The following is a 144,179-nucleotide window of genomic DNA, read 5'->3' on the forward strand; positions in this document are numbered from 1 at the left end:
AAGAGTAGCTCATCGAGTCGCTGTTGGACGACGTGTTCGATTATCTCGAGTAACCCATCATTATTTCGTAGGCTGCCTTTTGTACTCTCTCCAAGTACTTTGTAAAAAATTTGCTAAGTGTGAAAGAATGATTGCCCGTTCAGCGTTCCCCCCTTTTGTTATATTTTGCAAGTGTTGCTCCACGCATCATCGTTCGGCTCAGTCGGCTGTCTAGCATCTTCACCGCCTTCTAGCGTTTAGTGAAAATTCTCTAAGTATGCATTCTTGTGCCTTAGTTCGTCAGTATAACTACTTGACGAGCCATCCGACCGTCCTTTCAGTGCATGCTGAATAGTATATCTCCCCTTTTATGAGCGAGGACTTCGCTAGGCAATCGATGTTTATAGTCGTCACATAATTTACCATTGATTTTAATCTCGGGTTTATGTCGCTGGTCGACTGTTGTTGTAGACTCGAATGTTTACAGTCACCACTTGACTGTTGAAGGCGTAGACATGGGTTTATAGTCGTCGCTTGACTGTTGAAGGTGTAGACAGGGGTTTATCGTTGTCGCTCGACTGTTGAAGGTGTAGACAGGGGTTTATAGTCGCCGCTCGACTGTTGATGTAGACTAGGGTTTATAGTCGTCGCTCGACTGTTGAAGGTGTAGACAGGGGTTTATAGTCGTCGCTCGACTATTGATGGTGTAGACAGAGGTTTATAGTCGCTGCTCGACTGTTGATGTAGACTAAGGTTTATAGTCGTCACTCGACTATTGACGTAGACTAGGGTTTATAGTCGTCACTCGACTGTTGAAGGTGTAGACAAGGTTTATAGTCGCCGCTCATCTGTTAATGTCATAGACAAGGTTTAAAGTCACCGCTCGACTGTAGACGTAAACAAGGGTTTATAGTCGTCGCTCTACTGTTGACGTAGACTAAGGTTTATAGTCGTTGCTTGACTTTTAACTTGACCAATCGGCGCAAGAGTCTGGGACACTTGTGATTTTTATTTATCGTTCCCCTGTAATTACAAGACATATGCTTATACAATGTTATCCGAATTTAACTATGCACCTCTCACTCAACCCTATAGGGCTGGAGATAGTTTGTACTCCAAGGCCACCCTAACCTTCTCCCATCTTCATCTTGCAGATAGTAGACTCCTGAGCAGAGCTTCTGAATGGCTCCGTAGGATCCTCCCCACAGGGCTTCTAGTTTAGTGACGTTGCCGACCGACTTCATTCTTTTCTATACCAAGTCACCGACCTGGAATGACCTTGGGATTACCCTATAGTTGTAGCTCTACTTCATGCGCTACCTGTACACCATGAGCCGGACGACAGTCTTATCCAGTGCTGGGATGGATCTAAACCTCCTCCTTTTTTTCATAGACCAGGGCGGGAGGTTCTTCTATGATGGTGTTCACTTCCAAGCGCGGGATCTTTCGCGCGACCCTCGCTTCGAATTTGACCATCTTGACGTAACACCGCCGAGCGGTCAACTGGTCACCTGTAACTTCGCCCATCTTGTTGTCCACCGGAAACTTGATTTTTTTAGCAGAAGGTGGACACCACCACTCGGAACTCATTCAGGGCTGGTCGGCCCAATATGATATTGTAGGCAGACGTCGCATTCACCACAATGAAATTTGTAGTCCCGGTCCTCTTGAGAGGTTCCTCTTCAAGCGATATGGTCAGCCGAGCTTGGCCGATCAGCAATATATACTTCATTGTTTGTGAACCCATAAAGCAACATCATCACGAGTTGCAGTTCACTCTGGTCGATTTACAGCTGATCGAACGTCTTCTTAAATATTATATTCACCGAGCTATCTATATCAACAAAAGTTTGGTGAATAGTATAGTTAACAATTACCTCCCGGATGATCAAGGCGTTATCGTGAAGGATCTCCACTCCCTCTAAGTCTCGGGGGCCAAAGCTGATCTCGGGTCCCTCGGCATTCTCCTTGCTGCATCCAACAGCATGTATCTCTAGTCGTCGAGCGTGCAACTTTCTCATTCGGTTGGAATCATTGTCGGTCGACCCACCGGAGATCATCCCAATTTCACCCTGAGCGGCATTGCTCCGGTTTTCCTCCTCTCCAGCTAAGGGTCTATTGTTGGTGCAATCGACCTAGGTTTTGATGTGTGTGTCAAAGAGTTTAAGTTAGACTTTCATATGTATTTGATATGTGGTTGAGTCTTGTAGGACTTGGTGAAACACATGAGAACTTGGTGCGACCAAGTGTGGGAAAGCTCATCCAAGGACTCAGATCCTTGAGTCGGTGAAGCATGGTGTGGAAGACATCTGAGGGACCGCCGGACGAGAAGCAATGGAGTGGAGCCGAAGGAAGTGGACTTCAAGGCAGCGTGAAGGATGGCACGGAGAGGAGCCGCGGGCTCGGGTGCATCTGAGGGATGAAGGCCGAGGAAGAGGACTTCGAAGGCGACTCCGAGGATGAGTGTGTGAGAATGTACTGGGACCAGTCGACTGGTCATTGGACCAGTCGACTGATCCTATTTCACAGAATGTACAGAATGATTCTGTGCTTGTCGACATGGGACCAGTCAACTGGTACATAGCCGTTGGCAGAAAATGGGCTCTGCAGAGAGCCGTTGGCTGTGTCTAACGGCTACATCAGTCGACTGGTGCATGGACCAATCGACTGGTGTCAGGGTTTGAATTGATTAGTGATCAACTCTCTCCTCTTATTTAAGGGGAGCTTTGGGGCATGAAGAAGGTTACTCATGCACATTGAATAACTTCTAGTCTCTGCCCAAAGCTTCCAAAGTTCACTCTCTTCCTCCTAAACCTAAGTTTCATCTTGTAAAGAGGAAGAGACCTTTGAGAGAGGTTTGCTCCACCGAGAAGGAGAAGCTCTAGTCGGAGATTGCCGGGGACTGATCCACCGAAGGATCAAGGGCTCGTCCACCTCAAGGACACGTCGTGGAGTAGGAGCAAGCAATCTCCGAACCACGTTACATCGAGCTTGTTAGCGTTTGTATTTTTCCTTGATGCTTTCATTGTTTTGTTTAGTGTATTTCACTGCGTACTAACCTTCTTGTAGAGAAGAAATCGATTTGGGGGTGGCCTAGCTATCCAACCCCCCTTCAAGCCGGCCACTGATCCTCCAACATCTATTTCGTTCAGCAAAAGCTTGGATTGGACTTATGTTATTTTTTATTTAAGGCCGATGATGGCGTTGTTCGTCCGCCAGTGTGTCTTCATCCCATCGCCTGGTTGATCGGTGTCAATGATGTCGATCGAGAGATGGTGACCGATGGTGGTATCCTCGTGGAGTTAGTCTACTTGAAATTGGTGTCAGGTAGTAGCTGTCGCGCATGTTATGCATCGTCGAGTGATGGAAGGAGTAAAATAATGACGTCCATGACTTGCCTTTTGCAGTTTTCGGGCGACCTGCTGCTACATGCTACACAGCATGTGTCTTGGACTCCTGATGTGGTTGTGCCGCTCCTGATCAGGGGCCCTTCTATGGTCGAGGGTTTATGGTCGGTTGCCGTTTCGCGGGAGCAATATGCTCGGTAGGTGCTTCCTTCCTTGGTGCCGCCTATGCTTCCTCTACATTTATGTATTCGGTGGCTCTCCGGAGTAGGTAGTCGAAGTTTTTTGGCGGCCTCTGGATGAGGGAGCAGAAGAATTCCCTTCGGTAAGCCCCTGGGCGAAGGCATTTACCAATATCTTTGAGGAGACCAATGGAATGTCCATGACCATCTAGTTGAACCACTTAGTATAGGCCCTTAGTGCCTCCTTGGGCCCTTACTTCAACGCGAATAGATAAATGCTTGTCTTATGATAATGACAACTACTGGTGAAGTGGTGCAGAATGTCGATCGAAAATCTTTGAAACTGTGAATTGATCCGATCGACAATCATCTGAACCAGCGTTACGCCAATCCAGAAATGATGGTGAGGAAAACCTGACATTTCACTCCGTCGATGTACTGATGGAGTGTGGCTGCGTTATCGAACTTGACCAGGTGGTCGTCCGGATCGATCATCCTATTGTATTCCCTGATCGTCAGCGGGGTGTAATGTCGGGGTAGGGGGTCGTCCAAGATCCTAAGAGAGAACTGTTGGTTAATCCGCTCGGGCGAATCATCATCCCATGGTGCTTTCCCTTTCCATACATCCCGCACCAGTGCGTCATCCGATGAGGATCCTGGTTCCCTGTCCGCTCGACACTACTCCTCTAATGGAGTATGGAACAGTGCCCGATGGAAGGGGATCAACGCATTAGGCGCGTCCTCGTATGTGCCAGTTGACTTCTTATTTTGTCCCCAAACGGATATATGCTCCGCTCGGCCCCTATGTCCAGTCTGATGGCCCGCTGCTGATGACACGGGCTCATGTACCTAGCGCTTGGATATCGCTTGCTGCTATTGTTGCTCCACCATTTTTGCTGCTCGGGCTTGTATCAGCATATCCAGCTCCTCCTTTGTTAAAGTCACCGTGGTGAGTATAGTTTGCAAAATCGCGATCCAGATCGTAGGATCATACGATCCTATGATCCCGAAGCCCAAAATCAATCCAGGATCGCGCAGAATCACTTTTTACAGTATGATCGCAGCAGAATCGGTAAGATCGGAACAGAATCGGTAGGATCGGAATAGGATCAGAACAGGATCGGTGAAACTTTGAGAGGTCAGAACTTTTGACTCGGATTGAATCACGGGACCTATAATATATCAAATCAAAGCTCGTTCATAGATCTTTAATAAATTTCAAAGTTTATCCTTAACCACCCTATTTCAAACACAAAAAATATCATTTAAATCCTTTTCGGATGTCTAAAAGATTTTATCTTTTTTTTCATATTATTATGGTTTTAAATTATTTAAACATATGTTTAATTATTTTTGAGTTAGTTTTTTATCAATAATATTATGTCATTTCTTTTCCCCAAAATAATGAGTTTTTGGATGTTTATTATCTAGTATTGTGTGGCATCAACTAGCATTTAGAAGATTATTTCCGTCGTTCATATTTGAATCAAAGGATTCAATAACTTCTGTTATATACGTTAGGTACTTTGTTGACCTTTAAATTGAATTATCTTATAAATTAAGAAAATATTTTTGATATTGAATATGTTGTTATTATTGTGTTAATAGAAATTTTATATTCTTTCATTTTATGATATAAAAATATAAATATTATTACTATATGAGAATGATAGTTGAATTACAAGTTAATTTAAATTTGTATATGTAGTAATGTAATTTGAGGTGTTGAGTGTAGATGGTTACATATATATATATATATAATTTTGTTATCCTGCGCGACGCACAGTGCGCGACTGTGCGCGCCGCGCAGGATAACAACTGTTTTTTTTTAATTTTTTTTTAATTTATGAATTAAAAAATAATTTAAAAAAATTTAAAAATAAAATATTTTTTTAAGAGTTTATTTATAGGGTTCAGGCTTTGGTTATAGTGTTAAAGCTATTTTTTTTTTAGATTTTACCTCTAGGGTTTAGGCTTCCTAATTAGGTTATAGTGTTTGGTTTTAAAAAAAAATAAAATAAAATTAATTTAAGCATTTATTGAGTATTGTAATATGTTGAGGGGATATATTAAGGCATTAAAAATTTATATAAGGAAATGTTAAATTTTTTAATTGATTTTTTAAATTTAAAATATTAAAAAATCAAAAAAAAAAAAAACCGAGCGATCTCCTGCGCGCGCGCACAGTCGCGCACTGTGCAAGCGCGCAGGAGATTACTCCTATATATATATATATATATACAAAATTAGTTATTTATTTATATGTAAATAAGTTTTTTTAGGTATTTTTTTTCTAATTATTAATCATGTATGATAAGATTTTAAGAGTTTTTGGTAAGATCGTACGATTCTACGATGCGATCCTGACCCTAAATCTATTCTGTGTAGGATCACGATTCTATAAACTATGGTGGTGAGTCGTCCAACGTCCTCTATCTTTACGTATTGGATGCATGTTACATTCCCACAGATGACGCTAATATGATCTTGTCCAAAAATTGTGGAGATGGCTAGCTGGGGATGTAGCTTTTGGGTTGACCGCGTGTAGAAATTCGCTCCATTTGCAACACAAGAAACGTCAATGCCGAGCCAGGGAAGGGGTCCCGACGTTGACCCTCCGACACTCAAGTCAATCACCGGAAAGACGAAAGAAAATAGAGCAATGGCAAGCACAAGCTTGAATAGTGAATAGCATATACCTTCGTCGATGCATGAACCCTCTTTATATAGTGCCTTGGTGGGGAATGCACACGCTCTCCAAGGTGTGGGCAAGCTTTTCCAACCATCCCATGAAAGGACATGTCAGAAATGTATCCATAACACCATACCAATTAACAGGGCATGCAAATCCCTAATGAGACTACAGTAGAAATTTTCGTCGTACGATCCGCCTGTTGACTATGCCTTGTGTCGGCGGTACTATCTCCCAGAAGCTCAATGAGAGGGATAGCCGCTCGGCTGGGACGTCTCCACTTGGTCGGCTTCGGCTACTCTTTCCTGCGATAACTAGGTCTAGTAGACTGTCTTCACTCGACCGGACAAACACTCCGGTCTCGTTCTTCGATCTGTACTAAGCGCCTGACGATCTGACCATAGTGTTCTGCTCGGAGAAGTCATATGCCAATCAGATATTACCTACCCTGATCAACAATTATAGTCAACCTCCGCTCGGCCACTATAAGTGAGAATGTTGACTCACTGACGACGTTAACCACGATAACTTTAACTTCTGCATTAACATCTAACTCCATTTCTAATATGAATTGGACGGACCCATTACCACCGTATCAGTTGTGATTATGTTTATTGCTAATTAAATCTTGCTATATTTACATTGATTTTACCAACTATATTTAATTCAACGCTTAGATATCTTTTTCGAACTGTGTTCATTGATTAAAGGTGATGCGTATAACTTTTTAGAACTATGTCCTTTCACTTTTTAATATTTTAGAACTTTCCCGACTCAACATCCGGTCGGTTTCAACGAATGTTCATGCAAGAAATGGAAATAAAGTTTTTTTTTTTTTATGATTGAGGTAAAATTACGATTATGATTAAAGATTTTTCTCATTATCCTCTGTTTTCCATTTTTTTTTCTCTCTCTTATACAGCTTTATAATTCCTTTTGCTTCCCATGTTTAGGTTTCATGCAGGCTCCTATTTCCACCCCGAGATTTTCTCCTCCGAACATGGAAATGGATTTGACGCCAACCATGGTCAACGCCGGCGGCTTCCTGCTCCGCGTCCAAGCTCGCATGATGATCCATCATAGGCCGACGACGGCTCCTCCTCAGCTGACGGCGCGCTTCCGGCGTCGGACCACCTCGCACCAAGACGCCTCCGCCGGGGGATTCACCGTCTCTTTGCCCATCTCCCTCGTGGATCACCGGCGAACTCTGGAGCGCGAAGCGCAGGCGATGTTCACGCGGCTCCTCGGTGATGACGTCGGCGTCGGCGTTGGCCGGCCAGAGCTCCGAATCATGGTGGTTTCCTTCTGCGCGTACACCGTCATGGCCAGCTCCATACTCCGCGTCGGTGGCGCCATGCGGATATCCTCCGAGGTCGTGATCGCGGACGCTCCTCTGGCGGTGCTGGCCGATCTACCCGAGATTAGTGGCGGCCTCGCACGGCCGGAGGCCTCCTGGGCCGTTGAGGCGCTGGAGATGGTCTTGGCGGAGCAGGCGGCGGGTCCGTGCGCCATATGCCTCGAGGACTTTGAGGTGGCGGCGCGACTTCTGGTGATGCCTTGCCGTCGGCATCGATTCCATGAGGCTTGTCTCAGGGAATGGCTACACCGGAGTCATTGCTGTCCTCTCTGCAGGTTCTCCTTATAATCAATGTTTATTTTTCAATTTTTTAAAAAAAAACTCTATTCAGTTAATTAAGTCTGATATTGCCATTTTTTTTTTTAAAAAAAATCTTGTTTCTAAATACTTGCTAAGAAATTTTTCAGTCACTATTTGATATGTATATTTCAAGCCAAACAAATATATGATTATTGTTGGCAATATTTTTACATGAACCAACTGTCCAGTAAAGAGTAAGTTTGATCTTACTTGTACAGGTATATCTGAACTCAAATAGAGTCATTAAATACCCAATTATATAATTTTTTTTAAAAAAATGAGAATTTGGTATATATATGGCTATATCTTAGTGAGTTTAGATAGTATTGGTAGGATCGAACTTACTTAGCAAGAGTAGAAATCATTTATGGGAGTATAAAAAAAGTTCTAATTTATTTTATTTTGGATATTATTAAGATTTACTAAGAATAGGCCATCATACTAAATGTGGTTTTTTTTAGTAAAATAACATTTATATGTATAAGTTAAAATAATAATTACAGTTATACTCATAGATGCGATAGATTGATATCGTATTAAAGAAATAATTAAGATAACTAAAGTTTAAATCTCCAATGAATATCTTAAAAGTTGAAATCCGTCAAAATTATACTTCGAATTTATTTGAATTAAGAAGAAAACCATCTATCTATTATCAAAAATATAAAATAATAATTATAAATTAAAATATTTTAAAATTGTATTAAAGTTAATTGTAATAATTCTTTTCGACAAAATTCTATTTAAATTATATATATATATATATATAAGGGCCCAAATGAAATTATGGAGAAGAGGGAGGATATTTAAATCTTTTCACATTTTGAGTATTTTTGGGTATTAAGTGGGTACTGTTCATAGAAGAAAGGGGAGTTTTTTCTTCGTGTCTTCTGCGCCGCCGCCATGAAAAGGGAGGAGAGACCTTCTTCGTCTCTCACCGCCACTAGCGAGTGACGATTGCCGGCGGCGATCGTCTCCGAGCCGCCTCCTTCCTTCCCCACTCTCGAGATATCGAATTAGCGCTGACACTGCCTCGCACGACCGCCCCCTTCCTTCTTCGAGCCGAAGCCATAGCCTTCCTCACCCATGACGTCGTCCTTGCCGCCTCCTACTGCTTCTCTCTCTCGTGGGCGCATGCCACTATCTCACGAGATCTCCGTCACCACCACCGCGAGGAGGAGTCCTCACAGCCGCCACCCTAGCATCGAGGCCTCCTTTTACCCTGTTGTCCGCTGGTGTCGTTACAGTCTCGGCTGGCAACCCCTTCGTTGCCAAGCCTCTGTGAACAACTTCGAGCTGTCGGACTTGCACTATAACTCCTTCCCCTGACTGCTACCTCTCTATCCGCCGCCTCTAACGTAGCCCTCAGCTGTAGCTCTTTGGTACACCACCTCCAGCGCCCCTCGCCCTTTTGGGTGTCACTTCTAGTGACTGTCGCCCTTCTCCAACGGTACACTGAGCCTCATTCATCGCATCTAACCCCGTAGCAAGTCGTTACTATGTTCGGTCTTTCGAGCCAATATGGTGTTATGACTTTTGCATCGGGGCTATGTTCCGGTCTTTACGTCGTCCGACCTGTGTGTTAGATTCTGGGTTGTATGTCATATCACGGCCTGTGTGCCGATATCATGTTCCGACCTTCGTATTGATGCTGTATTCTGGCCTGTGTGCCGATGTCTTATCCCGGCCTACGTGCCGATGTTATATCCCGGCCTGCGTGCCGAGGTTGCATCCGGTTTCGTGCCACCGCGTCCAACTCCGCGTCGTCAGATCCATCTCTTCAGCTTGTTCAAAGTCATCTACCCTTCCAGGTCAGGGAAACACGAGTAGCATCCCGACCAGTTCACCGATCCACCAGAGGATGCCCCCCTGGGTTAATAGTTACTCGAGTTGTAGCCTAGGAGCCCAACGGCGGTAAGAAGGAAAAAAGCTTGAATTTATTGTGGGGAATGGAAAAAAAAAGTGAGAAATAGTGGAAGGTAGCTTGAGGTGTCGGAGTCGGCATTGGCACTTATAGCCCATAGGCAGGGTAGATCATCCAGTCTGGCATTGGCACTTATAGCCCATAGGCAGGGTAGATCATCCAATCTGGCTCTGCTATTAGTCTTCTTAGCAACCTCGACTCCTTAGTGATAGGACCGTTGGCTAGCTAGAAGGGGGGGGGGGTTGAATAACCCTGCACAAAATCAAAACAAACAAATCCTTCTCGGACTTATAACTTAATTAAACACTTGCATAAACATAGAACGAATAATGAATTAAAAAGAAAGAGGCTCCGGAATTTACTTGGTTACAACCGAGGAGGTTGTTAATCCAAGGAAGTTAAATGTACTAAATTCTTCTTCAGGCGGAGAAACCTCTTTACAGCAATTTACGCACAGAAAGATGAAGCTAAACTAGAACGGAAAGCACACAAGTGTTGTTTCAATAATTGCTTGTTCTATTTTAGCTTCTGGATCAAGACTGTATTTATAACTTTGGTCGCGACGCTTGGAAGCGTTCCAGGCACCTGGAGTGGGATAGAATTCTATCCCTGACACAACGGTCAACATCCACGTCAAAGTGGATAAAAAGAGGTTCTAAGTGCCCGGACCCTAAAAGTCAACAAGGTTGACTTTTTCGATCCGGGCCCTCTACTCCGGAGCTGCTTGCCTCGGCCCGGGTCTTCCGCTCTAGCTCCGCTCGCTTGGGTGATTTCGGCCATCCGGAATAGGGCTCATCCGAACCCAACTTCTGACCTTCTCGAGCAACCTTCCGCTTCGGCTTCTCGTACCTCAGAATCGTCACATGCTTCTTTCTCGTCCGTCAGCGTACTCGCCCGTCGGCTCTTTCTCGTGCCGACCTTCTCGCTAGCTGCGTCTTTTGCTCCCCAAGCAATCTTCCGCTCCAGCTTCTCGTCCCTTGGAAACATCGTACATTCCCTTCTCATCCGCCGGTGTACTCTTCTGCAACACCTCGTGTTGGTTGGTCCTAGGAAGATCGTACTGGTTCCACTGTACAAAAATTTTGTACAAGTGTCGAACCTTTCCTAACAACCTATTGTGTTCTTTAGAAATTAAATTCGGAATCGCAAACTGAACTTAACATTATTGATTCCAAATTTAACTTATCTGTTCTTAGTGGTTTAGACTCGGATCGCAAACGATACTTAACATTATAGATCCAAATCCACTTAGGTTACAAATTTAATTAAATATTTATTTCTGAAATCGGCTCCCAGGTCAAACATGACGAGACACTTGGCCTTCTTGAGTATGAGAGCATCCACCACTGCCTCGACAAAGCCTCTTAACGAAATTCAATATTTAATTTCCTTATATAATCTTAGGTTTAACCAAAAAGAACAATCGAATCACAAGATCGACAAATAAAACAAAGAAATACAACTTCGAATTACAAATCCGAAAATCTAGAATCTCTAGTCTCTTGTGTTTAGAATTCATACAAAGAAAAACTAGTATGATGCGGAAAAATAATTACTAGTTATACCTTTCTTTGTAAGCAATAACCTCTTGATCTTCTACCGTATTCATCTTTTTATCTCGGACGTTGTGTGGGCAATGATCTACCGAGATGAGAACCACCAACACCTTCCTTCTTGCAAGATTCGGCCACCAACCTTCAAGCTCCAAGGGATGCAAGAGCAAAGCCTCCTTTCTCTCATTCTTCTCCTAGCTAGAACCGGCCGCCAAAGACTCCTCTAGTGTTGATGCCGCCGACCACCAAGGAGAAAGAGAAAAGGAGAAGAGCAAGGAACTAGGGCCGGCCACCATCAAGGAAGAGAGGAGAGGAAAATAGAATAGAGTTATATCTCATGAAGGCACCCCCTCCCTCTCTTTTATAATCCTTGGTCTTGGCAAATAAGGAAAGTTTTAATAAAAACTTTCTTATTTCCTTTGCCATGGAAAGGAAAATTTAATTGATTAAAAATAATTTTCTTTTCTTAAATTAAAGTGGTCGGCCACCTCATAGCTCCAAGGAAGGAAAGCTTTAATAACACAAGAATTAAAACTTCCTAATTTGCTTCCGAAAATTTTAATAAAAATTTCTCTATTAAAATTTCCTTCATGGTTGGTTATAAAAGCAAACTTTTATAAATTAAAATCTCTCTATTAAAACATGTGGATGATTTACAAAAAGGAAAGTTTTATCTAAAATTAAAATCTCCTTTCAATCTACAGATAAGGAAAGATATCAAATCATTTCTTAATCTTTTATAAAACTATAAAAGGAAAATTTTAATTTTAAAACTCTCTTTTAAAATCATGAGGATGGTTTCATAAAAGGAAAGTTTTATGAAAAATTAAAATCTTCCTTTTTAACTACAAATAAGGAAAGATATCAAACCTTTCACTTAATCTTTTGTAGAAAGATATAAAAGAAAAGATTTAAATTTTAAACTCTATTAATACTCTATTAATAAGAGGCTACGATAGGAACCGAGAGGAGGAATTGGTTTTGGTCTCCCGATGGAATTAAGCTTCCTGTTTTCGCCCCGAACACCCAACTTAATTTCATCAATAATAATTCATTCCACTAAATAATTATAATTGAACTACCGAACCAATCCCAAATTATATTTTGGGCTCCTTCTTATCATGAGTGTGTTAATCTCCCTGTGTTTAGATGTCGGATGTCCACTAATTAATTGAGTTACTGACAACTCACTTTAATTAATATCTTAGTCCAAGAGTAGTACCACTCAACCTTATTGTCGTGTCGGACTAAGTCCACCTGTAAGGTTTAACATGACAATCCTTATGAACTCCTCTTGGGGACATTATCAACTTAGATTTCTAGGACACAGTTTCCTTCTATAATCAATAACACACACTATAAGTAATATCATTTCTCAACTTATCGGGCCTATTGATTTATCGAGCTAAATCTCACCCTTTGATAAGTCAAAGAAATAAATACTAAATATATGTGCTTGTTATTATATTAGGATTAAGAGCATACACTTCCATAATAACTAAGGTCTTGTTCTTTTATTAAGTCAGTATAAAAAAAATTTATCTTAAATGGTCATGCTCAATACACTCATAGTGTACTAGTGTAATTTTATAGTTAAGATAAACTAATACCAAATTACACTACGACTATTCCAATGATTTGTTCCTATCATCTTAGTCATGAGCTACTGTTTATAATTTATAAAGAACCGATAATATAATCTTCTGTGTGTGACACCACACACTATGTTATCTACAATATAAATTAATTGAACAACTATACTTATCATATAAATGTAGACATTTTTTACCAATGTGATTCTTATTTATAAGTAAATGTTTATACAAAAAGCTAGGCTTTTAGTATACATTCCAACACCTCGTTCTTCAGACGCATCGAGCCCGTCGACTCTTTTTCGTGTCGTCCTTCTCGGTAGTTGCATCTTTTGCTCGACTTCCTGTGCTCTTAAGTTCCTGCACACTTAGACACAGAGTTAAACACAACAGGACCTAACCTAACTTAGTTGATCATATCAAAACCATCTAGGGGTTCCAACAATCTCTCCCTTTTTGATGTGAGCAACCTAAGTTAAGCTAGGGTAAACAACTATAAAGTTAAAATAATAAATTTTGCAATAAAGTACAAAAAGTAACAAAAATCTACCTCCCCTAGACTTAATTCTCTTTCTTTTCCCCCTTGGATCACATAAAAAATGGGGTACCAAAAAAATCTAAAGGTGACTCTGATTTTCAAATAATTTTGAAAAAAAAAACTTATCAAAAAGTTTTGAAAATTATTTTGATATAAAAAAAAATTGCAATAATTTTAGAATAAGTGTTGCAAAAATTTCTAAGTATGAAAATTTCAAGCAGAAAAAATTTCTAAAAAAAAATTTATGCAACATATAAAATAAATTTTGGTAAAGCAAAGTTTATAAACTAACTTAAAAACTTTAAGATAAACATATTAACAAAAATGAGACATTTTTCTAAGTTAAACAAATTTGCTGAGAAAAATTTATGAATTTTCCAAGTAAAATTTTTTTTGAGTAACTATTCAAAGCATTATCTAATTTCAATTTTAATGCTCTATTAGTTAGTTAATTAAATATTTTATTTCAATATTTGGCTTCTAGGCTGTGGCGAGGCACTAGGCCTTCTTGGTTATTAGAGCAACAATCACTTTCTAGACAAAGTCTCATAAGGAAATTAAATGTCTAATGTATTCTTTGAAAGCCCTAATTCCAATTAAACTTTTAATTAAGACAAAACTTTGGAACCCAGTAAAGGTTTCTTCCAACTGGGTTAATTAGGAATTTCTTAAGGACATATTTCTTTGAAATGTTTCTAATTTATCTTTTATGATATTTAAATTTCCAATGTAGTTCTCTATAATTTCTAAAATTCGAAGCAGAGAATTTTGAACATGCATGATTTTTCAAATTTTCTACTTCTATTTTTAATTGATCATTTTTCAATTTCAATTTGTCATTTTCTATCTTGATTTTATCAAAATCTTCCAATTGAGAGGCTGTTGTTATAGTACCTTTTAAATCCTTATTTTTTTAAGAATATTTTATTCTCTATTTCTAATTTGCAAGACTCTTTTGACAATATTTTTTTATAAATTTAAACAATTGGTCAGGAGGTAGAGACTGTACCTGACTTACCTTGTCGATTTTTGATACTCCCCTTGAAGAGTTGCTTTCTTCCGAAGATTCTCCCCCTTCATCGATGTCCATCTAGGATGAGCTTTCTGTGTCCCCAGGAAGAAATTCAGCTATAAGGGTTGTCCCTGCAATTTCCTCATATTCAACTTCTAATGATGACTCGATGTTCATCGAGGAGTTGGATTCGGCTTCAATTGATTCTTCGTAGAGCTTCAAGAACTTTTCCTAAAGTTCTTTTGCACTTTGGTAGTTACGTTGCTGATTCTGTCGAGATCCTCCACCGGTAGTACGCTTATTAGATGATATTCAGCCTTACCGTTTGACATAAAATCGTCGCACTGCTTTTTGGTCCAGAGGTGTTTTTCAATTTCCTCTCCATTTGTGTCTTTTGATGCTTCATAACCATATTTCATTATTAATAAAATATTAAAATCTGTTTTAAGAAATACCTCCATTTGTCGCTTCCAAAACGCGACCCCCCCTCGAACGTTGGTGGATAGATGTTAACTCCTGTCATCTCGTTGCTTCAGTCGGCGATTAGTCCTTCTGAGGTGTTCTGGCTCTGATACAACTTGATAAGACCATTGGTCGGCTAGAAGGGGGAGTTGAATAGCCCTGCACAAAATCAAAACAAACAAACCCTTCTCAGACTTATAACTTAATTAAACACTTGCATAAACATAGAACAAATAATGAACTAAAAAGAAAGAGGCTCCGGAATTTACTTGATTATAATCGGGGAGGTTGTTAATCCAAAAAAGTGAAACACACTAAATTCTCCTTCAGGCGGAGAAGCCTCTTTACAACAATTTACGCACAGAAAGATGAAGCTAAACTAGAAAGGAAAGCACACAAGTGTTGTTTCAGTAATTGCTTGTTCTATTTTAGCTTCTGGACTAAGACTGTGTTTATAGCCTTGGTCGGAGCGCCTGGAAGCGTTCTAGGCGCCTGGAGTGGGATAGAATTCTATCCCTGATGCAACGGTTAACATCCATGTCGAAGTGGATAAAAACAGGTTCTGGGCGCTCGGAATGGGTCCAAGCCCTCTGCTCTGGTGCTACTCGCCTCGGTCCGGGTCTTACGCTCCGGCTCCACTCGCTTAGGTGATTTTGGCCATCCGGAATAGAGCTACACGAACCCAACTTCCGACCTTCTCAAGCAACCTTCTACTCTGGCTTCTCATACCTGGGAATCATTGCATGCTTCTTTCTCGTCTGCCAGCGTACTCTTCCGCAGCTTTGTCCCTCGAACGCACTGAGTCCGTCGGCTTTCTCCCATGCCGACCTTCTCGCTAGCTGCATCTTTTGCTCCCCGAGTAATGTTCCGCTCCAACTTCTTGTCCCTAGGAAACATTGCACGTTCCCTTCTCGTCCGCTGGTGTACTCTTCCGCAACACCTCGCCCCTCAGACTCACCGAGCCCGTCGGCTCTCTCCCGTGTCGTCCTTCTCGCTAGTTGCGTCTTTTGCTCGACTTCCTATGCTCCTAAGTTCTTACACACTTAGACACAAGGTTAAAAATAACAAAACCTAACATAACTTAGTTGATCACATCAAAACCACCTTGGGGTTCCAACACTTAGTACCACCGACTCTTTAGTGCCCTGACTCCTTAGCGGTTCAAGTCAAGGGAAAACCGAGTCAGCCTTGTCTTCCTGGCAACCTTAACTCCTTGGCACCCAGACTTTTTAGCACCCCCGACTCCTTGGCACCCCGACTTCTTGGCGTCTCGATTCCTTGGTGGTTTGAATTTGTGACACTCCATCTCGTTGGGGGCTCCTCTTCTTAATACATCAATTTAGACTCTCAGAGTATTTAAGAAAAAAAATAACAATCGTACAAATCTTCGATTATTTCAAAAAACAATAATAATCGCACAAAACTTGGATTATTTCAGGAAAAAGATAACAACGTGAATCTCTAGACACAGAAAAAACGTCAACCATCATCCTATAAAAGGTGATCCGCCCCTACGGACAAAGGTATGCTTACACATGTATCTGAAACCCTAAACACCTTTTCGTTCTGCTTCTTTTTCCTCCGTTGAAAACATACTTGAGTGTCATAGTGGCTACATCGGGGAACCCTTGACCATCATTCTAACCATCTTTCTTTCATTTTCTTTTATCCAGGCTCCAGCAAATCTATCCAGCAATCCTCGATGTTGCTAGGCGATTGTTGACCAAGTTAGGATCCCCGCCAACTCACCAGTAGTTCATTTGTTGACATTTTCAGATAGGATATATATATATATATATATATCCAAGCACATGCATTCATTAAGGGGAGAACATCATGTCTTTAGATACAGCTTGACACAACCAACTAGATAAGAACCTTCCGACCATTCGAATGATGAGGAAGAAAGGAAAACTTTCCGGGATAATAAGTGAGCAACATTATTAGCTCATCTTCTCATATGAGCAAGTGAGATAAAATCCAGAGTAGTAAGTACAGATTTAATTTTCATAGCTAGTGCACCATTGAGACCTAGATCCCGTATAGATTGTGTTATTGCTTGAACAACCTATAGGGAGTCTGAACATATACAAACATTTTAAATACTCAAGTGAACACATAAGTCCATTCCATAGATCTTGGGTCTCGAATAGCTTCTGCCTTAGCACCCAAAATTTGTCTATATGAATTTTAAACAATTGCTCCAACACTAAAATGTTCCTGACCTCTTCATAGCCCACATCCACATCTTGCCAAACTTGGTAAGGATCCAGAGGTTGTGAGGAACTAGGGCGCTAAACAAGTAAAAGCGCAGCGGAAAACATCTAGTTCCTCTTCAGAAGATCCATGCGAAGAAAATTACATATACTAAGTTTCTACATAAAGTAGGGAGTTATACCTTTATTGCCTGCACACGATCTCCCGACTACTAGAATCTCAACACGATCACGCGCTCGTGCCTCTAACGGTATCCACACGAACAAGCTTCTCATCCGTCTCACGAACTCAAGGATTGGAGAAGAAAACCACCTAAGGTTGTGCTAGCAACCTTGAAAGGAGGTTTTGACCAAGAGAATGAAGAAGGAAGAAGAAGACTAAAAGTTTTTTCATCTCATGAAAATTTTATCCATAAATCATATTTATATCCATCTCATGAATACCAAAGGTTTTTCCCTTTGGTCTTCCAATACAATGATTCAAAATTGACCATTCAATCTAATGGTTCAAAATTGATCATTCATCTTCCTGGTTGTGTTAAGTTCCGCAGGAGATCCAAGTCAAAACCTAAAAGAACAAATAGATTAAGTTTTGGATCAAACGTGTTAAGTTCCGCAGGAGATCCAAAATTTAATTTAAAAGAACACATGGTAGCTAGGAAAAGGTTCAGATCTTTGTACAAAATTTTTGTACAGTGGAACCTATAGGCTTTCCAAGTAGCAACCAACAATTGGTATTAGAGCTAGGGTTTTGCCTCTGTGTATTTGGTATTTAGTTTAATTATGCACATGTCATACATAATTTAGGCAGGTTAATAGTAGGATGTGCTAACTCTATGGATGCAGGATCCAACTATTATGGCTTTTAGTTAATTATGTGTGTGATTGGACCCTTGGACATGTCAAGGGCAATTTATATGTGTGTGCATGATTGTATTAAAATACAGCAGGAGCTGTATTTAGTTTTATTAGGATTTTATTTTTGATCTAGATACATGTACATTCCTTTTATGGAATATAGGATCAAAATGTAAAATTCTATTTATGTCGCGGATCGAATCTTGCAAAGCGTGGAACCTTCTAAGGACCAGAGGCGCAGCGGAACTCGGAGCAAGATGGATGCGACAGTTAGACCCGGTGGCGGTGGCCAAATATGGCAGCAGCTTCGGATGACAACACATGGAGGACAATTAAAGATAAAAGCCATAATAGTTGAAAATTAGATTTTCTATTTATTGCTTTTATATTGTGTGTGCATGTTAGTTTACAAGTTTAGTAGGCTAGCATAGTTAAAATTCCTCATTTATAAATAACTAAGTGGGAGAGGGATTTTAAGTAAATCCCATGGTCTCCATTACTGGTTTGTAAGTGATGCAAACAAGCTTGCGCGTTGGCTCTGAGTGCCTTCCTCCATAACGGATGAGCTTGTTTGCGGATCACTAGAACAGACTTCCATTTTTGGATGACTATAGGAAGTTAATTAAGAGCGTGTGATCTTCCCCAACGGAAAGGGCATAATCTTATTAATGGACTTAGTGTCAAGTAATGGTGTACACTTAGACACATCTAATAGTATCCTCCCTAGCGGAGTCACTGCTATTATTTGTGTGACCAAATAATACCAACTATTAATTTTATTTGTCAAAAGTTAGGTTGACAAGATAATAAAATTAATGGGTTAAAACCCTCCTTTACAAATGTTGAATTTGTATCGTCCACACTAACGTGGCATACAAAATTCACGGTGTTTTAAGGTGTTGGTTAATTTAAAATAGTATTGTTTGAGGAATCAATATTATTCTAAATTTAGAGTTCGACCAAAAGTTATTTGTGATTCTTAGGATGACTTTCAACCCATCGTCCATCATACTTCAACAAAATAGACTTCTGGACCAAATTACATAGATTGGAAAAGAAACCGGATATTGTTCTTCTTCTGAAAGCTATAAATTTATCTTGACTAAGCATTGCCTCGATGCACCCTTGGTGAATCTACCCAAGAGGAGATTGAATATCATAGGAAATGGGTAAAAGCGGATGAGATGGCGCGGTGTTACATTTTGGCTTCAATGTCAAATGTATTGCAACATCAACATAAAGATTTACCAACGACTTATGATATTATGAACAATCTCAAGGAACTCTTTGGTCATCGGGATAGGGCTTCTAGACAAGAAGCTATGAGAAAGATAATGACACCACCATGCAAGAGGGTACTCCTGAGGGATCATATCCTAAACATGATGGCTTATCCGAACGAAATTGGATCCTTGGAGGAGAAATTGATGGGAAACCCAGATCGATATGATCCTCCAAACCCTACCTAGAAGTTTTGAGCAGCCTCCCGAACTATAATATGAATAAAAGGATTTATTCATTAGGGAAACTACAGAACTTCAAGCAGAAGGGTTATTTCGTCACAATGCTCAAATTCACTATCGAAAATGGTTCTACTTCTAAACCGAAAGGTAAGAAGAAGAAGAAACAAACTGGTTCAAGAAAGAAAGTGAATAAATCTCGGAGTAAGGGATTTAAAGCTGGAATGAAGAAGCCAAGGGCAAGTGCTTCATCTGCAAGCGAAGAAACAAGGCGGATTGTCCTCGTAAGAACCAAAACAAAGGTATATCTCATACTCTAGTTGTTGAAACATGTTTAGCGGTGTTATCTACCAGAACCTGGTGTGTAGATACGGGAGCCACTGATCATGTCTACAATTCCTTGCAGGGGTTCCAGGAAGACGACTATCTGAAGGAGAGATTACCGTCTACATGGGCAATGCTACTAAGGTGGCAGCTGTTGCGATGGGAGACGTCTACTTATCTTTTAGTAGAAATAGAAATTTGGTTTTAAGAAATTGTCTTTATGTACCCAGCTTTAGAAAGAATTTAATTTCGGTTTCTAAACTGTTTTTAGATGGATATTCGGTTTCTTTCAGAATGATGTAGTTATTAAAAGAAATAAAGTGATTATCTGTTCTGGTGCATTAGTTGGCAATTTGTATATTTTAAATCCAAATTCTTCCACAAAGCAAAACATAGAAATTTATAATTCATCTTCTAATTCTAATAAGAGAAAAGAACCTTGAAATGAACCAAGCATATCTTTGGCATCTAAGGCTTGGTCATATTAACTTAAGTAGGATTCGAAGGCTTATAGCCGATGGACTTTTAAGTTCATTAGAGTTGGAAAATTTTCCAACTTGTGAATCTTGCTTAGAAGGTAAAATGACCAAGAGGCCGTTCAAGGCCAAGGGTATAGAGCCAAAGAAGTGTTAGAGTTGGTTCACTCGATTTGTGTGGTCCTATGTCCGTCCGTGCAAGAGGAGGTTTTGAATATTTTGTCTCTTTCATGACGATTATTCAAGATATGGATACATTTACCTAATGTGCCGAAGTCCGAGTGCTTTGATAAGTTCAAAGAATACAAGGTGATGTAGAGAAACGACTAGGTAAAAGTATCAAGACACTACTACGATCGTGGTGGCGAATACCTCTTAGGAGAGTTTAGGAATTACTTATCGAGGGATTCAATCCCAATTATGCGCACCTGGAACACCCCAGAATGGTGTGGCGAGCGAAGGAATAGGACTCTTATGGAGATGGTTAGATCAATGATGAGTTATTCAGATTACCAAATTCGTTTTGGGGATATGCTCTGGAAACAAGTATCGTTCCGAACTTAGTACCTTCTAAATCGTTTCTTCTACTCCCATAGAATTGTGGAATGGCGAAAACCAGCCTAAGACATATTCGGATATGGGGTAGTCCAAGACATGTGCTGAAAACGAGATCTTGATAAGTTAGAATCTCGTACTGAAGTTCGCGTGTTTGTAGGATATCCCAAAGGAACGAAAGGTGGTTTATTTTATAGTCCTAAGACGGAAGGTCATTGTTAGCACCAATGCCCGTTTTAGAAGAAGACTATATAATGGATCACAAGCCCAAGAGTAAAGTTGTTTTAGAAGAACTTAGAGAGGACATGTCTACTTCAGTACCAGGACAAGATGAAGTACCACAAGAGCGCAACACGTGTCACACATGATACACAACCACGCATGCCTCGTCGTAGTGGGAGGGTTGTCTGACTGAAAGATTCATGTTTTGGGAGAGTCTTGGACTTGATCCGGGTAAACATGAACCTGATCCCTGATATATGAAGCACTCCAAGATATAGATGCAAGATCTTGGCAAAAGGCAATGAATTCGAAATAGAGTCCATGTACTCTAATAAGGTCAGGAGCTTGTAGAACCACCGATGGTGTAAAAGCCGTTGGATGCAAGTGGATCTACAAAGGAAAAGAGGGAGACGGGAAGGTAGAAACCTTCAAAGCTAGGCTTGTTGCGAAAGGGTACACTCAGAAAGAGGGAATCGATTATGATGAAACCTTTTCACCAGTAGCCATGCTTAAGTCTATCCGGATACTCTTATCCATTGCTGCTCATATGGATTATGAGATTTGGCAAATGGATGTCAAGACAGCTTTCCTTAATGGAAGTCTTGAAGAGAACATCCATATGAAGCAACCAGAAGGATTTATTGAAAAAGGCAAAGAGCATCTAGTATGCAAGCTCAATCGGTCCATTTATGGACTAAAGCAAGCTTCAAGGTCTTGGAACATCCGGTTTAATGAAGTAATCCAGTCATATGGATTTATTCAAAGTCCGGATGAGTCTTGTGTATATAAGAAGTGTAACGGAAACGTGGTGGTATTTCTTGTACTATACGTAGATGATATTTTGTTAATTGGCAACAATGTCAAGGTATTATCAGACGTAAGGGTATGGTTGTCCAAACAATTTGATATGAAGGACTTAGGAGAATGTGCACACATTCTTGGGATCAAAGTTATAAGGGATCGCAAGAAAAGAATGTTGTGTCTATCCCAAGCTTCATATATAGATACAATCCTTGCTCGTTTTAGCATGCAAGACTCCAAGAAAGGTTTCTTACCTTTTAGACATGGAGTAGCTCTATCTAAAGAGATGTCTCCAAAGACATCAAAAGAGATAGAGGACATGAAAGCAGTTCCTTATGCTTCGGCTGTAGGAAGCCTAATGTATGCAATGCTATGTACGAGACCTGATATCTGTTTTGCCGTAGGCATGGTCAGCAGATATCAGAGTAACCCTGGACAAGGACATTGGACTGCGGTAAAGCATATATTAAAGTACTTGAGAAGGACTAGAGATTATATGCTAGTTTACCAAGCAGATGATCTGCTCCCTGTGGGTTACACGGATTCAGATTTCCAATCAGATAGGGATAACAGTAAGTCTACATCAAGCTATGTGTTTACTTTAGGAGGTGGAGCCATTTCATGGAGGAGTGTTAAGCAGAAATGCGTTTCGGACTCAACCATGGAAGCTGAGTATGTAGCAGCCTCTGAGGCAGCTAAAGAAGCAGTATGGCTCAGGAACTTTCTAATGGACTTAGATGTGATTCTGGTTTGCCCAAAATCATCACAATTTATTGTGATAATAGCGATGCAATTGCAAACTCGAAGGAACCACGAGCCCATAAGGCAAGTAAACATATAGAGCGCAAGTACCACCTGATACGAGATATCGTGAAGCGAGGAGAAGTTGTCATCGCCAAGATTGCATCAGCGGATAACCTGGCAGATCCTTTCACTAAGGCCCTTCCGGCGAAAGCTTTCGATCGGCATGTGGAGGGAATGGGAATCAGATGTATGGTAGAAGATATGGCAGCTTAGTCATTAGTATAAGTGGGAGATTGTTGGAGTGTATACTGAAAGCCTAAGCTTTGTAAACATTCATTATGAATAAAGAATCACATTTGGTCTAATTATCTACATTTGTTTGTAGTTGTTCATTTAATTTATATTGTAGATAACATAGTATGTGGTGTCACATACAGAAGATGATGTTATCAGTACCTTATAAATTATAAACAGTAGCTCACGACCAGAATGGAAAGGAACAAACCATTAGAAAGTCGTAGTGTAATTAGATATTAGTTTATCTTGACTATATAATTACACTAGTACACTCAGAGTGTATTGAGTAGGACCATTTGAAGTCGTTCCTTTTATACTGACTTTATAAAGGAATAAAGACCTCAGTTATTATGGAAGTGTGTGCTCTTAATCCTAATATAATAACAAGCATATATGTTTGATATTTATTTCTTTAATTTATCAATGGGTGAGATTTAGTTCGATGAATCAATAAACCCGATAAATTGGGAAATGGTATCACTCATAGTGTGTGTTGTTGATTATAGAAGGAAACTGTGTCCTAGTGATACTAGGTTGATAATGTCCTCAAGAGGAGCTCATAAAGATTGTCATGTTAAACCCTCGGTGGACTTAGTCCGACATGATAATAAGGTTGAGTGGTACTACTCTTGGACTTAGATATTAATTAAATGAGTTGTCAGTAACTCACTTAATTAGTGGACATTCGATATCTTAAACACAGGGAGACTAACACACTCATAATAAGAAGGAGCCCAAAAATGTAATTTGGGATTGGTGCGGTAGTTCAATGATAGTTCTCTAGTGGAATGAATTATCATTGATAAAATTAAGTTGTGTGTTCGGGGTGAACATGGGATGCTTAATTTTATCAGGAGACCAAAACTAATTTCTCCTCTCGGTCCCTATCGTAGCCTCTTATTTATAGAGTACTATACCCACATATACCCACCTTTTATACCCACCTAAAGGGGGCCGGCCAAGCTAGCTTGGGAACCAAGCTAGGGCCAGCTTGGTTTTAAGGTGGCCGGCCCTAGCTTGAACCCAAGCTAGTAGGGCCGGCCATAATTAATTAAAAAGAAAATTTAATTTTAATGTTTATTATTATGTGGAAGATTTAATTTAAAAGAGAATTAAAATTAAAATATCTCTCTTGTAAAAATTTACAAAAGATTAAAGAAAGAGATTAGATCTCTTTCCTTATTTGTAGATTGGAGAGATGTTTTATTTTCTCTTTAAAATTATTCATATGTTAATAAAATTAAAATTATAGATATTTCCTTTTATTAACCATGAAGAGATTTTAAAGAGAAATTTTATTTTTTAAAATTTCCGGAAACAAATAAGGAAAGTTTTAATTGTTGATTGAAACTTGTCCAATTTGCTTCCTATTGTTTTGGCCGGCCATCATTGTTTAATTGGGGAAATATTATTTTATTTTTCTCAATTAAATCATGTCAAGGAAATTAAGGAAAATTTATTGTAATTAAATTTCCTAATTTACCTAGGCCAAGGAATATAAAAGAAGGGGTGAGGGTGCCTTCATGAGTGACAACATCTATTATTCCTCTCCCTCTTTTGTTTCTTGGTGTGGCCGGCCATCATCTCCTTCTCTTCCTCTTGTGGTGGCCGAACCTCTCCCTCTCCCTTGGAGTTCTTGTGGTGGCCGGATACTACTCGGAGAAGAAGAAGAAGGAGAGAAAGCTAGCATCTCTTGGAGCTTGGTTAGTATTTTGATTTTCTTCTTTGGTAAAGTTCTTCCTTTGTGGCCGAACCTTGCTTGGAGAAGAAGAAGGTGGTTGGTGGTTTCTCATCTTGGTAGATCGTTGCCCACACAACGTCCGAGGTTAGAAGAGGAATACGGTAGAAGATCAAGAGGTTTTTCTACAAGGTATAACTAGTAATTTCTATTTCCGCATCATGCTAGTTATTTATGGAAATAATACCAAATACAAGAGGCTTACGTTCTAGTATTTCGAATATATTTTTCAAGTTGTGTTCTTTTGTTTCTTTCTTTTCCTTGTGATTTGATTGTTCTCTTTGGTTAACCTAAAGTTATTTTAGGAAATTAAATATTAGCTTTCTATTAAAGGTTTTGTCTAGTCGGTGGTGGTTGCTCCCATATCCAAGAAGGCCATGTGCCTCGCCACGTCAGTACTGGGAACCTTTTATGGAAATTAATATTTAATGGAATTAATAACTTAAGGAGACTTGGGTCGAACGTGTTAAGTTCCGCAGGAGATCCAAGTCAAAACCTAAAAGAACAAATAGATTAAGTTTTGGATCAAACGTGTTAAGTTCCGCAGGAGATCCAAAATTTAATTTAAAAGAACACATGGTAGCTAGGAAAAGGTTCAGATCTTTGTACAAAATTTTTGTACAGTGGAACCTATAGGCTTTCCGAGTAGCAACCAACATCTAATTCATTGAACCATCACCCAATAAGTCTAACTCATTGAACCATATCAATCCAAATTGGCTCCATGAATAACAATCCAAATTGGATCTATGAATCTAATTCGAATTAGACTCAATCCAATAATTGGACCCAATTAAGTCTAACTCAATGAGTGTAATTCAGATTAGATTTAATCTAATGATCCATTATATGAACTCATCTCCAAATCAACTTATTCTTTGTGTGTGACCCAATAGGTTCTCATAACGTTGGTAATGTATCCAAATCAATATTTAGATACATAAGCAATGAATGACATTTAGCAAGGCATCATTGCTACCCAAGTGACGAGAATATCGAGATCCGACTTAACATTTCCGTGGCTATTATCGTGTATGACTTGATCCTTCTATCCTTGATATCTAGATTAATCAATAAGATATAGACTGTGTCATCCTCTTATCAATCTTTGTGTTTCTTGATCTCTAAGTAGACACACTAAAACAAATAAGCTCAATATCACATATTGACTCATTTGAGTATGAAATATGTATTCTTATGTCCTACTAATCAAAGGGCCCACGGATATCACTTTCGTCACATGGAAGGGATAGATTCCATCTACATCACTCACATCCTTCTGCATAAGTTATTGCATACCCAGTGATCGACTTTATAGTCCACCCTGTTACAAGTAACATTTGTCGATACCAAAGTATACAATGCTTTATGTAGGGAACCGTAGTGACTTCAGGTCTAAGGACTATTTATACCAATCATCACATGAGAATATTTATAACACTCATATGATGATTCATGAAACATTCTCATAGCGGGTCATTCAGTATATATTCTCTAATATATACTAATGTGTCAACCTGATATCTTATATCCATGACTTGTGAGATTAAGTCATTCATTGACCTATATGCTAGTCTCAATGCATTAATATTGTCCTTGCATATTAATGATTGACTAGGAATAGTTAAGAGTAGTATTCTATGTATATCTATAATATCTCACTATCAATTCAACCAATTGATATGTTGTAGATTAGAACTTCCTACTCTAGGACATTATTATACTTATTCATTCGGCACTGAATTGAAGTAAATATAATAACCAACTTTACCTTTATTAATAATGAAATATGATACAAAAGGAGCCCATTACAATCATCTCATAATTGGTACTAGGGCTAATACTAACAATTTCCCACTAGCACTAGTGTCAATCACTGAAATATCTAATACCCGGTGACCTAGTATGACCATCATGCTTCCTCTATCCCAAAGCCTTGGTCAAGGGATCCATAATGTTAGCATCGGTCGATACTCTGCATATCTTCACATCTCATCTATCGACGATCTCTCGAATGAGATGGAATCACTGTAGTATCTAATACCCAACACCACCATTTTAGTAAAATACATACCCTGACTGTGATCTGGAATCATCCTTATCAGTTTAGAAGCTAGTATGGTGTAACCCTTTACAACAAGCTCTTCATCACCTCCAATGATCAAGAAATCATCTTGAGTTCTTCTCAAGTGCTTAAGAATATTCTTGATAGCTATCCAGTGACCTTCACTTGGATCTGACTGATATTTGCTCGTCATGCTTAACACATAAAAGACATCTGGGTGACTACAAAACATGATGTACATGATAGACTCTATAACAGATACATAAGGAATCTGATCCATGCGGTCACTTTCTTCCTTAGAAGAGGGGTATTGAGACTCACACCATGTGATATTGGCAGAAATCCCTTTTTGGAATCCTGCATGGCAAAATGTTTAAGTGCCTTGCCAATATGTACTTTGACTTAGACCAAGCAATCGCTTAGATCTATCTCTATAGATCTGGATGCCTAAAATGTAGGCTGCGTCACCTAAGTCCTTCATTGAGAAATAATTCCCAAGCTAAGTCTTCACTGATCGAATAGTAGGGATATCATTTCCAATGAGAAGTATGTCATCTACATATAATATGAGAAAGATGACTGTGGTCCCACTAACCTTCTTGTAGACACAAGATTTATCTTTATTCTTGATGAAACCAAACGCTTTGATCGTATCATCGAATCGAAGATTCCAGCTTCTAGAAGCTTGCTTTAATCCATATACGGATCGTTGCAACTTACATACCTTTCCAGCATGCTCTGGATCTATAAACCCCTCAGGTTGTGTCATGTACACATTCTTTACAAGTAGTTACAAGTACAAAACTAAACAAGTATACCAACAATATAAGGATGAGTAAAAGAGTCGTCGATTGTCGGAGCAACAGTTGAATGTTGTTGAAGCGTTTCAGAGCAGCACACAGGAGCACAAGTAGTTTGATTTTCGATGTTCCTGAAGTGTTGGCCAAGACCCCTTTTTATAGTCTCTTCAAACCTGATCTAGATCCTCTGATCTCGGGATCAAGTTTTAACTCGACCCGGATCGACCGACTGATCCCCAGGTTCGGTCGACCGAACCTACTGAATCCACACGACCTTTCGTCCAGATGTAGCATCTCTGGATAGCGCATTCGTTCGATCAACCGATCCAGCCGTTCAATCGATCGATCAGCTAATGATCTTCACCTCATCCGATCCGATCAACCCGGCTCGACTGAGTTTCTGTCTATCCTCAGTTCGATTGACCGAACCTCTGGTCAACACTTCACTGAGAACTGGAATTATGATCCTTTTGTACTGAGGTTTGGTCGACCGATCTAGACGTTCAGTGACCGATCAAGGCTAAGTTCAACCCTGCAAAAATATTAATTTCCTACAAAATAGAGTTAGACAAAATAGTAAATAATATATAAATCAATAACTTGATAGCCTTCGGACTGTCTGGTTCTTACTTTGAATTTCCTCCAGAAACCCTAGGTCGAACCGACACCTATTGTTCCCTCACCGGGGAACGTATCCTCACCTACTCCTCTCAAGAGAAGTTACATGTTGTCAGATCAATCCTCCAGACCAACTGAACTTTTGCTTAGCGCTCGAGACTTCAGGTCTCATGCTAGACGTCCGCTCCACGTCCCGTCCAGACTTTCATCTGGTCCGCAACCACCAGGGTTTTCACCTAGAGTCCTTAACTCTAGGATTTTGCCCAAAGCGCTCAACCCACCAAGACTTTTCACCTAGGTTTACCATCCCCTACGATCTAGGGTTACCACTCTCTTAGATTTTCTACCTGCCTAACCGTAGCTAGGACTTTCCATCACCTAGGGTTACCGCCCCCTAGGACCTAGGATTGCCACCCCCTAGGGTTTTCCACTTGCTTAGAATCTACTAGGACTTTTGCCTAAAACAACCTAGGACTTTCCTGCAAGCTCAATCAACCTTGTTAGATCACAAGCAACTTAACTTTGGACCCTTTGACATAATCAAAAACCAGGTTTGATCGTCTGGTGCTTTCTTCACCAACAATCTCCCCCTTTTTTATTATGACAATCTGGTTCAAAGTTAAGTAAAACATAGCAATAATTTAAAGGATCTTTAGCATGAGCCTAAATACAATAATTTGGAGAAAAAAAACTCCCTTATGCTCCTTCTTTCGCGAAAACTATGTTTTACTCTTAACTTTGACTTTTCTCTCCTCCTTTGACATAAATAAAAAATAAAATAAGTAGAGAGAAGGTTGTTTAACATATAAATATAGTACAAAATAAATTTACTCTGTTAAGCTCCTCCTAAAGAGTAGCACTTAGGAAAAAAACTTGGCTAATTTTAAGTTTTGAAACTATCTTAGCTTTTTTTTTAAAAAAAAAAACTTAGCTAAATTTTAAAATTAAAAATAATTGTTTTGACAAGCACTTAGCTAAACTCTTTGAAAAAAAACTGTGTCAAGTACTTAGCTTTAAAAAGAAGTTGATAAAAACTTAGCTTTAAAAGACTTTGATAAAAACGTAGTTTTATAAAGGTTTTGGAAAAAGCTTAGTTAAAAGTACTCGGTTTAAAAAATATTTTGATAAAAGCTTAGTTTAAAAAATTTGATAAAAACTGAGTTAAGTACTTAGCTTTAAAAAGAAGTTGATAAAAACTTAGTTAAGTACTTAGCTTTCTGAAATTTTGATAAAAACTTGGCTTTAAAAAGACTTTGATAAAAGCTTAGCTTTAATACTTAGCTTTATAAAGGTTTTGAAAAAAACTTAGTTAAAAGTACTCAGTTTAAAAATTTTTTTGATAAAAACTTAGTTTAAAAAATTTAATAAAAATTGAGTTAAGTACTTAGCTTTAAAAAGAATTTTGATTAAAGCTTAGTTAAGTAATTAGCTTTAAAAAAAATTTGATAAAAGCTTAGCTTAAGTACTTAGCTTAAAAAATATTTTTTAAAAAATATCTAAACTTGCTTTTTCAAATAAAGCTTATTTTCAAAAATAGAAAAAATTGATCTTTTTAAACATTTACAAAATTAATTTTAAAATCTTGAAAACAATGCTTTAATTAAAAAAAATTAATGTCGTAAACTTCTTTGCACTCCCCCTTAATTAATGCCAAAAATGTTTGAGAGTCCTAGAGTTGAAGCATGTAAATCAAAAATATAAAAGTTATTATTTATTTTCCTGATTTTCCAACTCACATATTCTAGATTATCAAACATGTCAAACTTATAAGTTTGTGTGAGATGAAGTTAAGTTAATCTTGAAGTTGATTTTATCTATGATGATATTAAAGAATATTTCAAAAAACATAATTTAAGTTAAATTTGGATTTCAAAAATATTAAATTTTGAATTTTAAAATATAAGTTTAGATTTAAACATTTGACAACATTAAAATTTTGAAGATTAATTATAATTTAAAAATTAATTAAAATTAACATATTGAAAATTAATTAAGTTTGAAATTTAGAATTTGAAATTAATCAATTAATTAAAATTAATTATATTTTAAAAAAAAATGATCATGAGTTAAAAATTAATTATGATTTGAAAATTAATTATCATTTAAAAATAATTAAGATTTTAAAAATTAATTAAAATTTTATAATTAATTAGATTTTAAAATTAATTAAGATTTTTTAATTAATTAGATTTTAATATTAATTAAACTTTTATAATTAATTAGATTTTAAATGAGTTAGCTTTAATTTAATTAATTTAGGTTTGGTTAACTACTTTAAACTTAAGTCCATTTCACTCTTTTCTAGATTTTCAATCAGAGAACCTTAATAGTTTTGTGAGATGATTAATTTAATCTTCAATTTAAATTCTAATCTAAGGATTGATCAACATTTGAGTTAAACTAAGCTTTAACAATTAGTCAATTAAATATTTATTTCAATAATTGGCTTCCAGGCTGTGGCGAGACACTAAGTCTTCTTGGATATTGGATTATCAACCACTTCTAAACAAAGCCTTTTAAAGAAATTGAATATTTAATTTCCTTTCTGAAAATCCTAGGTCTAACTAGTCAAGTGTGAATCAAGCCTAAGTCTTTATCTATCCTAATCTAAGCATGTATAATGAAAAAAATAATAAAATAGGCATCAACCAAATTTATTTAATAACTATGGTTTTTCTATTGGCTACCCCTGGATCATAGTCTCGATAGGATGTATCAAGATAATGAATTTGATCCTTGGAGATCCAATATTGACCAAGTCCAACTTGATTAATCAAGTTAGATTTAGGGACCCATGCTTGGACTATTCTTCTATTTGTTCTGTTGACAAGAGATAAGTATGATTTGAATTTGTATTTAGTCTTGTATCCAAGTCCAGATCGATTGTATATGACCCTTTATTTTCCAAGAATCAGATCAAGATTCTTGGAACCCAAGGTGAACCGTTCCAATATTCCCTTTAGTTCTTTGACTTAATCTTTCAGACTGGAATTTTCTTTCTCAAGTTGTTGAACTTGAGTTTAAGTTCTAGTTTGAATAGGTTTGGTCAAAGAGCTTGGGCTAGTCACTTCCTTAAAGGTTGTAACCTCCTTTTGGAGTGACTTGACTTGGATATCTGACTTGGCCAATTTACGTATTAAGTAATTAATTAAATTGTATAATTTATCTACTTGAGAAGATCTTACAACGTTGTTTGGCCCTTCGAAAACGGATATGGATCCGTGGCTTCTCTTGAACTCAGCTTCGGATTCGCTTTCAGTTTTAGACTCATCAAGTTGTTCTCAGGCCAGAAGTGTGAGAGAACTTGTTTGCTTGAGGTCCTCGTTGGAGTCTTCTGATGAGGATTCACCCCACGTTGCTTGAAGTGCCTTTTTCTCCCATTGCTTTTTCGTTTCTTTCTGGTTTGGACAGTTTGGTTTGATGTGTCCCTTCTTATTGCAGCCATAGCAGGTTACTTCTGACTTGATTTTAGGACTTGGTTGCGTTATTTTTTATAATTGGATCATCTTTTTGATCTCCTTTTTGGTGAATCCTTTCTTCTTCTTGTATAGTCTCCAGACTAGGTTTATGAGTTCGGTAGCAATCTCATCGTCGTCTTCTGAGTCCAATTAATCTTCGGACTCGGGTTCAGTATGGCGCTTGAGCTTTGGTTCCCATGTTCTGCTTGCACCTGCAATCAAAGTAATACCTTTCTCACTTGGCAATGCATTAGTCTGTTCATGAAGTTCAAATTTTGAAAAGAGTTCATCTAGTCTAATTGACGAAAGATCCTTGGATACTTTGTAGGCGTCTACCATTGATGCCTACAATGTATTCCTTGGAAAAGCGTTGAGTGTGTACCTTATTACGTTGCGATTCTCCACGTTCTATCCGATCACGTGGAGTTCATTCAGAAGATCTTGTATGGGAGCATGAAGCTGGTTTGCTGACTCACCTTCCTGTAATTTTATATTATATAATTTATTTAATATTAAGTCTCGTTTGCTTACCTTCATGCCGGAAGTGCCCTTGTGTATCTCGATCAATTTTTCCCACAACTCCTTTGCACTATTGAAGGGACCAACCCGGTTCAGCTCTTCTTTGGTTAGGCCGCATTGAAGAGTTTGTGTTGCTTTTGCATCAGCTTCAATCTTCTTGTGGGTTGGTGGGTCCCATTTGTCGCAAGGGATAAGGACACCATCTTTGATGGGAAATGTGAATCCTGTCTGGATTATTATCCACATTTCTACTTGTGTCTTGAGGTAGTACTCCATTCAGCCCTTCCAGTAGCCGAAATCTTCACCAGAGAAAAGAGGCGGACGAGCTGTGTTGTAACCTTCTTGGTGGGCCATTAAAAAAGAATCTCACATAAAAAAATAATAACAAATGTTCCAAGACTTGGTCTTGTATTAGTAGTATGAGAGAAAAATAAAATAGCAATTCATTAATTTTGAGAAAAAATAATAAAATATTATTACAAATTTTGATAACTGCGATATTTTGCTAATACTAACTAATGATGAAAAGATGAAAAATAATTTTTCAAAAATAATTTAGAGGGAAAAAATGAAAGACGTGCTAGAGGGGGGTGACTAGCACTCGTGGCTAATTCGTTCATTTTAGAAAACTTAGAGTAAGAACACAGCGGAATAAAGAAAAGAAACAAACACAATCGCTAATAGGTTTCTTTTACTTGGTTCGGAGCCTGTGACGATTCCTACTCCAAGGCCTGCGATCATTAATTGCTTACGTTGGACAATCACTGATAGCTTGGAAATTCTTTACGAGTAAGTAATTACAAGTACAAAACTAAACAAGTATACTGACAATATAAGGATGAGTAAAAGAGTCATCGATTGTCGGAGCAGCAGTTGAACATTGTTGAAGCATTTCAAAGCAGCATACAGGAGCGCAAGTAGTATGATTTTCCGTGTTTCTGAAGTGCTAGCTGAGACCCTTTTTTATAGCCTCTTCAAACCTGATCTAGACCCTCTGATTTCGGGATCAAGTTTTGACTCGACCCGGATCGGTTGACCGATCCCCAAGTTCGATCAACCAAACCTGTTGAATCCTCCCGGCCTTCTGTCCAGATGCAGCCTCTCCGAATAGCACCTTCGTTCGGTCGATCGAATATCCCGTTGTTCGGTCGACCGATTAGCTGATGATCTTCGCCTCATCTGATTCGATCAACTTGGCTCGACTGAGTCTCTATCTATCCTCAGTTCGGTCGATTGATCCCGAGGTTCGGTCGACCAATCCCGAGGTTCGGTCGACCGATCCCGAGGTTTGGTCGATCGAACCTCTGGTCAACACTTCACCGAGAGCTAAAATTCTGATCCTTTTGTATTGAGGTTCGGTCGACCAATCCAGACGTTCAGTCAATCGATCAAGGTTAAGTCTAACCCTACAAAACTGTTAGTTCCCTACAAAATAGAGTTAGACAAAATAGCAAATAATATATAAATCAATAACTTGACAGTCCGGTTCTGACTTCGAATTTCCTCCGGAAACCCTAGGTCAAACCAACGCCTACTGTTCCCTCATCGGAGAACACGTCCTCACTTACTCCTCTCAAGAGAAGTTACTGTTGGTCCCTTAGTGGCCGACAAGAGGGGAGGGGTGAATTTCCCTGTAAAAACAAGCTCAACCCTTTCTCAACTTATAGCTTAATTAAGAAAACTTATAATAAAAAAATTAGAGACTAATTGCAGACACAGAAACACAAGGAGACTTACTTGGTTTGCAATCAGAAGATTGCTAATCCAAGGAAAATGAAGCACACTTTTATGACGATATCCTTGGGCGAAGTAACCTCTTACAACGTTAACAGCTCATAAATGAAAGTAGAACAGAAAGAAATGAATTACAAGTTATTATCTGAACTACTAAAAATAGAGTTATATTTATAGCACTGTTCCGGGCGCTTGGAAGGGTTCCGGGAGCCTGGAGTGGGATAGAATTCTATCTCCGACACGACGGTCAACCGACACGTTAAATCTGATAAGAGTTGCATTTCGAGTGCCCGGACTCCGGGCGCCCGGACCTATAAAAGTCAACATGGTTGACTTTTTTGATCCGGACCCTCTGCTCTAGTTCTGCTCGTCTCGGTCCGGATCTTCCACTCAAGTTCCGCTCACTTGGGTGATCTCGGCCATCCAGAATAGGGCTCACCCGAACCCAATTTTCGGCCTTCTCCTCGAGCAGCCTTCCTCCCCAGCTTCTCATCACTCGAACGTCGCGTACGTTCTTCTCGTCAACCGATGTACTCTTCCGCGACATCTCATCCCTCGGACGCATCGAGCCCATCGGCTCTCTCCCGTGTCATCCTTCTCGTTAGTCGCGTCTTCCGCTCGACTTCCTGTGCTCCTAAGCTCCTGCACACTTAGACACAGGGGCTAAACCAAACAGGACCTAACTTAACTTGTTTGATCACATCAAAGCAACCTTGGGGTTCAAACAGTTACCTATTTTTAGATCGGTCTTCTAGACCGATTGGACTTTTGCTCAGCACCCGAGACTTTAGTTCTTCATGTTGGACGTCCGCTCCACGACCCGTCTAGACTTTCACCTGGTCCGTGACCACCAGGGTTTTCATGTAGAGTCCTCGACTTTAGGGTTTTTTACCCAATGCGCTCGACCCGCCAAGACTTTCCGCCTAGGGTTACCACCCCTAGGATTTTTCACCTGCCTAACCGCAGCTAGGACTTTCCATCACCTAGGGTTACTGCCCTCTAGGACCTAGGGTTACCACCCCCTAGGGTTTTTCACCTGCCTAGAATCCACTAGGACTTTTGCCTAAGACAACTTAAGACTTTCCTGTAAGCTTAATCAAACTTGTTAGATCACAAGACAACTTAGCTTTGAACCCTTTGACATAATCAAAACCCAAGCTTGATCGTTTGGTGCTTCCTGCACTAACATCTAACTCATTGAACCATATCAATCAAATTGACTCCATGAATAACAATCCAAATTGGATATATGAATCTAATTAAAATTAGACTCAATCCAATAATTGGATCTAATTAAATCTAACTGAATGAGTATAATTCGGATTAGATTTAATCCAATGATCCATCATATGAACCCATATCCAAATTAACTTATTTTTTGTGTGTAACCCAATAGGTTCTCGTAACGTTGGCAATGTATCCAAATCAATATTTAGATACATAAGCAATGAGTGACATCTAACAAGACATCATTGCTACCCAAGTGATGAGAATGTCGAGATCCGACTTAATATTTCCGTGGCTATTATCGTGTATGACTTGATCCTTCTATCCTTGATATCTAGATTAATCAATGAGATATAGACTGTGTCATCCTCTTATCAATCTTTGTGTTTCTTGATCGCTAAGTAGACACACTAAAACAAATAAGCTCAATATCACATATTGACTAATTTGAGTATGAAATATGTATTCTTATGTCCTACTAATCAAAGGGCCCACGGATATCACTTTCATCACATGGAAGGGATAGATTCCATCTACATCACTCACATCCTTCTGCATAAGTTATTGCATACCCAGTGATCGACTTTATAGTCCACCCTGTTACAAGTAACATTTGTCGATACCAAAGTATACAATGCTTTATGTAGGGAACCGTAGTGACTTCAGGTCTAAGGACTATTTATACCAATCATCACATGAGAATATTTATAACACTCATATGATGATTCATGAAACATTCTCATAGCGGGTCATTCAGTATATATTCTCTAATATATACTAATGTGTCAACCTGATATCTCATATCCATGACTTGTGAGATTAAGTCATCTGTTGATCTACATGCTAGTCTCAACGCATTAATATTGTCCTTGCATATTAATACTTGACTAGGAATAGTTAAGAGTACTCCTCCCCGATCTATGCACACACGGTTCCACCGCGAAAATGACTGTACCACCCTTTGTGCTCCCGATCGTGGGTGTCGTATCCCTCTCCTCCCTCGACGTCGATCGACGACCTTTTTCTGCCCTGCGAGTGGCATGCCGCCGCCTACCTCTTGTTCCCTCGGCTGAGAAGATGTCGCTACGTCGTCCTCATCCGTGAGTCCCTCACCTCATCGTCGTGCTGCCAGAGAAGAAGAAGAGGGGTACGACGAATGTCGCCTGTCCACACAACTGTCGTTGTTGCCACCTGGCTGTTGGGAGCTACCACTGGAGAGGACGCTATGAGCCAATGGTAGGTGAATTTAGGGTAATAATTAATTAAATTATATTATATTTTGATTAACATAGGCCTATTTGATGCTTTTGGATTAATTAAGGTTAGGTTAAGTTGATTGGGGTTAACTTAACTAATCAATAAATTGATTAATAATCTGATTACATATTTAGTAAATCTAATTAAGTAGTGTTAATTAATTTATAGTTTAATTAAGAAGTGATTAATTAAGTAAATGCTTATGAGTTTGGATTTATTAATTGACTTATCTATAAGTACATATTTATTAATGATTTAATTAAGTTTATTAACATATGAAATTGATGTAATTAAGTTAATGAATTGATTTGATTAGAGATGAATTAATTGAATTAATTCATCAGGATATTATATGGTAATTAATTCATTAATAGGTTCAATGATTGGATTAAATCATTAATGAGTTAATTGATAGATTAATTAATATGTTAACCATTTGACTAATTAATTGATTAAATTAATTTAAGTAGATTGATTAAAGTATAGATGAATTAATTGATAGGTAGATTAATTAATTCATGAGTTGATTAACAAAAAGAGAGAATAAATATTGTATACACTTTATGGTTACTAGGACTTATCCTATACGTGTAGAATTTGAGATAGATGCAAATCTCTCTGACTTGAAGATAGTTATAATGACTCTATAGTTGAGGTGGGTAGTTCCTACTTTGACCTATGTAGTTCTCTTGATCTTAGTGTATGATTCCGTTATCTATATTTCATACGTAATAGTTACTTAAGTTATCTTTACTCCACTCTATATATTCCTTAAGTTGACTTTTATTGTTTGCACTTGTTTTAGTCTATTTTGATGTTCATATAGTTTCGTTGTTATCCATACTATTTATGGTCATTTATGCTTGTACTTTTATGCTAGTAAAATTATGCCATAACATAATTATTGAATATTGAACAAGGTTACCAGCTTGATATTTATCCATGCTTATATATTAGTGCTAACATACCATATGATAGAATATCGAGTATCCTACTAGACCTTGATTTGTTATTTAGGCTCATGCCTATATGCTAGATAGGTCAAACCAAGATGTAGCTATAGACCATTATATTGGATGTGATTATTTATTTTCTGCTTATCATTATGTGGTTATATCCTAACAACCAATGTTTCTTATTTGTAGTTGAGAGAGTCATTAGTGACTATTGGTATATCTTGTCGACCATTGTCTCCCATTTATGATTGAGAAAGTCGTCAACGATCATGATACATACGACTGTCCACAGGACCATCAGTGGTAGTGTGTTGTCGCCCACAGTTCATAACTAGATAGCTACACGTCCTATCTGCCCACTAGACCAGATAGTGGTAGCGTGAGTTTGCCCGCAGATAGTGACATTTATACGCTCTATTTTGCCCACTTTGCCCACTAGACTAGATAGTGGTAGTGTAATTCTACCCGTAATTAGTAGCTAGGGAGTTTGATAGCTACCTCATTCTGTCTGTCCACTAGACCAAATAGTGATAGCATGAGTTTGCCCATAGACAGTGACCCTAACTGCCTACTAAACTAGATAGTGGTAGCATGAGTTTACGCGCAGTTAGAACTTGATATATGTTTGTTATACACTTGTTATATGGTTGTTTTATGTAGGTGGTTTTTGGATGTATTGTATATACTTCCGATTTAATAGCTATATGATAAAATACCAAAACTCCTCTCAACACTAAGGTGACATTTGGTTTAGAGGTTTGGGAATGAGAGAATGGATTCATTGCCAAACCTTGTGTTTGGTTGATGGGAATGGAATCAAGATTTTGGAATGAAACCCAAAAATTTGAGTATAGATGAAACCCACCCCCCCTTGGGTTTTGATGGAATGATAATAAATTGGACGAAAATATCCTTAGTATATTTGTTCAATTTTTCTTCCATTTCACTCTCTCTCCTTGTTCTCTCTCATCATACTTTCTCTCTCCTCATTCTATCATCACATTTTCTCTCTCAATATAATTCTCTCTCCTTATTCTTTCTCTTTCCTTATTCTCTCTCATCACACATTCTCTACCATTTTCTCTCTGTATTATCTCTCATCACACACACTCTCTCATTATTTTCTCTCTCTTCATTTTTTCATCATTCTTTCTCTATCTTCAATCTCTCTTACCATACTCCCTCTCCATATTTTATCGCATCACACTTTCTCTATCTTCATTCTCTTCCATCATACTCTCTCTCTCCTCATTCTCACTCATCACACATTCTCTACCATTTTCTCTCTGTATTCTCTCTCATCACATACTCTCTCTCATTATTTTCTCTCCCTTCATTCTCATCATATTTTCTCTCTCATCATACTTTCTCTCTCCTCAACCTCTCTTGCCATAATACTCTCTCTCTATATTTTCTCTCATCACACTTTCTCTCTCTTCATTCTCTTCCATCATACTCTCTCTCCTCATTTTCTCTCATCACACTTTCCCTCTCTTCATTTTTTCCATCACACTTTCTCTCTCATCACATGTTCTCATCATACTTTCTCTTCTTAATCTCTCATTTTCTCTCATCACACTTTCTCTCTCTTCATTTTTTTCCCATCACTCTTTCTCTCTCATCATACTTTTTCTCTTCTCAATCTCTCCTATCATGCTCTCTCTCCTTATTTTCTCTCATCACACTTTCCCTCTCTTCATTTTTTACCATCACACTTTCTCTCTCATCGTATGTTTCTCTCACATTCAACTTTATCTTCCATCTAATTTTTTCTCTTATTTTCCTCTAAGGATAAAAAAGGAAATTTAAGTTCATTCCGATTGAAAATATTCAACAAACCAAATATTATTTTTAGGAATGATACCCAAGCTCATACCCATTCCCATTCCACAATACTATGATACCCATTTTCATTCTGATTCCTAAGAGAGAACCAAATGTCACCTAATATAGCATAGGAATGACCCGGATCGTCTCTCACAAGGAATGTAGACAATGAATTCTAATCTTAGGATTGAATTGTTATTAGGTTTGAGTTCTAGGTTTTAAGATGTAATGCTAAAGGTGAGTAATGAAAGACAACCTAATCTAATCTAACATATGATTGCAATGGATTAAGAACACAAGGAATTTTAATGAACTTAATCTAATCTAACCTATTGATCTAATAGACAATAACAGAAACTAACTATGAAAATAATTCAACTCATGAAATTTAGAAGAAACAAGTAATTAACCTAATATGATCTAATGGATAGAATGAAACAAGAAATACAGTAGCATCAAGGGCGAACTTAGATGTAAATCAATAAACATGGAGCAAGCAAATTCAAATCAAATGTGTTTTAGAATTTAAAACAGAGCATCCATCACATTGATCACACTAATGGAAACTCCAACAAAAAATAAATGAATCTAAGGATCTCAAGGTGCTTACAACCCAGCTAGGGCATCCCAAGCGCAGATTGGATCGGACTCGGAAAGAGGCAGAACAGATGGCGATGCAAATCATAAATAGCGTCGACTGGAATGGAGATGTGGAGGTTGAAGATCAAGATCAAATCTGCAAGAAGTGTAGGGTAACTCCCCTGTGCTTCTGCATCTCTGGCGAGGTCGAAACGGTGGTCGGAGGCAATGGAAATAGAGGAGATAAAATGGCAAATCGGCGGTCAAATATGGATTGAGGTGGCTTGAAATTTGAATCTGGAGAAGGAGGGAAGTCCCTTTCCTCTCTGATGATCAAATTTCGATGGTCAGGATGAAGCTCTGACAAGGTGATGGAGATCTAGTGACTTTCTCCTCTTTGCGTGCGTCCTCTATTCCTTGTTAGTGCAATATATCCTGGGTCAAAGTTGATCAGTTTGACTGAGCTTCAGTTGGCTCAAGTTTATGTCTTGATGTTTGACAATATATGAAGATTACTGGTGCAATTGTCCATATGGAGATTGATAATCAAAGTCTGACCATAAGTCAAGTAGGTTAAGATTAACCGGATACTTGACTAGAAAGTCCTAACTAGAGGTTAGGCAAGGGCAATCCCAACTGGAAGGTTGGTAGAAAATGAAACAGTGTTGACCAGACACTTAGTGTGGAAGTCTTGGTGAGTGAAGTCAGGCAACTAGAAAGTTTTAGTGAGTGAAGCTAGGCAAATGAAAGTCCTGGTAAAAACAGTTTGGAAATCCTAGTGAGTGAAGCCAGGTAGTATGAAAGTCCTAGTGAGTGAAGCTAGGCAGTTGAAAATCCTGGTGAGTGAAGCCAGGTAGTCTGGAAGTCCTGGTGAGTGAAACCTGATAGTATGAAAGTCCTAGTGGGTGAAGCTAGGCAGATAAAAGTCTTGGTGAGTGAAGCCAGACAGTTTATAAATCCTTGTGAATGAAACTAGGTGAAAATCCCTAGTGAGTGAAGTTAGGTAGAAGGAAAACTCTGATGAGTGAAGCCATACATGTGAAAATCCAGGTTAATTAAGGTTGATCTAACACCTGGTGTTTGGAAGTCCAAGTAGGTCATGGAGGACTGGACACTTGGCATGGGGAGAAAAGTCCAAGTGGGTCAAAGGTTGACCGAACACTTGGCACGAGGAGAAAAGTCCAAATGAGTCAAAGGTTTGATCAGACACTTGATGATGAGCTCCCAGCAGGTTAAGATTGACCGGATGCTAGGTATAGAGAAGTCCCAATAGGTTACGATTTACCAAATATTGAGTAAAGGAATCCTAGACTTGAATGGAGCAAGTTAGGGTTGCTCAATCGATCAGGTGATCAATTGAGCTAGAGTACAATCAATCAGTGGATCAATCAAACAATGCTTTTTGACACAGGGAACTCAATCAATCAAACGATCGATTGAGAGTAAGTCACGTGTGCACAGAAGGCTTCCAAATCGATCATCTGATCGATTGAGATACTCTAATCAATTAGGCAATCGATTGGGACTTTATTTCTCATAGTAATGCGAGGAAAGCCAGAATCGATTGGTCAATCAATTCCGAGGACTTTTGTGACAGCACAGAAGGATTCTAGATCAATCAGTCGATCGATCCAACTGCTCCCAATCAATCATCCAATCAATTGGGAGATGACCATTGCATAAGTTGGGAGGTTTGGACGGCTAGGATCGCGCAGATTTGAGGTGACAATCGATTGAGAGCGGGCTCAATCGATTGGGAACCCTAAGAGCTCAGATATAAATGTAACAACGAGGTTCAAACGCAACAACGCTTACACATCTCTTCACTCCATCTTCTTCGCCAGTTCTTGGAAGCTTAGGGCTGAGGTGTTGCTATACTTCCAAGCTTGCAAGAGGAATTCACAAGCAACAAGAGATCAAGCAAGAAGGTTTTTCATTTATATTTGTGTATTACTTTTTATTTTGAGTTGTATTGCTTGTGTGAGTTGTAAGAAGTTTCTCCACCTCCGGATTATTTTTGAGAATGAGTGTTTTTGATAGTGGAGAGTGTGCTTGGTATGGATCCTTGGATTAGTCACCTCTTCTTGAAGTGGATACTAAGTAAATCCTAGTATTAGCATTGGGAAGTTTGTCGCTTCGAGTTTATCTGCTACAACATCTACGAAGCGAGCAAGACAAGCTATTCACCCCCCCCCCCCTCTAAATTCGGAGTGACCCAACATTCCTCTCCCCAAAATCATGATCCTGAGTATTGTAGCTTCCCTCCCATTCATTTTGAAATCGATCCATATCTGAATCAATAGCCAGAATTACTCTGGATCTGGATTAATGGCTGGAACCAATTCAAATATATATCCAAGGCTTCATATCTTGATTGATGGTGGTGATCTACTCTATTGACTTGGATGGGCCATATCTTGATAGATGACTCAGATCTCCTCATATCTTGGATGGACGATCCAAATTTCTCCAGAGCTTGTTCTCCTCATTTAACCCAGATTTAAACTCAATTTGATCCGATTTGACTTGGGTCCATGATCCTTTGATGTGTACAAAGAATGCATTTGAATATTAGCATCAAATATCACAAATATAAGATAACTCAAAATTAAGTCCAAAAATATATGCAACTTATGAAATATGATATAAAAATGAAATTAACATATGAGAGGATCAAAAAGTATACCTATATGAATCAAAATATCATGATAAAATGATGGTTATCACTAAACCTGGTGGAGCAGGTCAGTGAAGGATTATGTTAGTTATTATTTATTTAGTAGATGATTTTATGTTAGTATTCTTACTTTTGTAATAAGTATTATTATCTAAAATTGTATTCTTTGATCTCCTTATATTATATTGTTCATGCACTATCTTCTTATACTCGTTGAGTTGTTGTAGTCACTATCCCTTGCTTTTCCTTTAACTTTCAAGTTAGTAGATTGAGGATGTGTTGTGTCGTTCAGAAGTCCTGGTTGTTGGTCCCACTCGTTTGTATTTTCTTTTTGAGTTGCTTGGTTTATTTTCTACTACTTGTGTTTGCAGTTTCTGTGTGTATCGATTTTGAATTTTGTTAGAATAGTATGACTTTTACCTTCTTCAGTTGAGTATATTCACATTTACATGTATATATACATGTATTAACATTTGTAACTTATTGATTTTTATTTTGCATCGATGTTATTTTGCTTGATCTGAGTTCAATTCGATATCATATTTCTAATATTGCCACTAGGGTACTGTCCGATTTAGCGGGCAAGTATACCCTTGGGGCGTGACAATATTTCTCCCCATACTACCCAACACATCATTGCAAATAGTTCGAACTCATCCTTTGAAACCATTATAGATAGGTAAATGTCACGACGCATGATAGAAGTCATATTGACCATGCTAAGATAACTCCAGAATTAGGTGTGTTTTCATATACTTCGGACCACTTGAAAAAATAAAATACAATGACTAATGGATTCATCGTGGGACTTATATAACGAATAAAAACCCTCAATCGAAACATGCATTGCTTTAAGATTTATTGTTTTAGGACTAATATCTTTGGATGTCCATCACAAATATATCTGAACCTTAGGGGAAATTTAAAGTTGTTAAATAAATTTTCACTATGATTGATTGGCATGAGAAGATTGAAAAGGAAAGAGATATTTAAAGTGGTTAAATAAATTTCCACTATGATTGATTGGCATGAGAAGCTTGAAAAGGAAAGAGATTTGAGATGTTCACCTCAGATTTAACTGTATATAGATTATTAAAACTTCCCTACTAAAATTGAATATTTTCAGTTCCTTGCAATTCAACGGTATATTTCAATTTTAGTATGATAAAATTTATACGCACCATTTAGTCATCCTACATGCTACATCCCGTCTGTGATAATAGTAAACTTAAATTAGATTAAACAAGTAAATGCATGGGGAAAAGCCTTTAACGATTAAATTTTTTAAGAAAAGTATTATGAAGAGGCATTTACATTTTTTTTAAATATAATTTAAGTATTCAAAATTCCAGTGGTAGATGATCTACCTTTTAATTCATTTATTGGATAAATTTCAAGCACATATTTAGAAGCCATCACATTTACAATTCGAACCTTATTATTTCTCTTATGGCTTTATCGTTGAGAGAAGGCATTTTTAAAGATTATATATATTAGTAATAATTGATTATATGGGCAACTTTGGGTAATTATCATATGTGAGGGGTTCATATGATAAAATGTCTTCCGGACGATTCCAAATTTTCTACAGAGTTCACGTGGCTCTTCTCCTACTCGTACCTAACTCACGGATGGCTGCATGCTCGTGGACCAACGACGATGCCTCCAATCAAATCGCTACTCTAATCGTTCGTTATGACGGTGTTGTCAGGATGAGGCGGAAGTACAAACAGCGAAGAGGCGTCGGACACTTTCCCGTTTAAACTTCTCGACACCGAAGGCCGGTGACGATGGAGACGGAGTTGGAGATAGAGCGGCTTCCGGTGGACTTACTCGCCCACATCTTCTCCTTCATCCTTTCCTTCAAGGATTTGGCACAGTAAGCACTCCTGGAGCCCTAGTTACGTGATGTTGGTTTGACTTGATGGGTTTGATTTGGGATTTGGAAGGGCGAGCGGGGTGTGCTGGAAGTGGCGGCGAGGGGTGAAGGAGTCTCTTTCGAGGAAGGAGCGTCTCAGCTTTGCCGGATGGAAGGTGGACGACGAGTCGGCCGCCAGGGTGGTGCGGGCCGCCTACAATATCAAGGAGCTGGATATGTATCTACTTCTCTTCTCTTTTTTTCCCCTTCTTGTTCCCTTTTCTTGATTTGTTTCAATTGTTTTCTCCACTTTTTTGTGATGCTCTTTTACTCACGAGGCTAAAGCATTGCCTTTTGTAGTCTCGTATGAGATTCTTGTGCTTGAAAATGCTGATTTTTTTGTTCTCAAATTGATCAGTAACGTGGATGAAGGGATCAAGTTTGGTCTTATTCAAAAACGTCTACATATCAAGGAGCTGGATATGCATCTACTTTTCTAGTTTCTATCGTATTTTCCCTCTTCTATATCTGGTGCTGTTTATGCATGAGCTCAAACTAATGACTTCTCTAGTTTCGTAATCGATGCTTGTGTTGAATAAAAATGATGATTTTGGTCTCAAATTGATCAGTAACGCAGGTTGAAGAGAAGTAGTTATTTGGATGTCAGTTTTAAAACGCCTACAATTCGAAGGGGCTGAAAATGTATCCTATTCTCCTTCTTTAACCACCCACCCATGACCCACCCCCTCCGTTTTTCTTGCTTTGCTTCGATTTTTTTTCTCACTGTCATGGTGCTGTTTACATACAAGGTCAAAATATGCCTTTGTCTAGTTGATGCATTCTTATACATAAAATTGCTGATTTAGATCTCAAATTGATCAATAACGAGGTTGAAGAGATCAGGTAGTTATTTTGATCTCATTTCAAAATGCCTACAATATCAAGGAGCTGGATTTGTATCTTGTTCTCTCTTTCTTCCCCATTTATTGCCTTGTTTCACTGGTTTTCCCTCTGTTATTGTGTTGTTTATGCGAAGGTCAAGGTACTTCTTTTTGTAGTTTCTTAATTCAGTTTTGTGCTTAAAAGTTACTGATTTTGGTCTCAAATTGACTAGTGACGAGGTTGAAGAGATCAAATAGTCATTTTGATCTCATTTAACTAATTTGTTTTTCATGTAGGTATTTGACAGTCTTCTATCTTTTTTTCACCTTTTGATTTGATCAAAGCTGTAATTCCTTTGGTGTAGATCAAGGAGCTGTTGGGGTTGCCAAATAACTGATGAAGGGTTATACAAGATTTCGCTGACAAAATGCGTCGGTAATCTATTATCGATATCAATGTGGGGCATGGCTGGAATTACTGACAGAGGAGTAATTCAACTGGTAGTACTATATTATGCTTACTGTAATATGGCATTGGCTATGAGTATCAACTTTTCAAAGTTCAAACTTACCTTAAACCATCTGTCTTGTGATATTTGGCATAGTTGTATGCTTAATGAGTTGGTTGAGAAGGCTATAAAAACCTGTACTATTTACTTCGTTCGGAGAGTTAGGTTGATAGAATAACCTAGTGCATATATGGAATCCTTTTAGGATCAAAATATTTATGTAATTGAACCATATACTCTCGTTGGGGAAGAGTAGCACTGGAAGAACTGAGTCAATTTTGAATGGTTCTTATAATCTATGGTTCTTTATTTTCCTGTCATCCCATTTTTAGTTAAATTTTCTTTGCTCCTCATGTTTCTTCTCTACATCATGATAAGTTAAATCTCTTATTGAAATCTTCTATTGTGCTCTCTCAGAATGAGAAGACGTCTAGAAAATTTTGACAAATTTTTTATAATCAAACTAATGAGAATCAGCCTTAGTATCAAACACTAAGGGATCCTTCTTTTCATAAATTGTTCTACTATGATAAAAGAAACTGATCAGAGTCAAATCAGCACTAGCAAGTAGCTTTATTTAATAAAGAAAACAAATGCATGTGCCACTTAAGTTGGAGTTAACAACTAATTATTGTGCTCCCTAGTTCTGATACATGAGTTATCTCAGGAAGCTATACTTTACATCCTTGTCTATCTGAGTATATTTATGCTGCATCCAATTTTTGAGTCTGTATTCTTTAAAATTACATGCTATGAACTTGTAGTACCTTGCAAATAGTATATATTGTGATTTTTTTTCCCTCTATATTTGTACTTTCATTATACTACTATTCACTTTGTTCAGGTGACTCAAGCTAATTCCTTACAGCACCTGAATGTTGGGGGTACATTTATTACAGATGAATCCTTGTATGCAATCGCAAATAGTTGCCCCCAAATCAAGGTACTTTGACAAGTTCTCAATGTGTAATTTTTTAAAGTCCTTTCTTCTATTCCCTCACAAGAGTCTACTTATTTGGATGAAAGACATAAGCGATAGAGCTCAGGCGTTTGGTTCTTTCTTAGGAATAGAAATTGGAATGAAAATCCTAGTATTATGGAATGTAAATGAATATGAGAACATGGAGAAAAAAAGTACAGCCCGGTGCACGAAGCTCCCGCTATGCGGGGTCCTGGGGAATTATCCATTGTATGCAGCCTTACCTGCTTTTTGCAAGAAGTTGTTTCCAGGATTCAAACTCGTGACTTTTTGGTCACATGGCAATAATTTAACCGTTGCGCCAAGGCTCTCCTTCAATATGAGCATGGATATCACTATTAAAAGTAATGTTTGGTTAGTTGAATATTTTCTATCGAAATAAATCAAAATTTCCTTTTTTACCCTTAAAGGAAAATAAGAGAAAAAATTAGATATGAGAGAAAAATATGATGAGAGAGAATAATGAGAGAGAAAGTGTGATGAGAGAGAAAGTGTGATGGGAAAGAATGAAGAGAGGGGAAGTGTGATGAGAGAATGAGGAAAAAAAGTGTAATGGGAGAGAGCATGATGATAGAAGATGAGAGAGAAAATATGATGAGAAAAAGTATGATAGGAGAAGATGAAGAGAGAGAAAGTGTAATGAGAAAAAATAAGGAGAGAGTCTGATGGGAAAGATTGAGGAGAGAGAAAGTATGATGAAAGAGAAAACGTGATGAGAGAAAAAGTGTGATGAGAAAAAAAAAAAAGAGAATTCGAGATTGATGAGAGAGAAAGTGTGTTAAGAAAAAAGGGAGAGAGTGTGATAGGAGAGATTGAGGAGAGAGAAAGTGTGATGAGAAAAAAAAAGTGTGATGAGAGAGATTGAGATGAGAGAAAGTGTGATGGAAAAGATTAAGGAGAGAGAAAGTGTGTGATAAAATAAGGAGAGAGAATAAGGAGAGAGAAAGTGATATGAAATAAAAATTAAATAAATATATTTTGATATTTGATATTAAGGGGGGAATTTTAATTTTAGGTCAAGGGTATTTTTGGAATAAGAAAATATTTTGATTGTTGAAAATAGAGTAATGACTCATTAAAGGGGGACATGGGAATGAGTCATTACCCAATTATAAGGATTCATTCCCTTATTTGTATTTTCATTCATATAATCCAAACATTAACAATGGCAATCAATGATTGCTATTCCTATTCCCCACTTTTATTCACCTAAATCAAACGCACCCTCAATGTGTAAGAGCATCTCCAATGCAAGCTTTGTCAATGGTTTGTAAAATTTAAAAACCTCATTAAAAAAGCTTTTATGATTGTGTAGGTGAGGTTTGAGATTTTTAATTCAAGAGCAAATTTGAGTTTTCAAACCTGCTTTTTCTTTTGAAGGTGGAGCCAATAATTAATGTACATGATTGACCCTTTTTAAATAATTTAAAAATAAATTATTTGATGAGCTAATTATAATGTTTCAGTTTATAAATAATTAGTAATAATTAAAATTATATTTTTTTTTCTTTTAAAAATAAATATATTTAAGATAAGTTAAAAAAATATATAAATGACTATAATTAAATTGAATTTATAAAATAATTAAATATTAAATAAAATGATAAATTCTATTAAATTATAAATTTATTAATTGTTAATTATAAATAAATTAAATTAAAGATTATAATTAATTAAAATGTCAAATGAAAATTATATAAAGATATTAAATGAAAAAAATTGTATGTAGATTTTTTTTTTTAATTGTGGAGAGAATAGTAAATTTGTATTTAAATTGATGTAATATGCATAGAGCCATGCATGTGGAGAGAATTAAAAAAAAAACTCACTCAACCCCATATAACTAGGTGAGTTTCATTTCCATTTCCATTTCCATTCTACCTTCCTATCAAACTTATATCCATAGTTATTCCCATCATTTAACCAAACGTCATCTTAATGATTGAGAATGTTTCAATAAGTTTTTATAATGTTGATGTCGCATGTTAAAATTTTAAAAAAAAAACTTATTCAAAATTTTAACGATTGGAGATGCCCTAAAACTCTTTCGCTCTTTTCCTTCCTATCTTCCACACTAGTAATCGGACCCTATATTTCGCTGGGTAACTTGTAGCTTAAGTTTTTTCTCTTAGCGTTCAACCCTAATGTGATTATGCTATAATCTAATTCTTGTTCATCCTATTCCATCTATTACTTGTATACAACAACATATAAATTAGGTGATTTACTGCAAGCTAATCTTTGGCCCTACAATTGCAGACTATCATTCTATGGAGCTGCCGCCATGTCACAGAGAATGGCCTCAAGAAGCTCGTCGATAAGTGTTGTAAACTCAAATCGATCAATGTTTGGGACATGAAGGTTCCTGTGGATTGTTTTTTGAGATTGCTTGCCATCAACCCTACTTTGGAGTTAAAACCTCTCACTCAGCATCTGGGTGTTGGAAGGATTTGGCCAGCATCATAAACAAGATTGATTGGTTGCTCTATTTAAGCAAGTGTGTGTACAAACTTTTATATTAAAATTCATACAGTTGACGGTATGCAAATGAAATAATAATTAAGGGTGTAAATTGACTCTCCATTTTATGTTGTTTATACATGTAAGGAGTTAATTCTTCAAGTGCATTAATCTTATAGTGCAACTAGAAAGTTTAAAAGTTTCTAGTTTAAAAGTATCTCTTAGAAAAAGCAATGTGAAACCCTAATTATTTATCAAAATGTACCATCAAAGGATTTATTCTTTGTAAAATAACAAGGGAAAACCACAAGGAATATTGCAAGAATATGACAGGAAGTCTCTGCTAAGTATTTAACTGTGAGCATGATATTTTACAATAAATTAACATAGTTTACACTAATACTTTGAAACTCGAAACCCTAAACCTTAATCAATTGGCCAAATTGATTATAAAAATAAACACCACATCTCATTCTTCCATGACCTTCATTGGGGATGCAATTAATTTCTAGGAGAGGAGCTATTAATTTCTTTGGAAGCAATCTTGCACTTCACCCAATATATACACTTAATGCATCTCTGGGTAAGACTGTTTCAACAAATTCAGAATCAAATTGTTCCTACCGGTATCGCAAGCTGTAGGGAAGGAACTTAACAGAACTTACTGGCCAAAAATATAAACAAAATTCATACGAAGCTGATTTCATCCTATATAAAGCAATTGTATCAGAAAGCTAAATGATGAATTCCCAATCAAAATAACATTGAGTTTCAGTTCAGCTGTCATTTCTTGAACAAACTAAGATCACTAGAATTCAATTTTCTAAACCATAATTTCTTCCAGCTGCTCCTGCATAGGAAAGGATGCAATCCAAGTATATGCTCGGGCATGAAATCGTGCCTCGTTAATATGCCAACTACAGGTGCCCTCTGCATAGTTCAGAAAAACAATGTCATGAAGCCATACAATTAACTGAAAGGATTTGCTTATTTTAAAAGATAACTGAGTTAAAAGAGAAAAAGAAAAAGAAAAAAAGTTGTAGAGTAAGTAGATTTGACTTATATACAGAAACATCATGCAGCTGAAGTTTCATACCGAAGAGGACTTGGGGATAACCAAGAGATGTCTCAGACCAACTTCTCGAAAAAGAATCAGAGCTTTCGCCAAAGACATCGTCTCAACAACAGTGTAAGGCGAAGTGTTTGTGAATGGGTGTAAATCAACATACATATTCATCTCTTCAGCAGTCAACTCAATGCCTTCAATAAATTCATGCTTGCCAGATCCACGTTTGGCAAAATCATCAGCTGAGAGTTGTATTGAAGCTTCGGAACCTGCAACTCTGCGGGTACAAACAAATTGTTTCTTCTTCAACAGAACAAGTAGATGCGAACGAAGAATCAGACCGAAAAGAACAGGTGTATCAGACAGAGGAGGCTCGTCTATCACAGGGAAGCCATGATGTCCAGTGCTCTTCAGCACATGGAATATGTTGCTAACCTTTTCAATCCCATTGAATATCTGCAAAGGACCACTAACCACATCACCAACTGTAAGATGTCTCATGTAAGGCTCGGCATGAGATTCAAGATAAGGGAGCCCCTTCAATTTCACAATCAAATCATAGACATCAGAATTAAAAGCATCAGCTACAGTCTTGGATATAAGCAAAACCAGCATGACCAGGGGAAGAAGTAGAAGGTTGTTGGTTAATTCTAGCATAATTACACAGACTGAAACAGTCATTCTCATTGAACCAGCTAGAAGGGAAGCAGAACCGAGGACAGCAAAGAGACCATGGTTAAGAGTCGAATGGGAACCCATAAGCATACCTACAAGGCGTCCAAAAGTTGCACCGCATAAAATAACTGGCACAAAAAGACCAGAAGGAACTGCCAGACCATAACTGATAATTCCAAGAAAATAGGAGGTGACAAAGAACAATAATACTGAAGATTTCTGGAAAACATTGTCTGTGCCAGCACTGTAGAGGTTTCTGATTGTATCGTCATTGGTGTTGAAAAATAAACTAGCCAAATCATTATAGTGGTCAGGCGCACACTGAAACTTCTTGAAATTACCAGATCTTCCTATTGATGGACAAGCTTCGGATAACCCAGCCGGGCAAGGTTTACAAGACGCAAGCCAAGGTAATCCAAATAGGCAACAGGAGGTGAATATGGAAACTGAAGCAGCAAGAAAAAATTTGTATCCATGGCCTTTCCTGAAAATGAAAGTTTGAATATGCTCTTAAAAAATCGTTGTAGGAAATCTTTGCGACACAAGTAGAGTTACACGTTCAAATCTAAGAAGCGAGAATACATACTTGTGAATAAAATTGTAGACTTTAAGAACCTTATCCAGCACAAAATTGTAGAAGCTTCCCAACATTCCACCTATTACTCCTAAAACAATGACTGGAGGTAGATCAACAAGGTGATAAGACACATCAGCAGAAGTGACATCGAACATGATAAGTCCGCCCTTCCCAAATAAGCCACATTTACCACTTCTACAAATATCAATCAATGCCCTGAGCACAACCGCGACCACTGCTGTAGTGAAGAATGCTCTCCATAGCAATGCACTTCGCCACCTTCAAAGGCAAGTAAATTCATATCAAGAGATATTATTTGAGATTAAATGACTTCAGAATAATAAGTAAAAGGCATATGGTGGAGCTATATCACTCTCCAGTATAGAGCACTTTTTACCATGACTAATGTGCCCAAACTTTTCAACATAAACTCCAGTATGCTCTCAAAGACTCAAACTCAGATTTAATATTCTTCCCATAACTATGCCATTCGACAAAATGAAATATCAATCCGCAATAGTCAGTTTGCAGAGACCATATGATACAATTACAATCATCATACACAAACCTCAACTTATTTGTACCAAGTTCTCACCTGATGTCAAAGTAATCTTACAGTATCCATTGACTACAATACCATTGAGAGAGAAAAAAAAAAACAACTTTGCAGCTTCCTAGTGGGAAACTATGAATGCAATCTTTATTTTATAGAATACACAGAGAAAAATAATGGTTGCATCAGGAAGATATCAAGAAGTATGATACCATGAGGAGACACATTCCAATGCAAAAAGAACACCACCAACTGGTGCACGAAAAGCAGCAGCAATTCCAGCACCAGCTCCGCAGGTTACTAAATCCCGCCGATCTCTGTCATTCTTGAAGTACCTCAACCATCTCCAGGTTAGGTTGTACTTCCGAGATCCTCCTTGCCCGAGTATGGATGCAATGCAGGAACTTGTATGAACTAACGGACCAGCCTTGCCCACATGAAGAGATGAGGACACCGCAGCAATGGAACCTACCACCTGTTGATTCATTAAAGTCAGATCATCATCTTCAAGACACTATACGGGCAATGGTTTTTCTTTTTTCTGTATAATTCGAACGATTGGAAAATGCTTTTGCATAGACATACAAAAAATGAGCCAATCAGATTAAGACATTAAGTACTTGTTGAGTGTTCTTATTTTGTACAAAAGAAGAAGAAGAAGAAAACTCGTTGTTCAATCTGTCCTGCCGATCAGATATGCTCCACAGATGAGTGGAGTAAAAGCAGTTTAGCATTTAGAAAAAAGAAAGAAGCCAAGTTCATTTACTTCACCCCCATTATAGACTGGACAGTGAATAGAATAATAGGAAACTTTTTTCAATGCAGAAGAAGTCCAAAAACCTCACCTTCACACACAACGTCTTCAATGAGAAAATTTGAGGAGCATCGACACCGTTCAGGTATGCCTTCACTTCAGGAATTCCAGATCCAGCTGCCGCTGGCGAGATGAAGATGGTGATGGCCGAAGCAAACATGAGGAGCACAAAATTTGACCCCGCGAACACCGCAAATGCCCATCCATACCTGCTCCAGCCAATTGAAACATCAACCAACAAAATAAGCAAGAAACAAGAGAAGTGTCTGTTCTATTTGCCAGAACACGACCGTACTTGCTGGCAAGCATCATATTGGAGGTAATCACGAACTTGACACCAGCGATGTTCTCGACGGCAAGGTTGTTGAAAAATCCAACAGCGCCGGACAGGGCGCCGACGAGGAAGCACAGAGTCCACTTGAGGATGACGTATTGCACGATGTGCACCGGCTCCCGGCTACGCCAATCCTGCTTGAGGAAGTCATTCTCGATCAACCTGCAACTTCTCCTCTTTCAGATCTCCGATTCCGTGTTGCCACAACCCAAATTTCACAAAAGAAAAAAAAAAAAGTTCGTATTTTGCTCAGGCAACAATCTTAAACTGGGGCTCGGAGAAAGATAAAATTCGATATTTCAATTCTGCTGTCAAAGTCAAAGATGGAGAAAGAAATGAAAACATCCATGCTTTTTCACCCTAAAATTCTCAGACACACACACACACACAAAAACCGTGCTTTAATCATCCTACAATTTCAAAGCCGTGAAAAGATGGGGGAAAACATCCATTAATCTTCCTACAATTTTAGATACATTAATAAGCAGCAGGAGAAGCAGGCGACAAAATTCCAAACTTTTCATTCCGTACTTGCACAGAAGGGGGGATCCGGCCTTTAATCATTCCGAAACCCCAAATCGAACAAACGAGATGGAAACAAATCAGCCTTCCACAATCTCAAGGAGAAATAGAGTGAGAGAGTACTCGTAGTCGAGGCTTTCTATGGGGCAGAGTTTGGAGCCGATGATCGCGAGCTGAGAGGTGGTGTTGGAGGCCATGCGGCGAATGCGGGAGGCGCGATGCTCATCGAGTTGCGAGTCGCCGGAGAGGAGGGACGACTCCAGATCGCCGCCGCCGCCGCCGCCGCCGCCGTCGTACTCGGCTTCCATCGGCAAACGCTACCTTCCACTGGCCGTCGCAGTCGACCAAGTAAATGGGGAAGTTGTTTGATGTTTGTGCATTCCCTTTGCTTTATTAATAGAGAAGGAGAAGATCCAGACAGATGGATTCGATTGACTCCTTGACCGAAATAATTACTAGCGACGAGATGGAACGAACACGCAGGAACAGAATGCCTTAAAAAAAAACCAAAAAAAAAATTGATAATTAAACGATTTTTTTTTTTTTGCAGGGAAACCTAATTTTCTGTATTATAAATTAGCACTGATGATGTGAAACGTAATAGAGACGTGCAAGATATGGACACGATCACACGACCTGACCAATCGTGCTGGCCTAGTGGCTAGTGCAGTTCTAATATTACACATCATTTATCGACACATTTATTTGTTTTTCTCAACAATTTCACTCATTCAAGTCCTCTGAAATAATCAAAATAATATATTTTATAATTGATCTCATCTATCTTTCTGCTAAATGATAACAATATATAAAATATAGACTGCAGATTAAATTGTATATTGATCCAGTGGAGCAGGAAAAGCGCGATAAAAATTTTTATCGCATACCCATTTCGTTCAGCATAATTAAATTATCGATATTGGAGCGAAACTAGATGACATTGATTGGGATGGGGCAGGCGACCTCACTCGCAGAGGGGTCAGCGGGTCTTGTTCTGGGACATATGCTCATTAGGGGATAGATCATTTATATTTATATTTATATTTATAATTAAATTATGATCTTAGTTGAACTATAATTAATTATGATCGCTTTATAATTCATTATCTCTTAATTTTAAATTATAATTTGGATTGGGACGGATGACCAAAGACCGTTCAAAAATCGTCAACGATGAACAAATGGTCAGGTAGTCTGGCGTCGAGTGAGGGATGACCTCCGAGTGACCTCCTGTCACAATTTAATCGTAATTATAAATGATTCATTTCCTGATATACTCATTACACATGGTGCGAAGGTTGCATGTGGTGCTGTATAGAGATATAAATAATGATACCTCATGAAACTTATAATTCCAAGTTAATCCTTTGGATTTCGCCCTACTCTTTAATACATTGGTTAATAAAGATCTTAAGCTGTTGATTATGGATCGCTAAGATCTAATGATAATGCCAGCCGTCTGAATTAATATCACGTGCATTGTCTATAGACAGTTCGTCTTTGCTAATACTTTTCTAGAACGCATGTGGGCCGTGAAATATTAGTTTACATGATAGAGAAATTCATTTTAACCATTGATATTTATCTCTTTTTTCAAAATAGCTTTTTAGATTTTAAAATCATCAAAATATGCATGAGTTTTTTTTTTTGAGTAGTTACTTTTAATTATTTTAATTATTATTGTTATTAAATTTTATCTGTTGGATTAGGTCACAAACAACTCAATAAAGTTTTTAATTTGGAAGTATTTAAAAAGTTAATGGTGAATTAGGGAATGTGACATTAAATGACTTTAAAATTTGAGAGGATTTTGAAAATAGATAAATATATGGAGCATAGTGAAAATTTTCCTGTATTAAACAACTGTGAGGAGAGTTGGGAAGCTAGAGGAAACATTAATTTTTGATGTGGCATGCTACAATTATTTTATTCATTTGAAATAATTTAAAATTAGTGTGATTTTTAAATAAATTTAAATATCAATGGACCACGGCAGTTTGAATCCGTAGCATTTAAATTACTAAAAATATATTAGCCTGATTTAGATATCATTTATTTTTTTTATGAAATTTAGTAATAGAGATAAAAAAAAAAGGAAAATAAGAGGGGATTAAGCTTTGGAAAATTGTTTTAAAAATATTTTTAATGTTTTATGTAACCAAAAATTATAGCCAATATATATTTTTTAATTAATATAAAATTTTCTGTAATAATAAAAAATTAAAAAAATCTTAGAAAAAACCACAAGTTCTTCATTTTATTAATAAATTATTATTTATCTTTTAAATTTTTTTCTCTTGTTTATATATATTAATCCATTTAGGAAGATAAAAGAATTATTTTAGGAAAGATAAAAAAATAATTTACTATTTTTCCATAAAAAATTCTTCTAATAATCCTGAACTTAATTTTTATAAAAAATTACGTGTTGAACTTTTATATTTACAGGCCAAAGTTTTGGTACATGAAAATCAAAATATATATATTTTATTCGATACAAAAAAATCCACCGTGATAGTGAGATAAATTGAAAAAGGTTATTCATGGTGCATTTGCTTTTGTATTTTTAATAAATTTCTCTGTTTTGTTACTGGAAAAATCTATAACATAACTTATGTATAGAGGACAATTTTTTTTCCTCCACATAAGATACATATTCTATTAACACAGGATGCCATTAAAATTTTTTTATTATTATATGTATATTTTGATTTATAACATTAATGATAATATTTGAAACAATAAGCGTTCAAAATCAAATCAAACCAAACTAATCAAAACTCATCAATTGAGCTTTTTTAACAAACTAACTAAACTTTTCAATAAAAATCAAATAAATCGAATAAAAAAATTGAAATAACCGATATTTTCAGCCATGATGATATTGTGGGAGATTTATATATTAGTTACAAATTTATAGGTTCACTTACTTAGAAATTTATCTATTAATTTTTTTATTTTGGTTTGTTTGATTTATTTAGTTTAATCGAATAAGGGATTTTAAAATCGAAACCTAGAAAGGAAAATTAAAATTTTAAAATAACTAAATCAAGTTTTTAAATTCAATCGATTTGTTCAGTTTAATCGAACTTTTATTTATCTCTACTACTTCATGTCCTCTTCTTCATCAATGTCCCAGGAGTATGAATTGAGTTTAGATGTTTAATAGGGATATCATCTTTTAAGTGAGAGAGATTTGATACAATAGTTGTCTATCTTATTCTGTTTCACCAAATACTTATTTGAACTCTTTTACTTGATTCAACTATCTTTGATACACCGAACTAATGAATTCTTATAAAGTTTGTTTGGATGAAATAATAGAACTCCAACATAGGATATTAGAATTGAATAGGCGTCGAAACAATTGGGCTTTGTTTGGGCCTCACACACTTACCAATTTGGGGTGATTCTAACTATGAGTTGAACATGGATTTTTAATGTGGATATCATCCTTCAAGTGAGGGAGATTTGACACTCTAGTTTTATCCATCAATCTATCTCACGGGTACTTATTCGAAAATTATATTTGTAAGTTAAAGAAAGAGGTAAGAATGGGTTGCCCATATCAAATATATACAAGGAAATTCCTACTTAAGGGGAAAAAAGAAACTTGCTTTGTTATCAGTTATTTCAAGTGAGAATGAAGATCTTTCAAAGAGATCATTAAAGAATGGAAAAAATATTTTACAAGAAGAGAAAGGCAGTAAATGTTACTAGCATAATTGACGAAACAAGTGTTTTAAATTGCAATGGTACTCAATGAAAATGAACATGCGAATTAAATGCATGGAGCCATAGGAATATTCAACAGGGTCAATAGCAAAGAATGTTTCATTATAATTTGGTTTCCTACATGGTGGGTTAATAAAAAGAGTTTATAAGCTTAGATAAGTGTTGTTATTGACTTGTGCTTATGCATTTTAGGTTAATAGTGGAGAGCCATTTAGTTCTCTCATACACGTAGGCTATGACAATTGATATTAGAGTATATTTAATCCCAGATTTGGTAAGATGTTGGAAAGGATAACAAAACCACCATTGGACCCCACGTACATACCAATTTGGGATGATTCTAGCTGTGAGTTGAACTTAGATCCTTAACAGGGATATCACCCTTTGAGGGAGATTTGACACATTAGTTTTGTCCATCTTTCTCTATCTCACCAGATACTTATTCGAACTTTTTTACTAGATTAACTATCTCTGCTATACTGAACTAACGAATTCTTATATTGTTTGCTTGGACGAGGTAATAGGACTCTAAAATAGGATATTAGAATTGAATAGGCGTTGGGAACTATTAGAAATGGTGGATAAAAACATAGCCGGCGGAAATCAAACTAATGCCCACATGTCCAAGGGAAACCGTGGCGGTGGAGGACTGATTGCATACCCACAAGATTCTTGCAAGACGCGGCTATGCACTTTGTATGAAAGGAATGGACAATGCCGATTTAGAAGTGACTGTCATTTTACTCATGGCGCCGTTGAAGCTGTCTCACCTTGCGTTACCAGACCAAATGATATTGATGGTACCAAGCTATCCATATAGAGACAGGTGCAATTTAATCCACTAATATTATAACTCCTTGCCCTATTGAGAATATCTTATATTTATCATAATTATTTTATACGAATAGCTGAGGTGGTAAATAGATAGAGATTTACTATTTAAAATTAAGAGGTCCGTCGGGATCATATTCGCCATCGTCCAGTAGCTCCGGTCTCCCAGGTCAAGCTCACCCCCGATCAAGAACCGAGGAACGACGGGGTCTCCGAGGACTTCATCATGGAAAGGAACAACGATCGCAACGTCGTTGCGAAATGCAAAGCGATCCAGAGCGCCATATCCGAAGGTAAAAAGTTTCAATTTTTTTTTTCCCGTTTGGTTTTAGTTTGATGTGGCATTACCAGCCCTGTTTTTTCCTACTGCATTCGCTTTAGGTAAAGATAGAGTTTCTTTTTGCCCCTTTTTTTGCTCTCCATAATTCTTTGTTTTTTTTTTTCAAAAAGTCTTTTGCTGCTTTCTTGTGCAAATTCCTCTTTCTGTTTCTTCTCTTTCAATGAAAGACTTGCGAAATTTCGTGAGAAAAAACTTTTTCCTTTACCTTCCTTTGGGAATACTGCGGAAAACTTCATGATTGTTCATGGATCCGCCTGGTTACTTGCAAAAAGTGATTATGCTGCCTACGTTTTAAGATTTGCTCGCTTCAGGGATGTGTTGTTCATTGAATTAAGACAGACATGTCCCTTACGTTTGAGTATTTGCAGTTCTTTATCCGCTGAACTTCTTTCTTCTTTTTGAATTTGATGAAAGCTTTACTTGATCTTCTTGTTGATGATTCTAACTGGGCATCGTTTAAAAGGCATATCAAATGAGGTAAAAATTATGGGAAGTAGAAGATTAATTATGGCAAAAATTATGATCAGTCAGAAGATTAATTAATTTGATGGTTTTAATGGCCTAACTTGCAACGATCAAAATTTTGAGTTCAACTTTGTGAGTGGTTTTTGTTTTTTGAAACTTGCAATGGCCTAAAAAATATTCATGTCATTTTTTGCTATAATATTTTTAAAATTAGTGTAAATTATTTATTTTATTAACTTTAGATAATTATTTTTCATTATATGCTATTAGATATCCTATTTTTTTTTATTTTTTTTTTATTTTTCTCTCAAAATATTTACTTTTCATTAATAAATTAAATGACATTTTTCATATTTAGAGAATGTATTTTATTTTTAAAATTTAGATAAATATTATTTTTTAAAAAAAATTAGATAATGAGTAAGATAGTTGATATAATTTTCTTAAAGTAAATTATAAAATTTATAATAAATCCCGTGTTAAAAAAAATTGATATGGATAATCTAACGGAGCAAATCGAATATTGCCCCCAAATCGGCTCAATGCAGTCGACCGGATCACAATTAGTCGATTTAATCCGCTACTGGGCCGGATATTCTAATCTTCAACCGTGCGATGCTGATGCAACGGTAGTAGATATCAACCCAGTAGCGTGTTAATCTCGCTGAGGCTGACGGGAAGGTGCAGATCACAGAGGGAATTCGTGCAAAAACGAAGCCGGACTGCTAATTACTGCAGCCGACATGGCGTTGGTTCCTCGTCTCCTTTCTCGATCCCGACAGGTGCACCATTTTATCCTTTCTTTCGTTCTCGTTAACCATCACGATCGGGATTCCTCCGTCTCAAAAACCCTAATATGCATTCTTCGATATGGCCTCCAGATCCGTTGGAGAGGGCAGATATCGTCCGATCTGGTGATAGTCGCTGTCTCCGATGTTTTCTCAGAGTTATTTTTTATTTTTAAAATCATTTATGTGGCTATGGTTTTTGGGCTTTGATCGTTCGACATCTCGAAACGCCAGTTACAAGCTATCTGCGAGCACCTCTATACTATTTCTGACTAGTCCTTGATTTCGACTTTTCTAAAGTGTAGGATTGGGGTGGAAACAATAGCGATTAGGTACTCATTTGGATGCGATATTGTTGCAGATTGTCTCAGGAAGATCAATTTACGTACTTGGAAATTTAGTTTGAGGTTCTAGAATTTGAGTCTATACAGATTGATGTTTTAGTAAAACGGAGGGTGACAAAACTTCCAAACCGTGGTGTGATGTGACATTATCATCATTTTCTCCCTACTATTTGGCTTGGCTGCCTCCGTTGAGTTTTATGAAAGAGTGATATTGACTAATGTGACAGTAAAGACAATATCAGGATCCTTGTGCTGTGAAAAATGGCCTCATGGATCATGGCTTGGTCACGCCAGCAAATTTGGCTGCATACTGACGCTTCTCTTACGTGCCAAATGCCTATGGCTTTTATTACTTATATCTCGGAAGCAGGACAACTATAAATTGCATGTTAGTTTGTCAAGTCAGTTACTCCAAATGCATATGTTTAGAGTTGGAGTTACCAGCTCCAATAGTCTGTGTCAATAATTTTTCCAGTTTGGTGCTGGCTGCTTAGCTATCATTCTATATCAAGATACAAATTGCACAAGTTTTTACAAATTTTATAATTTTTTATGATTGTAGACTTGTAGTTACTAATTTTATTTTGCAGTTATATGCTGGTCAGATAATTTTGCAGCATGATCATGTTATGGCAGTTCGATCCTTTGCAAAAGAAGCTTCACCTTCTAATCTTCCACCCCTGAAAGGAGATGGTGAGATCCTTAGGTTGGGTTTTGGCTGATAACTATAAGTTTATTGTTTAAATCCATCTCGTAGCTTATTATATCAATTTCTTGTGTTTGAAGAAATATTGAAGAACATCTTTTATGAGGTCAAAAACAAATATGAAACTGCATTCGGTGTCCTTCGTAAGGAAAAAATTACTATTGATCCTGATGATCTGGCCGCTGTTTCCCAATATGCAAAAGTCATAAAGACCATAAGGGAAAAGTAAGTTTCTTTTCCCTTTTGAAGTGCTATTGTGTATGTATTATATTTTTATCCTGCATCTATGCAAAGCCATGATATATTTTTTTCTCTTGATTTTTGTTGTGCTTTATTCTGTAATCTGATCAGAAATCTAGAAGTTTTTTTACGTGAGGCATTTCACAAGATTCTTAGATTTCAGATGCTTTTAAGGATTTTTTTATTAGCTAATTTAATAGTTTGGTTTCTAGAGTCTTCCTGGTCATTTCGTTTATGTGTTTCTTTCCGGTATACCAAGGAATCTTGTACATTTTATTGTAACTATTCTTATGCCAGTATCAATATTTTAGGATGCTGTGACTTGTGAACTCCTGCAGTGCAACCTCCAATATTCTAGCTATGCCAACAATCAGTACTAATTTGCAAGTACTGCAGGATGTGAGACTTGTGACAAATTTCTCTGTAGCTCACCTTGCTTCTTGGCTATGGTAACTGTCAGATATATGTCTCAATTAGGACAAATTTTCTATAAAAGCATGGCAGTGCTTTCTGTTGAATGGCAATTTGTTGCATCATTTCCTTCAACATGGAACCAACTAATTATACTTAAAAAACAACTTGAATGTTATAAATTGAAAGGTTTTAGTTAATTGCTCGGACTTTATAATATTTTTCCTGTATATCGAAAATGAGAATTAGGGATTCTATCTAAACTACCTTCAACACTTGGTTTTACATGTTCATTCTGTTGTAACCTATAAATCCATCTGAATTGAGTCCTTCACAATGTAATGTTGCTGCATAAGATTTCTTGTATTTTGTTATTCTTGTGTTCATGATTTATTTGTTACCATATGTTCTTGCGTAATAACTTGACAATTTGTAACTTGACAATTTGTTATCCTGCAGAGCTGATCTACTATCAGAATCTCAGAAAATTAAATACATAATCGATCAACAGACACAAGACATTCCCGATGCTAGAACATACCTGTTGACGTTACAGGAGATAAGGATCAAGTATATAGTAGTTTTGGACCTCTCTCTCTCCCTCTCTCTCATTGCTAATAATATGATATTTGAAGGGGTGCCTCTAAAGTTGTTGCCGTGTGACCTAGAGGTCACGGGTTCGAGTCTCAAAAATAGCCTCGTGTAAAGCAGGAAAACATTGTATACAATAGATCATTCTCTGGGACCTCACATTGGTGGGAGCTTTGTGCATCTAGCTGCCCTTTTAATAATATGATATTTATTTCATGTTTTAATCTTTATATATATGTTTGGTTCTCATAATCATATTGGTATTAATGTTTGTACTTCTTATGTGTAGCAATTAAATCTAGAAATGCTTTTTACATAGGGAAATGTTGAGAATTTTTTTGTGCTTTTTTATCTCACAGGTTCCTGAGAAATTAAGTTTAACTTCAAAAACTATTGTTTAATAAGATAAGTACTAACTAAATGAATTCAATATTGATGATGCATTAAGTACCATTTTAATCATTCAACTTTTATGCAAGATATATGTAGATTGCATTGCTTTAACAAACAATATATGGTGAGTGTTAAGTTTTACCCTGCAGTAGGTACTTGATATGATGAAATTGATACTGTGAGGGATAATTGCATAGCTAATTCTATTGATGGTTGCTGAAAATCTCTGTAATTAATAGTTCAAAAGGCATACTGACTGTTGCCTATATGCACTCTATTCTTTATACATCAAATTAATAGGAAATATATCCATTTTTATAGTCACCTATTCGGTATGGGAAAAACACCTCGAGCAACATTTATGTTTGCCAACAACAACTTCTATTTTCTTATTTTGAAATTATTTTTTTCATGCTTATATTAGCAAATGGAGCATTGCTTTTAGATGAAAGGTTGGGACCAAGTTGATAACAAGATCTTTCTTTTCATGCTATTTTTGAATTTTGAAAATACAGGAGCAAAATTTGTGGTTTTTAAAGATGATTATATATATATATATATATAAAGCTAAAAAATAAAGTATTAGATAACTTCATTACTAAGGGGGCGTTTGGTTTAGGGGAATAGGAGTGGAGAATGAGAATGAGAATCATTGATTGTCATTGTTAATGTTTGGATTATAGGAATAGGAATACAAATAAGGGAATGAATCCTTGAAATTGGGCAATGACTCATTCCCATGTACCTCCCCTTCAATGAGTCATTACCCTATTTTCATCAATCAAAATATTTCTTTATTCCAAAAATACCCTTGACTTAAAACTAAAATTTTCTCCCTTAATATCAAATATCAAAATATATTTATTTATTTTTTCTTTCATATCACTTCTCTCTCCTTGTTCCCTCTCATCATATTTTCTCTCTCATCATTTTATCACACACTTTCCCTCTCCTTAATCTCTCCTATTACACTCTCCTCCCTCTTTTTTTCTCATTACACTTTCTCTCTCATCATACTTTCTCTCTCCTCAATCTCTCCCATCACACTTTTTTTTTTCTTTTTTTCTCATCACACTTTTCTCTCCTCAATGTCTCTTGTCACACTCTCTCCTTTTTTTCCTCAACACACTTTCTCTTTCATCATATTTTCTCTCTCCTCAATCTCTCCCATCACACTCACTGTTCTTTTTTTTCTCATCACATTTTCTCTCTCATCATACTTTCTCTTTCACCATACTTTCTCTCTCCTCAATCTCTCTCATCACACACTCTCTCCTCTTTTTTCTCATTACATTTTCTCTCTCTTCATTCTCTCTCATCATACTTTCTCTCACATCGTATTTTCTCTCTCATCTTCTCTCATCATGCTCTCTCCTATCACACTCTCTTTTCTCATTTTCTCTCATCACACTTTCTCTCTCTTCATTCTCTCTCATCACACTTTCTCTCTCATCATACTTTCTCTCTCATCATTTTCTTTCATCATATTTTTCTCTCACATCTAATTTTTTCTCTTATTTTCCTTTAAGGGTAAAAAAGGAAATTTTGATTTATTCCGATAGAAAATATGCAACTAACCAAACATTGCTTTTAAGAGTGATATCCATGCTCATACTCATTCCCATTCCACAATACAATGATTCTCATTCCGATTTCTATTCCTAGGAAAGAACCAAACGTCCCCTAAGTAAACTTTTTTCCTTGTATGCTTCCATTCTGGATTGTATTGTAATCAAGATACAGAACCCAGGAGAGGTAGCAGGAGAGTTGCTGTATGGTTGTTCTGACTATGCAATAGTTTATTGGTTGCACTGCTTCATTTTTATACATGTAATTGTTTGTAGAATGAAATTCTACTTTTATTTCATGTCACATCACTTCATTCTTACTACTATGATACTACAATTTGCTTTCGCAGGAATGGCCTTACAGATGATCTTGGTGCCGAGGCTTTGATGATGAAAGCTTTGGAGAAGGTTGAGAAAGAGATTAAAAAGTCACTTCTCAGATCTGACAAGAAGAACATGGCCCTTCTTTTGGCTGAGTTTGACAACATCAACAAAAAGTTGGTGGATATCTCTACTATTTTGATAGTGGCTTTCGGTTTTTCTCGACAAATTTGTTTCTTGTTTCTGCATATCAACGATGTGCCTGTTTTTAATGGTTTCAAATTTGTTAATTTGACTTGCCCTTGCAGTAAAAAATATCTACTCATTACTACCGACAGTATAGTTTGATACTGTCAAATTCTATCCTATCAAAAGAAAACTGCAGCATAGAGTTGCAAGCTTCCTTTGGCATTTAACTTGTCTTCTTATCATCATTGTGACTTGTAACGCCAAAGTTACATTTCTAATCTACCCATTGATCTAACTTTCAGATTAAATCTATTTACAAGCCGAAGATTGATAGTTTTCTGCATACATTGATAGGCAAAAACCAGTGTATTAACAATCTTGATTTCTTAAACGTGAATTAGGCTAGGGATTAGGAAGGAAGACCTTCCCAAGTATGAAGAACAGTTGGAACTTAAAATCGCCAAAGAGGATTTGGAAGGTCTGAAGAAGGATGCTCTGGAAGCAATGGAAATCCAGCTTAAGAGGTCTACCTTCTCTCTCACTGTAACTTAAATAAGACGAGCAATTCTTCTTGTCATGTTAGTTAGTCTTTTGGAATATTTTTAGAAATAGTTTTGTGCTTACTTGTCAAGTACTACAAAGTGAGTGAGGTAGTTGAATTAGTTTTTAATATGCACTGATGATAACTCGAAACTCTTTCAGGGAGGAATTCAAGGACGAGGAGATGGTTGATGTCAAATCGCTAGATATTAGAAACTTCATATAAGATGGAGTTTCTAATATTATTTCCTAAATCCTGAAGTGGGCCTTCTTTTCTCTCTTAGTAATGTTTTAATCTGCTAGGGAACAATAATGTTCCGACATGCATTATTTGGACAATTCCTTATTTCATCCTAATAATACTAACCACATGAGTGAGCTTTGATTTCTTCGGTTGTTTCACAGTTCATATTGGTGAGAAAATAGGTTATCGAACTACCAGTTACCGGTCTTGGCACAATAAATCAGGCAACTATTTAGGAAAATTTATTGATTTATGAAATTGTGAGACTTTGCAGTATTAGAGTTAAAATTTGAGAAACAAGATTAATGACCATAAACTGTCCTTGTGGGAGACCAAGAGGTTTGTTTACAAGGGAATTTTACTTGTTATAGGAAATAGTTTTTATTAATCAATCACTGCTGCTGTAATCAGGGACGATCTACTCACCCATTTAACTATGCACACACGAGGATCGAAGGCAGTGTAGTGTCTACGGAGCAGAAGAGCTGAAAATCATAGTTCAACATATATAATTCTCACAGATTATTGGAATATTGCTTTTCTTATGAATGGATAGTGCCTCTGAATCTTGCTCTCAAGCAAAGTACTTGCATGTAAAAAAAAAATCACAGTATTGAAACTCCTTTACTGAAGACTAAATTTTGACTCAAAGATTGATGAAGCAATTGCATAAACGTGAGATAATTATTTTGTATAAATTGTTTGAACCCATTCAAATAAGGGTAAAATGAAGCAATGAACGTTGATGGCCATTTATAATACACTTACAATAGTAATACTTAACCAAGTATATATCAATAATATAACTACTATTCTATTAGTATTTTAAGTTTGCATATAATTTCTTAAATTCTCTTTATTTCAAATTTATTTGTGTCCATTAAACCAATATAACATAAATAAATATTTTTTTTTTGAAAAAAATAAAAGATTGAGGTAAGCTTTGGAACGAAGAGTCTTGAGAGTTTGCTGGGCCATTCTTCCCGCGTGTCGCCTTCATCCCCATCCCAAAGAATACTTCGCGACGAAGTTTATCACCTATGTTCTCATCACAACCGCGCGAACATTCGTGCCGGACGATATCTTCCGTTCATCTACGTTTCCTCGTGCCACATCTGACGGTCTTGATGAATCCAACCCCGAAAGGGGCGATAAATATCACCGCCCGCGATCGGAAAACCGCAATTGAACTGCCCCCTCTCCTTTTCTGTTCCTTGTAAGCAGGTAGGGTTCGATCTCCGGAGGGCGGTGGCAGTCATTGGATCTGGTCTAAAGGTGCTGTTTCTGAGGAACACCGAATCGCCATGTCGATGCTTGACGCTTTCTTCAACAAGGGTTCCAGAGCGGCGAAATGGTAAGAAACTCATCATACATCAACTTCCCGATTGGCTCTCGGTTTCTTGTTTCTTGTTTCTTGATTTGTATGATACCCCCCTCTTGATTCTTTGCGAGCGCTGAGAAATTTTGTCGCAGAGGATTTCTATATTCTCCATTTTCTTAGTGGTTGCATCTGGGTGGTATAATCTTGTTTTTCTAGGAAAACTCGTTCTTTTTCGTGTGCTTTTATTTGTAAGATTATGAAAATGAAACTGGATCTCGTGGATATGATTATAGAGAAACTAGAATCGAGCGTTTTGAGAACAGAATGTGCTGGAAGGTCTTTTTGATCGAAGCTAATTCATGACTGTGATTATTATCCGTTTTATGACTCAGTAAAACTCTGTTGAAATTGACGATTCCAAGAATAAAGTTGCTGCGGAATCGAAGAGAGATTCAACTGAAGCAGATGAGGAAGGATATTGCCAAGCTTCTTGAGAATGGTCAAGAAGCCACTGCTCGGATTCGGGTATGATTTGGAAAAAAAAAATCTTCTTAGGTCTAAGAGACTGATAGCACTTGTCCAATGTTTGTTCGAGGTTCCATAGACTGAAAAACAAGTAAATCTTTTCTTGAAAGGTAGAGCACATAATCCGTGAGGAGAACATCATGGCGGCGCAGGAGATCCTTGAGCTGTTCTGCGAGCTAATCACTGTCCGGCTTCCAATAATAGAAACACAGAGGTACATTTTAGCGGTAATCACACTCTTGTGTGTACTATGATTCCATACATATGCATGATATTTGGTATTGAACATTTTCCTTCCAACGTCAAATCTCACTGTCACACTCTAGTGTATGCCATGATTATATTCCTATTCTTGACATTTTGTTATTGAACATTTGCCTTCCATCAGCATGTCTTACAAGGGATTTTTGTTTGACATGTGTTTGAATTCCATAATCTGAAAGATTTTGTTCCTATTTTAGCGAACACTTATCCTCGTATGTTCCACATGATGATATTCAGCTAGCTCTAAGAAACATGTGCCCTTATTTTTGCCACACATTAAAGTTTACCTCCTTTTTCAAAATATCTTTTAAGAGTTTTAAAATTGTGGAAATACTCCTTGGAGTTTTAAAACTCTTGTCATTTCATCTTTTGATCATTGACACTATTAATTTATCTAATAGAACAATGACATAGAGGGAATGCCATGTTTGTGTAGAATCACTTTTCTATCAAGTATTTGTTAACCGATAGCCATGAGATGACAAGAGTCTGAAAATTCTGTAAGGTATTTAAATGATTTGAAAGCTCTGGAGGGACATTTCTGAAAGAGGGTAAACTCAGGAGGGGTTCCTGTCTGTTTATCTCTGTTGCACTGGTTACAACAGCAAGATGAAGCTTATTATGGGGTCAAACCCTTGGTTTCTTTTATCCAATTGAAAACTACCCCTACAGCACAATTAGTGAAACCAAAAGCAATCCAATCTGTTTAAATTGCTACTATCAAACTATGCTTAGGGACAACAATATCTCTGCACATTAGTTTCTATATACGGCTTACCTGACAAGGCAATTGTGTAAATTATTAAAACTTTTGATATCTCTTTTCCCATAACATTTTCTCTAACTACTTAAGGAATTGTCATTCAACCATGTTGCCTTCAGTTATAGCCCAAAACATCGTTCTTATCTTAGATTTCAATTTCAGACATGGACAGGTCCAGGAATTAAAGATGGGCTGGGCTATACTAATCCCAAGTTAACTGAGTCTGTTAAGGACGTTGTAGAAGTGGTCCAAGTTCACTTCGAGCGAGAACTTATTGGTAAATTAAAATATTTTGAATTAACAAAAAAAATTGAAAAAACAGACACAACACATGCTTTTTTTCCCCTTCACTTGGTATTTACTTGTGTGGTTGGGGAATTCATTGATTGGTCTTGTTTTTTTCTCTCCATGACTTGGTACTTAAGAGGGCTGGCTATAGCCCAGCACAGCTCATGAATAGCTCCGTCTCTGATTTCAGATGTTGATTGCGGCATATACTATTTACAACACCAACTTCTAATAATTGTTACTCCTATGTCATCAAAACTTTTTGATGATATCATCTCTTATCTTACCACTTGGATCCAAATTGAAACACCAGTATCCATGTTCATCTACACTGGTCTCCGGATTTAATTACACAAACTATGATTTCATCACCCTTCCTTTCTTTTTGAAAGAAAAAAAGAATATACCTGATATATAGGAGACATATATATGTGTTTATTTATACTTTAATTATCCTACTTTTATCACATGAATAACGCCTTCATCACGTTTGCCTTTCTATTTCAATTATTTATCTAAATTCTATCCTTTATATACAGTTTGTTATTCTGAACACAGTTTCCCTCATCCAATATGATTAGTTTGTATTAATCTCCTTGAGTGTTCTCTGGAATTGTTATTTGGATTTTAGATAAGTTTAATGTCATTATTCTTAAATAGCTTAAAAGAATCCTTAATTTTACTTTGTAAAAAAATGTTTAGTTTACCTTTTTGTTATATGTTTCTGAAGGATTCAAACTAAAAGCGGGAACTGTTTGTCTTTTAGTCAAATCCAATATTTGTTTAAAATACTGTCCAAAATTTTCCAATTATTTGTTTACTTCTTGCCCCTTTATGAACATTGAATTGTGTAATGTGCCAATTTTTAGAGAATGCCCTTTAGACTTGAAAGAAGCAATCTCCAGCGTCTGCTTTGCGGCACCAAGATCTGCAGATTTGCCGGAACTTCTGCAAGTGCAAATGTTTTTCACTGCCAAATATGGCAAGGAATTTGTCACTGCAGCAACTGAACTATTGCCAGATTGTGGAGTTAATCGTCAGGTAATGCTTACAGAGAAACATTATATGTTGATTCTGCTGGAGCAAAATCTTCTTGGGGTAAACTGGAAAAAGAGTACACTTAGCAGCATCCATCTTGATGTTTCCTACAGATAATTGAACTGCTATCAATTCGTGCTCCCTCAGTGGAATCAAAACTCAAATTGTTAAAGGAAATAGCTGAAGAACATGAGGTAGATTGGGATCCATCTGCCACTGAAACTGAGTTCTTAAAGCCGCACGAGGATTTATTGGTAAGATAAGGCTATTGCATTTTGAAATTAAATAAACTTGAGGAACTAATATTTATCTTCTCATCAGAATGGACCGCCTCAGTTCATGAATGGTTCTTCTCTGCCTCTTCCACCACAGAAACATATTGCATTATCTTCTGTTACTGTGAATGAGACTATCAAATCGGATTCGGATGAAGAATTTGATTTATTGGGTCTTCCCGAAGTACCAAAGGATTCAGTTCGAGCATCATTTGATGGTCCATTGACCACGGAGAATGATCCTGACCTACAATCTTACGCACATGATATTGGCATCAATAAACATGAGCTTAACAAGTCCATTCCAAAAGAGGATTTTCCATTTGCTCCACCTATGGAGCATGCAGTCAATAATGATCCATCCGATGCATCCCTAGAGAATCTTCATCTTGAAAATAGAAAGTTCATTCCATTTGTTACTCCACCCTCATTTCCTTCTTTTGTGGAATCCTCAAAGCAAAATGATCGTGCAACCCAGCCAGTACCATCATCTGCCGATTTGCCATCAAAGCAAAGTGAGCCTGATCTTTCTATTCCACCATTGCCTTCATTTCAAGAGCATCTGGATCTAAATGAGAAAGCATCGTCTACGAAGCAGAGTGCCCCACTTTCTTCTGCTTCACTTTCTGCAAATAAGATGGAGTTACAATCCTCCCTCCTGTGGAACAAAAGTGAGATAAGGGCCGACTTACAGGATGTCTTAGCAGCTGCACAGTCAGCTGCTGAAACAGCTGAACGTGCGGCAGTAGCTGCTCGTGCAGCTGCAAATCTTGCTCAGGTAAAAATTAGTGAACTTGTCGTGAAGAGCAGCAGTGAAACATCAGAGAGCAGTCTAAATGAGCTTCCTGAAGCTAAATTCCAACAATATTCTTTTGGACGCAATGACACTATTGCAGCTTATGATGAGGAAGGGAAAATTGAATCACCGAGTATTCATTCTGGTGAAACCCTACTATCTTCGCATGCGCCACAGCGCTTGCCTTCGCTAGAGGACGATCCATACTTCTCATACCCCAACTTATTCTCATCTAAAGATGCTGATGTCAAGTCAGTTCATGATTTGTCCAACCATACTTAAGGTTACTCCAAGGTTTGTTGATCTGCAACTCCTATGTATCATGCTGGTACTATTTGGCATCTTTCATTTGTGATGCTGTGATGAAATGTTCATGTCATGTCTCCTATGTTGCATTTTGTGCACAAGAAATAATGTTATGCAATGTATTGCAATTAGTGTGTTAGTATGTGAGTTTTTCTCGGTATAGTAGCAAGAAATAAAGTTATTCGATGTATTGCAATAAGTGTGTTGCTGTTTGAGCTTTTCCTAGTATAGTTGCAAGAAATAAAGTTATGCTATGTAAATATATTGTTTCACTGGTGTTGCTTTGAAAGAGTTCCTATTTTGATGATGCAGTCCGAATCTATAGTTGATGCTGAAGTATATCAGTTGGATGCAGTTGAATATTTGTTTGATCCTCAGTCAAAAGGGTTTTTTTTCCCCTCTGTCAAAGGGCTGCTTGCTCCCGTGAAAGGGTGTTTTGAATGTTTTTTGCTCTTTTTTATCAGGAGGCTTTCGTGAAGATGAGAACAGCTTGAATTTCAATTTGTTTGTCGTTCTAGCTCCAACCGGTTGTGTCGTACAGGTCTGCTTGAACCAATTCGTTGGTTAGCTCTGCTGCTGTTACACTGAGCTTAGCAAGTGCTCATCCTGGGCCTAACAATGCCAACCCAAACATGGCACAGGCCCAAGCACAGTACGGAGCTTATTGAGCTGAAAAAAATTCTAAAAAATTTACCATAAAAATTTCAAAATAATTAAATGGACATTTGAAAGTAAAAGGACAAGCTTATTTTCAAATTTAGAGATTTGGACTACAAGGTTTTTATTTGAGACTATACAGCACTTAGAGATTTGACCGAGGATGTTTTTGAATGAATAAAAATCATGTACTGAGAAAACAAGTTTCAAGAATTATAACTTTTCCATGGTGAAACATGAGTCTCAACTAATCTCTTCGTGCGCCTGTGAAATTATTGCGGCTACTTGAAGCATATGCATTGTCCATAACATAGTTCTCAATCTGCAATAGTGCCTGAAAAACAGGGACAGGGTGTAGTGAGGCATCTCTTGATTGGTCAAAGAAGAGGGAAGAGCCAAGTGACAAATTCATTTGGAGGATTGATTTATACCTCAAAAGCAATATCGGTTGGTGTAAGTGTTGAGACATCTCCATGCCCCTTTTTAGCTGCCATCTCTGCAAAATGGGTGAAGAAAAAAAATTATTCCTTTGAATTATGACTCTGCTACGAGTATTTATAATGTTATTGGATTGTGAATGACAATAAGGGTTAAACTCTCGCTCCAAGCAGGAGTTTAAATCACTGGCAGAAATAAATCAGTACTAGTTTCATGCAGGTGCGCCAATAAACAAAGAAGTGACTGAGATATGTGTCCCTGTGTTAAGTTTCATGTCTTGGATTTTTGTTGGAATGATGGGAAAATATGCAAGAAGCCTGACCCAAATAGTTGACACTAACACGCGTATTATTTAGTGTTTTCATTTCAAGGATTGAAATTTCAGCACAAAATTTCAATCTTTGAAATGACAACACTACAATAACAAGGCGTGTTAGCAACAACTATTTTGGTTAGGTAGCATCCATCTTTTTCCATCATTCAACTCTATGCCATGTAATGTCATTAAAATATTTAGATCTTTAACATAATGACTGTCGCATTCAAATTGAAGAAAATAGTCTGAGGTTATTGTAGTCTTGAGTAAGTGAGAGAATACCTAACACAAATCCTGCAACCTAACGAAGATGAACAAAAGAAACTCAAATTTTTCAGTGCAAGGAAACTAATAGATGCGTAATACTTGCAACAAAACGTTGCAACAAATAGAAAACAAGAAGCATAACAGCTGCATGAAGGCTTACCTCCAAGGGAGACTCTTGCATCGGCATTCGCATATGCCTCGCCCCTTTCTTCAAATAGAGAAGTAAGCTTTGCTAAGGCCTGTGAAAAATAAAAGGCATGAATTGCAATATCATTTTATCAACTTATTTTAGCACTGAAATTTTCCTTTTCGCTGCCACCTTACAATAATAGACCATGCATTCACGTTCCTTACCATTTTTTTTCTTCTAAATGAATTATCTTAATATATTCCAAGTGTGCGAGGATAGGAGAGAAAGCAGAGATGCAAGTTATGTGGAGATTGTCAGGGAGAGCAATGGCTTTTCATGGTGTGTGTGTGGAGAGGATGGTACGAGGTATCACAAAGATGGTGAGTCATGGGATATGCATATTAACTAAAAATCAAATAAAAAACAAGATATGACTATTCAGTAAGGGAAAGGTTACCTTGGAGTAAGGATCACCAGGTTCATAATGCAGAAGAGGGCGAGAATCAGTACCTACATCAGCAATCCGCCTAGCGAGAGCTTCTAGAGGAACATCTAGCCAGACGGATATCCCATGCTTCATAAATTTCCTATCAATTGAATCTACAATACTCAATTATATTGTTTCCACAAAAAATTTATTAACAGCATTATGCTCATCCAATGTTTTACCAGTTAATAGGACGAATAACCGCTCCACCACCAGTTGCAACTACCAAACGACTCATTGAAGATAAATCCTTCAGGACCTCACTCTGTAGTATGGAAATAGAATCCTCAAGGAGTAATCCCACTGTTACAGATTTTTTGAGCAAAAAAATATCTGGAAGTTGGAACCGACCAACAATTTACTCCCATTGCGAAAGATGAAAGGATATAGAAAACAATCAACAAATTATAAGTCTTTTAGTAATACTAACAATTATGGCTTGATGAATTCCATTGACACATTTAACAGAAATCACCAATATAATTGGATTTCATGTCATCACAAGCGGATATAACAATTGAAATGAACAAAATAAGTGGCAATCACCTCATTGTCCCTGAAGAAGGCTTCACTGTACTGCTTAAATATCTGGGCAACTGAAGATACACCAACTGTTTGTTCGACCAATTTGTCACTTGACCAAGATAAGCATAGAGTATTAAATAAAATAGTCATAGACAATGCTCTACTTTCATCAATTGATGGAAAATGTGGAGTATAAAAAAAACAAAAGTAAACCTGTCAAAGAATGAATAACGTAGAACTTCGGATAAGATCTTTCCTATTGTAGTCTTACCTGAACCCATCATTCCTGTGAACAAGAAAAAAAATATTGAACAGTCATACAGCAATAACTATTCAGTCATTTTTGCTCACACAAAAGATTCTTACCAACTAGATATATACAACGCTCATTCAAGTAAGGGAGAACTTCTTCTGATTTCCTCTGAAATAAGACAAATAAAGGGATCAAACAGATGGTGTATAAGAGCCAACACAAATAAAGTCATTTTACTTGAGATAACAATAATAAAAACACCATACCTTAAGTAAGAGAGCTTCATCAATTGACTTGTGGTAGGTCTCTGTGCCTCTTTGACTGAAATGATCTGTAAGTAATTACCAAATGAATATGAGTATGTTAAAAAATTAATTAGGACAATATTTGAATACAATAAGTGCAAAAAAGACAATGATTTCACCAATATACATTATATTATTGCAACACTTGTAAGATCATCCATAAAAGGAGAGGATATTTCTCTTAGATATTTGTGGTTTCCATTTCCAAATGGAAAACCCGTAGATCTTAAATATTATAGGAGTGTCATAGGCAACCTTTTATACTTTACTACAAGTCAACCTGATATTTTATTTGCAGTTAGTATGTGTGCTAGATATCAAACCTGTGTTAAGGAATCCCACTTAACTAATGTAAAAAGAATTTTTTGATATTTGAAAGGCAAACCAAATGTAGGAATTTAGTACCCTAGAACATCTAATTTTAAACTAATAGGTTACTCTAACTCAGATTATGTCGGCTATAAACTAGATTGTAAATATACAAGTGGTGGGCGTTAATTACTTAGACCATCACTTGTCAACTGGTTTAATAGAAAACAACACTGTGTTGCTTTATCTACTATTGAAGCCGAGTATATAGCTATGGGTAAGTGTGTAGCACAACTATTATGGATGATACACACATTAAAAGACTTTAACTTAGAATATAAAAATGTAAAAATCCATATTGATAACATCAGTTCAATTAACTTAACTAAAAATCCAGTGCATCATCCAAGAACCAAACATTGAAATTAAACATCACTTTATTAGAGATCACATCGCCAAAGGAGACATTAAGCTCGACTATGTTGAGTCCAAGTCAAATTTGACTGACATTTTCACTAAACCACTACCAGAATCTGAATTCAGAAATCTACGAAGACGACTAGGAATGTGTACGATAGACTAGGACTGCTATTTTCAAATGATTTGCAAGTTTTAGAGAAAATTCTTTACTTATATTTTTCAAAAACTTCCCATTTCCTTAGTATTTCAAAATTAATTTTAGCATTAGTCTAGATCAAATTCATAGAAAGCATGTTCCTATAGATCTAGGTATTGAGTATCTCACAAACACAATAGGTCTACCTTGATTGTGTATTCACAAACATAAAACGACGTGAGATGCATAGACTCATTGCCTGGACTTCAAATGCTTATATCAGTGCATCAACACAAGTTTAGGTGAAAAATACCAAAATTACAGTAATCAGATTAAGTAATTCATTTTAGTTGAACACTAACTGGATATCTTACTTAACTTAACTAACCGAGTGAACACTGCTATCTTCTGATGGTTAGTTATTAAATAACGGTTAGACATTTAAGGCCGAATTTTTAGATAAGTATTTTTTTATATATATCAGGTTCAGGGGGAAGATAATTGAAAATGATTTTTAAAATAATTCATTTTCTAATACTTGTGGAAAAAATCACTTTCAAAATTGCTTTCAAAGTTCTTTTTGCAAAATATTTTCAAAAATTACTTTTAGGATACTTGCTTTGCACAAATTCTTTTTCAAACCATCTGTTTTGAAAAATACAAGTGTTTTGAAAATTATATTAACACATGTTGATCAATATTTTGAAAGATATTTTATAAAAGAAACACTTTTGAAAACTACTTTGTAATTATTTCCAAAATTATTTTGCTGGGATAAACTTTTTTATTTTAAAACAATTATTTGTAATGTAATCTCAATTATTTTTGAAATCTATCTTAAAATTGGTTTGCAAAATTTAGTATTACAAATGGTTTATGTTGCAAAATCAATTTTTCAAAATGTTAAAAATCCTTTAAACAGTTAAAAATTATTGCTAAAATACTTTTAAAATTTTACTAACTTCTCTCTCCAATAGAACTGTAAGTTTTTTTATTACTCTGCACTAATTATTACTTGCTTGTCTATTTGCAATTTGGTATACCTATCTACATTGTTTTTGATGAATGTCAAGGGGGGAGGGTAAGGGATAAGTAAGAAAAAGACAAACTAAATCTTTAACTTGAAAACCTTAACCCTAAAATGATCAAGAGAATAAAACAACAATTGATCTTTCTTAAGTGTTTTTCTCTTGAATCAATTATTATTACTATTTTTGCATGTCTTTTCCTAGCTCTAACCCGAATTGTCATTGCATCAAAAAGTAGAGATTGTTGATGCAATTTGCACTAACGATCTAACTTATGTTTTAATGAATGACAAGTTAAGTTAGGTATTATCGTAATCTAAAATTGTTACCGAGTATGCAAGGTTGACTAACTTGATGGGTCAAGAGGACTTGACACCAGGCAGGAAGTTCAGTCGGGATGTGCAATTCCCGAGTGGCAAAGTCCGGATGCGCGATTCCGGCAGAAAGACTTGGTGGGTCAAATTAACGTCAAGAAGGTAACTTGACACACAGTAAGTGAAGGTAAGTCACTAGAGGAGAGTGACTACGTGAGGACGAATCCCGGTTGAGGGGATAGTAGGCGTCGGTCCAATTTAGGTACATTTCGAAAACTTAAATTGAGACCCTGACTAGATCCTGGTCTAGAGGATAGGGTCTAAGTCATAAATTAATTATATTATTATTGTGCTAACTTTGTTTTGCAGGTTAGATATTGTCGTGTTGGACTAACCTAACTTGCAGGGCAAAAGGGGAAAAAAAGCCTCGAGTGAACAGTACCCAAAGCGCCTTCAAACATTGGAAAGCGCCTTTGCACTGTTCATGGAAGGCGCTTTCGGTGCTATAGAAGGTGTCTTCTAAGGGATAAAATTCAAACTTCGTCACAGATAAGGAGCAACGATTTCGGGATCAGATTTGACACGTTAGAGGCGCCTTCAAGGCTATGGAAGGAGCCTTCCATACCCTTTAAATGGGTGTCTTGACCAAGCCTTCTTCAACAACTTCTATACGAGCTTCTACACGTCCGATCGACTTTCCGACTGCTCCGGCTTCCTGCTGCTGCCCTACTACAACTCTGCTATGTCCGACTGCCACCGAGAAATCGACCAAATACCGAGCTCGAGTCAATTACCAACCAAACATGTTTGGTAACAAAGCATTAATTCCTGTACTTAATTACTGCAAACAGAAAGTGTAGCTTGTTACACTTTTCGATACTTTTTGCACTCGCTCCCTTCTTCCGGCGATTCCGAAAGAGGTGTTTTAGTAGATTACCCCTGTCGATAGGTCTGCGGGACCTGGGCCTTGGAGTATGAGTCGCCAAAGACTTCAAACTAAGTAAAAATTGATTCGTGTCTTTTACTTGCTTATACTTTTCTGGTTTTATTTCCACTGCACGTACTTTGATTTCGAATTTAAAAAGATAAGATTTTTGAAAACTGTGTGATTCACACACCCCCCCCCATGTGTGTCTCGATCCAACAAGATTGACGTCAAGGAGGTAACTTGGCACATGGTAAGTAAAGGTAAGTCACTGGAGGAGAGTGACTAAGTGAGAACGCATCTTGGTTAAGAGGACAGTAGGCGTCAGTCCAATTTAGGCCCATTTCAAAAACCTAAATTAAGACTTTGACTAGATCTTGATCTGGAAGACATAGTCTTAAGTCATAAATTAATCTTATTATTAATGTGCTAATGTCGTTTTGCATGTTAGATATTGTCGTGTTGGACTAACCTAACTTGCAGGGCAAAAGGAGCAACGAGTTCGGAATTAGATTTGACACATTGGAGGCGCCTTCAAGGCTATGGAAGGCGCCTTCCACACTCTTTATAAGGGTGTCTCGAGGAGCCTTCAATACACAACTTCTATACGAGCTTCTACGCGTTCGATCGGCTTTCCGACCGCTCCGACTTCCTGCTGCTGCCCTGCTACAACTCTACTATGCCCGGCTGCCAAGAAGCCATCCAAACACCAAGATCGAGCCGACCATCTACAAAAGTGTTTGGTAACACAATTTAATTCATGTACTTAATTTCTGTAAACAGAAAATGTAGCTTGTTACACTCTTCCCATTCTTGTGTATTCGATCCTCTCTTCCGGGGGTTCCAGAAGAGGTTTTTAGTGGATTACCTATTGATAGGTCCGCAGGACCTGGGTCTTGGAGTAGGAGTCGCCGAAGGCTCCGAACCAAGTAAAAAATTGATCGTGTACTTGTGTTTTCTGCTTGCTTTCCTGTTTCTCTCTTTTCCGCTGTGCATACTTTGTTTCTTGAAAAGAAGAAATTTTTTTTTTTGAAAACCAAGTGATTCACCCCCTCTCACGTGCGTTTCGATCCAACATATGTCACCAGCCGTTTCCAAAAAGACCCACTCTTCTAGGTATTACCAACTACTGAATCTTCGTTCATGATTGTGTAGGCCGCTGCAAGGAGTTTATCATCTGCTATTGTCCACATTGTTCGCTTGCTATGATCTCCATCTGATTCATTGCTAGTCTCTGTTGCTTCATCGACAATAATATCATCAAGCTCTATTTCAGATGAGAATGACGGAAATAGTGAATCGGGGACTGCATGAGATGTTTATGTAACTTTATCATTATCAGTTGCATCAACACTAGCTCTTCTCGATTCATTTGATTGAATCCCTGGTGATTAAAGCAGATTAATTTCATGAGATGGAGCTTGTATCAAATATTGACTACTCTACTAATATTCCAGGGGACATGTATAAAACGGAGTTCAAGGGTCGCTACTCAAAGAATTTAGATAATTTTGAAAATTATGATAATATGATAGTGGGTATGGAAAAAGTTAGAAATTAGGTAGGCGTTGAGTGGGAAATGGAAATTGAGGATGAAGGAGATTAGGACAAACTTTCACTGGGATTTTCATCGATATAGAAATGAAAATTTTCTTCACTGGAATTTTCATCGATATTTGGAGAGTTGAATAAGTCCCTAATATAGTGACCAAAATTTTTATCCATTTCTTTCTAAATTTGTGATTGCAATAGTTTTTTTGTGGTGAAAGATAGATGAAAGAAATGATGCATATATAGGGGGGAAAACGAACGTTAGCAACGTTCATTTTTTTATTTTTCCAAATGTTGATTGAATTTTTCAAAAAAAAAAGTTAGCAATGCTCATTTTTTAATTTTTCCAAACGATTGAATTAAAAAAAATTACCATTCCCACCAAAAGGTGGGCCCGGTTGCATGCCACAAAAGATAAATCACCGAGCACAAACTTGTGCCCGATGATTTCTAATAGCTTTCAAATATCCCCCATTTAGGGGGATATTTAAGAGGGGGCAATATTTGAAAAATATTCTCTCCAAATATCCCTTATTGTGAATGCTCTAAGTTCAAGTCAAATGAAATCACAGTAGGACATCCTTTCTCTTAGTAGAAAGGGAAGGAAATTTGATCCTGCTCAGGAAACCTAAACAAAGTTTACCAAATATAGTTCATGTTTTCCTTTCCGTGTAAGAAAAAAAGATAAAGCTCAGTCTGAAAAGCAATATGTATTGTTCCAAATGTTCAGATAACAGGAATAGGTTGCATCCTTAAATGTTCAAAAGGCTAAAGAAAAGGATACTCTACATAAGTACATATACATAGTAGAAGTCTATGCATAATCAACCAACGGTATGTTAGTGACTAATTCAAGGGTCCACTCTCCTCACGATCTCATCGACTATGAAATTACTCCTTCTCGAAAATAATCCAGAGGCGAAGAAGCCTCGTACACTTGTTCTTACAAGAACACACAAATACAACAAGAAATGAAAGCAAATACAATGAATACGCAACGCTTGAATCTTTCTTATTGCACTTTCTTGTTGCTTAGAATTGCCTCTTGTAGACTCATAAATGCAGCAACACTTCGCCTTGAATCTTCTAAGAATTGGCGAAGAGTGTAGAGAGAACTTGCGTTTGAATCTTCGTCGTCGCCTTTATATCTAGAGGATTAGAGCTCCTAATTGAAAGGTCATACCCCAATCAATTGTCACATTAGATTAGAGCGCATCCAGCTGTCCAAACCTCGCAACGGCTATTTTTCTTTTCTCCCAATCAATCACCAAATTGATTAAGCGCTTTTGGATCGATCACTCAATCAATCTAGATCGCCTCTGTGCTCTCACTGTGCGTCGCAAAGAAAACACGTCCAATCGATTAGTTGCGCAGCTCGATCGATCACCTAATCAATTGGGAACTTCTCTGCGTCGTGGAGAAATGTGGTCAATCGATCACCTGATCGATTAGCACAACACTCAATCCATCACTTGCTCGATTACTCAACCCTGACTTATTTAACCCAAGTCTAGGGTTCCCTGGTCCAACCTCGGGTAAACCGTGACCTATTTAGACTTCTCCATCAAGTGTCTGGTCAATCTTTTGACCCACTTGAACTTTGCTAACTTCCCATTGGACTTCCGATCACCAGGTATCCGATCAACCTTTGATCCACCTGAATTTTCCAATGTCTGACTTTACTCACTAGAATTTTCCCACCTAGTTTCACTCATTAGGATTTTCCCAACTGGCTTCACTCACTAGGATTTTTCCACCTGACTTCACTCACCAGGATTTCCACCATATAGCTTCACTTACTAGGATTTTCCCACTTGACTTCACTCACCAGAATTTCCTCAATGTCTAGCTTCACTTACTAGGGTTTTTTAGCTGTCTGGCTTTAGTCACTAAGACTTTCTATTTGCTCGGTTTCACTTATTGGGACTTTCCATATGCCCGGCTTCACTCACCAGGACTTTCCATCTGTGCGACTTCATTCACCGGGACTTTCCAACTATCTGGCTTCACTCACCAGGACTTTCTCACTTGTCTAGCTTCACTCATCGGGACTTTTCACACCAAGTGTCTGGTCAACATTAACCCACTTGGTTTTTCTTCTTCTGCCAATCATCCCATTGATCTTTCCCTTACCTAACTTCCAATTAGCATTTTCCTAGTCAAGTATCCGGTCAACCTTGACCTACTTGACTACTCTCTCACTTCAAACTGGTCAATTGACCAGAGGAGACTTGCACCAATATTCTTCCTAATGGACAGTTGCACCTGCAATCTCCATATATTGTTAAATATTAAAACTCAAACTTGAGTCAAACTGGTCAACTTTGACACAGGACAATTGCACCAACGTGGTATACTTATAAACTTGATGGTGGAGATTGAGCTAATCCTGCTTAAGTCGGGATTCCTAAAAATCTTATCAATCAATCTTCCACATTTTCAATGTATCATGATCTCTGTTGAAACAACAAAAGTAATTTGAGCAAATGTACATAAGATTATCTCACCATTTCATAGATTCTGAATCGTCCATCTATTGACACCCTCCTAAGACATCCTATATAAAACTCCTAGTAGAATCAACTAATACATAGATTTCTGGTAGGCTCTTGGCCTTCTATTCTCTCTGAAAATAACAAGGAGCAAATAATAACCAAATCTGTTAAGATTTATGTTTGATACCATATTAGAGGAAATGAAACTAAACGTTATTCTATCTGAACCTTTCTTATTTGAGATATATAACGTTATTACCGAATCCCAAATAATAATAATAATTACAAAAAACTGAAGATTGACGCCAAAAGGCTAAGAACATTTGATTCAGAGCAATGGAATTAAAAGCCACACAATGAAAACTATCTCCTATCTGCACCAGAAGGTCTACAGCTAAGACAACACTTAATATCAAAGAAATATGGGGACAAAATAAGGGTGGGGGAAAACTCACCTTGGGGCTTCTTATAGCAACAAGAAACCTTGAGCTCGACGTGGCCAGATCGAACAGAGGCTCTGTTATCCCTCCGATTACAAAATCTAACCATAGAAGACCTTCGCTCCTCTCTGTATGGGTCCTGAAACCTCCAAGAACCTCCACTACTTCTCCGTCCTTTAGCCTCCGAACCGACCCAAGAGCAGGGTTGCAGATCCAAAACCGCACCAACCTCCATCTCCGCAAGGCTACCCAAGATGAAAAGATCCCTCCTTTTTTCTCTCCCTAATCTCGATTCATCCAATCCTTACGAGGGAGACCGATCTGGCACTACTCAGCACCGCGTCAAACTCGATCGGAAGGTCAAATCACGCTAATTCGGCAACTTTGAGCTCGAGCAAAGCTATCTTGGTGAGATCGGATCGAGATGGTGGATAAATTATAGGATCAACATCCGGCCAACAACCGTCGGCCGGGGAGCTCCACCGCGCCGCCAAGGCATATGGTGCGTGAACGGCGCAGGATAAGAGGTAAGTAGATGAAAAAGGAGGCCGCTCACCCAGGCGCGGAGTCACCCATTCGCGAACTGTGTTTATATCGCCGCGCAATCTATTTGAGTAAATTCCCTTTCACCCCCAAAATTTATATTTTTTTACCATGTTTTTAAGAGTTTTGAAAATTATGAAAAAATACCCTCGAAAGTTTGAAGAATTTACCATTAGTCCTCCGGAAAATAGAAAATAATAATAATAATAAGAAGAAGAAGAAGAAAGCTCATGATATATTAAATTGGGAAATTATGAAATAGGCCCTGCGATGATACACTATCAGACAAATAAAAGAAATAAGGTTTGATTTTCACATTCACGTCGGATGTATGTCATGCTTGAAGACAATTGAATTGTAGATGACTATACTTTTTAAATTTATCTTAATAATCAATAAAAAAATTATGAAACTAAGCCGTCCATCTCCATATTTAATCGGATTTTAATTAATAAAGAAATAATAATAATAATTTCGAGACAGGTTACTAAGGTGTGATTTGAGACGATCAATGTCAACTAGAAGTTTCTATGTAATGAATTTTAATGAAAACTTTCATTTTACTCCTTAATATCTAAGTTTTTTTCAAAAGTATTCAATCATAAAATATTCTGACGTTAATCAAGAATCAGAAACGCTAATGTGTATTATACAATTAAATTAAAAAATAATAATAATAGTCATGAAGAAAGTTGGGTGTGGTTGGTGAGAGGAGTGGTGGTGGAATGGTGGCCACATCTGACGCCCCCACTATTCTTCCACGTCAGCAAAAGGTAGGTGAGAGTTTCTGACTGGAAACGGATCTTGCTTATCGACCAATTCACTAATCGCTTTACATAATGATTAAGAAAGCGACACTGCTCCGGGACTACGGTACAGTGAAAGATATTAAATGGTCATATTTATAATTCAATTTTTAACTCTAATATATTTATAGATATTTTTTTTAAATAGGACATATAATAAAGTGATGTTAAACTTTTGGATTATTCGTCGTACTATTATTTTGATGATCGATAGAAATCAAATTGATCATTTAACTTTAACTAATGTTATTTGACCTGATTAATTATTTTTTAAAAAATTAATACCGACCGAGAGTAATAACATCAACTTTTTAATTTAATTAATAAGAGGGTATTCTAGTATGAAAAAATTTTATAGGGTTAGAATTAATTAACATATGTTAAATATTTGATGTAAACAAAAAAAATTAAAAACAACACTATTTGTAAATTTACATGTCAATGGTAATTTTCATTTTATTCACTAAAATTTATCTCTTTTTAAGTGTTAAAATTAAATCATCAAAGTACTTTAATAGGTTAATAGACTTTGTCTTATCTTGGATAAATGCCGACGCTCTCGATAAGCAAAAGGAAGAAAATTATGAATCATTTAATGATTTGCAGTCAATCCTAAATCTTAAATTCTAAAGTTAGACATCGATTCATTGTCTCCTCCCCTGTTGTCACTTTTACCACTCTTAATTAGCAAATTAATATTGATCACTCATATATCTTCACACTGTCAAGTGGGACTTTATAGTCCTATTCGAGTACAAGGCACCCCAACAACAAGTCCCCATTGATTGTTGAAAAGCACCTCGTAGGCTTAGCTTTGTGGGGCGACATGAATGTCCCACATCGGCAAGCCCTCGTCCAAGAGGTGGCTCAGGTTGATATTCTACCAAGATATAAGGCCCATCCGACTTCTATAGATCACTTCTTCGTTAATACAGTTTAGTTTTCATGGGTGCGAAGCAGTGTTAAAATATTTAGGGAAACAAATAAGAGAACGAGGTCGATTTGTACATGGACCACCAGATCTTGCAGTGGTCCTCGCAGAAGATTTTGCAGCACTTCTGTCATTAATGCCCAAGCCCCATTGCCATGCTTCAGTAAGGTCTCTGTTTTTTTCCCCACTTATTCAATGTTTTCCTTCCTGTTTTGATTTTCGGACGTGTACTAATCTTTGAAATAGTAACATATAAGGAAAATATTTATCTCGATTTGATCGAGATTCAAACCCTAAATTTATGATGACAACACCTCATGCCTCACACGTTAACCATTACATACACATTCAATTGGTTGTCTATTTGGCTCCCCGAGCAAATTGAATTTCCTACTTATCTTCCTCTGTCTATTTGGTCCGATCAATTTATTTGATCGGGCGTCTTCCCAGCCAGTTGACTTAGTCCTGCTTTTATAGTACGTCTACTAGTCCTATCCACTGGTCAAGATATCCAACCCAATTTATAAAATCAAAATATATAAATGGGATATCTGATATCAATTTAAAAAAAAACATAATTGATTATTCACCGACCTGTCTAATGTCGACGTTCATCTCACCAACCCCAAAAAAAAGCGCGTGGGCAGTCCAGCGAACATACACACCACCGCGGCCGGTCTCTCCGGGCACACACCTTGTGGAGTTCGCTGCCCAGACACTTGATCGTATTTATATTTCTATGACAAATGCATGTGGACTTGTTGGAACCAATTTAATTTATATCAAGTCATGTGGACGGCGAGGGAGAGGGGAGAGGGGAGAGGGGAGAGGGAGGACAAGTAGTAGTGTACAGGACAAAAGACATGATATATAATATGATATGTGTACGTACATAGAGCTCAGCTCGATGTTTATTGTCTCTCCAACGGTCACGTGGAATCCAAATAAGGGCGTTCTCTGTCCTGTTCCATTAGAATTCATCACATCACATAACATGATGAGTGGAGGTCGACCAGGGCCTGCCCGAAATGAATCTGCACAGTGGCATACTGGCATTGATAAGATGGAAACCAGTAGTCATGTACCATGTGAATTTGTGGGCTAGTTGTGAACCCAAAAGCTAGTTTGACTTGGTTTCGTAGGACTTTTCCAAGGAGCCGTATGTTATTGGGGAACCACCTCACATGATCTCCTTAATGGCCATATGGCCCGCATGGCCAGGTCGATTGGGTCGCTACATCTTAACTAATCTCCCCGCGTGTTGTGTTATTCTATGATTGGATCACAAACATAGATTTAGCTAGATTCAAGTTCTTCACTAAAGAAGCCACAAGCTTGGATAGGCCAAGCACACTATATTAACAAGTTTCTTCTACTACAAATTAATTAATTAATTAATTGAAGTGAGATAGAGAAGCATTATCTTACGGACACAGAAACGTGGCGAGTAGGGATTGCGTGGGGCCAGTGGAGAAGGTCGTGCCCTATTGGCTCGGAAGCTGCGTAGAACGGTGGGACTGGACAAGGGACAGCCAGTGGACATCAGAGCCCCCCTTGCCTGCCCTTCCATCCCCGGTCCTATAATACACACGCCACTTTTCCTTCTCCCACACAATCAACTCACTACTACTACTACTAGAGATTGAAGATGTCGAGCAGAAGGACCAGAGACGCAGAGCAAGAGATCAATGATCTCATCGCCAAGCTTCAGTCTCTACTCCCGGAGACCCGTCGCCGAGGCGCCGGCCGGGTAAGCAAGCATCCGTAATCTAGCCTCAGAAACGCTACATTGACGACGGTCAACTGACCTTGTGTGTTTGAGCAGGCATCAGCAGCAAAGTTACTGAAGGAGACATGCAGCTACATCAGGAGCCTGAACAGGGAAGTGGACGACCTCAGCGGCCGGCTCTCGGAGCTCATGGAGACCATGGACAGCAACAGCGTCGAGGCAGAGATCATACGGGGTCTGCTCCATTCTTGATTGAGATATGATACACACATGTACCTCTGTTCTGAGCTTAATTAGGTTGTTCAGGCTCGAGATGTTTTCCCCTGCAGACAACCGGCCTTCACACCTGGTTAAGAAACAGTGATGCATGTAATCGACATTTGGCTTAATTATACATTGATATATATTTTATCTGGAGCTAAATTCTATCCATAACGCCTTGTTTATCGTGAAACACACACAGTCACGATCTCTAGTCGTTAAGTGTATGGTCTACATTCCTCAGGGACTTCCCTTACTGTATTGGTATTAAATTGCCACAGGCCACGGTCTCTATCTCTAGGTGTTGAGTACATGGTCTACAATCCTCCAGTTCTGCCCTTATCTCTTAGGTCGTGATGACTTGCCACTTGAACAATTGCCAATACCAACTTTTATTAAATGGATACAACAACTAGGCGCTCATTTTTAATGGCAGTCGAGTTTTGAATAGTTAAGAAAAGAGGACCTTGCATGTGGCGTTTGCCAGCTTCTTCTGAACCACTGTAGCTTGAGAAAGAAATTTCTTGTTTGCCTAAAAATTATTTATATATATAAAATATATTTTGATTAGATCGCAAGGATTGTGATGCAAGGTGGACAAACTGTATTCTGTAGGCTGAATGGAGTGGACGTGAGAATGGGCAAAGCCCATTTAACGATGTTGCCCATTCGTAAAGCCCATTAATTTGTCCTATTCACCCAATCAATTTGGCTCGTTGGGCTTCAACCCAAATCCATTTGACTGGTCGTCCAGCCTCCATCTACTCGGTTAATCTAGACCTGACCCTGGTGATGGTTTGGAACCATCGGTTAGGCAATTCCTCACAGATCGATCTTTAACTTTAATCGTTCATTATAATTTATAATTCAGAACTATTGATTCACAGTTTGATTCAAGGTTTATTATAGTTCGCCGTAGTTCGAAATTATTATATTAAAAAATTAAAATGATAATTTTATAAAATCATTTGCTATTGTGATTATTAAGAATAATCATGAACTATTAATTAATTATTAAATAATTAATTAACACATAAAATTATTTATCAACGATTATAAATTAACTAATAAATAAATAAATATCTCACTTACTTTTCTTCCAATTATTAAAATTAATAATATAGCAAAAGAAAATTATTAATTAGTTATTAAATAATTAATTAATATATAAAAATATTAATAGTTGTATTCTAATTACAGTTTAAGCCCGTAATTCGGATCAACGAGTAACCAGCACATCAGTCCATTTGGGCCCGAGCCGGTCCGGTTAAGGGCAAGTCTAGGTTAGTCCAATTTTGACCCATAAAATGTGTTTACTCTTTTTAATTATATTTCAGCTGCGTACTTGTTCAACTTAGATGTTTCAATGTACTCTGCTCCATTTTTACTATCGATTTTGAAATAATTGATATTATATATTTTTTTTTTTTTTGAAACGAGTAGAAGAATGAATTGTAGATAAATAATTTATGATTTTATTTACATTTCTAATACCTTTTATTTCTATATTACTAAGTAAAAATTATCCGACCTTCATGATGAAAATTATATTTTACACAAAATTATTTTTCTCAATTTTTATTTTCAAAAACAATATTATGAAAACAACAAAAAAAAATCAATATATATATAGATCCTTTACTAATTGACGAGATATAAAGTTAATTGTTCTTATAGTCTTATTATTCCTTTCCTTAGTGACTGAGGGGGTCCCAGACTATGAAATGAGTTATTTATACTAAGTATTTTTCTTATGATTAGATCCAATCTCCTGGTCCCTATAAAAAGGAAGAGGAATTTCATGTTCTTCCTTTTGGGAAGGGAGGATTAAGGAAATCCTATTACTTGTTGTTTTCTCCAGACCTCCAGGAAAAACATGAAAGAATGTCTGAATGGTACGATCCCTCCATCATCCCAAAATGAAAGGGATGATCTCGTAGTTCTTGGTTTGTGAAGATGTGTTGTTAGGCGCTACCTGTGCTAGAGAAATAACTGTCCATACACAGATAAGGGATGTATAAATTCTTGAGAAGAGAGGAACCGCGGTGGTCTCCCTCAGACCACCCGGATCCTACGAGTGAATAGAAAGTTAGATTTACATTGGATCTCACCTGAATCATCCCATCTATCCCCTTGAGGAAAAGTTTGGTTTCAAACTCTGATTCGAACAGGAGGAGTATGCCATGTTAATGTGCCTTGGATGATCCACATCTCCGAGTCAGGCGCTGATGAGCACATTGAACTATCCATGTGGCTGAGAGCTCTCATAGCCCAGGCACAATGATGCAATTATCAAGGGCCTCCCACTAGAACTAACTTTGGTTAAGCCCAAAATAAAATTACGTTAATGTCCTTTTATTTATTCACACCGAAAATAATTCAAGGTTTATTAATAATTTCCACAGACGCATCCACTACAAAAATTTCCTGATTTACCGACGGAATATACCGACGGAAAATTATTCCGTCGCTATTTGTTACACATTACCGACGGAAGTTAGTTTCCGTTGAAAAATACGGATTTATCGACGGAATTAGGTTCTCGTCGGTAACCCCCGTTGTTTCCAAATGGGGTTTACCGACGAAATTTGATTTCCGTCGGTAATCCCGAAAATATTAGGGCACTGATCCCCTTTCTTTCTCTTGCACACACATATTACTGGATCTTCGCCAGCGGCGGCGACAGGCGACGTTTCACTCCGTTTTCTCCAGGTAAGCTTCTTCTATCGGTGACAGGCGACACGCCGCCAAGCGCGGCGGCGTCTCCGTCCGCCAGCACGCCGCTGGCGGCGTCTCCGTCCGCCAGCACGCCGCTGACGGCGTCTCCATCCGCCAACACGCGGTTGGCGGCGTCTCCGACGGCTAGCACGCGTCTGGCAGTTATGCAGGCTGCTAGAACGCGGTTAGCACTGTGTCCTGCTGCCAGCAGCCTGTCCGACCGCTAGCCGCGTGCTGGCGGCTGTGCCGGCCGCCAGCCACGTGCTGGTAGTTGTGCCCTCCGCCAGACGCGTGCGGGCAGATGTGCCCGCCGCCAGACGCGTGCTTGCAGTTGTGCCGACCGCCAGACGCATGCTGGCGGCTATGCCGGCTGCCAATAGCCAGCAGCCAGCCAGCCGTGTGCTATATTTTTTATTTTAGCTATTTTTAATTATGATTGTTTCAATTTAATTTTAACTATTTTTTAATTTATATTTTGTAGGTATACATTTGCGGTTCTTTTCCTATTAGCCTACTCTCTTCAGGTATTTTTTCTTAAACAATACATTTATATATTTGCTATATTAAATAGTTAACATGTTGAAATCAATTTTGTCGGATCAATGAATTTGCTAGAGGAGGGGGGGGGGGGGGGGGGAATAACGATTTAAAATTTATCGTAAGTACGCAGCGGAAATCACCAAAATAGAACAACGCAAACACAAGTAATTTTTACTTAATTCGGAGCCTTTGTCGACTCCTACTCCAAGGTCCGCACTAGTCGAGTGCTTTCGTTGGGCAATCCACTAGCAATTCGAAAAGTTGATTACAAAAGTAAGGTACAGAAATGCTAGTAAAAAGAATACCGACAATAATTTAGAAGAAAGAAAAACAACACTTGTCGGAGAGCTTCGTAGCGTCAGGAGCACAGCACATCAGCGTGAGCGATGGAAGATCTTGTCATGAGTTATCTTTTGCTTCAGCCTTCACCCTCCTTATATAAGAGGCTCCAGGCGTCTGGATTCCTTCCGAGCGCCTGGAGTGTGATGTAGCCCGACCAACCATGAAGCTCCATGTGACGAAGCGCGTTGCGGATAAAACTTGCACTTTCGGGCGCCCGGAACCTAGTTTTCTAGCAGCCTCCTTCCTGCAAGAAAACGTTAGTCTGAAGTAAATGCAAATCATACTATCCTACAAAACAAAGTGTTAGCACAGTTAAAGTATAAAGTAGTAATTAAATTCTGTCTCACCGAAAGCAGAATCTAGTCAAGATCTCAACTTAGAGTTCCTAAATGGTTTTAAGTTGGATCGGCGCCTAATGTTTCCTTCCCGGGAACGCGTTCTCACAGTCACTCCCCTCCAGTAACTTACCTTCACTTACCTGTCAGACGTCCGGTCAACCCGTCGACCCATCTGAACTTCATGCCAGTTATCTGGTCGACCCTTTGACTTAGCTGGACTTCGTGCCAGACATCCGGTCAGCCCGTCGACCTGTTTGGACTTCGTGCCAGCTATCCGGTCGGCCCGTCGACTTAGCTGGGCTTCGTGCCAGATATCCGGTCGGCCCGTCGACTTATCTGGACTTCGCACCAGCTATCGGTCGGTCCGTCAACCTAGCTAGATTTCTCATGCGCACTTGGTCAAGTGTTAGATCACAATTAAACTAACTTAATCTACTTTGTCATTCATCAAAATCTGAGTTAGATCATTAGTGCTAACCGCACCAACAATCTTCCCCTTTTTGATGCAATGACAACCTGAGTTAAGTTAGTGAAAACATATACAAGTAAAGCAAGTAATTTGATTTTTTTTTTTAAGTTAGTTTTGATTTTATATTTTATATCTTGTTACTTTAACTAACTTAAATCATCTAATCCTTCCCCTTTGACATTCATAAAATAAAAAAAAAACACACACATAGAAAAGTAAAAAAAAAAAAACTAAGTTAAAGGAAGCATACAGAACTTTGCAAAAAGATGGCTACCTTAGTCCAGAGATACCTGGGGGAATTAACTTTTCAAACGTAAGTCAAATTGTTCAAAAGATGTTCAATAAGTTAAAAGGATTTTGAAAGTTTACTAACTTTTTCAAAAATATAGTTGAAATAATTTCCAAAATCAATTCTACTGACATTTCATAAGTTAAAAAAATCTTGGAAGGCATTTTGAAAGTGAATTTTGAAAACATTTGACTATAACTTTCAAAATAGTTTAGAAAGCATTTTTGAAGATTTGAAACAGATATAAGGGATGTTTTCAACATTGATATGGAAAACAGTTTAAAAAAGTTTAAGTATAGCAGTTTCAAATTTTAATTTTGCAAAATTTTTTTTTTAAGGATAGCATTTTTAAAACTTAATTTTGCAAAGAAAATTTTAAGCATAGCAGTTTTAAAACTTAATTTTGCAAAAATCTTTTTTAAGGATGGCAGTTTTAAAACATAATTTTGCAAGGAAATTATAAGTATAGCAGTTTCAAAATTTAATTTTGCAAACAAATTTTTGAAGGATAGCAGTTTTAAAACTTAATTTTGCAAAGAAAATTTTAAGCATAACAGTTTTAAAACTTAATTTTGAAAAAAAAAAATTTAATGTACGGTTAAAAAAATTTTGCTAAGCAGAAAATTAATTTTAAAAAATAAATAAGTGTGGAAAAATATTTAGCCTTCCCCTATCCGGACATGAGTTAAAGATAGGACAACTAGCAAATGTTCGCAACTGTCTAACCATTAGTTGCTTACTAACTATCAAAGGATAACAGCTTTCACTTGGTTAGTCAGGCTAAGTTTATGAATTTAGTTAGAATCTGACTAAACTGAAACACTTAACCTGATCAATGTCAATTTAACGCCACACTTATATTGATGCACTGAAATACACATCTTAAGTCCAGGCAATTGGCCTATACATCTCACCTCTTTCTAAGTTTGACAATCACAAGCAAGTTAACCCTAATGTGTTGGTGCTCAAACCTTAATTCTATAGGAACATGCACACTAAGGGTTGAATCTAGACTAAGGCTGAAAACTGATTTTGAAATTTCTAGAAATAGGTAAATTTTGAGAAAACATAAATAAATTTAGCTTAGGAGTTTAAATGAAATTTGAAAAAAAAAATAAAGGTCCTAGTCTATTAAGCACAGATTAAAAAGTCTCAATCAATAAGCGAAAATGTACAGCATAGCGGAAATGTCAGTTAATAAGTCGAAAATATAATACAAGAGAGATAATCTAGTCGTCATGGAATACAGCAACAGCCTGATCTACTGAGATGATGACGGAGGTGATCCGGAACTAAAAGATCGTAACAATGCCATCAACTCAGAGTGACGGGTCCGATCATCCTCTCGAGAGCTGGAAAGGTCACGTCGAAGATCGGAGATCTCCTGCCGCATATCCCGTTGCAAGTCGGAGACCTCCTGTCGCATCTCCCGTCGTAGGTCAGAAACCTCTCGTCATATATCTCAGTGAAAATCGGAGGTCTCCTGCTAGAGACTCGTCATAGATCTCTCTAGGCTGGCCACTCGGTCCCCTAGAGTGCGAGGAGCGGGACGTGGTGCTCGAGCTGGAGGCGGTGCTGGAGCTAAAGCATCCTCGCCGAAGAGTGCAACCCAGAACTCATCGCGTCCGACGTCCCCTCCCTGTGCATCAGGATCGACAGCTGGATCGGGCTGGTGCTGTGCCCCTCTCCGCCAGGACATGACACCCTCACTATCGGTATGAACACCTCCTAAGGAAAAGTTCCTAGACCCTACGACGTCAAACTCAGTCAAATGTCGGACGTCACCCCTAGTGATGTCAATATGTAAAGAGGCAATATATGTCGTCAAGATGTGACAGTACGACATATGAACCCGTCCGCTGGTGGTGACTTCGGCGGAGTAGATAATAGCATGAAAGATATGTAAACTAACATCTATGTCTATTGTCTAACCTATGGCAAAAGGCATACAGAAGGAAAGAGTGGAATGGACGCATCACCGCGATGTCATGGGTGGTCAACAGCAAAATACACGAGACTAAGACCCGATAAAGGGCATAGTCCTAGACTCGAAGAGAAACAGACCTGAACTGGGTGACAGTGGGTACTCGCTCTCCCCTAAAGAAATACGAATATATCGTATCAAGAGTAATGTGCGAGTAGGGATCACCAAATGGTGGATCCCTAGGGGGATAGCACTGAAAGGTGCATGCAGATGGTCGTAGATCTAGAAAGGTCCTAAGGACACTCGGAGACAGTGTGATATCAACGCCAGCAACTCTAGAGGTATATGTAAGATCATCTACCTTAATTAAGTTGTTGTACAGTTCAGCACATAAATCTATATTAGTTGGACTGGTACAGTAAACTAGACGCTGTAGTTGGTAGTAGTCAATGACCTCTACAGCTGGAATGCAAGACTTCATAACATATTGTCTATCTAGACACTTAGTCCAAGTGGACATATAAATGGTAGACTCAAACTTAATCCTAAGTTCATCGGTGAAAAACCTAGGGTCCGTACTAGCGGTCGAGGGTCCAGCACCAGGAGTAGAACGTTTCCTAATTTTTCAAATAAAACTAAGTAAGTAAGAACAAAACTTTATTAAAAGAACTTTTGGAAGAGTACAAATTTTACCGATGCATTGTGGAAAATATTAGAACTGACGACCTCGGTTGTTTCGCAACAGCGTAAGAGCCAAACGAAAGAGGAAAATTAAAATTTTTAGACTTTTTGCGTTAAAGCCTAGTAAATGGCTTCGCCAAGAGGAGGTGCAAAGGTTGGGGCGCCCAACCCTCTCTTATATAGAGTGGTCTGGGGGCCCGGATGGAGTCCGGGTGCTTGGACCACAGCGAGGTGGGGCGCCCGGATCAGCTCCGGGCGCCCAGAGGCTTATACCAGGGGCGAGCACCCCTGGTTTCTGATTTTTTTTAAGTTAAATTTTTTTAAAAAATTTAAGTTAAACCACCTAACTTAATTTTTAAAAACAAGTTAAAATTTTGAAAGTAATTTTTAAGTTAAGATTTTTGAAAATAATGTTTAAGTTAAATTAATTTTGAAAATAATTTTTTTAAAGAATTTAAGTTAAAATAATTTTAAAAATAAAATTTTAAGTTAAAGAAAATTTTTAAGTTAAATTAATTTTTAAGTTAAATTAATTTTAAAAATAAATTTTTAAGTTAAATTAATTTTTAAGTTAAATTAATTTTGAAAATAAAATTTTAAGTTAAATTAAATTTTAAAATAAATTTTTAAGGAAAAAATTTTAAGTTAAATTAATTTTGAAAATAAATTTTTAAGTTAAAAAAAAATTTAAGTTAAAAAAAATTTTAAGTTAAGTTTTTAAAAATAATTTTTAGATTAAATTTTAAGAATAATTTTAAAGTTTAAGTTTTTAAAAATAATTTTTAGATTAAATTTTAAGAATAATTTTAAAGTTTAAGTTTTTAAAAATAATTTTTAGGTTAAATTTTAAGAATAATTTTTAGTTTAAGTTTTTTTTTAAAAAAAAAATTAGGTTAAATTTTAAGAATAATTTTTAAGTTTAAGTTTTTAAAATAATTTTTAGGTTAAATTTTAAGAATAATTTTTAAGTTAAGTTTTTTTTTAAAATAATTTTATTTTAATTTTTAGGCTAAATTTTAAGAATAATTTTTAAGTTTAAGTTTTTAAAAATAATTTTTAGGTTAAATTTTAAGAATAACTTTTAATTTAAGAAAAAAAACTTTGAAAATAATTTTTAAGATAAAATTTTAAAAAAATCAAGTTAAATTTAAAAATAGTTTTTAATTAAATTTGGATTTAAATTTAAATTTGATTTGATTTAATTTGAATTTGATTTTAATTTGAATTTGGTTTTAATTTAATTTGAATTTGATTTAATTTAATTTGAATTTGGTTTTAATTTAATTTGAATTTGATTTAATTTAATTTGAATTTGATTTAATTTAATTTAATTTAATTTGAATTTGATTTGAATTTAATTTGAATTTGATTTTAATTTGAATTTAATTTGATTTTGATTTGAATTTGATTTGATTTTGATTTGAATTTGAATTTGAATACCTTAGTCATCTCACCCGATCTACATTATCAATCAGGGAATCCTATGATTTTGTGAGATGAGTTTGATGTTCAATTATAGGGTTTGGTTTAACTTTGTGTTAGATTCAAGTTTAGCTTTGGGCGCAGCAAATATGCACTCTTTGGATAAACCTCTAAGCTCTGGTGAGTCACTTGGATATCATTAGAGTAACAATGCCTTCAAAGTTTCCAAATAATCCTATCCACTGAACTTAGTACAAAACCTTGATCTAACTAGTTAGGATTCGTAAGGGATAGCTTCGGTTAGTTCCACTAAGCCAAATGCACCAGGTCGAAGTCATATCTTCATAGACATGCATAGACAGAGTTTCCCTTGTTGGTGCAACATCCCTCAGGTCAAGGTTGACCTGGTTGACCAAGCTGAGTCTTGGTTTGGGTTTAGATGTTTGACAATAAGATATTGATTGAAGAAGAGTCAAGTAGGTCAAGGATGACCGGATACTTGACTGGGAAGTCCTAACTGGGATGTTAGGCAGGAGGAAAATCCTGGTGAGTGAAGCCAGGTGAAAGACCTAGTGAGTGAATCTAGGCAATTGGGAAAGTCCTGGTGAGTGAAGCCAGGCAAGAGAAATCCAGATGGGTCAAGGTTGACCAGACATCTGGTGAGAGTCCAAGTAGGTCAAAGGGATTGACCGGATACTTGGCACGAGGAAGAAAAGTCCAAGTAGGTCTTAGGGAGTGACCGGATACTTGGCAAGAAGAGAAAAGTCCAAGTGGGTCAAAGGGATTAACCAGACACTTGGTGAGAGAGTCCTAGCTGGCCAAGGGTGACCGGATGCTAGGGCTTATGTACCAACAAGTCATGGTTGACTAGTTGTTGGTTTAGGGGCTTTGGGCAAAACCAAGGTTTGGATTGATCCGTGGATTGATCCGGCAGTTTGGATTGATCCGTGGATTGATCCAGGAGTTTGGATCGATCGGTGGATCGATCCGAAGATCTGGATCGATCCACCGATCGATCCGGTGAGTCCTCACGAACCTCTCTCGGATCGATCCGTGGATCGATCGAGGTCCCAATCGATCGGTGGATCGATTGGGAGGAAGTCGCGATAAGCGCTGGATCGATCGTGGATCGATCCAGAAGTTTTTCCAGAGCACGCACTCTGGATCGATCCGTGGATCGATCCAAAGCCTCCCCAATCGATTGGGAGCAATCCAATCGATTGGGATTCGACCGTTGGCGTCGTTTATAGCTGTTGGCGTGCGATTTCTTCAGCAGAACTTCACCGATTCATTCCAGATTCAACACAGCTCCTCCCCAGCACTCTCTAAGCTCCTCACCGCCAGTTCTTGAAGGTTCTTGGAGGTTCATCCAAGTCAAGAGGCGAGTTGCAACGAGAAGAAGAAGAAGCTAGGGTTTTTACTGCATTTCTTGTAAGCTTTTGCTTATTCTTTACTACCCTTTCTTCTTCTTGTACTGAGAGTCTTGTAGGGCTTCTCCGCCCTCGGTAGTTACCGAAAAGGAGTGTTTTCATAGTGGAGGGTGCGTGCGTGGTGTGGATCCTTGGATTAGTCATCTCCGTTGGAGGTGGATACCAAGTAAACTCCTAGTGTTAGCGTGTTTGTGTTTGTTTATGTATTTTCCGCTGCGCATTCTTGAAGAAACAAGCAACACCGAGCAACGAGCACGCGACGAGCTATTCACTCCCCCTCTAGCTACTTTTGGTCATAACAAGTGGTATCAGAGCGAGGCCGCTCTTCACCGGAATCATCGCCGGAAGGGTCAAGCATATCAAGAAAAGCTAGAGGGTGAAGAAGTTGGAGCAAATTCTTCAAGTTCAAGACTTTATCAAGCTCAACTTCAAGATGCAATTCCAAGATGGGCTTGGATTTGACACAAGGGTGGCTCCACCATACACTTCTACGAGTTTCGATTCTTGGAAATCAAGAATCAAAAATTTTCTTATGATGGAGATAGAGCAATGGTTTACTCTAATGGAAGGCTTCAAGGCTCCAAGAAATTCAAAGGGCAAAGTTCTAAAGAAAAGCAAATGGAGCCCGGAGCAAGTCCAAAGGTGCGAGGCAAATGACAAAGTGACCAAGCTTTTGGTCAATTTATTGCCAAGCACCATCCTTTGCAAAATTGGAGAGTTTGAAGATGCAAAGGAGCTATGGAGCAAATTGGCCAAGCTTCATAAAGAGATCCCCTCCACTGTACAAGATCATGAAGAATCCCAGAGGGTGACTCTTTGGAGCAAGACCAAGAGGAGGACTCCGAGGTTGAGAGATGCTCAACCTCCGAAGAAGAGGAAATCCAAGAAGCTTCATCCTCAAGGGAATGCAACGAAGGGAACAAGGAGGGAGCATACTCCTTGTTTCATGTTCAAGATGATGAAGCCTCCACCTCTAGGATTGAGGGGGAGCAATCCTTGGTGACTCCGGATCAAGAAGAAGGAGAAGCTTCTACATCCGGGTCAAGTGAAGAAGAAGAAGATGGTGCCACCTCCGAAATTTAAGAAATAGCAAATGGAGGAGCAAGTGTCATCCCTACACAAGAAGGTATAAATGTTTCAATTAAAAATAAAAATCATATAATATGTTTTGAGTGTAGGGAAAGTGGGCACTACAAGAGCAAGTGTCCCAACTTGGCCAAGAAGAAGGGCAAGGAGAAGCCCGAGGAGACCATTCCCGGAACAAAGAAGAGCAAGGAGCATATCATATGCTTCTCTTGCAATCAAAAGGGGCATTACCGGAGTCAATGCCTCAAGGGGAAGAAGATGGTCAAGGCTCAAGGAGGCATTAGTCAAGGGGGAGCCTCCAAGGTAAAGAAGAAGGTAACATTTATTGAGCCTACTCCTTTACATTATGGTAAAAAGCATGATAGTTCTAATTTTATCATTTTAATGCGATTTACCATAAGAATAGGAAGCATGAGGGCTTTAAGGAAAAGCATGTGGCCCTACATGCCAAAACTACTACACCTAAGGCTAGGAATGTAGGTAAAAGTCTAGGCAAGAACTCTAAGGATTGTAGCTACAAGCCTAGAAACAAAAATGCTCATGGACTTAATGGAAAACCAAAAACTAAGGACTTAGTGATGGAAAATCAAGTCTTGAGGTCAAGACTTGATAAAATGGAAAAGACCCTAAGAATGATGGAAAATATCTTATTAGGCCAAAATGAGCATAGCCTAGGTCTAGGAGCACAAAGGTCATCCAATGGTCATAGAGGTTTGGGATACAAACCCAAAGCTAAAAAGGATGTGCCTAGTTATCATAGGGTTCCATATAGCTATGGAACAAACCCTAAGTCTAGAGGTCAAGTCCAAGATACAAGGGAAGATATCCCTAGAAGTATCTTTGCAACCAAAGTGACTAAGACTTCTAAGAAGTCTAAGAAAGTCACTAACAAGGTCACAAGAGAGGCTATCCCTAGAGTTGACCTAGAAAATGTGACCAAGGCTTCTAAGAAGCTCAACAAGGTTACTAGGAAGGTATCTAGGAAGTTATCCTAGTGAGTACCTAGAGCATCCAAGGAGCACCAATAGGTGTTGGGTTCCTAGGAGCATCTTCTCTACCCCATAGATGGGTTAGAGAGTGTCAACTCCGATTAGAATGGTAGTTAACCCAACTTTGAGGAAATTGACACTCAAGGAGCATTTTCAAGGTTTTTGTTAACCTTTGAAAATGAAATGGAATTATTATTTACTCCTTGAAAGAGTAAAATGTGCCTAATGGTGGAAAATTGATTTTATCTTAAAAAGACATAAATTGGGAAAACCTAGAGAAATACCAAGTTGGGATTTTGGTATTCTCTTATAAATTTTAAGGCACTCCGGGCCTTGATTTATGTGATTACTCTTGAGGAAAAATGGAATATGCCAACATTTGAGGATAAGCTTAATTTCAATTGGCATAAATTAATCAAGAGAATTAGAAATGTCCATTTAGGTTTTGGCACTCTCTTGAAGCACTTTGGGCAATCTAGGGTTTAAGTTTTAGGATTAGCTAAGATTAACGATACTTAGATAGGTAATCTAGGTATATTTTATTTATGCTAAACCTTGCCATGATTGTTTGCTCATAATATGCCATGACATCATATTTTATCTTATTTGTATTTTGCATTCATGACTTATCATGAAAAATACAAAAATACCATGTCATGCCATACATACATCATGTAGTTATAGGAATCTTTCTTTTGAAAGCTATTTTATTTTGATGTATGCCATAACATTATCATGCATTATGTTTATTTCCTTAAAAATTAAGGACATATGGCATTAGTTAAACAAGTGGCATTTGTTTACAACAAGTGGAATAAACAAGTGACATTTGTTTAACAAGTAAATCAACAAGTAACATCCTTTGTGGATGTCTACCTCTCAAAATGCCTAGATAGATATGCATGATCCCTAGAATAGGGCAAAACCAAAATCTTACATCTCACAAAGACCTATAAGATGACTTGTATGTGTTTCAGTGCACATTAGATACAAGTGAGATGTTAGGATGATGAACAAAACTCAAGATGTTGATTTAGTGCATTCTTTTGAGTTTTAAGTTCATCAAAACACATAGTTATGTGTTTTCCCATCATTGGGAAAGCTAATGTACAAGTCATGTGCATTATGCCCAAGGAACATGATGGGATATTGGTTTTGAAAATGTTTTTAAAATGTTTTTGGAAAACTTTGGTGAAGGCTATCTTTTGATAGTAATCACCATTGAATAGTTAGACACAAACTTGAAGAAAACGCTAAAGTTTTTGCAAGTTTTCAAGTTTGTGTCAATCTTTGAAAATATAAAGTATTTTCATAGAAAGCTATTTTTCCATGATTAAGTATGTCCTAAATAATGTCTACACGAAATTTCATGATTTTTGGATTTTTGTAGAATTTTCTAGGGGTTTCTGAAGTTGACTGAAATGGAATTTCAGCAACTATCAGAACTCCGATCGATCCATGGATCGATTGGAGTTCCTGAATCGATCCGTGGATCGATTCAGAAGGTAAATCTCGCAAGCAGAAGCTCGCTGGATCGATCAGTGGATCGATCCACACATACTGAATCGATCAGTGGATCGATTCGGTTGGTTCAATCGATTGGATCCCAACTCCAATCGATCCAAGTTGCTGATTTTGGCTGGGAAGGCCTGACTTCAGCATCTTTGAACCATGGTTAGTCTATGTAACCATTCCAAACCCTTAAAATATATTTGTATACATAAAAATGGTGTTTTCGTGTTGAAAACAAGGATGGAATGGTTAAGGAAGACTTCATTGAAGTTTAGGTTGAGGTTTGTTTCAAATTTTGAACATTTGAACCTCAAAACTTTTAAATCTGGGTTTCCTAAAGGTTTAGGGATTCCAAGTCATTGTTGGTGCAATGACAGAAGTTACCACCATGTCTTTAGGGGGAGGGACTCTTTAAAGGCATGAAAATTATTTTTCATGAACCTTGGAAGGTGGTTAACCTTCTTTAAAGAAAATGCTCATGGACGAGCTTTTGAACTTGAAATGGGGAGTGGATATCCTCATTATTTCAAGTGGGAACTCAAGATGTTAGAAAATGATCAAGGTTGGGTATTTGTCTACATTGAGGAAGAAGTTAAGGATAAATGAAGGGTATGGGACCTTCATTATCATGTTGGTTCAACAGTGAAGTTGTAACCAATGATGAGCAACTCTTCAGGGGGAGAGTTTTCAACAAATGGATTTGTTGAAGTGTGCCCAAAGAGGGGGCATAGGTTGATGTGTGCCAATAGGGGGAGAATGAAAGGACGTGTGAAAGGGAGTAAGTTAGGCTTTCATTATCTAAGAAGGAGTTTTCCCTCTTAGGGGGAGAATGAAAAGCTTAACTTATGCTTTCATTACCTAGTGGCATGAAGAATGAGGCTATGGGATTAGCCTAACTTACATGTGGCATTGTAAGTGTTATTGTGGTATTGTCAAACATCAAAAAGGGGGAGATTGTTGGTGCAACATCCCTCAGGTCAAGGTTGACCTGGTTGACCAAGCTGAGTCTTGGTTTGGGTTTAGATGTTTGACAATAAGATATTGATTGAAGAAGAGTCAAGTAGGTCAAGGATGACCGGATACTTGACTGGGAAGTCCTAACTGGGATGTTAGGCAGGAGGAAAATCCTGGTGAGTGAAGCCAGGTGAAAGACCTAGTGAGTGAATCTAGGCAATTGGGAAAGTCCTGGTGAGTGAAGCCAGGCAAGAGAAATCCAGATGGGTCAAGGTTGACCAGACATCTGGTGAGAGTCCAAGTAGGTCAAAGGGATTGACCGGATACTTGGCACGAGGAAGAAAAGTCCAAGTAGGTCTTAGGGAGTGACCGGATACTTGGCAAGAAGAGAAAAGTCCAAGTGGGTCAAAGGGATTGACCAGACACTTGGTGAGAGAGTCCTAGCTGGCCAAGGGTGACCGGATGCTAGGTCTTATGTACCAACAAGTCATGGTTGACTAGATGTTGGTTTAGGGGGCTTTGGGCAAAAACCAAGGTTTGGATTGATCCGTGGATTGATCCAGCAGGTTTGGATTGATCCGTGGATTGATCCAGCAGGTTTGGATCGATCAGTGGATCGATCCAGAAGATCTGGATCGATCCACCGATCGATCCGGTGAGTCCCCACGAACAGAACCTCTCTGGATCGATCCGTGGATCGATCCAGAGGTCCCAATCGATCAGTGGATCGATTGGGACGCTGCTGCTTCGCGCGATAAGTGCTGGATCGATCCGTGGATCGATCCAGAAGTTTTTCCAGAGCACAGAGGCACTCTGGATCGATCCGTGGATCGATCCAAAGCCTCCCCAATCGATTGGGAGCAATCCAATCGATTGGGATTCGACCGTTGGCGTCGTTTATAGCTGTTGGCGTGCGATTTCTTCAGCAGAACTTCACCGATTCATTCCAGATTCAACACAGCTCCTCCCCAGCACTCTCTAAGCTCCTCACCGCCAGTTCTTGAAGGTTCTTGGAGGTTCATCCAAGTCAAGAGGCGAGTTGCAACGAGAAGAAGAAGAAGCTAGGGTTTTTACTGCATTTCTGGTAAGCTTTTGCTTATTCTTTACTACCCTTTCTTCTTCTTATACTGAGAGTCTTGTAGGGCTTCTCCGCCCTCGGTAGTTACCGAAAAGGAGTGTTTTCATAGTGGAGGGTGCGTGCGTGGTGTGGATCCTTGGATTAGTCATCTCCGTTGGAGGTGGATACCAAGTAAACTCCTAGTGTTAGCGTGTTTGTGTTTGTTTATGTATTTCCGCTGCGCATTCTTGAAGAAACAAGCAACACCGAGCAACGAGCACGCGACGAGCTATTCACCCCCCCCTCTAGCTACTTTTGGTCCTAACATCCCTAACGTACTATCATCCAAAACTTCACCAGTACCATAGGTCAAATTAAATTGTTGTCCCTTTTTAACTAGTCATAATTACTCTGCCGGGTAGGTTAGTTTTGGAGGTGCTAGTTATTCTAGAGTCTCCCCCTGAATTATTGATTTGGGTTACTTTTTAGTTTTGGGTTTATGTTGGTTATTTTTATATTTGTGACTTACTTGATGATAGTCTTGGTTTGAATTGGTTTTGTGGTTATTTTTGAGTTTTGTTTTAGTTGGTTTAGTTTTAGTTTTAGGTTTTTGATTTGGTTTATTTGATTTTATATAGTATATCTTATCTTTTGGTATATAATATTGGTTAATTCCTACTTGCGTGTTTAAACGCGCTTTTGGAACCCAAGTTTTATTTTATTTTTTTATGTTGGGTTATTAATGATTTGAATGTTTTATTTGAACTTGACTGATAGCCAAGTCTAGTTTTATTGTAGACTGCCTTTTAACTATTTAAAATTAGATCTAAATTCTTAGATCTTGTTGTGAATTTTTCCAATAGTTCTTTTAGTTTATTAATTTCTATTTTTAGTGTTGAATTCTCCTCCTCAAGCGTTAGGTCTTGAGTTAGATTAGAATTTGTGATTTGTTCCTTGAGGTTTTGGTTTTCCTCAAGGAGCAATTTATTTTTATTTCATATTGTAGTTAATTTCTTATCTAAACAAGCAATGGTTTTAAAAAATTTCTTGTTTAAATTAGAGTATACCTCTTCGGGACCTTCGGAAACGAGTACGGACTCATGGCTCAATTCGGGTTCGGACTCGTCTTCCGATTCGTCCTCCGATTCTGCTTCGTGGGCCATCAGCGCGAGGTGATTTTGGTGCTTTTGATCTTCGGCCTCCGATTCTTCTAAAGACGAATCATCCCATGTTGCTTTGAGAGCCTTCGTCTTGGTTGTCTTCATTTTGTCGCTCTTCAATCTCGGGCACTCGTTCTTGTAGTGACCCTTCTTGTTGCACCCGAAGCAGGTCAGTTCCTTGGTTCGGTTGGGGAGTTGATCTTCTGCAGGTCCTTTTTGCTGAAGCTCTTCTTCCTCCTGGTGAACATCTTCCTTACCAGGTTCATCAAGTACTCTTCATCTTCAGAATCCTGGTCAGACTCATCTTCATGTTCAGGCTTGGTCTTTGTCTTGTCCTTGGAGGAGCCAGCACATAAAGCAACACTTTTCTCGGTTCCAGCATTAGTCTGCTCGTGTAATTCAAGTTCGCAGAATAGTTCGTTTAGTTTTAAGTTAAATATTTTTTTAAAAATTTTGTAGGCATCCACGATAGATGCCCACAATGTATTACACGGGAAAACATTTAAAGCGTATCTGATTAAGTCGTGATTTTCCATTTCGTGGCCTATCGCGTGGAGTCCGTTGAGGATATCTTTGATCCTCGCATGAAGTTGATTCGCTGTTTCTCCTTCCTGAATTTTAATGTTAAAAACTTTATTTAAAAGAAGGTCGCGCTTAGTTACCTTGTTGTCGCTCATTCCTTTGTGTAGTTTGATCAGCTTGTCCCATAATTCTTTCGCATTTTGATGTGGTCCCACTCGGTTCAGCTCTTCCTTCGTCAGCCCGCATTGCAGCGTGTTAAGAGCCTTAAAGTTCGTCGAAGATTTCTTTCTCATGTCCGAAATCCATTGTTCTGGGTCCAGTGGATTTCCGGAGTTGTCGACCGACACCTTGTAGCCTCTGGTGATGCTGAACCATTGGTCAAAATCAGTCTTTAAGTAGACTTATATCCGCTTCTTCCAGTACGGAAAATCGTCCCTGTTAAATAGGGGAGGGCGTACTGTGCTGAAGCCTTCGACTTGAGACATGTTTATCCTGCACACAAATAAATAAGAGACAAGTGTTGGATCAAGAAGCGCTGGGGGGGGTGAATAACGCTCGTGACTTTCACTCGTTTCGGATTCGAAAAGATGACAAGTAACGCAGCGGAAATAATAAACAAACAACACGCGAATACAAGTGATTTACTTGGTTTGGAGCCTTGGGCAACTCCTACTCCATGGCCCGCGATCGTTGATCTCTTTCTGTGGCCAACAACTATATCTCGCAAAATTATTACAATCTAAGTACAATCAAAAGCAGTAAAAATTATACCGATAACAAGAAATGCTAAATCTGAAGCTCCGGGTTGTTGGGATGTTGCTACAGCAGTTCTGGAATGTTTCTTGAGCAGCACACAGAAGAAGGATCGCTTGTTCGTTGATAAATGAAGGAGCTGCTCGAACTCCTCTTTTATACAGTGCTGGAGGCGCCTCCAAGCTTCCCGAGTCAGCCGCGTGGATCAGCATCGAACTGGTCGCACCTCATCCACTTGAAGGCGCCTTCAAGCCACTCCAAGGCGCCTCCATGCCGTGATCCAAGGCGCCTCCAGCTCCTCTGGACAGCTAGCTTCGGCTTGCACCCGAGGCGCCTCCAAGCTCCATGGAGGCATCTCGGAAACTGTTCATCCGATCCTTAACTTGTTCATTTTGTACCTACAAGATATGTTAGTCCCAAAACAACACCGTACCCTACAAGACAAAGTTAGAACAGATATAAACATGATAAATTAAGTGGTTGATAGTCATCGGACTGTCTGGGTCTAACTTCGGATTTTCGACCGGAAACCCTAGGTCAACCCGACGCCTACTGTTCTCTCTACGGGGAACGCGTCCTCACCTACTCCCCTCAGGAGAGATTACTTGGTTCCAGTCCGGTCCTCCAGACCGACTGGACTTTCTATCTAGAGTTACCACCCCTTAGGACCTAGGGTTACTGCCCCCTAGGATTTTTCTCCACATAGGGTTACCGCCCCCTAGGACCTAGGGTTACCGCGCCCTAGGATTTTCCTCCACCTAGGGTTACCACCCCCTAAGACCTAAGGTTACCGCCCCTTAGGATTTTCCTTCACCTAGGGTTACCACCCCCTAGGACCTAGGGTTTTCCTCCACCTAGGGTTACCATCCCCTAGAACCTAGGGTTACCACCCCCTAGGGTTTTCACCTTGCCTAACCGCAGCTAGGAGTTTTGCCTAAGAACACTTAGGACTTTCCTACAAGCTCAATCAAACACATTAGATAACAAATAATCTTAACTTTGAATCCCTTTGCCATTATCAAAACTTGAGTTCGATCGTCGGATGCTTCCCGCACCAACAACAAGGAATCCTAATACTTGGTCTTGGATTAGTAGTGCGGGATTAAATTAAAAAGGAATCTAAAAACTGAATTGGTGTTGCACCAAATCAGATTAATTACGATGAGAAGATTTCCAAAAAGGTAACGATACTAGTTTGGAATATAACGAAAACTGAAAACCGAAAAAAATGAAAAAAGATTTCACCCCTTATCTGATTGGTGGTTGCACCAAATCAGAGTCGTACCTGCTCTGATACCACTTGTTGGATCGACGAATTCGCTAGAGGGGGGATGAATAGCGATTTAAAATTTATCATAAGTACACAGTGGAAAACACCAAAATAGTACAACGCTAACACAAGTAATTTTTACTTGGTTCGGAGCCTTTGTCGACTCCTACTTCAAGGTTCGCACTCATCGAGTGCTTTCGTTGTGTAACGCCCGCCCTCCCTGCTAACCCTAAGGGACGGGGCTACGATACTCTATGTACAAATAACAGCGGAAGACTTAAAATAATTTTCTTAGTTTCATAAAAACTTTTCTTTTGTTTTTCTTTTCATCAAAACCGAACTACACTATCATGGCCTCAATAACATGATATCAAAATTAGTAGAAACATAACATCAAGTCACACATAAGGTACTACAATTCATGATACCAAAGCGTAGTTCTTTAAAAGTTTTTAAAGCAGGTTCTTATTTGGTTGCCTAGCCACTGCCACACACATCTCCTTGCCCCTCTAGCTCATCCAGCTTTTTCCTTTATCTGTGGTACAAGGACAGTAAGCTGTGAGCACTCATGGCTCAGTAAGTTCCTTTCCTACTCACTAAAACCGAAAATCATAGTATAATCAAAGAATGTCTCAACATGACATCACTTCAACTAGTCATGACATAATGTAACATACTCTTTTAAGCATATCATGCAACACGAAGAAATCATAACTTGTCATGGCATATCATAGCGTAAAGCATAGCATGAAGCATAACATAATCGTATCTAATCATGGCATATCATCATAAGGAGTCATGGCATATCATACACATGAACATATCATGGAACATAATATAATCATATCTAACCATGGCATATAAATCATCATATGCATATGATTTTGAAAAACATGTATCCGAAAAACATGTGTATGTCTCATGATCTTTAAAACCATTTCTTATTACATATATATTTGAACATAATCTCAACTTAAAGGAGATCCCGGCTATGTACCACTTACATATTGCGCGCAACCTATGTAGGTCCAAGGTAGCAAGTCTTGAACCCTACAAGGCAACATACTAGGCCCGAATCTTACTCCATCGACCTAGGGGCACTTAGAAGCCCATCCCTAACGAGGCCCGCACCTTATTCCATCGACCCCGGGGCGCTTATGGAGCCCACCCTTGGTACAAGCCATATAAAGTAAAGTACATGTCATACTTATACATATCATACATCATAAAAGCATGCATCACTTAGGCACACATCATATCATAAAAGTATGCATCACTTAGGCATACATCATGTCATAAAAGTATGCATCACTTAGGCATACATCATATCATAAAAGTATGCATCACTTAGGCATACATCATACCATAAAAGTATGCATCACTTAGGCATACATCATATCATAACAATATGCATCACTTAGGCATAGATCATCAAAACATGCATATCTTAAGCATAAAGCATATCATCAAGCATGCATAATTTAACCACATAGCATATCATGAAAGCATGCATATTTTAAGCACTAAACATAGCATCAAAGCATGCATAATTTAACCACATAGCATATTATGCCCACATAGCATATCATGAAAGCATGCATATTTTAAGCACTAAACATAGCATCAAAGCATGCATAATTTAACCACATATCATAACATAAGCATGCATATTTTCAGCTCATATCATATCGCCAAAGCATGTAAGATTTACCCACATATCATAACATCAAACATGCATATTTTGAACTCATAACATATCGTAGAAATTCTCATCTAGTATAGCTCACAAGCATACATGTCTAAGCATAAAAGTATATCATGTGCTCATCCAATCATAAGGAACAATGTAACATGATTAATTTGGGTACTAAGCTTCCTAATCCTTTGAGTTCTTATCATGGCCAAAACCCTCTTAGGTGCCCATTTAGGTTTTAAACACATCCAAGCATGTAGAACCTAATTCATTCACATATCATTTTCATAGGAAGTATCATAAACAAGGTTTACTTGGACTCTAAGTTCTCCAAGTCCTTAAACCTCATTTGACTGAATCTTAACAAGTGTGAAACAAGGTTCTAAAGGACATAAAGCATGAAAACCTTAACCATATTTATAACATTCATTTCAAGGAATATGGTAAGCACCATTGAGTTAGTTCCTAAATTCTTTAAGCCCTTAAATTTATGTCTTGGCCGAAACTTACAAGTACTCATTTAGGTTTTCAAGCAAGCATACAAGCATGTGAACTTATTCTAACATCATGTATAAATTTATAAATGGCATCATACAAGTGGTCATGGCCGAAACTTCCCTTAGCATCAATTTAGGTCACTAACAACATATAGCATGTGAATTTTTAGCTTTTTACATTTCATATTTCATGGAGAGTGACATGAGCATGTTTAATGTAAGTTCTAGGGTTTCTAGGGCATGTATCCCTTCATGGCCGAGACCTTAAGGTGTCCATTTGAATCATAGTTAAATATATAAGCATGTGAACACAATCAACATGTTATCTCAATTTCATAAGAAGCATCTTTAACACATGAGGTCTAAATTTTAGGGTTTCTAGGTCTTTAAACCCTACATGGCCGAACCTCATCAAGCATAGAATTTGTTCAAATGGCATAAAAGCATAGCAAGTCATAACACATTTCATAACATGTATAAAAGTCAAGCACTATAAGCATACATTTAAATTGTATCTTAGGTTTCCTAGGTTTTTCCTTTCTTTATCTCATAGCATATGTTTGGCCGAAACCTTCCAAGTCTTTAAACTAGGTTTTAGGTGGCCTAAAGTATGGAAAACCTAAACAAGTTTTATGGCAAAAATATCAAAGAACTATACATATAAGTTTGGTTCACAACAAGCTAGGACCCTTGTGGTCATAATTATCATATATCATGCAACCAATTTTTCCTATACTCTAATTAAGCATGGGAGCATTAAACAACTTTCATATCTTATTATCATGGAGGTTTTGAGCATGTTAAAAATCTGTTTAAGATATTCTAAGCCATCCACCTTACCATGGCCGAAACATTAAGAGTGGTGTTCATGAGTTTCTATCAACATACAAGCATGCAACTTCTTTAAGAAACTCTATATTCTATCATATAAACATGGTGAGTTTAAATCCAAAGTATTCCTAACCCTAAACCCTTCCTTGGCCGAAACTTATGTGTGGAATACTTTTGGTTCCAAGTAACCTTTAAGTATGAAAACAATAATGGATACTTAACCATTTATTTAGAGGGTTTTGTGCAAGTTAGGTAAACAAATAAATTCACTAGCCCTTATAAAACCTTTTTGGCCGAAACTCTAGGGTTAGATACATCTCTAATCCAACATCACATATATATAAAAATATGAGAGGAAACCTTCTTACAAAGCATAGAAAAAATTATCATGAATCAAGGCTTATTTTAAACATTCCTAGGATCACAAGTCCTTTCTTTGGCCGAATTTTTCACAACTTTGTTCTAGGTTTTAAAATCCTCATAAAATCCAAAAACACATCAAAATTACTTGTACCACAGGTGAGGGGATACTTACATCCTTTTCGCTTGTGGTTCTAAAGTGTGGTGATGGAAGAAAGGGTTTCTTCTTGTTGTTCTCCTCCTTTGTTTTCCCTTGGTAGCCTTACTTGTATCCTAGGAGGAACTTTGTTTTGGGGGCCGAAAATGGAGGAGAGGGGGCTGAGGTTCTCGGTGATATAGAGGGGAGAATGAGAGAAATGAGTGAAAAATCAAATCTTCTCTTCACATGCTCCCTTTTATGTTAAGGGGGAAGAGGTAGCAAAATTGGTTTTTGTTTTCCTTCTCCCTTAGCCCCTTTTTTTTCATTTTTATATTTATTTTATTTATTTATTTGTTCTCATCATTCATGATAAAACAAGGGGGGAATGAATCCCCTTAATTCCCCTCTTTAAGTCACGGCAAAGAAGAGGAAGAGGGAGGGAAAAGAAGGAAGGCAAGTTGCCTTTCTCTTGCTCTTTTCTTGCTTTCTTTTGGCTAGCTTTTACTCTCATCCTTATCATGAGTTTCCCTCCTTTGCTATCAATATATCATTCCTATCCCAACTGGTTATTACCCATTAATCTTATTATTTACATCATGAGAGGTTCAATGTTCAATCCTTGACCACTCCCTATTTTTATTTCTTTTTATTTCTTTTTGGTTCAACATTCTACTAATATTTTCTAAGGCAAATTCATCATTCTCATATTTATCTTAAAAGCTTAGTGGGTGTTACACGTTGGGCAATCAACTAGCCATTCGAAAAGTTGATTACAAAAGTAAGGTACATAAATACTAGTAAAAAGAATACCGACAATAATTTAGAAGAAAGAAAAACAACACTTGTCGGAGAGCTTTCGCAGCGTCAGGAGCACAGCACAGTAAAGGAAGCGATGGAAGATTTTGTCGTGAGTTATCTTTTGTTTCAGCCTTCACCCTCCTTATATAAGAGGCTCCGGGCTCCTGGAGTGTGACGTAGCCCAACCAACCATGAAGCTCCAAGTGGCGAAGTGCGTTGCGGATAAAACTTGCACATCCGGGCGCTCGGACCCTTGTTTTCTAACAGCCTCCTTCCTGCAAGAAAACGTTAGTCCGAAGCAAATGCAAATTATACTATCCTGCAAAATAAAGTGTTAGCACAGTTAAAGTATAGAGTAGTAATTAGATTCCGTCTCACCAAGACCAGAATCTAGTCAAGATCTTAACTTAGAGTTCCGAAATGGTTCTAAGTTGGATCGTCACCTAATGTTTCCTTCCCGGGAACGCGTCCTCACAGTCACTCCCCTGCAGTAACTTACCTTCACTTACCTGCCAGACGTCCGGTCAGCCCGTCGACCCGTCTGGACTTCGTGCCAGCTATCCGGTCGACCCTTTGACCTAGTTGGACTTGGTGTCAGACATCCGGTCAGCCCGTCAACCTGTCTGGACTTCGTGCTAGCTATCCGGTCGGTCCGTCGACCTAGCTGGGCTTCGTACCAAATATCCGGTCGACCCGCCTACCTATCTGGACATCGCACCAGCTATCTGGTCGGCCTGTCGACCTAGCTGGATTTCTCCTGCACACTTGGTCAAAGTGTTATATTACAATTAAACTAACTTAACGTATTTTGTCATTCATCAAAACCTGAGTTAGATCATTAGTGCTAACTGTACCAACATATTTGTAGGTTAATAATGCATATATATTTTATGGTGATTGTTATGCTTTATGGTAATTGTTATACTTGTGTAAGTTTATGCTTTAGATAGTAAACATCTTGATTTTAATAATGTGAGTATTAAACATGTTAATTGATTAGCTTACATAGTTATTGGCATAGTTTAGATTGCTTGTGTAAGGGATGCTTGTTTAATAATATTTTAAATTATATTTTCATTAGGTGATAATATTTATGAACAAAACTTGGATGTACAATCAATTAGAAAATAGATTTATTAGAGATGATTTTATTGCTAAAGTTGATCAACTTTGCTAAAAGTGATCTAGAATGTATGAATAGTGTCGAATTAAAGTGTCCGTGCAATCATAAAAAATGTCAAAAATAGAGCTTTCTGTGATGAAGATACTATAAAAATGCATATATATAGAAATGATTTTATGTCAAATTACTACAATTGGTACTGTCACGGAGAACCTTATTTGTATGAACTAATTGTGCCTTTTGTTGGTTCATCATCTCGCACAACTTTTAATATGCCTGACTCATCAACATATGATATTGGAATACAATAAATGGTTCATGATGCAATGAATGCCGCAGTTGATTATTCTAATGTTAATGTTATGCATGTTTGTAGATATATATTATTATGTAGATATATTATTAGAGTAGATATATTATGTAGATATATTATTACTAGTACATGCATGCTATGTTATTTTGCAAATATATTATTATGACTGAGCAACAGACAGTAGCACCCCGTGTCTACAAGGTTATTAGAGTTGTCAGAGATAGGTAAGTATTTTTTGTTATTAGTAATACAAGTTCATTTATTTCTTCAATAATTTCCTTAGCTATTTTTTTCTTACAGATTTGTTCTTGATGGTCACCGAGTAGCCTCTTATATCACTGTTGATCCTGTCGGGAAGCTGAGAAAACGAACCTGTCGAAATGGCGTGCCTGGAAGGTTGACCGCATCCCCATGACCCAGTGGCGAGCTGTCTTTTGCGTTGACCAAGTCGCCTATAGTCCTCTGGTCAACAATCCCTGCAGCCAGCGACCGAGTTGCCCCGATCTCTGGTACTTCGATGCTCGAGGTGGGTCCCGCGAATATATAAACATCCACATAATAATAGGACAATAAAATAAGTACAAAATGAATACGGTGACGTACCCTGGCCCCGGGGGGCGCCCTCGGATGGATGGATGAGCTGGTCGAGGCGCTGATCGAGTTGCCGCGGTCGTGAGGAGTAGGTAGATGCCTGCTAGATAAGTAGCTGGCCCCGATGACTAGAAGTCGGATGCGATATGGATCCGCAAGGCAACGGACGACCTGACTACAACCTCGGCTCATAGGCCGACATGCAACAACGGCACGAAGGTCGGACACCATATCGGCTCGCAGGCTGGAATAGACAAATAGTACGATACCTGGGCACTCGAACGACAGCTGCCCGAAGGGCGCTGAAGGAGGCTGTCCAGAGGCGTCGGCAGCGGCACTCACAGCCACTATAGGTTGCGGTGGGTGCCGGAAGGAGCGGCGACAGGCACTGTGAGCTGCGGTGGGTGCTGGAAGGTGCGGCGGTAGGCGCTGTGAGCTACGGCAAGCGCCGGAGGGAGCGGCGGCAGGCTCTGTGAGCTGCGGTGGGTGCTGGAAGGTGCGGCGACAGGCGCTGTGAGCTGCGGCAAGCGCCGGAGGGAGCGGTGGCAGGCACTGTGAGCTGCGGTGGGTGTTGGAAGGTGCGGTGGCAGGCGCTGTGAGCTGCGGTGGGTGCTGGAAGGTGCGGCGGCAGGCTCTGTGAGCTGCGGTGGGTGCTGGAAGGTGCGGCGGCAGGCTCTGTGAGCTGCGGTGGGTGCTGGAAGGTGCAGCGGCAGGCGCTGTGAGCTGCGATGGGTGCCGACAGGAGCGATAGCAGTCGCTGTGGACTGCAGCGAGCGCCGAAGGGAGCGGTGGCAGGCACTGTGAGCAACGAGTCGACCCCTGTGGCTACGCGTGGAAAAGGAGAGCTTCCTCCTCTCTGCTCGTGGTGGCTGCGGCGAGAGGAGGAGAAGTAGAGGCGGCGGTCCGGTCCTTTGGCGGCGACAGCCGGTGAGAGGGTCGGAGGCAATGTTGTCTCCTTCCTCTCTACGGCGGCGGCGAAACCCGAACCCCCCTTCTCCCTCACACGATGAACGCCCTTTAAAACAAAAAACCTACCTCAGTCCAATGACTGAATTACCCTCCCTCTTCCTTCTTATTACACTCTTTGCCCTCAGGCAATATCCGGATCAACTGTAAAATTTAAAGAGCGAGTATGTTCCTCTAGTACTACATGAAGGCATGTAGATCAGGAGATGAAAACATTTTATTACAATAAATTTGTAGTAAATAAAATTAATATATTTAGTATTCAATAATATATTTATCCTTTCATATACTAAGATCTCAACTTATAATTGCAAAAAAAATATACATGAGAAGATGGTTAAGAAAAACAATTCAAAGCTACATGGAATAATTATTGTGTTAAATTTTATAGATACCTCATGTATTATATAAGGAAAAATGACACTAGGCTGATGTATGTTTCGGAGACGATATGGAGTGCATGGATGGACACCTGGGCTGTAGAAAGATGGCGAGAAAATGCTGAAAATGTTTGATCTAATAGAAATATAGAACCAAGTGGTCCGAGCACCGGAATCGCTCGGCATATGTCTAGAGACGGATTTATGTATGAGCTGTCATGGATTGTAGCCCAGCCCCGCTTAAGAATAGAAACCTTGCATTTTTCAGCCATCGCCGCACCTTCCTCCGTTTTTGGACTGTGACGGCGGAATCACCGGTGGTGCGATACTATTCAGATAGGTCTCCGCTTGCTCCGCATACTTCCATCTTCATATAGTGAGACATAGTGACGAGCAAGTCGGAGGTCGCTCAGGCGGTGGCAGACTTATCGATCTTGTCAGCGGCACCCCCGAAGGCAGACTTGGCCACGTCTGCCACCACTTTTGCGCTGGAGAAGAATTTGGTTGGGTCCATCTGCCGGTGGCTCGTGGCCCATGGGAGTCTCCGGATCCGAGCTTGTCGGCGCTATTGCTCTCGGAGCCGTCGAACGCTAAGGATAGAAGCTTGCTGAAAAAAGCAACTTCAAAGCAGATGCGCTGTCGACCTTTTTCATAGAGAGCATTAATCAGGTTGATAGAAGCGACGGCGAAGAGAGCATCGCTTCGGACGTAACGCCCCGTTTTTTTTTACGACTATTAGATAGTAAAAAAAAATGATTGTCTCATTTCAAATGCTGCCGGTCATAATTAAATTATATTTTCTAGTTAAAAGATTAATATAATTGGTGACAAAGCATCTAACAGCCTGATGGCATTAATTATGCTTGTGTAACATTAATAATGGGAGGGGCATCTTGTCAAATTAATCTTTTTATTTTTATTTTCTCTCCAATTGCTTTGTAGCCGATTAAGTGGAAGAATATAGATAATTAAATACATATCAACATTTTGATATTTAAAAAATTAAATATAATTAAATGATTGAACGCGGTTGTTGAAAATCTTAGACATTTAAAATTAATTTAATATGAACAAACATTATCAATTTTTTAAATATTTAAAAATTAAATATAAAAATATTTTTGAAATAAAATTTTATTATTTATTGTAAAATATACTTTTTTTACTATTAAATTTATTATATATTTTTTTACAATTTTTTATTTACTTAGGTCTTTTCCTATTCAAAGCCCAACACATTTACTTTTTCTGGATCCATCCCTGCATATGTTATGCAGGATTGAAATTTATTATTGAGCATGCTATGAATTTGATAATTTAATTTAAAGTTATATTTTTTAACAAATTTTGGTTTTATTATCACACTAGTATGTATAATTATATCCTAAATTATTTGTGTATGCAAGAGCATGATCTTGCTGAACAGTCCACATGCATGGAGGTCTTTCTGAAGACCCATAAGAAGAAAGATGTGTCATTTGTCAATTCTCGATCTCAGGCCCTGCACGTAAGATTATTAACTTTATTACATTTGTTCATTTCTATTTTGATTAACTTTAATAATCGTTATCAAATTAAATGTTGATCAATATTATAATTTTTCACACAGGAGCAAATGACAGAAAGAGTGGCTCAGGGCCCCAGGCCTCTCAGCCACCATCAGAGGGGGAGGAGCCACAGTCTCTATCCACCGACGCGCTAAATGAGATATATTATGATGTTGTCGGTGGAAGGACAAAAAACTCCATCCTCTATGACCTTGGCTCCTCGACCAAAGTGACATTTGATCATTTGAGGACTCTTAGGGGTTGTGCTAGTTCCTCTTCCTCTAGTGAGATGCAGTCTTTAAGACTCGAAAATGAAGAACTGCGCACTCAACTGGAGTCAATGAATGAGAGGATGTCTTCTATGGACCAGTGGAGGGCCGCTGAGGAGAAGAGGAGGATTGATGAGAAGCAGAGGAGGGCCATGCAGGATCGGATCAGAGCTAAGCATGATACGGATAATGATGCTCTCTTTGCCCGTATGCAAGCGATCGTGGCAATTTCGCCCCCACCCAAACACCACATGCTTTTGAGTCACAAGTGACTCAAGACTCATCAGACCGTGGTGATTAGCATGTTTTGAGGTTTGAACAACTACAATTTAAATTTTTATTTATCATACAAGTTGTTAGTAATTAACCCTAAGAGCCAATCATGAGATGATTAGGCTTTTTGGATTAATCATTGAGTTAGACTCAAATGAACTCACTCATTGGATTAAGTGTAATCCAAATTAGACTCATTGAGTTAAACTTAAATGGATCCAATTGTTGGATTGAGTCCAATTACATGGGAATAAATGGGTGAGACTCATTGGGTGAACTTGAGTTCACCAAGGAAGTTGAATGGTCAAAATTCAACCATTGGATTGAATGGTTGATTTTGAGCCATTGGATTAGAAGTTGAAAGGACGGAGACTCTTGATATTCCATGAGATGGTTATAAATATCATTTAGATGATATTTTTCATAAGTTTTTCATTTCTTGAGAAGGTGAAAAGTCCCCTTGATCTTCTTCTTCCTCCTTCCCTCTACTTGGCCGAAACATACATTTGAGGTTGTTAGCACAACCTTGTGTGTTTCCTTCTCCATCTTGTTGAGTTTGTGAGACAAATGAAGGCAAGGCTTGTTCGCATGGATCCGCTGGATAAGAGGATCTAGTAATTTTTTGCCGTGTTTCCGTGACTTAGGCGTGCTAGATCCCAACACAAGTTACATGCAAAATATATTTGATTGTTTTATTCTAATCTGCTTATTTCTAAATATTATATTATTATATGTTTCAGGCGTCAGGGTGTACATATTCAGCACGATCATCATCATCATCATCTTCTTTCTATCTAGGTATTTATTTTTTACATGTAAAATTCATTATACATATGTGCAATATTTTGAATTATACATCAATCATCATAATTTATTATATTTTACTTTTTGCAGGATTTTACACTATTAGTTATTTTTGGAGTATTTGTTACATGGTATGGATTTATATATTTGAGCATGGAAATATTTTGATCTATATATGGATGTTTTGTTTATATTGTGTCTGTTTCTATATGTTTTTTATTCACAATACTATTTGTTTATTTTTGATATATAATTGTGTGTATGAATTGTGTTAGTTTGTTTGTATGTATGTATGGATTGTTATTATTTGTAAACTGTGATTGTATGAATTGTTAGTATGTGTAAAATATGATTGTGTGTATGGATTGTATAACATGATGTTTATATGTATGAATACCATCGATTATGATGATTTTATATGGATATGTAATTTGTAAACACGGTTGAATTTGAATACGATTGGGTGTTGTCAGTTTTTTTTTAATTTTCTAACGGAATATCGACGGAATACCTATTCCATCGGTATTGTGTATCGACACTTACCTATGGAATTCCGGTTTCTGTCGGTAACTACCGACGGAACTTCGATTTCCATCGGTAATTACCGACAGAAATCGGAATTCCGTCGGTAATTGTCGATACGGATGATCGGTTTCGTCCATAATCCCAACCTGACCCCGATGGAAATATAACTTCCGTCGGTAAATCACCGACGGAAAAATAATTTCCGTTGGAGAAGCTTGTGGCAGCTGTATAGTGTTTTCGGCGAGGTTTACCAACGGAATTATAATTCCGTCGGCGATTTACCGACGGAAGTTATATTTCCGTCGGAAAATAAGACTCCGATGTATATTCTCGCAACTGATGGTTTCCCGTCGGAAATATGTCGAGATAAGGATTTATCAACGGAATTCTGACGGATATTCTCGTTGGTAAACCAGGAAATTTTTGTAGTGATCAATTAAGGATCTAGAGTTCAAAACTCAGCTGCAGTGTATTATTGAGAATTTTTCTCATTAATCAATCAAGGATTTAGAGTTCAAAACTCAGCTGCGGTGTATTATTAGAAATTTTTCTCATTAATCAATCAGGGATCTAGAATTTAAGCGACTCATTATTGAGAATATTTTCATTAATCAATTAGGAATTTAGACTTTCTTTAATCTCACATCTTAGAATTGACAACATTGTGTGTAAAGAAGCTTCTATAAATACCTTGGGCCAACGACATTAAAAAACATACTTTTCTCGATTTTTTTTTGGCTAAAATCAAGTATGATATATTAAATTAATTTTTATAAGGGCGAGTCCATTACGCTTGCAGTGTACTATTACATGGGTCTAGCGTACCCTTATTTAATTTATGGGTGATCTTTTAGCTAAGATTAAGTGTAGTATTTATTCTTATAAAATTTACGTGTATTCATGTATTATATTACACACGCATGTAACGTATGTGCACAATTGCTAGCATTGCCCTTGCATTGCACTATTACATGAGTTTGGTGCACCCTTATCCAATTTTAGGCGGTCTTTTGGCTAAGATTAAGTATAATATTTGTTCTTATAAAATTTACGTGTATTCATGTATTATATTACAAATGCAACACATGTGCACAATCGTTAGCGTCACCCTTGTATTGCGCTATTGCATGGATCTAGCACATTCTTATTCAATTTATAGACAGTCTTTTAGCTAAGATTAAGTGTAATATTTATTCTTACAAAATTTACATGTATTTATATATTATATTACACCCACAACGTGTGAGCAGGATCGCTAGTATATAATGAAAATGACAATAAACCACAATAAATATATATAAAGGAAACAGTAAATCATTTCTCTAAATGTACATACAGACGTATGGCAGAAATTATATAGTTAAATCTTCTAAATAACAATGGGATCAAAAAGACTAAAATGTATTAGTACATATGTTTGAGCAATAAAATTGACAGGTTTAAACTTTTTTTTTTTCCAAACAGTGCAAACAAAGAATATAACTTAAAGCTACTCAGAATCTGGATCAGCATCAACAATACCAGGTAGTGAATCAAGTGAAATTGAATCAGAATCATACATAGGAGCTAGTTCTCTTTGCTTATCACGGACATTTTCAGTTGACGCTGTCCCTATTTGGAGTTGTTTTCCCATGTCAGGAACATCCAAGCTTTTCCAAGTATCAACCATAATAGTATTTTTAGAAACTCTTCCTAGTATCTCTGGAGCTCCTGAACTACTGGGGTGTTCCCCATTTATAATGTTAGACACCATTAGATTATTGTTGTCAGTTTCCATTGGTACAACATGGACAGCTACATCACTTTCATCAGAAGCTTTATTTTCGTCACCTGTAACAATAGTTTGGACATTGACCTCTTCTACTTTGCTTGGCCCATCCATATCTATATCTTTGCTTGGGCCATTTGTGCCTGCTACATATTTCCTTGATGGTTCACCATTAGTGTTTGAAAACTGAACAGGTCTCTCTTCTTTATCAGAGCGCAGCCAGCCATTCAACAATTCATCCTCGTCATTGTTGTTATCATCCATATTATTTGTTGCACCTATATTACCTATTGAAAAAGTAGATGTCTCTGAATTTGGATAACCACCGTAAAATGTATTTCCGTGGTATCTCTGTTTGCAAGCTTTAAGAATTGAATCTTCAGTATTTATTAGAGGAAGTGCTCGAGGATGGATAAGATTTTCCAAGTCCAGTAGTGCAACACCACACATTGCAGCAAGTACTGCTCCACCTTCCAGTTTTCCTGTAAAAACATGTGCATGAGAAGATGTATATAATAAGTATTCGGTTAATTCAGTTAATAACCAAACTGAATTAATCAAAAATCGATTTAATTTTGACTAACTGAATCAAACTAAAGTTTTACTAAAACTGAATTAATCGAACCGAATTCAAAATAAATTATTTTGGTTAACACTGAATTAACTGAATTGCTTTAAAAGATAATAAAAAAAAATATTTAAAATTAATAATTGAAATTTGATATGTTTAAATAAAAAAAATTATACAAATATTATAAATTATATATAAAGCCTAATAAATAAAATTCAATTTTTTTAAATAATTTGGTTAATTCAATTAGCTGAAATTTTTAATCCAAAAATCAAAATCGAACCAACCGATATTTTTAAGAATAAACCATAAACCATAAATACCAAATTTATCAAATCAAATTTTTGAAATAAATCAATTCGGTCAATTTTTTCGATTTAAATGCATAATTACAACCCGTATAAGATATGTTAACTTCATTGGATTAGTATACACCCACAAACACTTTGCATTTATGAGTGCTAAGAAAAATGCCTCCGAGGTTTTACTTTTTCAAAATGTCTCAATTTTTTTTTAATATTGTCAAAATGCAATTTAATTTCATTTCAAAATGTCTCCTCATAAAGATGGTGTTAAAAATCAATTTAGCCATGGATTGCATGAGGACTCATTGCCTACCAACGCTGCCTCTAGCGTCCATTGTCAGGTTCGCTACCAGCAAAAACTTCACATATTTCCACCATCCACCCCTCCGAGGACAATTGCAACTATAATCCATGTTCTTAGAGGTTATTTGTTGCTACTTGATCCGGCGGTAAGAATGGAGGGCCCACCTTCTGAAGGGTCCCAGCCTAAGGACGGATGGAGGGCTGACCAAGCGGGTAATGGTCCGAGCGGAGCTAGAGATAACCCATCCATGGGCTTGGGTTTCCGACGCCAAGGCAGGAGGATCGAAGGGCCGAGCGGAAGTCCGCTCGGCTGGGACCGAAGGGCCGATCGGGTGGTCCGTCCGGCCAGGATAAGGGCGAGGGTACAAAGGTGGCCGAGCGGCCTATGCGCTCGGCTCGGGTTATGGGATATCAGCAGAAGCATGTCTGATGATTAGGCCGTACACAAGATCGCACAATGGAGGATCTCGCCGTCACATCATGGAGAGGTGGATACAGTAACGGTATGGCCTTAGTGATGTCCTTCTGACAGACCCATACCTGGGCATGATCGAAAGCAGGTGATCGCTTCGATTGGCGTGCTCAGGCTTCTTCAATAGGTCTATATAAGGCCCCCATTTCTTCACCGGAGGTACGAGAGTCTTGATCCTGAGGCCACCTTCTTGTTATTCCTCGCCTGACTTGAGCGTCGGAGGGCCGTCGCCGGGATACCCCTCCCGGCTCGGTTTTGCTGCAGGTTCGCCGGAGTACTCGAAGATTCAGTAGGGAGCGCCACGTGCCCAGTGTCCGTTGACTCCTGGTTCGGACAGGATCACTACTTATTACTGAACTAACAACATGGACTCGGTCTTTAAGAGGAGCTATGACGACAATGTTGTGGTGGAGGAATGGGTTGTTACTATGGTTCATCAGCGCAATTGTCCATGAAAGTGCAGTGGCAAGAGCACAGGAAGCTACTTCATGCAGCTGGCATGAGTGGTCATTAGACGAGACCAAAAATTAGAACTTCTTTTCATTGGCCCACGTTCGATGCACGATGACCCAAATTAATTTTTCCTTACCCTCTCCATTATTGTTAATCCCATATTAGTATCATCGTAATGTTGTCTTTATTCTTCTACTTGCATTATTAACTTCCACTTCCATATTCCTCCCATGTTTTGATGCTAAATGAAATTGAAAGCATAAGTAATTAGTTTACCTCTGTGAAAAATCTCAAGCGCTTCACATAAGTGAGGAGGACGAACATGTGACGTAGATTTCAAAGATATTAATAGAGCAGACAATGCCGTAAGCAGAAAATCAAGTCTGGAGGTGGTTGATTCAAGTTCCACAGTTGAAGAATTCCCCCCGTTAGCCCATCTCATATCAAAGGCATTTCTTGCTACAGTTATCAACAAAAAATCCGTTTCTGATCGCCAAGCTTTTGATTTCAAAGGACCACCCTACAAAATCCAGATTATGATATAAGTCAATGGAAAATTTCAATGACTTGGCTTGAATTGGTGCCGAAGGAAAAACATTATATAGATTAACATAAATATGAAACTACTATCTGACAAATAAGCACAAGGTAAAAAAATATCACAAAGTGAACTATGGTAGAATACAACTTGTTCTCTTTGGACAAAAAGTTGATATATTTCTTTTGGTCCAAAAGACATCCAAGGATTATGCAAAATGCATATCAAATGTAGGGCCGAGCAAAAAATCGGTTAAACATAATAAACCGACCAAACCGATCAAATTTAAAAATTCAGATCGGTTTTTTCATAATTTCAATTTCTTTTTTTCTAAAAAAAATCAATTAATTTAGTTCGGGTTCAGTTTTAAACTTATTTATTCGATTAAACCAAATATACCAAAAACTAAATTTTTAGACTGACTTGAATTTTAGACCCTAATTTTTAGATTGAAACCTAATTTTTGTTAAACCGATCCAAGTTTTTAGACCCTAATTAGAAAAATTCAGTTAATTCGGTTTTCGATTGAATTAATAGATATTTTATCGGTTCAGTTTGTTCAGATTTTATTAAAAACTTGGTCAGTTTGATTAGTTCAAAAAAAATTGATATGATTAGTTCGATTCAGTTTTAATCGAATACTCACTCCTAATCAAATGTAAAATTCATCAACCCTCTTTAAATAAACCATACTATTTGCAGTTGATCAACTGGAACCTTTTTTATTTGTTTGCACTATACTTCATGAATTATAGCATGATACATGATTCAATCAAAAATAAAGAGAACAAAAAATATTCGATGTAATTCTGAGAAACTACTTAGTAAATAATGACATGAAGAAATGATTTGTTAATGCACTTAGGAAATGGAAACTTGGATTAGTCGCATCAGGATTTCACTATATTATGTTAAATATGTCAATGCAAATTAAGGTAAGAGTAAAGGGCGTACTGCAATAAGAAGAGCTTCCAATGCCTTAAGTGCAGCTGTTTTTATAGAAAGGTCGTTTTGTGTCATAGCTTGATCAAATTCTATTGACAAGTGCTGATATGATATATATGTATTGCTTCCCGAGTGATCATTCAAATCAGCTGAAGCATTATTGATTAGCTCTTGAGCAAGATACAAAGTTATTCCTGATTAAGATCAAAACTTGCAAATTAGTAAAAAATTTAATCTGATCATAAGGAAATGAACAATCCACTACCATACAACATGCACTTAAACATTTTCACACGAGAATGTATATGCAAGTGTAAATTCACAGTAGTAGAAAAGTACCATCGTTGTAATATAAATTCACAATTAGTTTCATCAGCTAATACAGATTTACTCCAGCTTTAGTTTTATCATGTAAAACATACAAACAACACCAGTATGAATGGAAGCTACTTACCAGCTCCCATGGAGATCAGCAAAGACTCCACAGAATACAATTTTATCCTTTGAGATGGCAATATCTCTCTCTTGGAATACTCCATCAGAATTCGTGCAATAGTGGCAGCATGTGGTATGAGTTGACTGTAGTTAAATGTCAAAATTAGAGAGAGAAAATTCCAGAAAATATTATTATAATAAGGACAAGCTGTTAAACTTATTATATCCATAACACCACAAACTTAATGGAAAGATGAGCTAAACTCTACATTTAGAAGTTACCACAGAACAAATTAATGACATTTTCTACAAAAACTTCAAATGCAGTATACAAACTGAAGGAACATAAACTTGGTCAATTCCATAATGGAAATATAGCAAACAAACGACAGAGCAATAGAATTGGGTCTCACCTCTTAACTCCTTCTATAAGAGCAATCAAAAGATCCATGCCACCCAAGTGTAATGTTGGATCATGGCATACAAGATCTTTATCAATGATGGTTGTGAATCCAGTTAAAGAAACATGTGATGAGCCATCTACCATAAGCACTCTCTGAACCAGTGCAACTAAGGGGGAAATAGGAACAATAACCTATGATATAATAAGAACAATGGTAATAACATTATTATCTTATGAAATATCTTAATGACCCATTAAAAAAATCCATATACAAGGGGTTAAGCTATAATGTGCATGTATTGAACCTGAATAGGATAAGGATTGGTAAGCATCATGCAGCAACACTGCATAAGAGTGACAATTGTAGGGACTACCAATTTGAGAAATCTTTTTGTTGATTGCTCTGAAACTTTATTCAATGATGACAGTATGCCCAATGGGGAAGGGGGGTGCCTTCCTGGTGGAATCAACAATCTCACAATTGAAGAACTTCTCATTTCTGCCCAAATATATTTAATTATTTTTGTTATTATAAAATTTATTTAAAAAAGTAGAAAAAAGGTATTTGATTTGTGTACCTCCTTCTAGTCCTTGTAAGCTATAATTCAAAAGAATATCTATCTCCATGATAATCTGCTGCATCATGAGAGACCAACTATCTTCATCGATTTTTGCCATAGGGAGAAGTGCCAAACAATTCGCTATTTTCTGGGAAAGCAAATAACAAAAGTAAACAAAGAAACGACGAGTTTAATAGTATAAAAGATGAAAAGGAAATAATGTCAATAATGCAAAAAAATAATAATAATAATACCAATATGGTTAACACAACCACCACTTACCTTTGATAAATCTGCATTAGAACTTGATGGCACAATCTTTGCGACAAGAGCAGCCTGAACCTGAGATAGTATCACCTTAAATCATCATTTCATACATGTTCTTTTTGATGCATCAATTAAGTTGCATGCATATCTAATTTCCCTAAATTTACAAGATGCACATGAAATATTAGCATTCAAATTAATGTTGTGCTTCCACAAGCATAGCATGCTCATCTATCCAGTGGAGTATGAAAGTTCATCCATATTAAGCAGAAAACAAAGCAAGAAAAGAAACCCACATTGTCATAGAGCCCATGCAAGGAAGGAAATAACTTCAGAATGGTGCATAACAAAGTAAGAACCCCTTCCTGCAAGGAGGAAGATAACAAACTAATTAATCATCACATCACCAATTAGCTGGAGACAAGAAAACTATGATCTCCTGGGGATGAATCTGACCAATACAACATCTGATCCATTCTCATTCAACAACTTGATAATTGGTGGTATAACCTTCCCAGCAAAAGCTATTCCAACTTTCTTCAAGTTTGAAAAAAGAGTCAACCTAGTTTCACAACAGATGTTACTTTCAAGAAAAGAAAGAAATCACATTTAAGAGTTAATAGCGTAAATCTTGCATTAATATAATAAAGAAACCTGTTGAGAATTATGAAAACAAAGCATAGCAAGCTCACCGCATAAATGAACTAATTTAAACATCAACAGAGTGTAATATTGCTACTTTGAAACAAATTAAAACAAGCAATTATATTTATCAAGGAATGAAGATGCAAGTAATTATGCTAAGACAATTTCAAAAACCTCTCCTGTTACGATAGAGAATATCACCCATTGTTGTTGGCTTATGTACAACACAGCAATGGATACAACAATGTGCTCTGCCAAATCCAAACAGAAAATAAAAGCAGCAATTAACACAATCCACATTGACAAAGAAATGGATTCTGGTCTTTATGCATATCTGATGATTCATGGTAGATGAGGCAATGCGCCAAGGCATTCAAAGATAACCCATAAATAAAAGAAATCAATTGAATTAATTAAATTAACAAGATCAGATGGTAGTAAGAGCAAAAAGGTGGGCAATGTTTGACTAAAAAAAAAAGAAATCACGTCAATGAACCTGGTGAAAAGATCAGATAATGAAGTACAAACTGCCACTCTTACAAAACTGGAGTTGGGTGGTAGCTGGAAACAACAAACAATTTTGATCAGTGAAATAAAAATTATGATATCAGATAACATGTTCTCATTTACAATCTGAATGATAGCATGCCCTCTCTTCTATGAAACATTGCATATACAATAGAACTGTTGTATGTTAAAACAAGGGACTACAGACCCATTTCCAAGAAAGGAAATCAATAACTCTGATATCCAGTATTAAAGACAGAATTTCAAACATAATGCCCAGACCGGAAAGGAAACGCCTAGAGATTTATGTGCAAATTATCTTCAGTATACGAAGTAGCTGTGAGTAACATTAAATATTAAATTTGAATTATACAATTCAATCAAGTTTAGATAAACAATTAATGTATACATAGACTTAGTAGACTGAATAATTGAAAGTTTATGATTCAGTGACATAATGGTGACCTTGTCTACACCAAATTTATATATTCTGTGATTTTGACAAGTCAGCATTTTGAAGAGGCTATCAATTATAGTCGATAATTTCAACCTGGACTTCACTAAGAAGTACAGAAGCGAGAAATGATGATTTGCCCAATATGCAACTTCTGTTGTTAATGAAGCAATAGTGAATAAAATTTAACATGGAGATCCTCGTGGTTAAATCCATTAAAGCTCTTTCAATAGCATGAAGAGCTTAATGACAGTACTTTTAAGTTGCTATACAACCCATCACCATAGTGTTTATCTGTTAATTTATGATTTCTTAATACATATTATACTTCAAGGAATGCGACTAAGTTACCCCAGGGCATAGCTGAGTTGCTAACCACATAGTGGATTAGCATAAATGGGCAAGGGTCGATTCCCGACGGAAATATGACTGTGAGGTAGACTGTGTGGGGCGTCCGGGGTTAGCGTGTAACCTTTTGCATAAAAAGGAATGCGACTAAGTTTATTTGCATAGTCTCTTAAGTCATCTTGCATCAGTGGACTAACAATATTGGTCACGCCATACAATCTCATAACACGATGTGACTTGAAACACGAATTACATAGACAAACCCCCGAAAGTGGCACAATTACAAAAGAAATATACTAAGCAACCTGATTTCACATATTAATCAAAGAAATGAATTTTTGAAAACAACATTCATATCATATTATCTTATTTATAATAGAAGTATTTTTAAAAAAATATAAAAACGTGCAAATTTTATATACAGAATACAACATTGACAAAAAATGGCGTACTAAGTTACAATAAGACACAAATTGCTAGTTTGCACATTGCATATGAGGCTATAGGTTATATAAAATTTTATATGCATCCTTTATTTGCAGAAAGAGTCAAGTTACATATTTGAAACAGATGGATGAACTTATTAAAATCAAGTATCTTTAAGATTTACACTAGCAAGTAAAAAAAAAAGATCTCCAAAGATCAGTGAGAAATAATGTCAACAATGTAAATCACAATAGGTGTCACTAATCAATACCTGAATAATTGACAATAGCTTCTGGAACCAAACAGAATAAGAAGTAATGAAACGGGCAGAGCTGCACTTTCCACAAGTCACACCTAGCAAGCTTACGCCCACCCAACATTTGTCTGGCTACAACAACTCAAAAATATGAAGAAAATGAGTTGCTATTCAATGTCCTATTACATGAACGAGCAAATTTTTAATTATGAAAATCAATCTAAACAACAAAAGACCTGACCAAAGTTGCTATTAATACCCATCTACATAGCGTAATTAAAGTTAAGATAGGCCATGAATTTAGTAAAATCTTTCGAAAGGACGAAACTTTTAATCATATAATACTCTCGACTAGATATTAAACTGTGAGCACGAGTGCAATGCGATACCATTTTACTAGATGTCAACGAGATGACGCGTTCTAACCAGGCATCCATGGCGGCTCGCCACGCCTCCACCAGCTTCGTATTGGAGGGATTGGGGAGTTGCTCGGAGAGTAGGTCGACAGTCTTGATCTTGGAGATGATGAAGGAGAGGTCCGAGAGGACCGGAGTAGGGCCGCTCTCCTCGGGTAGGCAATCCCTCACCAGAAGTTGGAGCAAGTAAAGTTTCTGGGAGGTCTTCATGTTCTCTATCGCGTCGAGAAGAGAGAATAAGAAGCGGCAGAATAGAGGAGCGGCGGAAGGAAGGGCTCAGACCTTTACATAGATCACAGAGAAGTTCTACATACGAAGACCTATTAAACAAATACCTGGTACCAATTGTACGAACCCGGGAAGAACACCCAATAAAATTAATCTCAAAATCTATACGAGTACGACTGCACCCATCAAGAGCCATTAATTACATATTTAAATAACTGAATTGGTGTTAATGATATTTGATTGAGCTTATTTAATTCAAAAATTTTGTTTTTAATAAATATTCTGAATTTGTGTATTTTTTACATACTTTAATATTAACTAAAACTTTTAATATTGATTAAAATTATTTTAATTTAAAACTAATTTAATATTATATCTAAATTATTTATATTATAATAATTATGGTCAAAATTACTATAACGGTTCCGCGATGTAGTAATTTTAATTAATACTAATTCACATTATAAAATTTTTAATCGAAACTATTATAAAGACAATAAATTAATCCAGTAAAAAAGAGAAGCTAGAAATAAAACTTATTTTGAGATTGTGTTTTAATGTTTTCTCAATATAGGGTCTCTTTTTCCATCGTAACAAAAATAACAAACTCCTTTGTTTATTCATATTTATTTCTAAAAGATTAATATGGCCAACTAAAAATAATTAAATTATAGTATCTAAAAAAACAAATCCATTAAAAAATATTTAAAATTTAAGAAGAAAATACCGAGATAATATACTTATATGGTTATATGTATAACTAAAAATAAAAATTCTTTCGTTTCCGATTTCAATACGGTAATGAATTTTAACAATTGTTTATATGCAAATATTTTAATAATTATTTAGTTTAATATGATAATAAATTTATATCTAAATGATAATAAAAATTTATTTAGACAAATATAATTTTTCTAATTTTATTTGATTATTTTTTATCTGATATTTTTATGAATACGGACACAAACACTTTGCGTCTACTACTGCTGAGAAAATTTGAACAAAATTTCAAAATACCTCCAAATTTTTACTTTTTCAAAATAACTTAATTATTTTTAATAAGTATCAAAATACATATTTTTTAAATTTCATTTCCAAATACCTCCTCTTTCGCATTGTGTTAAAATACAATCATATTTTTAATAAGTATCAAAATACAATCATATTTTTTTAATTTCTTTTCCAAATGCCTCCTCTTTCGCATCGTGTTAAAATTCAATTTAGCCATGGTCTTACAGAAGGCTCATTGTCCAACACGATCACCTTTGGCATCCATTTTTGTTAGTTTCATAAGATATAGCTAGTTTCTATCTAGGATCTAGCTAGCAGCAGAGCCTCACGGAAGCTTTTGAAGAAATTAATAGGTAAAGTAAAAAAATAACATAAATTTTTTTTTGATAATCTTATTATTAAAGTAAATAAATTTATTTATACAAGTTGTTCAAAATAATAATGAAAAGATTAAATATAATATATAATCATAATAATTATAAATATAGTAATATAATAATTTTAGAAATATTATTTTTACTATTTGATTTATGTTAATTTTGATTGTGATGTCAAATATAATAAATTCTAATTTATTGAAATCAATCAGAGATTATTTTCCATTATTGTCATTATCCCGACAAACTCAACGGGAGTATCTGAACGTTGAATTTGAGTGCTAACTTAGTGAAACATTATCTAAATAATGACTTCGTAAATATATCAGCAATTTGATCTTCTGTAGAGATGTAAGAAACCGAAAGTTGTCGACTCGTCACACGCTCACGAACAAAATGAAAATCAATCTCTACATGCTTGGTACGAGCATGAAAAACAGGATTTGCCGCAAGATAAGTTGCTCCAATATTATCACATAAGATTTTAGGCGTAGCGGTTGAGAAAAAGTGTAATTCCGAAAGAAGAGATTGTAGCCAAATATTTTATGACGTTGTGTTAGCTATAACTTTATATTCAGCTTCAGTACTTGAGCGAAAGACTGTAGGTTGCTTCTTTGAAAGCCAGGAAATAAGATTTTGCCCAAGAAATATAACATATCTACTAGTAGAACGTCTATCTTCAGAAGATTCATCCCAATCTGCATCACTGTAGGCAATCAACTCTCGTGAGAACTAACGATATAAAAGAAGACCGTGTCTTTGAGATATCAAAGAATTTTCTTAACACCTTCCCAATGATGTGTTGGACCCCGTGGTTGTTTTGATGTGATCAACCAAGTTAAGTTATGTTCTGTTTGGTTTTGATCCCTGTGTCTAAATGTGCAGAAAGTTAGGAGCATAGGAAGTCGAGCGAAAGACGCAGTTAGCGAAAAGGATAGCACGGGAAGAGAGTCGACGGGTTCGGTGCATCCGAGAGATGAAAGAGCTGCGGAAAAGTATACTGGTGGACGAGAAGAACATACGCGACGTTCGAGGGACGAGAACCCAGAGCGAAGCCTGCTTGAGGAGAAGACCGGAAATTAGGTTCAGGTAAGCTATTTCGGTTGATAGCAATCACCCAAGCGAACGGAACAGCAAAAGATCCAAAGGAAGGTTGGAGCAATTTATACGCTGCAGGTGGAGGGCGCCCTCCATAAGTATGGGAGACGCCCTCCATAAGTATGGGAGGCACCCTCCATGCTTATGGAGGGCGCCCTCGACTCAGCCAAAGTTACCGTTTGCAGTGGATAAAACTTTATACACTGTGCCCGTTGGAGGCACCCTCCAAGTCCTTTAGAGACACCCTCAAGCTTCAGATAAGATTTTCTAGGGGCTATAAAATGACCCCTAGACCTAGGAAAAATGTATCAACTCTTGCTTTCATTTCCTAGCACATTCCTGAGCTATTAACGATTGTAATATGCTTCTCCGCCTACACGAAGGAGATCTTTTTAGCGCTTTCTGTTGCTTTGGATTAATAACCATCTAGGTTGTAACCAAGTAATTCCTTTATGTATTTTTGAGTTATTAGTTGCTTAATTTCATTTATATAAGTGTGATACTAATTCGAGTTGTAGAACAAAGAAGTGTTTTGTTTTTCTATTTTCAGGCAATTCACCCCTCCCCTCTTGTCGGCCCCGCTGCGCCAACAAGTGGTATCAGAGCCCAACCGCCTCAGAAGGACTAACCGCCGACTGAAGCATCAAGATTAAGTTGATGGTCGGACTAACTATCTATCCACCAAAATTCGAAGGAGATTTTGCGTCATGGAAGAAATGAATGGAAGTATTTTTTCAAAACCGATTTTGAAATATTATTAATAATTAAATATGATTTTGTAACTTCCAAAAACTCCTAAGGAAAAGAAAAAGAAGAATATCATTGGACCAAGAAGGAACAAGCATATTTCGTAGCGAACGAACAAGACGAGCTCCACCTGCTTAGCGTGCTTCCACCGAGGAAGCAAATCAGATTGGAGATTATGACTCAGCAAAGGAGCTTTGGGAGAAGTTTTTAGAGTTGCATGAAGGGACTTCCGAAACAAAGCTCGCGAGACGGGACGTGCTCCAGAATCAACTGACGAGCCTCCGGATGGAAAAAGGAGAGTTAGTAGCACAACTACATGGAAGAATCAAGGAGTTGATCGCCGGACTAACAAACCTCGGAGAAACGGTAACGAATCGGGACGCACAAAGATATGCTTTAAATGCGTTTCCAAGAACATCTAAATGGATATCTATAGTAGACTCCTACTATATATCCAAGGATCTCGAGATAAGTACTTTAGAAAGTCTTTTCTCTACTTTCAAATTACACAAATCTCGGTGTGCAGGACAAAAAAAGGGACCAAATTAGAATGTTACCTAAAGGCAAGAACAAATGATTCAAACTCCGACGAATAAATTGATGAAAACGAAGTAGCCCTTATGGTAAGAAAATTCAATAAATTTATTTAGTCTAATAAGTTTAAATCACAAACAAAGAGGGATTACTGAAACAAAAGGAAGGTCTGATGCTACAATTATAACGAAGAAGGGCACATCAACGATGACTATCCAAAATTGAAGAAAAGGGACAAGGAGAAAGATAAGTCCAAAAGACCAACATCTTCTAAACACAAGAATCTGAAGGCCACATGGGATGATTCATCATCCTCTGATTCCAAGGTCGTGGCTTTCTCCGGACTAGCCTTACTAGCCAACCACCAAGAAGAAGATGAGTCTAAATCAGAGATGAGCATAGATGAAGGGGGAGGATCAGAGAAGAAAGCTGCGATGAAGGGGGAGCATCAAAGCATGAGGTAAGTGAGATACGTACTCTATCTCTCAAGCAGTCCTTTCAGTTTATTAAGATTCTTTCTAAAGATTTAGTCAAATTAGAAAAGGAAAATGTTGAGTTAAAATTGAACTTAACAGAGACATGCCCCTTAGAATTGTTTAACAATTTAAAGTTAGAAAATGATAAATTAAAAATATAAATTGATATCAATTTCAAAATTTAGAAATTTAAAATTTCTTATGCATGTAAAAAACTCAAAGTTAAAAAATTTCTAACTTATTTTTATTGTACCCTATTTTTTTGATGTGATTGTTGATGCGGGAAGCATCCGACGATCGAACCTATGTTTTTGATAATGGCAAAAGATTCAAAGTTAAGCTTCTTTATTATCTAATGTATCTAATTGAGATTGCAGGGGAGTCCTAAGTGCTCTTAGACAAAAGTCCTAGTTGCGGTTAGATAAGGTGAAAACCTTAGGGGGTGGTAACTCTAGGTTCTAGGTGGTGGTAACCCTATGTGGAGAAAAATCCTAGGGGGTGGTAACTCTAGGTCCTAGGGGGTGGTAATCCTAGGTGGAGGAAAATCCTAAGGGAGGTAACCTTAGATCCTAGAGGGAGGAAACCCTAGGTGGAGAAAAACCCTAGGGGCGGTAACCCTAGGTCCTAGGGGGCGGTAACCCTAGGTCCTGGGGGTGGTAACCCTAGGCGAAAAGTACAGTCGGTTTGGAGGACCGGACTAGCATCAGGTATACTCTCCTGAGTGGAGTAGGTGAGGACGTGTTCCCCGGAAGAGGGAACAGTAGGCGTCAGTTCGACCTAGAATTTTCGGTCGGAAATTCGAAGTCAGAATCGGACAATCCGATGACTGTCAAACTTTCATATTTATATTATTTGTGTGCTAACGTTTGTCTTGCAGGATGTACTATTATTTTTATGGACTAACACATTTTGCAGGGACAAAAAAGCACAATTAGCCTCGGATGAATAGTACCCGAGGCGCCCTCATGGAGCTTGAGGCGCCTCGGATGCAAAGGTCAGAGTTTGGGTACGGCAGGGCTGGAGGCGCCTCAGATGGATCTGGAGGCACCTCAGATGGATCTGGAGGCGCCTTGGACCAAGGCTTGGAGGTGCCTTGGAGTGGCCATGGAGGCGCCGCAAGCAGGATAAGCGACGAAGAATTCAACACTCATCCACGCGGCTAACTCGGTAGGTTTGAGGCGCCTTGAAGGGGGTTTTGAGGCACCTCAAGCAGGCTATTTAAGGAGTGTTTGAGCAGCAGTCTATTTCATCAATTGCCAAGCGATCCATCTACAATGTGCTGCTAACGAAAGGTTCCGACTAAGCTACGACAAGTCCCTGACAACCCGGCACTCCGATTTCTGTAATTTAGTTGTCGGTATAGCTTTAAATCTCTGTTGTACTCATTTCACACTTGTACCAAATTTTACGATATTATAATTGTTGTCCACAGAAAGAGATTAATGATCGCGGGCCTTGGAGTAGGAGTCCCCCAAGGCTTCGAACCAAATAAATCTTGGTGTACATTTGTGTGTTTGTATTTTGTTTTATTCTGTTGTGTTACTCGAGTTTTACGAAACCGAAATGAGTGAAAGCCACGAGCGCTATTCACCCCCCCCCCCCCTTTAGTGCGGTCTCGATCCAACAATCAGAAGGGGAGGAATAGACACAAGTTTAGGGAGAGTTAGTTTAGAGGGAGTTAAAGTTTTTATCAAATTGTTATCAAATTGTCAAATTATCAAATCTATTTTATCAACCTGGATTTTTGATTTTACAATTCCTTTTATTGCAACCCCATACTTAAAATGTTTGTTTTACAAATACATTTATTGTAAATTATTTGTTGTTTTTACTCTAACTTGAACTTGGGTTGATGCACATCAAAAAAGAGGAGATTGTTGGACCCCGTGGTTATTTTGATGCGATCAACCAAGTTAGGTTAGGTCTGTTTGGTTTTGATCCTTGTGTCTAAGTATGCAGGAACTTAGGAGCACAAGAAGTCGAGCGGAAGATGCAGCTAGCGAGAATGATAGCATGGGAAGGGAGCCGACGGGTTTGGTGCATCCGAATGACGAAAGAGCTGCGGAAGAGTACAACTGTGGACGAGAAGAACGTACACAACGTTCGAGGGATGAGAAGTCAGAGCGGAAGCCTAATCGAGGAGAAGGCTAGAAATTGAGTTCGGGTGAACCTTATTTCGGTTGGCCGCAATCACCCAAGTGAACGGAGCAGCGGAAGATCCAAAGGAAGGTCGGAGTAATTTATACGCTACAGGCGGAGGGCGTCCTCCATATGTATGGGAGGCACCCTCCATAAAGTAAGGGAGGCACCCTCCATGAGTATGGGAGGTGTCCTCCATAAGTATAGGAGGCGCCCTCCATGCTTATGGAGGGCGCCCTTGACTCAACCAAAGTTACCGTTTGTAGTGGATAAAATTTTATCCACTGTGCCCCACTGGAGGCACCCTCCAAACCTTTGGAGGGGCCTTCAAGCTTCGGATAAAATTTTCTAGGGGCTATAAATTGACCCCTGGACCTAGGAAAATGTATCAACTCTTGCTTTCATTCCCTAACACATTCCTGAGCTGTTAATGATTGTAATAGGCTTGTCCGCCAACACGAAGGAGATCTTTTTAGAGCTTTCTCTTGTCTTGGATTAACAACCACTTAGGTTGTAACCAAGTAATTCCTTTGTGTCTTTTTGAGTTATTAGTTGCATAATTTCATTTATATAAGTGTGCTACTAATCCGAGTTGTAGAACGAGGAAGGGTTTTATTTTTCTATTTTCAGGCAATTCACCCCTCCCCTCTTGTCGGCCCCGCTGCGCCAACATGATGTTCAGTACGAGCATGTATTAATTGATAGGTACGATTCACAGTGAAAGCAATATCGGGTCGTGTAATAGTGACATATTGTAGGACACCAATAATGCTTCGGTAGATTTGTGGATTAGACATTGAAGACGAGGATAAAGGTGTAGTGAAAACCACCTTCAATGATTGGTGTGGAGATATGGCGTGCAACATCCATTTTAGCTCGTTATAGAAGTCCAGTAATGTACTTTTTCTAAGAGAGAAGACAACCTTCAAAATGTGAGAGAAACTCTATGCCATGGAAAAAATAAGTATTGCCAAGATTTCAAATAGAAAACTCTTGATGAAGAAGATGTAGTAAAGTAGTAATGTCATTTTGATCACTACCAGTTATTAATATATCATCCATGTAAATCGGAACAAATATTTAAAATTTCTCATTACATTTGTAGATTAGGGAAGAGTCAGTTTTTGAGCCAGAAAACTTTCGAGTATAAAGCCAGGTAGATAGACGATGAAACCATATACAAGGTATTTGTCGAAGACCATATATAGATTTCTGAAGTTGACATACATGTGTTGGAAGTTGCGAGTGGATGAATCCAGGTGGTTGGTCCACAAAAACAATTTCTTCAAGGTGTCCATGAAGAAAAACATTGGAAACATCTAATTATTGTATCGACCAATTGGAGCTAACAGTTATAGATAGTAGCAATCTGATAGTTGTAATTTTGATGACTGAACTAAAGGTATCATTGAAGTCAATACCTTGTTGTTGATTAAAGCCTTTAGCGATAAGGCGAGCTTTGTAACGTTCAATAAATCCATCTGCATGATACTTAATTCGGTAAACTCATTTAGAGCCCACAATATTCATAGATGGAGTACGAGGAACTAAGCTCCAAGTTGTATTACGAAGGAGAGCATCAAACTCTGTAGTCATCGCAACACGCTAATTTAGATCTCTGACTGCCTGTGTAAAGCTAGAAGGTTCAACAAAATTTGAAGAAGCAATAAGTGCATGTGGAAGAGGATAACGAGTAGAAATTGGTTGGCATCGTGCATAAATATCACTAAGAGGAAGCATTCGCCGAGGAGTTTCATCATCAGAGCTACTCAGAGATGAGTGGTCAGATGGATGAGAATCAAAACTAGAGAGTGGATCACAACTAGCCACTGAATCTATAGGAATTTATGGAGATGGAGCAGGACCTAAGATATCATTCCCCTTTATATTTTCAATATGTTCTAATGAAGCAATCTGTGGAGATTCTAGTATATTACTCGGTGATAGTAGAAATGTACCTTGATTATTTGAAGGAGGATCTAAGGTAGCAACTGCAAACGGAAAAAAAGATTCATCAAAAGTAACATGTCGAGAAATATATATCCGTCCGGTCGAAATATGGAGGCAACGGTACCCATAATGCAATTTCTATAACCAAGGAAAACGCATTGTTGAGAGTGAGGGTTTAACTTGTGTTTAGAGTAAGGTCATAATCAAGGATAACATGCACAACCAAAGATATGGAAGGAGTAATCTAGAGAACGATTATAAAGTTTTTCTAAGGGGCACTTGTTTTGAAGTAGTGGAATGGGTAAACGATTGATAAAGTAGACTGCGGTTTGGATGACGTCATCCGAAAATTTAAGTGGAATTGAGGCATGATTAAGAAGAGCTAAGGCAGTTTCAACCACTTGACGATGTTTTCTTTCAGCGGGTATATTTTGTTTAGGAGTGTGGGGACAAGAGACTCTATAGAGAAAGCCAGAAGAACTAAGACGATGATGAAGCGCTTGATACTCTCCTCCCTAATCAGAATGAAGGGAGAGTGTTTTATGATCAAAATAATGCTTAACATGCTTTTGAAAATGATAAAAAATATCAAAGAGAACAGATTTTCTTTTCATAGGAAAAATCTAAGTGAACTTGCTAAAGTTATCAATAAAAATAACATAATAAAGAAAATCCTGATTGGAAAGAATATGAGCAGGCCCTTATACTTCAGAGTGATCATTTCTAAAGGAAAACTAGAGTTGTGAGTAGAGAATACAAAAGGTAATTTATGAGATTTAGCTTTCATACAAGCTTCACATAAATGAGATGATAAAGCTAAAAAAGTTGGTAAAGCAAAATGATTAATAATATTTTGAACAAGACGTAGAGACAGATGACCAAGACGTGCATGCCAAGAGAATTTATCCGTGCGTTCTCCAACAAAGGTTTTGAGAGAGGTGGGTTGAAGATGATAAAAACCGTTTTTAGTATCCCCTTAGAGTAGAATAGGTCTTGTCACATGATCCTTCACAAGACAATGATTAGGATGAAATTCAAAAAACGCATTATTATCAAGAGCAAACTGTCAAACGGAAAGTAAATTTTTAGTAATAGAAGGAACATGAAGAGTATTGCGCATGCGAAAAGTACGACCATATGAATAAGAAGATGTGTTTCGAGCAATTTGCAAACCTGAGTCATTGTCTATTTGTATCATGTCGAGTCCATGATAAGGCGAAGTTGCTGTAAGAATACTATACTCTAGTGTAACATGATGAGTTGCTACAGAATCCGGATGTCATCCTGGGGTTTCAGGAATTGATGTCGTTGCATTAGGAGAGATGGAGAGTGAAAATGCTCCAGAATTAGATAATTGAGTACTATATTGCCAAGATGAGGGAGGGGGTCGACTTGATGATACAGGTCATCATCGAAAATTTGAAGCATATCTTCTATAACAATTTTGAGCATAATGACCATAATTGAAGAAAATCTGACAACGTCCTCGACCTCGACCTCTACCACGACCTCGGCCCCAGCTTCTGAAACCTTCAAACTGATTTTGATGACCATATTGAGGAGGAGGCTGATTATGTTGATCAGGTTGTGAAGCTTTGCTAATCATGTGTGCCGATAAAGATAGAGAATCTACATCCTTTGAGATTGTATTTGTAGAAGTCTTTCATGAGAGAATAACATACCATGAAGCGTTTCAAGTGACACTTGATCCATGCGAGTTGTCACACCGGGTACAAAACTATCATATTGAGGACCTAAACTTGCAAGAACATGCATTAATAATTATGGATCAGAGACTGGATGTTCAATTGCAGCTAGGTTGTTGGCAATGTTGTTGACTGTTTGTATATAGTCATTGATAGAAGTATTTTCTCGTTGTACAGACTGTAATTGTAAATGAAGTTGGAGAACTCGTGCTTGAGAGTGAGATACAAAAGAATGATCAAGAGCTTCACAAACCTAACGCAAAGTGTTGAGCCCAACGAGTATGAGAAGTATATACTCAGTAATTGATGAAATTAACTAAGTTATAATTGACGTTGCCAAAAATATTGTCGTCGATGAAAAAAAAAATCGTTGATGAAAGGTGAAGGAAAGCTGCTGCTGTAGTCGTCGAAGTTCCCAAGGTTGTCGTATTGTAATCGATGATATCAAATTAGCATGTAGATACTCCTGTAGCTGGTGTAATAAAAATTCGAAAGAGATGGGGAGAAAGAAGAAAATTGGGAGGAAGAAAAAAATTGGAAAGAAGAAAACTTGGCTATGATACTATGAAGAAATTAATAGGTAGAGGAAAGCAATAACATAAATTTTTTTTGATAATTTTATTATTAAAATCAATAGATTTATTTATACAAGTTGTCTAAAATAATAATGAAAAGATTAAATAATAATTATAAACATAATTAATTGTGATATCAAATATAATAAATTTTAATGGATTAAAATCAATCATTATTTTTCATTATTGTCGTTAGTTTTGAACCGTCTTAACAGCTGCAGAAGCCTTCAAAGATTCAACACCAAGGCTCAATGCAACTGCGGCATTGCGAGCGTGCTCTAAGAAGACGAGACGCTCGAGATCGTTCTGCTGCAACACCTGGGTAGCGAACATGGACTGAGCCATGGATGGTGGAGATAGCGACTGCAAGGGGGACGGCTAAGCGGACCGGCGGCGACTGAATCGAAGCTCTCTTCGCTGAAAACTCCAGCGTAAGGCAGCGCGAGGCGGCAGCGTCGCGGTCAGCTGAGGAGCCCCCACTTGATGCTCCCTCCGCTGAAAAGTCCCACAGAAGGTGCCAAGGTGGCATGGGGCGTCAGAAGCGTTAGACAACAGCTTAACGGGTCGGGGCGGCTGCGGCAACAGGCGGCGTCGGCGTGAGTGGGGAACTGAGGATGAGTTTAGACTTTAGGGTCGATTTAGACGGAGAGTCACGAAACGCAAACAGGAGAGACACGAGAATCGCACGAATCACAATGTTGCACTTTTGCAAGAAGGTCTAAACACTTACAAGAATTACAAATAGATCACTGGGGTTGGACGGTAGCTGAAAACAACAAACAATCGTGATCCGTAAAATAAAAAAGATGATATCTAACATATTGTCACTTGTAGTTTGATGTATCATGTATGCAGAGACGGATCTGGAAAAAGTAAATGGGCTGGACTTTAATATGAAAAGACCTAAGTAAATAAAAAAATTTGTAAAAAAAATATATAATAAATTTAATAGTAAAAAAGTATATTTTACAATAAATAATAAAATTTTATTTCAAAAATATTTTTATATTTTATTAGAAAATATATTTATTTTTTAAATATTTAAAAAATGATAATGTTTGTTGATATTAAATTAATTTTAAATGTCTAAGATTTTCAACAACCGCGTTCAATCATTTAATTATATTTAATTTTTTAAATATCAAAATACTGATATGTATATAATTATCTATATTCTTCTACTTAATCGACTATAAAACAATTAGAGAGCAGAGCATATCCTCTGATCTATAAATTATGGATCAGAGGATGATTCATTACATGAAGACGGTTGATTTGGATAAATTCTATCTATTTAAAGATGAGATTCATCTAAACCAAGGGTCCACATCAATGGATCATTTTTTGATCCGTAATTTATGGACTAGAAGATTCCTATTTATTAGAGAGAAAATAAAAATAAAAATATTAATATGACAAGATGCCCCTCCCATTATTAATGTTACACAAGCATCTTTGTCACCAATTATATTAATCTTTTAACTAGAAAATATAATTTAATTATGACCGGCAGCATTTGAAATGAGACATTCATTTTTTTTACTATCTAATAGTCGTAAAAAAAAACGGGGCGTTACGTCCGAAGTGATGCTCTCTTCGCCGTCGCTTCTATCAACCTAATTAATGCTATCTATGAAAAAGGTCGACAGCGCATCTGCTTTGAAGTTGCTTTCTTCAGCAAGCTTCTATCCTTAGCTTTCGACGGCTCCGAAGCAATAGCGCCGACAAGCTCGGATCCGGAGACTCCCATGGGCCACGAGCACCGGCAGATGGACCCAACCAAATTCTTCTCCAGCGCAAAAGTGGTGGCAGACGTGGCCAAGTCTGCCTTTGGCGGTGCCGCTGACAAGATCGATAAGTCTGCCACCGCCTGAGCGACCTCCGACTTGCTCGACACTATGTCTCACCATATGAAGATGGAAGTATGCGGAGCAAGCGGAGACCTATCTGAAATAGTATCGCACCACTGGTGGTTCCGCCGTCACAGTCCGAAAACGGAGGAAGCTGCGGCGATGGCTGAAAATGCAAGGGTTCTATTCTTAAGCAGGGCTGGGCTACAATCCATGACAGCTCATACATAAATCCGTCTCTAGATATGTGTCGTGTGATTCCGGTGCTCGAGCCATCTGACTCTGTATTTCTATTAGATCAAACATTTTCAGTATTTTCTCGTCATCTTTCTGCAGCCTAGGCAGACATTCCATGTTATCTCCAAAACATACGCCGGCCTAGTGTTATTTTCTCTTATATAATATGATCCGGCGGTTAGAACAGGGGACCCCCAATTTGAAGGGTCAACGCCATGTGGAAGTCAAAGGGCCAGGTGGCCGACCGGAGAAGGATGGGCTGACCTCCCGGCCGGTCGACCGGTGAATAACCGATGGCAAAAGGCGCCCCGACAGGAGTCGGGGTCCCAGCGCTCGATTGAACAGTAACGAAACGCTGAGAGGAAGTCATGCTCGGCCGTAGACATAAGATAACATACTGCTAGCAGTCCCCAGCATATCGATGCATATGGAGGGCCGGACGTGAGATGAGTGTTGACTGGCCGGACGGGAGATGAGTGCCGACCGGCCGGACTGGAGATGAGTGCCGGCCGGCTGGACGCCCCGGCATGGAGTAAGGAGAGAAAGACAAGGAACACCTTATGACAGCTGTCAAGTCCTATGACTAGGCCATACCCCAAATCTGACGGCCAGGTGTTCTACTGTCCAATCGAAGACGTGTCTGGACTGTAGCAGTATGGTGTCAGGTAAGCTTTTTGACAAACACATACCGAGGTATGGGCTGAGGACACGTATGTGCCTCGGTAGGTGTGAGTGAGTTCTTTTACCGCTCTATATAAGGAGCCTTATACTTCGCCGGAGGTACGTGTTCTACAATTTTGACAGCCACTTCTTCACTGTTAGCTTGCCTGACTTGATCGTCGGAGGGTCGCCGCCGGGAACCCCTTCCCTGCCCGACTTCTTTGCAGGATCGCCGGAAGTTCGCACCAGCATTCGAGGACCCACGTCAACAATCGGAGAGCGCCACGTGCCCAGCGTCCGTTGATTCAACTTTCGGACAGGATCAATTTGGCGCCATCTGTGGGAACGCTCCTGCATCCGAACGGAAGCAATGGACGAAGCTGGACGACAGCACATGGTGACGCTTTCCACGGAGGAACTCGACGCTCTAATCGAGTTGAGGGTCGCTAAGCTTGTGGAGCAAAAACAGAAAGCACCAGCCGAGCGGCCTGAGCAGCAAGCAACATCAGCATCTGGTGGCCGAGCAGAAGCACCACAGGCCACCGTTGCATTCCATCGGGCCCTATTCCGCACCCCTGAAGCCGCAGCAACTAATCGAGATCGGGGATCTTCTTCGGATGAAATGCCAAGACAAGACGACAAAAAAGGGAAAGCCTCCCGAACGAACGCATCGCCCGAGCGGATCAATCGCCAATTTTCAGAGGCTATTCTACGAGACCCTTTGCCCAAGCACTATGTGCCTCCGACGATCGGCGAATACAATGGAACCACCGATCCGGATGATCATTTGGGCAAGTTTGATAGCACGACAACCCTGCATCAATACACAGATGGGGTGAAGTGTCGGGTTTTCCTCACCACCCTCTCTGGATCGGCTCAACGGTGGTTTCGAAGATTGCCGGACGGATCTATCTCAAGCTTCAAAGACTTCCGAACGGCTTTCCTACACCACTTCGCAAGCAGTCGGCGCTATCAGAAGACTAGTGTCAGCCTGTTTGCCATCAAACAAGAAGCCCGCGAATCGCTCCGAGCCTACATCCAGCGGTTCAACAGAGTGGCCATGGATATTCCAACGGCCACCTCGGAGACCATGATGAACGCCTTCACACAAGGCCTTGTGGATGGGGATTTCTTCCGATCACTCATTTGGAAGCCGCCCCAAGACTACGACCACATGCTACACCGGGCTAACGAATACATCAACGTGGAGGAAGCCCAAGCGGCCCAGAAAAAAGAAACTCCAGCCGAGCGGGCTCCTCCGGCCGAACGGAAGTCGCACGCTGCTCATTAGCCACCCAGAGGACCGAGGGCCGAAGCAATCCGCTCCCCCCATGCTAGGTCCCACGTGCAAGAGCTAGCTGCCGCTCGGCCCAAGTCAAAGAAGAAATTAACCACAATGTTCTGTTCCTTCCACAGGACGGATACGCACAACACAAGAGATTGTCGAAGTCTTCCCTTGATTGCTCATCCCGTTCCCCGGAGTGGCGGTCGTCGATCGCCATCAGCCGATAGGAGACAGAGGCCTCGCGAAGCCGATCGTACGCAAGTTGACAGGCGACAACAACAGACTCCCGAGCGGCATCGCTCTTCGAGGCGGGAGAATCTCCGGATGTCTAGAGAACGGCCCCGACCGTCCGCTCGGGAAGAAAAAAATAGGAGTAATACTTCCCGAGGTGAGATCAACATTATTGCTGGCGGGTCGACCGGAGGCGACTCTAACCGAGCAAGGAAGGCGAGCGTCCGGCAGCTCCAGATCCATGCGGTCGGTTGCAGCCAGGAACAGGCAAGTGGACCCAAAATCAGTTTCGGGCCCAGGGACTTGGAAGGAGTTAAAGTCCCCCACGACGACGCTCTTCTCATCAAAGCGGTAATAGCCAATTACACTATTCACCGCGTTTTTATTGACACAGGAAGCTCGGTCAATATCATATTCAAAAAGGCATTCGATCAACTGCAAATCAATCGAGCCGAGCTGCTGCCCATGACAACCCCTCTATACGGGTTTACGGGCAATGAAGTCCTGCCGGTCGGACAGATCCGACTGGCTATCTCACTGGGAGAAGAGCCGCTCAGGAGGACGCGGACAGCAAACTTTGTAGTGGTTGACTCTCCCTCATCATACAACGTCATTTTGAGATGACCGGCGCTCAGCGAGTTCCGAGTGGCCGTCTCCACCTTCCACCAGAAGATCAAATTCCCCGTCGAGGACAAAGTGGGAGAAGTACGGGGAGATCAACTAGCAGCTCGGCGATGCTACGTCGAGATGGTCCGAGCAGAAGCCAATTCCGCTCGGAAGTCGCCACGGATCGAGGTGAACGCTATAACTGAGAAGTCTCTCTCTCTAGTTTATGAAGAAAAAGAGGAAGTGCAGATTCACCCGACCCGAGCGAAGGCCACAACGTTCATTGCGTTCGACCTGGAGGCAGACCAGAAACAAGAAGTGATTAAATGCCTCCGGAGAAACTGTGATGTCTTTGTCTGGTCGACACATGAGCTGCCCGGAATTTTGCCGAGCATAGCACAACACGAGCTACATGTCCGACCGGACGCTCGGCCGGTAAAGCAGAGAAAAAGGGATTTCAGCACCGAACAGAATGTCATCATCCGGGTGGAAGTTGAGAAGCTTTTGGAGGCCGGCCATATATGCGAGGTTTAGTTCCCGAGCTGGCTAGCAAACGTAGTATTGGTCTCCAAACCGGGCAACAAGTGGAGAGTATGCATAGATTTTCGGGATCTCAACAAAGCTTGCCCGAAAGACTTTTATCCTCTGTCTCGGATCGATCAATTGGTGGACTCCACAGCTGGCTGTGAGTTGATATGTATGCTCGATGCTTACCAAGGATATCATCAAGTGCCGCTCGTCCCAGAAGATCAAGAAAAAGTCAGCTTTGTTACAGCCGACGGCACCTACTGCTACAATGTGATGCCGTTCGGACTAAAGAATGCGGGAGCCACTTATCAGCGTTTGATGAACAAAGTATTCAAAGAGCAGATCGGGCGAAATCTGGAAGTATATGTGGACGACATTCTCATCAAGTCCATCCGAGCGGCCGATCTCTTCGAAGACATGGAGGAAACTTTCCGAACGCTACGAAAATATGGAGTCAAGCTAAACCCCCAGAAGTGTCTGTTCGGAGCAAAAGGAGGGCGTTTCTTGGGTTACATATGTTGGAGTGTATACTGAAAGCCTAAGCTTTGTAAACATTCATTATGAATAAAGAATCACATTTGGTCTAATTATCTACATTTGTTTGTAGTTGTTCATTTAATTTATATTGTAGATAACATAGTATGTGGTGTCACATACAGAATATGATGTTATCAGTACCTTATAAATTATAAACAGTAGCTCACGACCAGAATGGAAAGGAACAAACCATTAGAAGGTCGTAGTGTAATTAGGTATTAGCTTATCTTGACCATATAATTACACTAGTACACTCAGAGTGTATTGAGTAGAACCATTTGAGGTCGTTCCTTTTATACTGACTTTATAAAGGAACAAAGACCTCAGTTATTATGGAAGTGTGTGCTCTTAATCCTAATATAATAACAAGCACATATGTTTGATATTTATTTCTTTAATTTATCAATGGGTGAGATTTAGTTCGATGAATCAATAAACCCGATAAATTGGGAAATGGTATCACTCATAGTGTGTGTTGTTGATTATAGAAGGAAACTGTGTCCTAGTGATACTAGGTTGATAATGTCCTCAAGAGGAGCTCATAAAGATTGTCATGTTAAACCCTGCAGGTGGACTTAGTCCGACATGATAATAAGGTTGAGTGGTACTACTCTTGGACTTAGATATTAATTAAATGAGTTGTCGGAA

The 144,179-nt window shown here is 38.0% G+C and overlaps 7 protein-coding genes across 10 annotated transcripts; 4 read left to right on the forward strand and 3 right to left on the reverse strand.

Annotated features, from left to right (window-relative positions):
• The first annotated feature begins 43,982 nt into the window (after positions 1-43,982).
• LOC122017759 (F-box protein At5g67140-like) lies at positions 43,983-49,192 on the forward strand. The gene is made up of 5 exons (XM_042575449.1): positions 43,983-44,222; positions 44,293-44,439; positions 45,448-45,583; positions 46,436-46,534; positions 48,830-49,192. Exons 1-5 carry the CDS (start codon positions 44,134-44,136, stop codon positions 49,034-49,036), a joined length of 678 nt encoding a protein of 225 aa, XP_042431383.1. The 5' UTR covers positions 43,983-44,133; the 3' UTR covers positions 49,037-49,192.
• Positions 49,193-49,357: 165 nt separating this feature from the next.
• Positions 49,358-54,015, reverse strand: LOC122015259 (putative chloride channel-like protein CLC-g). Its single transcript, XM_042572051.1, has 7 exons — positions 53,695-54,015; positions 53,011-53,211; positions 52,747-52,924; positions 52,114-52,376; positions 51,358-51,627; positions 50,127-51,255; positions 49,358-49,960 (listed from the first exon to the last, which is right to left on the reverse strand). The coding sequence occupies exons 1-7, from the start codon at positions 53,877-53,879 to the stop codon at positions 49,814-49,816; spliced, it is 2,373 nt and encodes a 790-aa protein (XP_042427985.1). The 5' UTR covers positions 53,880-54,015; the 3' UTR covers positions 49,358-49,813.
• A 5,561-nt stretch (positions 54,016-59,576) lies between these two features.
• Positions 59,577-65,421, forward strand: LOC122017190 (probable ATP synthase 24 kDa subunit, mitochondrial). 3 transcript variants are annotated; one of them, XM_042574732.1, is made up of 8 exons: positions 59,588-59,724; positions 59,824-59,856; positions 60,665-60,767; positions 60,861-61,005; positions 61,891-62,001; positions 64,334-64,480; positions 64,895-65,017; positions 65,196-65,421. In XM_042574732.1, exons 1-8 carry the CDS (start codon positions 59,686-59,688, stop codon positions 65,257-65,259), a joined length of 765 nt encoding a protein of 254 aa, XP_042430666.1. In that variant the 5' UTR covers positions 59,588-59,685; the 3' UTR covers positions 65,260-65,421. The 3 variants fall into 3 exon arrangements, with proteins under 3 accessions (XP_042430667.1, XP_042430668.1, XP_042430666.1); XM_042574733.1 differs by lacking the exon at positions 59,824-59,856 and having other exon boundaries at positions 59,577-59,724; XM_042574734.1 differs by lacking the exon at positions 61,891-62,001 and having other exon boundaries at positions 59,578-59,724.
• A 1,021-nt stretch (positions 65,422-66,442) lies between these two features.
• LOC122015152 (IST1 homolog) lies at positions 66,443-71,125 on the forward strand. The gene is made up of 6 exons (XM_042571892.1): positions 66,443-66,631; positions 66,991-67,123; positions 67,234-67,337; positions 69,308-69,479; positions 69,590-69,730; positions 69,798-71,125. The coding sequence occupies exons 1-6, from the start codon at positions 66,582-66,584 to the stop codon at positions 70,827-70,829; spliced, it is 1,632 nt and encodes a 543-aa protein (XP_042427826.1). The 5' UTR covers positions 66,443-66,581; the 3' UTR covers positions 70,830-71,125.
• Positions 71,126-71,577: 452 nt separating this feature from the next.
• Positions 71,578-82,443, reverse strand: LOC122015892 (shikimate kinase 3, chloroplastic-like). Of its 2 annotated transcripts, XM_042572975.1 has the most exons (10): positions 81,865-82,443; positions 74,193-74,257; positions 74,040-74,094; positions 73,887-73,959; positions 73,695-73,782; positions 73,331-73,413; positions 73,119-73,248; positions 72,692-72,770; positions 71,942-72,006; positions 71,578-71,844 (listed from the first exon to the last, which is right to left on the reverse strand). In XM_042572975.1, exons 1-10 carry the CDS (start codon positions 82,082-82,084, stop codon positions 71,758-71,760), a joined length of 945 nt encoding a protein of 314 aa, XP_042428909.1. In that variant the 5' UTR covers positions 82,085-82,443; the 3' UTR covers positions 71,578-71,757. The 2 variants fall into 2 exon arrangements, 1 of the variants encoding a protein (XP_042428909.1); XR_006120993.1 differs by having other exon boundaries at positions 71,942-72,770.
• Positions 82,444-85,573: 3,130 nt separating this feature from the next.
• Positions 85,574-86,290, forward strand: LOC122016973 (transcription factor ILI5-like). Its single transcript, XM_042574416.1, has 2 exons — positions 85,574-85,879; positions 85,955-86,290. Exons 1-2 carry the CDS (start codon positions 85,778-85,780, stop codon positions 86,108-86,110), a joined length of 258 nt encoding a protein of 85 aa, XP_042430350.1. The 5' UTR covers positions 85,574-85,777; the 3' UTR covers positions 86,111-86,290.
• A 31,768-nt stretch (positions 86,291-118,058) lies between these two features.
• LOC122014451 lies at positions 118,059-127,047 on the reverse strand. Its single transcript, XM_042570681.1, has 13 exons — positions 126,730-127,047; positions 126,356-126,472; positions 124,846-124,910; positions 124,161-124,266; positions 124,001-124,069; positions 123,720-123,779; positions 123,456-123,585; positions 123,183-123,376; positions 122,888-123,069; positions 122,494-122,618; positions 122,049-122,233; positions 120,833-121,076; positions 118,059-118,934 (listed from the first exon to the last, which is right to left on the reverse strand). The coding sequence occupies exons 1-13, from the start codon at positions 126,964-126,966 to the stop codon at positions 118,174-118,176; spliced, it is 2,475 nt and encodes an 824-aa protein (XP_042426615.1). The 5' UTR covers positions 126,967-127,047; the 3' UTR covers positions 118,059-118,173.
• Positions 127,048-144,179: the final 17,132 nt, after the last annotated feature.

This window comes from Zingiber officinale, chromosome 8B (genome assembly GCF_018446385.1).
Source record: "Zingiber officinale cultivar Zhangliang chromosome 8B, Zo_v1.1, whole genome shotgun sequence".
Taxonomy (NCBI): Eukaryota; Viridiplantae; Streptophyta; class Magnoliopsida; order Zingiberales; family Zingiberaceae; genus Zingiber; species Zingiber officinale.

Bases quoted from the DNA above. Each gene is read 5' to 3' on its own strand.
- LOC122016973 (XM_042574416.1), top strand. From the start codon at position 85,778: ATGTCGAGCAGAAGGACCAGAGACGCAGAGCAAGAGATCAATGATCTC. The intron at 85,880-85,954 runs GTAAGCAAGCAT...GTGTTTGAGCAG, and splicing joins GTCGCCGAGGCGCCGGCCGG to GCATCAGCAGCAAAGTTACT.
- LOC122015259 (XM_042572051.1), bottom strand. From the start codon at position 53,879: ATGGAAGCCGAGTACGACGGCGGCGGCGGCGGCGGCGGCGGCGATCTG. The intron at 53,212-53,694 runs GTACTCTCTCAC...GAGAAGTTGCAG, and splicing joins ATAGAAAGCCTCGACTACGA to GTTGATCGAGAATGACTTCC. The intron at 51,256-51,357 runs GTATGTATTCTC...TTTCATTTTCAG, and splicing joins GTCTACAATTTTATTCACAA to GAAAGGCCATGGATACAAAT.
- LOC122015152 (XM_042571892.1), top strand. From the start codon at position 66,582: ATGTCGATGCTTGACGCTTTCTTCAACAAGGGTTCCAGAGCGGCGAAA. The intron at 67,338-69,307 runs GTACATTTTAGC...GCCAATTTTTAG, and splicing joins CCAATAATAGAAACACAGAG to AGAATGCCCTTTAGACTTGA. The intron at 69,480-69,589 runs GTAATGCTTACA...TGTTTCCTACAG, and splicing joins ATTGTGGAGTTAATCGTCAG to ATAATTGAACTGCTATCAAT.
- LOC122017759 (XM_042575449.1), top strand. From the start codon at position 44,134: ATGGAGACGGAGTTGGAGATAGAGCGGCTTCCGGTGGACTTACTCGCC. The intron at 45,584-46,435 runs GTAGTACTATAT...CACTTTGTTCAG, and splicing joins ACAGAGGAGTAATTCAACTG to GTGACTCAAGCTAATTCCTT. The intron at 46,535-48,829 runs GTACTTTGACAA...CTACAATTGCAG, and splicing joins ATAGTTGCCCCCAAATCAAG to ACTATCATTCTATGGAGCTG.
- LOC122015892 (XM_042572975.1), bottom strand. From the start codon at position 82,084: ATGGAGGTTGGTGCGGTTTTGGATCTGCAACCCTGCTCTTGGGTCGGT. The intron at 74,095-74,192 runs GTATGGTGTTTT...GTCTTATTTCAG, and splicing joins ATGAAGCTCTCTTACTTAAG to AGGAAATCAGAAGAAGTTCT. The intron at 72,007-72,691 runs GTAAGCCTTCAT...CCCATTTTGCAG, and splicing joins TGCAAGAGTCTCCCTTGGAG to AGATGGCAGCTAAAAAGGGG.
- LOC122017190 (XM_042574732.1), top strand. From the start codon at position 59,686: ATGGCGTTGGTTCCTCGTCTCCTTTCTCGATCCCGACAG. The intron at 61,006-61,890 runs GTAAGTTTCTTT...GTTATCCTGCAG, and splicing joins ATAAAGACCATAAGGGAAAA to AGCTGATCTACTATCAGAAT. The intron at 64,481-64,894 runs GTTGGTGGATAT...AACGTGAATTAG, and splicing joins TTTGACAACATCAACAAAAA to GCTAGGGATTAGGAAGGAAG.
- LOC122014451 (XM_042570681.1), bottom strand. From the start codon at position 126,966: ATGAAGACCTCCCAGAAACTTTACTTGCTCCAACTTCTGGTGAGGGAT. The intron at 123,780-124,000 runs GTGGGTTTCTTT...ATACTATCTCAG, and splicing joins TGCATGGGCTCTATGACAAT to GTTCAGGCTGCTCTTGTCGC. The intron at 122,234-122,493 runs GTAAGTAGCTTC...GATCTTAATCAG, and splicing joins GCTGATCTCCATGGGAGCTG to GAATAACTTTGTATCTTGCT.